The sequence below is a fragment of the Taurulus bubalis genome (genome assembly GCF_910589615.1).
Source record: "Taurulus bubalis genome assembly, chromosome: 16".
In the NCBI taxonomy this organism is placed as follows: domain Eukaryota; kingdom Metazoa; phylum Chordata; class Actinopteri; order Perciformes; family Cottidae; genus Taurulus; species Taurulus bubalis.
The window spans coordinates 13,719,897-13,840,504 of record NC_136604.1 but is presented as its reverse complement, the minus strand read 5'-3'; the positions used below and the strand labels follow the sequence as shown (position 1 = coordinate 13,840,504).

Here is a 120,608-nt window from a genome sequence, read left to right as displayed (position 1 = left end):
CATGAAACAATATATTTCTGCCCACCCTTTGTTTAAACTTACAGTTTTTCTGTGCAGGTTCATTTCTGCCAGATATTTCAGCACTCCTCCATACATATACAATTATTCACAATGTCAGAATAATTACTCAAACAATGCAATTTTCTAAGGAAGGCAGAGCACATCTTTCTTTTTTTTTTTTTACACTTTCTTTTTTGTTCGCTTGTATTTTGGAAGTCTAGAACAAATTAACATGTTTATTCCTTTGAGATTGCTCAAAGTCTGGTTCATCCTCTTAAAAGAGGTTTTACTCAGTCATGTGGAATGCATCAGTGTAAACATTCAGTGTACATTTATACAAGGAATACAGCTTTTTATGATCTTTTTTTGTAGTGTTAGGCGTCTATAAATGAGTTTTCAAGGGTTGAAAACAATTTGCTAAATCAAATTGAAGGACATTGTTAGCATAGATCACACCTTCTGTTGAGCGTAACTAAATAGGTAATTTGCCTCTTAGACCTTGTTGCCAACAAAATTCTAAGCACATTGATTGAAGCACACTATTATAGGGTGTAACATTTATCCACACTGAATATATGCACTGGAAAAGCTTCACTAAGCTGTTTCAGTCAACCTACAAAAATCTCTGATCCCATGTGGCTAAAATACAAGCATCCAACCTTTTGAGCCACACATTTCAACATCTACGCAGTAATACGGATATTCACCAATGTTGTAATTCTTTGACACATGGAGCATAAAGCGACACAGGCAAAACCTAAAGTGCTTAAAGTTAAGGGACCACGGAGCCTCGTTAAACGCAGGGTTAACGGCCAAAGTTTCCCTTCCATCCAAAAGCTCTGTGCTCGGATTTTCCACAGTGCTCAAAGCGTTTTATGAGGGGTCCCACCACAGCGGGAGGACCACTGACTTATTACAGTTGTATTACCCCTACAGCGTGAACTCAAGTGAGGGTTTGAAGAGAGACAACTTGTAGAGGCATCTGGAAACAGGCTGCAGTCTGTCTCTTCTTTCCAGATATGAACTTGAGTAGAACTGAATAAATATCGATCAAAGTAAAGCAAGAGTCTTTAAAAACAAATACATGGGATTTCAGCATGAATTCAAACGCTAAAATACTTCATTCAAAAGTTTAGACCAAGCTAATATCAGCGAAAGCAACCTAGCTTTGTTCCAACAGTCACATAGGTTTTTTGGGGGGTGTTTTTACCGGTAAGCAAAGCTACATGGGAGTTACAGGAAGTAGCCCTTCACTGCAACACAAACCTGAAATACTGTCCCTAAAACATAAAGAGGACAATTTAAAATATTGAAAATAACATGTTTATCAGCTAAAGTTGTCGCTTTTACTTGTTGTTATTTTGTTTTGGCTTTAGGGGTGCTGATAATGCTATACATATAACATATAAGTTATAATACAAATTTAAATAATTATGTAAAAATGTGTGAATCGCACTACAATATACAATGAATATGTCAAATATAAATAAGTAAAAATATGTAAACTGTAATATTCAACAATAGTGTAAGCAATATCGGTGCTGTAAAATGAGATCTTTAAATTGAGTGTACAGATCTTCTAACTCTTAGTATGAAAGCAAATACCATATGTACTTAACTGTTCATAATGTCGGCTGCATTATGAATATGTTACAGTGGCCAATAACTCTTCCAACATGCATTTGGCATGGGATTATTGTCTCAACATAGACTTGAAATAGTCTGAACCCACTTTAGTTTGAGCACAAATAGATCCTCTAATTGCTTCAACAAAACTGCTCTCACACACGGGCGTTTCATGGCACTTCATGTAGGCTATAAGTCACACACCTAAAAGGAAGTGTGTGTTGCCCCCTCAGGGTGCCTCAGCAGGTTATGAGGGGACATCCACTTTCCAACCACAGATAAGGCATTGTTTACTGTCACTCAAACCGGCCTGTGGCGCCCCAGCCGGTACACACACATCACCACATCACCACATCACCTAGCATGCTTAAATTAGGCCCAGATAGCACCAATCTGTTTCACTCCAAAGGTGTTAAAATGTCTGCCGTAGTGCAGATTAGCATCAGCAAGGGCCATGCACACAAGCAACAACACACACAGCCATGACCATTGAACCTGAGACATAGTAGACCAGAGCATACTAGCACGGAGACAGGACTCAGACAGACAAAGCTGAGCAGGATCAGATCATCCGTGTGTATTTATGAGATCCTTCTCTTGGGTTTTGCCTCAATAGTGCGATCGGTGGGGTGCATACAAGCAATTCGCTTACACGACGCCGACAAACGCAATGCTGCAATTATTTTAATAATTGGGAAAAATTCAAGCACATGCACAAGACAGATGCATAATGTTTCTGCTTTAGTGAGTTCACGAAGCTACCTCAAGTTAATCCTGCAGTTGATTTGAATATGTAAATAATACTGGCTGAGGCCCAAGTGGGATTGGACAGGGTGACTTATCCAAAGTAGGTCTGTGAGCCTTCTGTCTGCAGTTTATATCACCCAGGGAGCATAAAACCTGTCAGAGCTCGGCTAGCCAGCACCGTCTGCATGTGTGCGTATAAGCCTCATTCCATAAACCCTCAGGATGGCCAACATCATGATCAATAATCAGGAATGGCACATTAAGCAGGCAATCAAGAGGCCAGCTGGTCATCTTGTTTAAAGTACTTCAAGGCAGGTGTGAGGTAAGAGGATGACACTGGTAGAGCATAAAACTTCATCTCCTATTAATCTGTCCAGATTTGCCAGGATCTTGTTTTTTTTCCAAAAGCAATGTCTCAGAAAGATTATGTGTATCTTCCAGAGTGCTGCTGGGTGGGTGTTTCCAATACAACCTTTCCATATTCTATTAATAAAGGATGAATATGTTTTTTTTGTGTCTTGGATCTTACTATCATACTTTACATACAGTCAACATAGATGATACTTTCTAGTGGTGTGGATTACTGGAAACTTTGGTACATCTACATTTATTTGACAGTCTAGAAAGCTGTATTTATCGAGAGACAATTAAATTAGGGAATCAAGCATTTCCAGCAAATATTTATGCAGTTGAATGTGGCTGAAAAGGCTCTGCTTTTTGAGGGAGCTCTCAAGGAATCCGAGCAGCAGCACAATTTCCAACGGGAGAACTAATCCCGCTTTAGTAAATGAAAAGCTTGTTTTTCTTTTGCCCCATCGGACTTCATTGGAGCAATGTCACCCTATTCCCAGATCTCTGCCTGATGACCCTGATGTTTTCTGAACCCATTGAAATGATGGCCATAACTATTGATTAAGCTGTCTTTAACATGCCTTCTTTCACCCAGTTAAGAGAAAGGTACACTGCAGAGAATACACACATTAATATGCACTGTGGTGTGCGCACCATACAGCATCTACTAAATGCTTTAATTATAGAATATGTCACTAGTATATATTTTGTATTTCTATAGTTCTCCCTCTCTCAATCTCTTTGACACACACACTTACACACTGCCAGTATGGAAGCGAAGCAAAGACGGTGTGTAATTGCTGTAAAAAGAAAAGCTGTCACGGTATCAGGTTAGCTCTGGACCTGTTAAACCTTAATTTGCCGTCGCCTTCAGTCTGACTTCTTAAATTCCCTGATGTGTTGACCATGACTTGCCTCTGAGTAATGAGAAACAGGGAAAGCCAAGAGGAGCATGCAGGGCCTTATGATAACCCAGTGATTGAAATGGAAGGTACAGTGCACAGATTGCATTACTAAAAGCAATGCGAAGGAGCCTTTGACAAATTGGTGGGTGAAATATTGTTCTATATGGTAAGAGTGGGTGTGAAACGCATTTTCCGCAGAATATATAGAATGTAAGCAGGTCTACCTTGCCTTGTATGATGAATTGCTTTCATTATTTTGCCATCAAGTAAAGATGAAAATACTGTAAATATTTCTGGGTCACTGTTTGGAGGCTCTCTTGTCAGCTCAGTGAAGATGTGAAGAAGTGGCATCTTTCTTGTAATGTGATAATGTTTGATTTGTTCTTTATTGCAGTGGTAGTTGTAGACATTCCTTTCCATCCGTTTCAGCCTTCAAGTTGTCGCTTTAAAAACAAAAGAGACAGAATCTAATCAAGTGCAACATTAGTGACCTTTTGCAGTGACGTTACAGTTCGTTATGCTCCGCTCTGTCAGGACGCATGTTCGCTGAAGGGAAAAATGGGATTGCATCTTTAAGGACTCTGGGCTCAGGATCAATAAGGACACCTTTAATGTAATGTAAACGTTCAGTCATGCTGAGTCTGTGTGTTTCAACCTTCAAGTCAAATATGTTTCTTAATCACACACTGCAGATTGTTTGTTAATATTGACCCATATTGTATATTCATTCATCCTCACAATACACCACAAACATGTAAAGAGATCTGAAGACAGTGCAAAGATTACACTGACCTTTTATTATATATTATTTATATTATTTAAGTCAACAACTCATTGGAATACACATGACACTCATCAGAAATATTTGCATATTGTGAAGGCGTGAATAAACTGCAAACACAATTAGATTTGTGAGATTCTGTAGCGGATGGAATACAAAGACTCTCATTTGTTTTCCATCTCACTACTCAGTAGTCATCACTGTTTGCAGAGTCGTGAAAGAGAGGACACAAGAGGCTGAGACCCATGACATTATGTTCATGGCTCACTTATTAGGCATACAGTAGAGTACGTGAGTCAGGAAATTATGCCGATGCAAGAGTATTAATCTAATAAATATTCTGTGCTTTGAAAAGTGGCCTCAGGACACCAATGTTTTAAGTTTAAAGTTTAGCAGTTACATTAGGAAAATTAAAGTATCAGTTGAAAAATGTTTATGGACCTGAACATGCACCACCTTTATTGTTTTTGTACAAACTATCTTCATCAATGTACGGGCCTGAACTGTGCCAACAGATCATCATATGATTTAGTGAGTAAAACTAATTTGTGTGTATTTAAATGGGTGTATGGGATATAGATTTATAGTAAATACATGGTTTGATATTCATTTTGCTTTGAGAAATGATTTAAATCCAAGCAATGGAGCCGATCCCAGCTGACATTGGGCGAAGACAGGGTGTACCCTGGACAGGCACCCTCACACATGGGAACAGGCAACCATTCATGCTCACACCAGACCTACGGGAAATGTTGAGTCTTTGGACTGTGGGAGGAAACCGGAGAACCAGTAGAAAACCCGCGCTGACACGGGGAGAACATGAAAACTCCACACAGAACAACGATGCAACGGCAAAGAGTCATCCCTGAAATATCTATCCATAAAACATCCCTATTGTATTTGCTGATACTTTAACTGACAGCAAATCACCTTGAACTTTGAATTGACAGACCCTCCCTCTGCTGTGTGAGGAGCCCTAATGTTTCTTGAAAGGTTTCCTTGCGCTGCTCATGTTTACGTCACGACTGTTTTTTTCCGCTTGAGCACAGCTAGTCAAGCAACAAATTAGCAGCGACTGGTGGAACAAGATTCTCAGGGGGCGGTCGTGAAAGTTCATGCAGCGGAGGCTGACATCCAATTAGCTGCTTCAAACCGTAATACCTGTCAATATGAAGGGAAATACTGGGATTATGTTCATCAAATATTGAAATATAACTGTTTTTATTGAAGGGATTTGATTTGAATGAATAAATGACCCCTTTAATGCATTCTGGAAGTTATCTAAGACTATTTCCTGACACTAAAAAGCCCATATTTGCAAATGACCCGATGTAATTGTATTTTGGGCTATAGCAAGCAGAACAAGTTTATTAACATCCCCAATTTGCACAGTGCAATAAATAGTATACTCACTTTGAACCACATGCCATGAAGATTTCTGAACTCCTTTCTCTGCACATTGAGATGTGTGTGTGTGGGGACACAGGCCTGAATCAATAAGAGAGCGTTAATGAAAAGCTGTGTAAATACACTATGCTCTCATTATTACGAGAGTGAGAATGAACAGTTTTCAATGTTCTCTTCTTCAGATAAGTGACAGCCAGCTGATCTGACAAAGGGGTCGAAGCCATTCAGCCTTTCATTATATTTTTACTCTTATAATTTACATTTTACCGTAAGAGAGTTGAATGAATAAAACGAGAATTGAACGAATACAGAATAAAAGAGCAGGTACATCTAATGTCTATGAAGACTGAATACCTTTAAGCAGATATGGTGAGAGTGTTAGTATATTTTACTGAAGTAAAAAATACTGGAAAATGTATTTCAATAAAAGTAAAAAGTAGATGTACTGTGAGTTAGCGTTACTACATTACATGTTGGTGGTGGTGGTGCATGGTGAGGGACATCTTTAGGCTAAACAATTTATTGCATTGAATGGCAACGTAAATGGAACAACAATAGCAATAATTTTACGACACTTTGCAGCATGTGCATAAAACTGTTAATAAACTAAATAACTAGACAACAAATGTATTCAGTATAGTCTCACTAATTAACCAGAACTGAGATAAAACTCAGATAGTTGTCGATCAATAATAAATAAAGTGTACAACAAGCTATATTAAAACTTAATTAGCCCAACAGATACATTAGAATAGGTGCATCAACAGTAGAATAATGTGTATACTGAGGTGTATTAACAGTATACTGCTACAGCCCATAAAAGCAGCCTGTCGTTTCACCATGCAGCGCGCACTCACATCACGGTAGTTAACGACGTTTTCATCTGAAAAGAGAAAGCCAATACTGATGGCATGAAATAAAAATGTATTTCTCCATTAGTAAGTAGCTTGTAAAAAAAAAAGTTCTATCAACTTTGGTTAAAGTTTCATGAGATGTTTAATCAGGTATTTCAAAGCTCAAGATTGTAAAGATAAGTGATTATCAAAGACTGTCCTGTGCCTGAGAAAATATTAAACTTTTAGTCCTAGACGATCGTCATCTCCTTCTCAAGTATCAACTTTGTCTTTCATGTACATCCGGCACATCTCATCAGCATCTCCTCACTTTCACTCTCTGTCCTTCCACTGTTGCATCTCGTCTTGTCAATCATCATGTAAAGTAAACATTACTAATTGACACTGCCAGCAATTGTTCTCCATTACATGTGTATGAATAAACCTGAATGAAGTCTTCGTGAATGCACATCAGCAGACAGTGAAGGAATAGAGGCCATGTCGGTCAGTCTTAGTCATTTCTATGAATTTGGCTCATGAAATTTGGCAGAAGGTCCAAAACACAAGGGCAAAGAGCGCCTGATCTTTTATCTGAAAGGGTAACTGGGCCACGGCATCACAGGAGGGGTACAATCCAGCTGGGCACCCAAATGTGTCGGGCAAGGAGAGCGGGAGCAGCGGTGAAGGTCATGAATTTAGTGTTTAATGGTGGAAGGGAGAAGAAAGTAGATCCACACAGCAGCCCAGATTTGAACTCAGTTTAAGATGTTTGATTAGTTTTGTTCAGGTTTATGATGATAAAAAAAATAGTACTTGACAAATTAGGTTATTTTGATCATCTGTGTGTTTATCCACACAGCACACATGTGGATAGTAATCCACTTGAAGAATAGCTTAAGCTTGACCACGTAGTTGGTAGAAAAGTCGTATTTTACAAAACAAAGAGTCGTCAGAGTTGTGTCAGTCCTTTACAGCTATTTCAGTTCAACCGGATCAGCAGACTCCTCCTGAACAGGGAGGCAGAGGTTTGTAACCACACAGGAAGCCACATTAATTAATCTGACAGCGTCCTGCTCCTGGATGAGAAAAGCTTCATTAGAATGGATAGCAGCACTGCTGGAAGGCAACACTCGTATTCTGATGAACGACAAACTCTTTTGAAACTGCTGCAGCACAGAGATGTTAAAGGTTGGATGTGATTTATAGAATATGCAGTTTATTAATGCCACTGTAAGCAATAATGGGGCAGAGTAACAGAATCCATTGTTAGTGTGTTTATTATGTCAGAATCATTTTTTGCTTTAATCTACAGTTCTAACACCGATTACTGATTTTCGCTATAGTGTACTTGATCCTTGTCATGAGGTTTAAATATTTGTATTAGCTTCAGTTGATAAGTTACAAGATACTGAGAGGTGATAAATGACAAAATACACTTCCAGCAAATATCATATAAAAACTCAAACAAGACACAAAGCCAGAAATAAATACAGACATTGTTCAAAACATTCACATTTACAGTATTTTCTTGGAATAGTTGCAAACAAAATTTTAAGCCATATCAAAAACTGTACTGTTACAGATTTCACTGCTCATCAAGAAGGCCGGAGAGAAGCTCTTCCACAAAGACTTTCAGAAACCCCTCCTAAGATATGGCAGATGACAAACAAATGCAGCTAGTGCAGATAAACTCTGGAAGATCAACGCTCATTTCAGCAATTTATATTATTTTCAAGATCATCATTATATTAGATTTATGTAATTCAGACAAGACAAACGAAACAAAGCATCCAATCACGCACAACAAATACCCTGAAGGGAAATAAGATACACCAAACTAATAACTAATAATGATTGATTAAAGTTATCAATAACCTTGATTTATTATTAATGTATCTCCATCGGGGGGCAATTTCAATCTAGCTTTATATTAGATAGTGGAGGTTTATTACTACTACAGACTACTATTGGGTCTGTAATTTGGATTTAACACAAATCTTTACAGCTTTATGAACTATCAAATTTAGAAACTCATAAATCATCTTTAATTTCAAGATCACAGTTGTGTCAGATATTGAGCACATTTGGTGAAAACAGATGGAATGTCATAAACGGCATTGAAGAAATTGAAATTGTTGGGGTTAAAAACAATTTGCAGAAAAACTTAAGCGGTTAACTGAAACTGTAACATGCATTATGGCACGCCTACTGCTTGAGAGTGAACGTGTTCATCACAGTTGTATACTAAGAGACAACTAGCATTTGGATAACATTTGAGCGTTGCTGTGTACGGTAGCTCTACTTCTGTATGTGCTGTACAGCTTGTTGAACACATCACAACATTTACGCTCAAAACAGAATATGAACACATTCGGCACCGGGATCCTCTGCTGGAGTGTCCGTCTCTGCGGCTAGTTAATGCGTTCAGGGTCCGCTCCGGTCAGCAAACTATCTCTTGGGTCTGTCAATGTCATCGATGGCCGCCAGGAGTTTCTGGCGAGCCTTCTTGTTTATATGTGAACCCAGACAAACGTTCACCAAGTTGGCGAGCTGCTTCATGGAGTACTCCTGCACAGAATCAAGAAATATGAGTCAGCCAAACAGACTCAAAACAAACTCAAAACAGTGAGTTTTCATCACCTGATTGCATGAGGCGTTCAGGGACATGCAGAGGTTCACATTTTGTAGTAAAACAAAGAAACTACTTAACCCAGTGGTTCTCAAACCTTTTTTGTCACAACCCACTTTGGAGGAAGAAAAAAGTTCATGCCCCACTGCCCCAACAAAGTTTGAACAAAATGGACATTTTTCTGACTCCTCCATCCGTGCTTTTTTTAAATAATAGAATAAAGACAATTGAAATCCCTTTCAAGTAAACTAGATTACTCCAACATAGAAAAACAAATCAAATGTGCTATCACTGTGTTAGAACAATGCAAATAAAGTTCTATCTGTGCAAAAAAACTATTAATATTTGGCAAACAAAATAGCTTTTTGTGGCTGCAATTAACCTGTTTTGCACTGAATATAGATAATAAAGGATTATACAAAATCCTTTATATTTTTGGTACAGTGGCATTTACGAGGATCTATTTGCAAAAATAGAGTATAATATGACTAAGTATGTTTTCTTCCTACACACTGCACCTTTAACTGTATATTAAGTGTTGCAAAGGAGCGAAACGCTACAATCCTCCATCCACCATCTTTGCCGTCTCACCCTGTGATTCTTGATGAACTGCTCCATGTCATTCTCAGTCAGGTAATAGGCCTTGATGTAGGTCTCAACAAACTCTTTATCGGGAATGGGTCGCAGGTCGGTGAGCTTCTCCAGCTTCATGAGGAACTGTTGGAAGTCCAGCTGCATCAGGGCCCGGCCCTCATTGCTGCATTTCTTCACATTAGCATAGCTAGAGGACAGCAGAGGAGAAAAAAGGGAGATTGACTCGAAAGCTAAAGCAAGTGCCAATTTTCATTTTTTTTTAATGAAAGTCACAGGCGTTGGTCATATGTCTTTTTCACAATTTCCACCCTCAAATGCACTGCCCTGTTTGCCAGAAAACTAGCCAGAAAACGTGTCTGAGTCTGTATATTGAGGAGAAAGTCGTGAGGATATGTTTTTAAATGATTTAGCTCCCTCCTGTGAATTTATTATGCATTAAAAAATGTCTCAAGATGTGTTTCAGCTTGTCAGATGACCATTTCTATCACCATTTGAATCAAAATGAAAACACTGTCAAAGCTTCAGCAGCAAAGTAAACAAAGAAATGTGTCGCAATTTAAGTTATGGGAGCGGTTGGAATCCATTAAAGTTTTGAAAATTAATAATGGAACTGAAAAGAGGAGAGATGCGTGAACGTACTTAATATGTTGGTAAAAGTGCTTTTTGTATGAGGAATGAGGAAATCTGCATGTCACACATTTCAGTCACTTTTTTTTTTTTTAAATGCTTAAATTGTATGCACACCACCTTGTTTGTTACATGTTATTCATATTATTTAATTGTATATTGTTTGTCTTTGCATGTGTTGGATTGAATCAGTGTTTTTTGTCTTTTTTTCTTTTATCTTGTTTCATGAATATTTGGACAAGCAGATTATATATATGTTTATGACCGAATCAACTCAAATAAAAGGTTCAAAATAATCCAAAGTAGATCATTACATCACATTTTAAGACTCGTAAATGCAGTGTGTATGTATTGAAAGGCCACCATGATCCATTACATATCCGACTGTAATGATGTTATGGTGACATGAGTCTGTGTCTGCATGTGTCTTGTATTAAATATGAAGTCAGGTTCTTCCACACAGCTGTGTGTGTGGGCTTGAGTACATATGTATTTTAGAGTTTGTGTGTGTTTCTGTTTCAGGTGTTTGGCAGAGCGGACTGTTGGCAGGTCAGTGTCTGTGACATTAGTACATTAACACACCACACAGACAGGTCTGCTCTCTGTCTCACACTTCAGCTTTTCTCTTTGGTCGCTCTCTGCTCTCTCTCTCTGCTCTCTCTCTCTCTCTCTCTCTCATATCACCTCCCGCTGTCATCCTCGCTCTCTCTCTCACGCTGTAGCTTGTCAGGCCTGCCAGAGTTTGCCGCTGAGTGTTTGAGCTTCAGCTCAGAATGCTAACAGAGCCAGTTCTGCGAGTCTAAAGGGAGACGAGCGCTGGACAGAGAAATTGAATAACAGGCTGAGCGAGTCGGAGTACAAACAAGCACATATGAATACTAGGCCTTGGTGTGCCAGAGGAGTGGGAGATATGCGTGTGTGGAAGGAATATGCTGGTAGTATCAGGCAGACTGCAGAAATCTGCAAAAGCAGCTTGAATTTGCTGTCGTAATGGCCATTAGTTTGCTGGAAAAGGTTTAAAAGTTCTCTAATGCAACGGGAATATAAGTGCTCAGCAAATGTGCTGATAGGTGAGCATGTTGCCTATTCTCAGTGGGTGAGGACAGGTCCTCCACCTCCAATGTCCTCTCTCCTTCTTTAAGCACTTTACAAGCAATTAACAAGCATTTGTTTTTACCCCACACAAAACATTGTACGTCCCTGCCATTGCAATCCCACCAACACGTTCCCTGTAACCCAAACAGATGAGCAGCTCAGAATGACTTCAGTTCCAAATAAAATGTGTGGAACCTCATGATAATTGTCATCCGTTAGCGACTTGCGAGAGAAAAGCAACGGCAGGGATACAGGTGCTGAGGAAAAACACACTGGTGTTCTGTCACTTGTCACAACCCATATGTCTTGCTAGCACGGGAGAAAGTGGTGAAATGCATTACAAGGGATGTGTCAAGAGCATTTTACGGTTTGCGTGACTGTGTCATGCAATTCCCTGATGCATGCTGAGTCAGGCAAGATGTCTGACTGGCACAGAGGGTTGCCAGCACGCGGTGTGAAGGTGGCAGCAGGAATTTAGAGTGGTTTTCTTTGGGGATTACTCCAGTTTTCTTATGTACTGTAGATCATTTCCCCTGGTTTCTATGGTGCTTCACCACATGATTTGGAAATAATTTTTGTTTTTTAATTTATGATGTGCAGATGTTGAAACCGAAGGATAAACAAAGACAGATTTAAAGAGAAGAGAAAAATTCCACTTCTCCTCGATCATTATCACTGCAATGCAATGACTCACACATGCTGCTTGGTTGAGTGTAGTCGCTCAGGGACTCTAGTTATAACTACAACCTGAGAGTAGAGAGACATTTAAAACAACTCATAACAACACATGACAATGGACTTAAAATGTCCCATGATTGCGAGAAATAAAACACTATTTTATAGGTCAGCACTGTATTGAGCTTTGTTATGTTGTTCATTCTGTACACATGACATACATAATGCTACAATTGGGGTTGAGCGATCTTTGTGTTTTTTTCTTTCCTCCCTGCAACACAATATACGTCCAACTTGAATAGGACTGAATTGCTTTTTGAATAGCTGCTGAGATTTTCGAAATAAAGATTGTATAGACCAACACCGTACTGCCGACTGAGGCTTTTACTATCCTGATAAAGTACCTATAATTATGCTATTCAATGGATTTAGGAGGCTGACTTTTGAGATAATTGTATTATTATTAAATTATAAATAAATGTATTTATTTATGTAATAACTGCAAACAGACATCATTTCCACAAAGCACCACAATTAAAACACAGGACTCAATGTGATTCATAGCATGAATGATGTTTACCGTACATTTGACCCGTGGAGCTTTTGTGCCTTACATTATTAGTTTCAGGGAGGTGACCACTGTCCTACTCAACTCAAACTTGGATATGCACATGTTTTTGAAGATATAGGACTGGCTGTTACTTGTTTGTGAAAGCCTGGTATAACAATATCAATGGAGGACAAACTGTAGTCTGGATTGTGCTCTTACTCTTCAAGTGCTCTTAGCTGGAATAAATAGAAGTCCACAAAGTGTACAGAGAAGCCATTGTGCTCCGGTTAAGGTACGGGAACTGCAATAGGACTCAACTCCGTGCCTCTGAATGCTAATAAATGCTCTTTAGTCTATAAAAGCTCTACTCACTGAGTGTCGATTGTCTTTTCATCAGATATTAAATATTGATGTTGAGGCACAAACAGTGTAGAGCAGGGATGTCAAACTCATTTTAGAGAAGGGGCCACATGCTGCCATTTTGATCTCAAGTGGGCCAGACAAGTAAAATCATAGCATAATAACGCATACATAACGCCAAAATTTCTCTATGTTTAAATCATTGGTGAAGATTTTTGGATGATAAACCCTATTTTAAGGTCTTTCTACAATAAACTAGAAACATAAAAACTAAAAACTCATTCAGCCCACTGTTTATCTGCCTGGACTCTCCTCTGCAGATTCCCTCGCTTTTTTGGACAACCACTTTCATGACGTGATCCATTTTTAACGACTTGCAACACAATGCCTCCTGGTGCAAAATATATTGAAATGTTCAAAAACATTGTCCTCCATTTGCAGCTTGTACTTTCTGCCTGAATTTCGTCACAACGCCTGTTTGTCTCCCGATCATTGATGGTGCCCCCGTCTGTAGCCCCACTGACGGCACGGGTCCAGTCCACTCCGACCCGGTCCAGCGCTTCAACGAGAGCACTAAAAATGTAATTGGCTGTAGTTGTGTCTGTCATGGGTAACAACTCAAGGAATTCTTCGGGGACCGCCAAAGTCTCATCAACACCACGAATGAATATGGCCAGTTGAGCAACATCTGTAATGTCAGTGCTCTCATCGATTGCAACAGAAAATGCTACAAATGACTTGACGCTTCTTTTGGCTATAAAAATTTGTTGAAAGATTGGCAATCCTATCCGTCACAGTATTCCTCATTAGGCTAATGTTTTGGCTTTAAAAAAAATTTAACAGCAGGCCGAGCTAGACCCCCATGTTTGCCAACCCTGGTGTAAAGCTTTTTTAAAACCTACTTACATTTTTTCCCGGATAAATATACAAACTAGTACATTGTACAAGTCAAGTGTCAAACTGCTCTTCTGAGACATTGACACCAATGGAAAATATTAAACTGCGTTTTTCTACAGAAGTTTTCACAATAATTCATAGTGACAAAAATAAGCTTTCGCTGCAACTTCACCCGAATGACGCCCGACTGCACAAACAGCCCGTTGATGCCGAAGAGGTGTTTTATGATGTCCTTACCCTTCAACTAGAGTCCTGTTGGCCAGGCGGATGCAGTGCTCCCACAGCACGTTGGACACAGGCAGCGGGATGCGCACATGTCTGGAAACATCCTGCAACCTCTTGTTAAATTGCTCAAACTCCTGGAAAGGTAGAGGAGAAAGCACAGGTGAACACATTGAAGAGTTGACGAGAAAAATAAATGATGTTGGAAATTGGATAACAGATTTATAACATGTATTGGTAACATTTCTTTTTTTACACTTTTGAAATAAAACAAAATATAAATCTAATCTAATGCAAACTTGTATCCAAACGTGTCAGAGTTCATTAAACTTGTATTATAAAGACATCAATATTATTATAAAACATGTGATTAGCTTGTGCAAGGTATATTAAACAAGCACAAACCTATGGACTGTACAATACATTGATTAGGGATACAAACTATTGTACCAATACGGTTTCCCAACTGGAAGTCATGAAATAAAAGTCTTTATGACAGCGATATACATGTTCTCTCTCTGACTCTCTCTCAGCTGCTCTGTGTTCCCGGGTGACATCCAACAGCAGCTCCCCAAACCCGCCTCAGAGAAGCTGAACAGTGTTATGCAACTACCTCACACTGTGCATTGCACAACATAATTATTTGCCTTCTGTAAAGAATAAACTGCATTAGCGGCTTGATTGATCGCTTTTATATATATATATATATATATATATATATATATATATATATATATATATATATATATATATATATATATATATATATATATATATATACACAAAGGCATTTTTCTACATGTATTGACATAAGTACATCAAATCAATCAAGGATAAATCATATTTCCTCAGCCTACAGTACATCTGCTTTATTTTTCAGCTGCTCTACTTTCACTAAGCAAATCTAATTATTTTGCCATCTGAACACAACATCTGAAGAACTGAGCAGATTGGGAGCGGAAGCATGAATCCACTAAGCCACAAATCATGTGTTAAAAAAATAATCATGTGTGCGCTGCTGATCACTGTACCTGGGTTTGGAAACATCTCAACTGGACTCATTCATCAATGTTTTGATGTGCATGCAGGCTCATACCGTCACCAAATAAATTTGCTGAATTTCTTCCAGTCTTTAATTAAACATTTATATCTGCAGGACACCTCTGAGTCACATGAAGGTTTGTATTCCTGTCGCCTACTTTTAGAATTGAATGGAATATGAATAAATGCATTATTTTCCTTGCCTATAATCAGTAAAGCTAGTGAATTTTCACTAGCTTTTCATATTCCATTCAATTCTAAAAGTAGGCGACAGGAATACAAACCTTCATGTGACTCAGATGTGTCCTGCAGATATAAATGTTTAATTAAAGACTGGAAGAAATTCAGCAAATTTATTTGGTGACTGTAATAAAGTCTCCTGCAACCCACGTGTGTTTTGGGAATGACTGTATTACACGATATGAATTAAAAGACCTCCATGGCCGACTAAGACCTGACGGTATGAGCCTGCATGCACATCAAAACATTGATGAATGAGTCCAGTTGAGATGTTTCCAAACCCAGGTACAGTGATCAGCAGCGCACACATGATTATTTTTTTAACGCATGATTTGTGGCTTAGTGGATTCATGCTTCCGCTCCCAATCTGCTCAGTTCTTCAGATGTTGTGTTCAAATGGCAAAATAATTAGATTTGCTTAGTGAAAGTTGAGCAATTAGATTAAAAAAAACTGCTCTATAACAGACTACATTTAAGACTTTTCGTCAATTCAATTCTTGCTACAAAATAGATTTTCCAGGGCCAAGCACAATACCGGATACTATGAGGGTATAGTTACAACAGCACTCCATATGTTCTTTCTTTTATGTTTCAACACAAAGAAACAAGGAAACTATCTCAGAGGAAGGTCTGAGGACACAAAGATGTACAACACAGTTTGGGTCACAAGTGGCCTACAGATACCATGTTTTGATGCTTCTTGTTTGTTGCCACTACACAGGGTAGAGCGATGCCAAATACTCGCTGTGCACTCACTGCACTCTGAAATGTTCCATTTTGAAAGGACATCCTACAATTATGATTTTATGTTGCTGTTTACAGGGAACACATTACACTTAGATACATATGATGGCTATGTCTCAGGAGAAGTATGTGGTTTTCTAATTTCTTTACTATTCAAATCAAACTCTGTCATATAAAAAAAATGAATTTTAAAAAGGCATATATAACTGACATTAATTTTGCAGCCAACTATGAAATGTAATTCATTCACAAACAGCTCCACAATAGTTTCTGGCTTGAGTAGTTTGTCAATGAAGTCATTCTGAGGCTGCGGCATTTCCTTGCCACTTTATATGCAAATCAATGCCATTGTTGAATGCTAGTGATCAACCTGAATTCATGAATAAAATATACTCCTGTATGCAGTTTAACAAAAATGTAGCACACTCAATGCACATGACAATCTCTGTGCATTATGAGCATCTGACAAGTTGTCAGAGAGGGCTATTAGCACCCGATGAGGAAAGCACATACGAGATGTAATGTGCACCATGTCAGTCCATCAGCTGGACCCTTTTGACACCTTTGGGCATTTAACCCAGAGCAGAGAGAGAGATATTTTCTCCTCAGGCAGTTTAGCTCATATGTTTGTTCGCTCATTAGTTCCACGTAAGTGCAGAGCTGCTAGAGCCAAAGATCTTCGAGCCACTCAGGAATTCAGAAGGTGAGTTTGAGCAGATGACTAAACAGTGATTGAATGTGTATATATTTATTTATTTATTTTGACAACATCTCTGTTTTGAACTGTTATTTAACCAACAGCTTGCGAAGACGTGCTGATGCATACTTGGGGATTTGTCTTGGTTTGGTGCTCGTCTGTTCTGGATTTGAGAATGCAGGGAGACATTCAGACCTTTGAGTCTCTGAACGGCAGAGGTGAGAAAACTAGTGCTGTGTGTCCTCACATCTCATGCAACATTTAGAATGGGAAGTGGCCAGCATGAATAAAGACACTGGTTTAGTGGGAAACTTCCAATTCCAAAGCTACGTCAGGAATTCAAACGTCTTTAACAAAGCTGAAACTTCAGGAGAGATCTGCATTCAACTCTCAACAGCTCCCCCACCCTGTTCTAAATTATTCACCCCATCCCAAAGAATAAATATTAAAGGTCCCTGAATGAATTTAAACTCAAGATGGGTCAACAGGGAACTTAAGAGTTCTTGAATTGAAGTGGAATAAAGAATTTTACTTTATGTAAATAGAACAGGTGTTAAAAGGATAAACCCAGATTGTATTTCTCAAGTACAACAAACACACTGTGAGGAAAATCCCAGCTAGATAAAAAAGCAAATCTACTAGAGCTGCCTTCTGTGTGTTCTACTTCTCGTTATTGAGGACACGCCAGACACTGAGAGGGCTGCAGTGGGCAGTATTTGTTAGAGGTGGAATAATAAACATTGAGACAATTCAGAACTTTTACTGAATATATAATACACTACAACAGAAAGAAAATATTTCAACAAGGATACCAGTAGTATTAGTATCATCATTCATATTCAGCGGACAAAGAGTGTTTGAGGCTAACATTATGCAGCAATCTTAATGGGGAGGTGTTTGAAAATTATCTCTATGAAATATGAGAAAAAGCTGTTTCCATTAAGTCTCCATTCCTGTCTTTGAACATAACCGTAATGCACAAAAGGGATTAAAAATGCAATGTGACTAATCAGTATCTAAACATTAACAACATATAAAATGACTACGGTACATGTAATGCGAAATGGGTCCAATGTAGTAACAGATGTAAAGATAATTATGATCGGACTCTGCAGTTTCCCTCAAATTCACAGAGCGTTTTAGTGGTTATCAGCTCATTGTTTTGGTTTCCCAAGAAGCAACTTCACTGTTTTGGTTCATCAACCTCGCTTCCAGCAGGTACGCTACCTGCCGTGCACCAAATGCCAGACAAAGTTAGCGACTAAACTAAGTGGAATGATGATGTTAATATATGAATATGAATGATGATGAGACTAATACTACTGGTATCTTTTTTGAAAGATTCAGATATTTTCCTTATGGAGTTGGTGGAGACCAAAATAGGAGCTAAAAAGAGAGTGAATATTGAACTCCATGTCTGCTGGAGATGTAATAACCACTAATTGTCTGTTTGCCATAACCATTTGCCAAAACATGATCATGCCGCATTCACAGCTTGTTCCGCTGCTCCCAAATGTAAAAAAAAACCCTAAATAAATAAATAATGCTGCTTTAATGATTCAGCTCTCCTCCTTTTTTGATCTCACCTACATGATAGCACATCACATATCATGTCAACAGTCACGCATTTCTTGTGCAACATTACCTTCAACAGGACGTCCACATACACATTATGCTGTGACATTATCTCCCTAATGTCCCATTTAACGCTAGACATCAGGAGCAACATTTGTTCGTAGTCGATGGCCTTTGCTGCAACAATCCAGTATATTGGTTTCCGAAGTTCACTGGCTGTCGACACCGTCTGAGAGAAGGAAGGGAGAATACATGTAAGTAAGTTATATCTAACATGCTTTTGAGTGTTATTAAGGCAAACACAAAGTAAAGGTATCTTTGATTTTGCTTCAATCATCATCAATTCCAAGAGTGACATCATAGGACTTGACATTCATTTGCTGTTTGGGTAAAATAGACCAGTCTGTGTACCTGAAAGCTTCAAATGTCAAGTGGACAAAAAAAATAATGAAGATGGGGGAAAAGCTGCCGGCGAGGTCATGAGTGTCAGACTATCGTCCGAATAGTCTGAATTCTGGGTTGCAGTTAGATGGCCACTTATCTTGACATGGAAATGGGTTTTTCAACAACACAAAAAGACTGAGGGCTACAAATAAGAGTAAATGCAACTGGAATTTTTGTTTGTTTCTTTTGCATTTATCAAATCAAAGACACTACACATTCTGTATGTTACAGTATGTTTTAATGAATACACAATGAGTTGAGATGTGTGTCGGTTAGAATTGTATGATTATTATTATTCATCATATGAGAATATAATTGATGAAACTTTTTTTTTTTTTTTTTTTTTTTTACAGTTTTCAAGCCTCGGAGGCAGGCACATGATGAAAGGTAAAACGAAAAAGAAGAGCTTGGTTCCACTGTACTCAACATGATCAGTGACAACATGATTAACAATTATTGTAATTCCACAGGACAGCACAGACAACACAGACCAGGTGCAAGTATACCTGGGAATAAAACTGTTGCAGGAAGGGCTTCTTCGCCGCAGGCATCATTGTGTCCAGGTGCGACTGGAGGGATTCAAACTGTTCGGCAAGAAACACACTGAGAGGAAAAAAAACAGAAAGCCAAATTCAAATTGACGCAGTGGGGACATAATGTGATCGGAAACACGTTCTGGCACATAAAAAGAAAATTAGTACGAGTTGTTTTTGTGCTACCCAAGGGAGACAGATCGATCAACCAATGCTGATATTACTTTTGATTGAATTTTGGTTTTAGGGCCTGCATTTTATTTACCTGTCAATACAATGATGTGAATAGTTAAGAAATGCTCATCTGCACAACTCTGCTTACCTTTGCTGATGCTAACCTATACCAAGATGTTGCAATCTAATGTATCCCCTGTAATCATTACAATTTAATGTGATAAATAATTAAGTTGAACAGACTTCAGTGTTGTCACAACATACACTCCCAGTTCTGCACTTTATGAAAACTACCTTTCCTTTGATTTCAAGTCTCACCTCACAAAGCAAAGAATAATTTCTATCCCCCCCAAAAATATAACAGCAGGTTATATACAGTATATATACAATAAATGGATTTGAATTATCATGAAAAATACTCTAACTAAGTGAAGTGCGGACAGAAATAATACCCCCACTGTGACTAAACGAAGACCTTTGGACTCACGCTGATCGATGGTTTTAGTTTTACATTGAATTAAAATCGAAAGAGCAGGTTTTAGTTCAAGATCGAGTCCGGTGGTTAATGAGTCGAGCGCGCCTCACACAGTGATTTCTTTAGAGCAACAACAACAACACAACTGATTGAACGGTGCAATTTAAGAGAATATAACAAGTGTGGACTTCAGCCTCCACATGCTGTCCTGCCCCTTGAACAAGTTATGCAACCTGAGACATTCCTGCCAGTGGACCGAAAACTACGCTGTCACCCTGAACATCTATCCGCCTGTGTCTTAATCCATTAATATGGAATCTGAGCGAAGGGAATTTTTCTGTGTTTATACCAACAAAAAAATGTATGTTTATTGAAAAAAAGGGTGGGATATATGATTTTAAAAACATCATGTGAACAACATTTACCTTGATGATTCTGATGTGTAATTGTTATGACTGGTAGCCCCAACAGAAATATGTACATTACATTAAACGCAGCCAGCACCCCATAAATTAGCACTGTGGACATTCATTCTCTTCATGGGGCAGAGAAAATCTAATCGAGGTTCGCTGGAACAGCTTGTGTTAACCTCGGCAACATGCAGTCTGGGAAAGAAAAAGCCCGCCCTGCAGTTCACACTCGTCTGATCCCGCTTGTATGACTAGGACACCTGAACAACAGCAAGGTTGGCAACTGACAGAGCTCTTATCTTTACTTTTTGTCCATTGCTTTGTCCATGGTTTAAAAATGGCATCAGCTTAAGATGTCAGAGGTGCTCACAATAAACACTACGGTTAGCTGCCTTTTTAAATAACACTTTTTCAGACTGAACAAAAACTTTCCATGCAGTTCTGCCCAGAATAAGTCTAAATCCTTTCACACCAGGGGATCTGTTCCTTTCATACTTTACCCAAGAAAGACATTTCTTCACCTCTGCACTTTTACTTTCATTATTCTTCTAAACTTGTTGGCTGCCTCCAATACATGAAAAGCTGTGTAGGCCTATTCAGCATTTCTGGAGTAGTGTCATTTGGGCCCTTGGTTTACAGACTTTCATTATAAAGCACTTGTTCACTGCAGACTTCTCGGGGTCCAAGAGCTGTTGCACTGACAATAGTTTAACTTAATTATGTACGAGTGTGTGGATGTAATGGACCCAGATAAAGAGGGAGTGTAACTACATAGGTAGAGCAAGAGGGACAAAATAATTTGTAAGTGAGTCACTGATTACAAGAGTCAGACAAACAAACAGATGGCAAATTATAGGAAGAGCGCTAAGAATTCTGATTAGGGGTAAAAGAAGTCTCTTCGCCTCGCTTTCTATTTCAATAATCTTTTTAGGTAATGCAAATATCTGATGGCCAGGCTTTATAATCAGCTTCTTTAACTTGAAAAGAGAGAAGAAAAAAAAAAAAATAGCTGACAAGTTACATCACACTGCCTGGACACACAAGTAATGAAACAACCAATAATGTTGTGTGCTGTATTTTTAAATCATGTAACTTGTTGCATGGTTTACTAGAGTCTTGTGCAGAGAATACTTACAGAGACTCAGTGGCCACCACTCTCTGTGCTAGCCCATAAAGAGTCCCACTGTTAGTGAGGACCACCAGTTGGCTGAGATGGGGGCTCGGCACCTTCTCCTTTCGGTCCTCTGCTGCACTGTGGACTGTTGCATTCTCCCCTGCGGCCTCCTGGAAGACACAACCATGTATATTCATCAGAGTCTTGTCATTTCAATTTCAATAGACCAAAGAGACACTTTATTACTTGTGATTGAAGCAATAAATGGTTCAAATTCTATGCCGAATTGTGTGGGGTGCTTGCATGTTGTTATATTTCCACTGAAAGTCTAGTTATCATTATGATTAGAAACAGCACTGACATGTGCAATAACCAGGGAACCAAGTTAGCTTTGGATGAAATACTGAGAAATAATTTAGATTATTTGTAACCATCGCTGTTAATCTGTTATGGTTTCTGAGGAAGTGCTGCTGTTACTTTAACAGTTCATCTGGAATAACAGATGGTGGTTCTCTTGCAAAAATGAAGACAAAATGTAGATCTATGCTGGTACGCATAATCTGAAATTCAATCAACCTTGTGAAACTCGGTTAGATCCAAAGCACACACACTCGAAAATTCTGCTGACCGAACACTCCTCAACAGCAAGCATTTATCTTCCGTTTGATATATTCCTCCACACCTCTCAAGCAGAAGCCCCTTTATCCCTTCATTTAAAAAACAATTGAAAAAGAAAAAGAAAGATTTCAACCTAAATCCCTTCCATCACAATAATCTATATCTGCATACGAAGCCATTGAGTTTCCATACAGGAGGTTAGGTTATAACATTTTATATAAAGCCATGATGAATCACATTGGCATGTAGCTGCAAAGCCCCCTGAAACAGCATCTGAGAAATCAATAGCAAATCACACAGGTAACGAAGGAATGGGAGCTATTAATACTCTGCCCTATATGACCACATACATGCTTCACTTTGCAATCTGGGTCTAATATTTGGTAAAAGCCCCATTATGCCAGACCACCAGTGGCTCAGCTTGCAGACTAACGCAGTGTGTAAATGAAAGCATAATGTACAAATAAATGGTTTTGTCCTTTTTGTATTAATCTGAAAAATGTACAACGGGAATAAAACATGGCAACAGGCCAACATGTCACGAGGTCCTCATTAGTGAAAGCTAGAAAGAAAGCAGAAGGGAGGTAGAATATCTGTGCTGAAGACAAAGCAAGGATGTAAAGCATGCAGTGATGTGCACAGTTCGAAGAATATGTCATCTTATGTCTCTGACAGCAATATGTTCACTTGAAGAAGATATAAAACAGACCAGCATACAGAAGAAAAATGCACAGCATGCAGCTACACAGATTTATGGTTTGACGATGTGAAAACTGCAACCTTTCCACAACCTCAGAGTTATCGCTCCTCATTCCATCAAATCAGTGTCGCAAAAAACATCAGTTTGAAATAAAATGTTATCACTTTTAGGTTAACACTTACTATTTATTTTACGATCAGCTATTAGTACGCACTTTCAATTATAATTTAAGATTTGGACCACGATAAACATGTTGAGCAGCAGCAGCCGGGGGCCATTTGTATGTATGACGCATCCGTAGTTTTAATATAGTTTCTAAATTATTACATTTGACATATCAGATGAGTGGTGCAACACTGTAACAAAACATGCACCTGCACTTGCAATGCAAAGGGTATTCCAGCATGAACACAATGCATTCTGGGGAAGAAAGCAAAAGCTCAGAGTTGTACATGGTTACTTGATTTTAACTGAAATTACAATTTATTTTAAATTCATCTTCAGGTTAAAGAAATAGTTGTGATGACATATTTTCTTCTCATCTCAATCTCTCTTCTCTTTCTAACATTCTGCTGCATTGCACCGACTTCAATCATTAGCTTGACATAAAGTCACTGATATATTCTCCTTTAAATCAACAAAATCAGTTTCACTTTGGTTGCATTAGCCTGACATTACAGAAAAGTCTAGTTTGGTCTATTTTTTATCTCCCCACATGAGGCCTGACCTTTCATTGACTGCGCCCCTGCAGCATAAACATTTTGTTCAAAAGAGGAAATAAATCTTCTGAAAGACTGGAGGAATGTCGGCTTTCTTTTCCAACAGAATTTAACTCTGCGGTGATTCTTCAGGTAAAAGCAAGGACTAGACTGAATACAAAAGATGTAAAAAAAAATTTAAAAAAAAGAAAGAAGAAAACCAAACAACTTCCATGCATTTAGGATTATTTTCCAACCCAGGCACCAAGCTTTGGCAGTTTGTGGTAACCTCAACAGGATTTGAATTTTTCCCTGTTTGGGGTGACGTGCACACTGAGTGTGGTACAGCGTCCGCCTTGAGTGCTTTCTTCATGTTTATTAAATGCTTCATCTACTATAATTGTATGCTCAAAATGGCAAACATTACATTATGGAAAACATTAACATAATTTCCCATTGTTGTTGCTCTTCGATGACCCCGAAAATGATTATGTTTTGGATAAACATGCAAAATCTCATCCGATACTGAGACATCTACCAAGTTACGGTTATATAATAGAACAATTTCAATGCTTCTGCCTGTTTTAATCTGCACATAAATGTAAGTGATGCTGAGATGAGGAAGCTTGTTTCTTCCCATAAATTAATTCAACTTCCTTGCTTATTGTATTCTTAATTCTGTGGCAATTATGGCTCACCGTTATCTTTGTGGTTGTTGGCAGATATGCACCAACATGAAGCTGCTGAAATCCTTATTTTTTTTAATCAGAAAAGGTACAAATGTAATTTAATGATTCACACTTCTAAAAATAGCTTCATATATAAAGATATGAAGTCTCGCTTCATCATTACAGACCAACTGTAAACACGTACTGTAACTTGTTTTTTTATTTCATGTCTTCAAAGATGACTGCTAACTTTTAAGAAGATACTCGATTAAAATGAAAGTTTACTTTCTACTCGCCGAAATAATTTATGTCCATCCGTCTAATACATTGCCACGTACGTGCAAAAGAATGCCATATTGTTCAAATTAAACATTTGTGATAGATTTTTCAAAATCATGCAAGGGCCAGAAAAGAAATGGGGACGAGGCAGATTTTTCCATATAGAAAGACTTACAGTGAAGAAGTCATACGTCATTTGATTTACACTCTGCAGCTGCTGAATATATTTAAAAGGAGTTTCTCTGCTGTCTCAGAGATAAATAGGGCTTTTTCATTGTGAAGTGTAGTATTTCGTGTTACGGAGCAAATACAGGCTGCTGAATGTTGTTCCATGGTGATTTTCTGCACCATACAACATCTTAAAAAAGTCTGTAAGTATGTACAGTATCTATATGTGGCTATTGAGTAGAGTGTAGTACTGTATAGACATGTTCTAGTTAATCACAGAAAATATATAAGCTAAAACTAATAGTTAATTCGTGGACAGAAAATTAATGGGCAACAATTTTGATCATTGATTCATCTTTCCAGTAATTTTTTCAGGCAAAAATTATGAAGAAAACATCAAACGTTCTCTGGTTTCACTTCCTCAAGAGAGGATTTGCTGCTTTTCTGTTTTATATGTAAACTAAATATCTTTGGGTGTTGGACACCTTGTGCTCTGGCAGGTAGTGAGAGGCATTTATTCACATCAAAGGATGTGAAAAAACAACCCAAAAAAAGAGCGGGGAAAAAAAACATGATAGTGCAAATAATCGTTTAGTTCTAGAAAGTGTGTACGGGTAATTGCCTTACATGTCACACATTTAGTCTTTCATATACTACCTGCAATCATGCTAAATACTTATTGTTTAAAAGTTGAAATACCAGTCATTAGCATGTGACATTAAATCAATTAATTATTTATAGTTTCCTGTTCACAAAGAGAAAAAGAAAGTGGAAGAAAATAAATCAAAGTTTTGACAAACACAAAATTAACATGAATCCAGTATAAGCTGTTGCGAGACGTTGCATTGACTTTATTATCACAACCATATGAATTATTTCCTCTGCGAAAAGAAAACCCACATCATGTGCGCCCAAGCATGTTAAAACAGTTCTACAATGAAATGCTCTCAAATTGCATTTGTTGCTTTTTTCCCAGAGCAGTCTCTGATTGTCGGAGCCAACGGCTGAGCACACACTCGTCACTCAGCAGATACTCACATATCACTTTTCGGAGGAAATTTTACAAACACATTTCTCGGCTTTATTTCTATACAACTATATATCACTATGGCAGGTTATGGGAAGGAAAATATGCCTGTTTTCATTTGTCACTGTGAAGACGATCACCTGAGTGTACTGATGTAAACGATCATCAACTACTGACCGAGTTTAATAAGCAAAGAGAACCCGAGGCACTGAGTGAAAAACTAAAGAAATGATCATTCATCAGTGCAGGGCGCCATGGCAAACAATAAGAGAAAGAAAATAGAGTATGGAAAATAAGGATATTTATTTTCCAATACTTTTAGGCTTCCACATCACCGAACTGAAGAGGTACTAATTCCTCATTTGCTCAAGTCACACCATTACTCGCTATGTTTAAATCATATGTCTGGCGCTCAGGTAGAAGTGAACCTTGAGTTAATGAACCATTTTAAGACCTTTGCTAAACGATGAGGAACAAAGAGAATCAAATTCTCCAGTGACAGAGAGATAATTTCAGTCTTTTGTTAGTGTTTTATTAAAAGAGCTGTGATCCTGGATAACACTTAACAAAAGTTATGCCCTAGACACACTAAAGTAATTCAAACTTATGACCGTCAATATACACGTCAAAGATATAACTAAAAGCCACAATACTGACTGCAGTTTCACTTCAGAGTACCAAGAAGAAAACACAGACTCAGCAAAGTCTCTTTTGATCCTGCATGAACACACAAACAATCATACACTGAATCTAAATGCTCAAAGCTGACAACATTAGTCTTTGGTGTCAGTGACAGGAGTGCAATTATCAACACAGAAATGTTACAATTAGGATTTTACAAAATGTCTTTTTTAAAAAAGAAATAATATGCTAACCTAAGATAACTATATATTTCAAGAAAAGGGGACAATTAATGGAAAATAAATTAATCACAGCAACAGATCCAGTATGTTCTTGCTTTATCACTTTTTTTGGACTATGCTCTATATTATTTAAGCATAATTCACTTGACACACACTCAATACACTTGACACAAAGTTGGCCTTCAATGCTATTAATCATGGCAAGAGGCAATTATTGAAAGCCAAATGCCTCTTGATACAAAATAAGTTTATTCTAGCTTCTGTGTGTTCTCTGTTCCATTTCTGACAAAAAAAATATCTTCCTTTCTTTCTGCATCCACACACACACTTCAGATAAAGGTCAAACTATTATCTTGCACTCTTTGTTCCCTTGTCATACTCTGCAGTCTCTTGGTCACTCGCTAGTGTTTGTGTCTTTACCGTCAGGCACCAATAACACTTCATTGATAATCAATAATTACTGTGAATGGTGCAATATAGAGAATCACCATGTGGAAGTAATGGCACCTTTCAGAGAGAGTTTATATATAAAAATGTATTACAAACAAACCCATCCATGCCAAAAGACAAACACAAATGGGAATATCAGTGCTTCAGAAGACATTCACTGCAACTGCATTTATAAAAAGCCAGAGTGAAATTTGATTAAGAATTTTGGAGAGCAGCACCACCCAAAGCCTTCGGGAACAATTTCTTTACTTTATTCTGTCAGCTTTGCTAACATCCAGTAGTTGAGAAAGAACAGTTTGCCTCAGAGTGCTAACATCAACTTCAATGTCCTTCAGGGCTTTTGTATTGTGTGGACAGGCGAAAGGGAAAACAGGTTGTGTTTGTCTGTGAGGTATATCTGCCCAAATAGTTTCCCCATGTGGACCAACAGCATTGTTAAGCATGAAGACATCGAGCATCAAAGCCAGGGAGCTTATTTTATCTTATCTTGTGTAATGATTAGAAATGAAGCCCTGGAATTCCCATTGAACAGAAAACACATAAAAAATGATCATCATGGGAAGGATTTGAAAACAGATAAAAGCAACGCTTTTTATGTAAGACTAAAAACAGGGATGAAGCAGGAACTTGATGACTATCAATCCCTGCTGTTTTTCCTCCAACAGATCAAAGACAAGAGGCTCAGATATTTAGCCAGCTGAAAATGATTCTTAATGAGGATGAACGATGAAAATAGATGTATGTGTGTGGGTATATATACAATAACTGTGTGTGGTAGGACTAATGAGATTGTGCTGCGCTTTGTGTATTCATATGGGACATGTAATCTATTTCGCATAATGCCTTGGGGAGAAAGTGGCACTAAAGCTTTGTATCAATCAGTGTGAAGAGTGCAAGATTTCAGATCCACAGGGACAATCCACCAAACCTCTCAAGCATATTTTAGATTGTATATAGAGCTGACTTTCCAAGAAAACTTCTTTGCAATTTCGTTGAAGACAAAACCACCCAAAAGCTTGGTTCTAGCATTTCTCATACAACACGACTGGCTCCCGCATTACTTAGCCACAGTCTGCTATGCATGCCATGGGTTTTATCTTGGCTCGGACACACTGGTTTTCTAAAGTGCTAAGTCAGGCCCACCTCTGCTGGAGCATCTATTTTCTTATTGGATTTCCCCTGCACGTCTACTGGGTGCTTTGCAGGGAGCAGCTACATTTTTAAAAGTAGTAGTTTTGAGGTGGGGATGGGAGGCCATCAGTCCTCAGCAGTAGACACCTGAGGAGGGACAGGAGCTCCCTCTCAGTATCAGGTCTGATGGCTCCATTAATTAACTTCAAGAATCAATTAGCTGAAACGATTAGATGAATAATATAATTAACAATTGAGACTTGTCAAGTGCTTGCTGATTTTTCTTCTTAATGGTAAATTGAATGCTTTTGCATTTAGTAATGAGAAAAAAACAATGATCACGGTAAAGGTACCAAGGTAAGGGATTGCACATTGGTATCCTGGAGCCTAACAAAGCAAAACTGGCTTCTGCACCTTTTAAATAGCAGCAAGGAAATGCAGACTTAAGAATTGTGGCTTTTCTAAAACAAGTATTTGGATGGAAAAACTTTCAAAGTAATACAACTTTCAAATGTCATTCCCCAGCGAATAAAACATAAACAGTCTTAATTTGAAAGGTTCGGTGAACTCTAAGAGCTTGATAATTCTGTAATCGCCCTGGCGATGAATGGAGCTTCCAGCAGGGGAGTTGAAAAGTGATCTCTGAATTGAAGTGTCGCACTCAGTCGTGATTGACTGCTTATTCCTCTCAAATCCATTCCGTAAGGATTTACAGGCAAAAATCGAGTGGACTGCCTGCCAGGCAATTACTGTCAAATGGATCCAATTGCACCTCTTTGTCACTCTATTACTATAAATTTGGTTCTCATTAGATGAATGTCAAATGGAATTAAGGCCTTTATTTATTTTACTAGACACCGCCCGCCACCTTTGGCAACTTCTTTTCCCATCGCTGCTGGTCCAATCACCTGCTTTGGGATGAACACAGTCAAGGAGTACAAGGAGAAAACTAGAAATACAGGCAACCAATTTTTGTTTACATCCATGCCTGCCCAAAATGTGATGACTTCAATGATTTTACCCTATTAAACATCTGTGTGAAATTTGCGTTAAGGTAAAAAAAGAAAAGAAAAAAAAAGTGTTTTGTTAGGTCAGTGATCTTTGACTACCAAAATCTCCTTTAGTGCAGGTGGACATTTGTGCCAGATTTGAAGACATTTCCTCAAAGGGTTCTTAAAATATCTCGTTCACGAGATGAGTTGGACAGGCGGACAACCAAAAAACATATTAACTTGCTTGAAATAATTGAGTTAGGAGCAGGAATGAACCAAACTGTAGTGTATGGAGAATACAGAATACAAATTAAAGGCTTTGTATTAAAGTGTGTTACTCTGCTCATCACACTAGGAGATGTGAGACAGGAAGCTGAGTTACAGTATCCAGGGGGATCAGCTGTCTGCTCATCACAGCTGAGGAGCACGACCTACAGCTGGGCCTAACAATGACGTGTTTTTGAGCCTTCCACTGAAACCCAGACAAAATGTCAATACTTGTGATATCCTGACAACTACAGTATGAACACACTCACACCATGGATCTTAATTGTGATCTATAATCCCTGTCAAATGGCAATCCCCACTGGTGTGTCGCAGCATTCAAAGAGAGAGACAGCAGGCCACAACAGAGAGGCCAGTCTGGACAGTGACTGACATTAGCCAGTGTCTCTCATGAGGCAGCGTGCCCATGTGTGTGTTAGCTGTACCAAGACAGAGTAGCAAGCCACAACCACAACATATGCTTCGGGATTATCACTCTGCTACTAACAGGAAGAGAGCGATAAAATGGTTTTCGAGTTAAATGCTCAATGTAGTAGAAACCAACCGTCGGGCTTCAAGTCTGTCTGTCTGTTAAAGTTCCCATTCTCTATGTGTGTGTGTTCTTGTCTGGGGGTGTGTGTGTTTTGTGCGCATCTCTGCAAGCACCCTCACTGCCAGATGACTGCTGCCAGGATAGAAATTACCCGGCTTCTCATTCCTGTTTCAGTGCCAGTCATGAAAAAAGCTGAAAAAGTCCCATTCTGAAGCTGAAGCCGAGTACCAAGAAGCGGATGTGTGCGCACAAAAACACACACACATCTAATCAACACATTGCGGGTTGACTTCAGCCATTAAGACTTAACCCAAACAGGGAAGAAAAGCACGATCTTATCTTCATGCATGGTCCGATGACGAACACTGAAATGAATACACATACAAACACGCCATTGTATATTGTAATGGGAATGTTATATTCTTAGTTGTAGTTTATCTTCTACAAACCTTTAATGCAACTCATCTTCTGTCTAATGTAAATGGGATGCCATTCCTGTAGCTGTTATCAAGAAATCACTCACGTCTGCCGATAGGTCATAGATTAAGGAAAAGAAGAATAACCTTTAAACTACAGGGGGTCTAGTCTTTTGTTCTAGCATCCACCTGAAACAACATGATCCTTTGTTAACCCCTACCTTTGATCTCTGTGTATAAATGCCCATGTAAGATGTCAATCCTCAGTGCATCCTTGACCAGACTCATAGCAACTCTTCTCTGCGCAGGGAATAAAGGATTTCATAGACAAGTTCTGGTATTACGATGTTCATCATTTCAGCTTAAAATGACTCAACAGCTGGTAGGGTACATTTTACAGTCACAATATTTAGTCAGAAGCACCAATAAACCGGGACCAACGATACAAGCAGAGCTGAGAGGTGTGTAATCACTGGAACACCGCTGGTGAGATAGGACAAACAGATAACAGTGAATGAAGGAAACGTAAGGGAAGAAATGAGAGAGAAAAACAAGTGAGAAGAGAAAAATAGAGCGACGGATTGAAATTCTGGTGGTTTGCGTATTGAGAGAAGGAAAAGGACGGTGAACCAGAGGTGGACTTCATTGCAAATGCTCGGCTGTGTCCACTCTTGCCTGCAGCAACGGCTCGCAACTGAGCTGAACTTGGCAGTGGCAGCGACAATATGGCCGCAGATGGGATTCCAAGCACCATCCTCATCCGGCGATGCCATCTAACTTGCCCCAACCAATATCACCAAAGAATTGAAATTATTTTTTCAAAGCAAGGATCATAAAATAATGAATAATTATTGTGTGCGACAGCTGATTCCTCTCTTGTAAAATAATTAAATTCGGAGCTTCACATTCTGGTTAAGATTTTACATTTGAACTAGAAAATAGTGTTCAAAATCAGAACCATTTATTGCCACGCATGTTTTCACATACGAGGAATTTGTCATGGCGGGTGGTGCATAACAATAAACAATAAAAACAGTGCAAGAAATAGGAGCATGTTACATTTACAATTAAATTTACAATAGAATATCAAATTAAAATAAAGTGCACAGACAAACAGACAAAAGTACTTTAAACAAGTGAAATGTAAATGCATGGTGAAAGTGACAAGTGTATTTAAATATGTAGTATGAAGGGATGTGCAGGGGAGTGACCGGTAGGGAATTATACTGGGGATGATAGTCAGTGTTGATGTCAGCGCTCAGCATTAAACACGATGCCACAAGTGTTTTGTGGTAAACGAATATGTGAACAAGGCAATTACGTCTCTGCCACTCTCAGAAGTTTCTTCCTAACCTCACAACCTTCCAAACTCTCTCAGTAAAATATTCAAAGTCAAAAGGGAGTGAACTCGAAATGAAAACTGTCAAACCCGGAGAAGCGACAGGGTTTCAGAGAGGTAATCAAGAATAACGGAGGCAGAGACACAGAACATAAACGAGGGGATGATCTTTTACTGTTCCCCAGTGGAGCTCCCAATTTAAGCTGAAGCCCCTCTGTACCTGAGAGGAGAAGGAAATCTCGCTGACGATCACATGGGAATCAGAGTCATTACCAGCACGTTTGTTTTGGACTCAAACAGTTGCGACGGCAAATCAAGGAAACAAAACCTCAAGGATTTGACTGCTCAATTGAAATGCAGTGTGCAATTAACTTTATAATCTGTTTACAAATGAGGTCTACCCTGCTTCAATCTCTGGAGTGTGTGTGTGTGTGTGACGGGGTATTTGTATGCATGTTTGTGTACTCAACGTGAATGTACTCTCACTTTGAAGTGAAGACACCTATATTAAAAAATGAGATTTATAATACATATGGAAACTCGATATAAATTGTTATAAATGAGAGTATACATTAGCTGTGTGCGTGTGTGTGTAGATCATGATGTTAAACAAAGAAAAGATGTGAGAGTGAGGCCGAGATTTAAAAAAGAAAGAAAAGGGAGTGCTGTATAAGATTGGAAAAAAGTGCATTTTCTCCAAATTTGAATGGTTAATCGAGACGAGCTAAATTAGTTTATATATGAGAAAGGAGAGACTAAAAGCATTTGCCAATACATTTAAGGGGATGGGTGTAATTACACAGCCAGAGTCAGTGTCCTCCGTCTGAAGTGGTTTTAAGTAGATCTAATATCACGCAGCCTGTGATTGCCACAAAGTGATATGATTATTCTCATCTGAAATGTGTCTGAACATGCACACGTTAAAGGTTTAACATCGTTTTGTCTCTTGAGAAAACTCACTCTCACTCAACAAAAAAAAAAAAAAACACGTCTCACATGTTCTCTTTCTGCACCCAGTCTGTCCATCTGACCGTCCGTCAGTGGAAAAGCTCAGATGAGAAACATATTCTACACAGCTGAGCACCGAGCTTTGACGACATTTGAAATGGCCAGGAAATAATTGGGGTGTAAATAGTTGCTCTGGTGCCCCGAGGGAAGACAACGTGATGCTGCAGATCACCGCTTACTGTAATTTAAAGTTTTGATAATTCATCATTCTTTTCTGACTTTTATCTACTTTCTTACCCCCGCCTCACTGCTTTATTTCATTTGAGCTTTCTCCTTCTCGTCAGCTCTACCCCAAACTGCTAAGCCGTAAACATCACAGCAAAATGCCATTATTCTGCGCTGTCGAATGAATGCTTTGTTCTAAAAAAGTGCTTTGGATGTTGTGTGCTCCCTACTGTGGAAAACTTCTGATTATATCTGAAAGCAAAAGTGATGCTGATTGGAAAAAAAAAAAAAAAAAAAAACAACACAAAAATCAAACACTGTTCCCCTGTCTTCACATTCTGATGGGATTACATTAGACACAAGATTGGTGTTGATGGTTGCCATGGCAGCTTGTTGTGAAATAGTTATTGGCACTGACGGTCACCTGACTGCTAATTACAGTCCAAATCAGTGATCAAATTACTGCCAGCTGTTATTGTTTCAGAGCCAAAAAGAAAAACTGCTAATGGCACATTTAATAGTTTGTCCTGCAGCATGCAATGTGGTGTTATGTGAACAGATGAAATTAGAAAGGATATTTGAGAGAGACAGAAAGCCCCGAAGGTGCTCAGAAAATGAAAAATAAAACAACATTATACAGGACTTCACCATGGGAAAAGACTATATATTGGGAGTCACAATTTGTGACATATGATAAATTCCAATTTAACGATGCATAAGCAATATTGTCCTCTTTATTTTCCGATACAACAGCTCTGGGCTGAGTTGAAGCCGTCTGCTTTCTGGAGCTTCTGAATAATAAAGTGCATTACAGACACATATAAATAACTGAATACGTTTTTAAGTGAATGATAGCTGAATTTTTAGTATACCGATTTGAATTCAAGGCAGAAAGACTACAATATGAGTTCAGTGAGCCATTCCCTCACATATCTACCATAATTAGACTCAAGCGACACACCTCCTTGTTTTTCTCATTAAAAACAAAGACAAACAAACCCAAACATCAACAGAATTGTATTTTCGCCTCCAGGCAAAACGTCAGTGGTATTGCAGATTAGGGCCAGACTAAAGTCCAAGTATGGCTTCTTTAAACACGGGCCAAAAAGCCTGTCTGATACGGAGACAAATGGAAGTCAGGAGTGGGAGATGACACATGCTTCATCATGTAATGGAGGAGAAAGACTGTAGAAAGATACGCTATCAGACAAAAGTGTAGAAAGTGTTGACTGCACCAGACTAATTGTCCCTATGTAGTTTTAAAGAGGGGAGTAGTGATTGAGAGCCCTAATGGAGTAACACAACCATCCAGCCTGGCGCGGCCACTTTAACAGAGGTGTGTGTCTGTGTGAGTTAACACTGGCCAGTTAATGATGACCCATAATGCATTTTGTGCCGATGTGAGCTGTGAGATCAGACATGTGGTCAGGGTGGATAGAGAGGATGGGCAAAAATAAAGGCAGAAAGAGAGAGCGGGGAGAGGAGAGAGCATGTTTGTGTCAGAAAATGAGACAGATGGTGAGGTAAAAAAAAAAAAAAAGGGGAGGGAGTAGAAGAGAAAGTGAGACATGGAGTAGAGTTTCAGTCTCACCATGTCTATGAGGTTCTCCTGGATCCGGTTCAGAGTGGTTCTCAGTCTGCTACTGATAAGGCCCAGACCCGATGACTCATACTGTAGAATACACAAACACACACTATATATAAACACATATATATTATATATATATATATATACACACACACACAATTAGTTTCTGCACCGTGCACAAACATCTTCCTCTATAAGAGCAGAAACTTCAGCAGAGTGTGAAAGCACACTCACACGCACACTCACACACACACACACATCTGCGTTCATCTCACGCAGTCACAGACAAGATAACCTTTACTTTCTGCTTCTAGCCGAGTCTAGAAAGAGGGAGGGAGGAGTAAACTGGAGTAGCAGATGTCAAAATCAATCTCCGTGTGGGGAGGGAGAAAGCACAGCAAACTTAACATCTAACTGCTACTGAAATCACTCTTGGATGCATTTGATGTCACTTCAACCACACCACAAGTGTTGACCAGCATTTTTGACTCGCAAGGCAGGGGGACAACCTTGCGTGTTAGTCATAATGCTTCCAGAGATCTCCTCTTACCAAGCAAGCAGGGCCCACCACCCTGACAGGACCCGCGTCTCTGCCACCATGAGTTGGCAGAGACGGGCTTGGGACAGGCTATGGATGACGAATGGGCAGCAGAAAGGAAAAACAAGAAGCAAAGTCTCACATTAAAAAAATAAAAAGTATTTTAGGATTAAAAAACAAAAAGAAGCAAACAAAGAAACAGAATTAGATTAATGGAAGTAATCATCAACACTTCCTTGCCCCACATTCATTATTGTACTTGTTCTGAAACATACTTCAGGTTCAACAACATCCCTTTCACATCTCTCAACGTGATACGAAGTGTGGTGATTATTGAGAATGTCTTGACAAAAGTTGGATAGTGTCTTCTGTGTCTCAGCAAGAAGCCTTTTTTCATCACGCCATCTTATAATATGATTATATTATACTGGGGTTTTAAGAAGGTGGGCACAGGGAGAGTCAAATGAAAGACGATATTGAGCTGCTTTATGAGGAAAGTAGAACCAAACATTTTGGTTTCTTTAAAGTTCTCCAACTTTGGGGAAGTGTCATACTAAATTGTGTAGCTTAAATCAGATGGCCTCATCCTAGAGGAATAAAATAGCCTTGCATTAGAGGATAAAATGAAAACTCCAACTATACTTGGTTATTCAGTTCACTTCAGTTATTAGTCTTAATTCAGCTAGAAAGCGGTATTTTATTTTATCCTGCGTCACAGGATGGTGCAAAAACTTTGACTTGCATGCAAGATGAATATAATCCATTGTGAGGAACTGTCTGTGGGAGAAAAAAGACAATTTCTTTCATTATCGCTCATTTTTCAGAGAAGCCATCTATTCAACCATCTCTTTTTTACTTTTATTTTTATTTTATCTTCCCTCCATCTATCTCTACTTTCTTACTATATCTGTCTCTTATTAGAATATCCAGGTTAATCCATTGGGGCTAACTTTCCATAATTCTGAAACATTAATCACTTTTCCAAAAATAGTTTATAACTCTGCTCTCTCAATCCGAGAACTTAAAAGCCTGGTTATTAATGATATTGGAGAATCTGTGAGCATGGCACAGAATGCATCTTTTGCATATGTGTGACAAAGTCAAATGGTGCAGATTGACTTGACAGGGTCAATATACACAGATAATAGGGTATTTACCCTTTTGAATATTAATGTCATCCATTATTCTTCAAGTGGAGGAGTCAAGCAGCTCTATCTTGATTCCAGCAGTGTAACGAGAGCAAAGCCTAGGTCAAAATACCAGCATATGTGCATAGCAATTTTCCATAATCTTTTTAAAGATTCATGGGGGCATTAGTATTTTACTGTAGGTGCCTCTTTGAGTAAGACTATTATTGAAATGGGCCAGTTCATGATATCACATTTAATGAGGACGAGGGGTAGACGGGATAAAGAGTCAGAGTTTCACAGAGATGCAGGCAGAGAGATAAAGAGTGGAAGGGAAGCAGTGCGAAGAAAAAAACAGAAGACGAACGATGCTATATATAAGGAGCCGAGCATGTAAGATCAGGGACACTGTGGCACAACAAATGAAAAAAAAGAAGGTGGGGAAGTCAGAAGAAATGACTTACAATCCATGTGTGAAGATAATTTAAGATGAAGTAGACAGTAACACATAGAAATAGTAGAGTACATGAAAGCCTGGCGACAGAGAGAATGTGATAGAAACACACTCATACACTGTACATTAACGGTTAGTGGTCAGATTAAGAACTCCCAAGCGCCTGACAAGTTGTCAATTCACAACCAGTGTGTCACCTTCCCTCATCTTCCCATGACACACACACACACACACACACACACACACACACACACACACACACACACACACACGGGTCAATAATGTGCAGTGGAGCGGCCCCCGCGGAGCGTTCACCCTCTTTATCTTTTCCACCTCGATGGGACAGAAGTCATTTTGTTGCTATCATTATCCCTTCCCCCGAGGGTGATACTGACACAAATGCGGTTTTCTTTCTTTGTGAGGCACTATAAATGACATGATAGTCTCTCCATGGAGCGAGGCAAAGTAGGCTCGCAGACTGTAACCTATCGTTCAACTTAAATTTGTACTGAGACAGAGAGTAATGCGAAAAGACGGAGATTATGTACGAATATTAATCTAATAAACATGAGAATTCAAAATTCTAGTCTTAGAAATAAATTAAGGCAATTTTCTTAAAGCACTGTATAACTTATGTAGCACAGGCAATATTTTGTAGCTGCAGGCTTTGCAATAGGGAAAAAAGATCCCTATACTTGAGGTAACCCGAAAACTCCCATTTCTGTATTTGTTGTAGCTCATTTAGAGAAGACATACAACACAACTCCTGTTCCTATTGTTTTTGTGGACCTTTTCATGCCTTTATATAAAAAGAAAAGAAAAGAAAGATGGCAGGAAATGAGGGGGAAGAGAGAAATACGGAATGACAAGTTGAACACAAATCCGGGATGTTGTGTTTCAACGTTGGCTCCTGAACCCTCTCGGCCACCAAAGCACCTCAAACGTTTACGATCACACAGCGCTTGTACACTCATCAGGATATAGGACTGTACAATGAGTGTGCCGCTATGTTTTATAGAAGTCCACTGATGCACGTCAAATAATGCAACATGAGCTGACTAGTGAGAGTGGAGACATAAGTAAAAATTGACAGTTACTGCGACTCTTCTTGGAAGGGTAACTTTACCCAGTCTAATAATCCTGATTGCACTTGCCAACTAGAAGCGACATGCTTTCCCCCCCCACACATCCTGTGAAGCAGCAATGCACCATGGCACTATAATACTACGATACATCACAGCTGAGTGTGGTTTTGAGTACACCAGGCCGCACCTGACTCACTCCCCAGTTGTGACACCGGCTGTGATAGAGTGTGGATAGTGTGGAATTACTCCAAAACATACAATGTGTTGCTTTACTAACTCAACATAAATATACAGTGTGCTTTCAAACAGAAGCATGGTGATTAAAAAATACTGTACCATGTCATTGCGTCCAAAGAACGTGTATACAGCGTACAGATAGTAGTCGAAGAGCTGTGACACACAGTGGATGACATCGAAGGCGATCGGCTTCAGAATGTTCATCATCTGCATGTATTTCCCTGTTGGGAGATGCCAGTTAATAAACAGATACCAGGAGTTTGTTGGGCAACATACCAGGTTACATACCAGGGTGCATCACAGTGGACTCACACATTGGGTTGAATTTCAGGCAGAAGAGTTGATGTTTCTGAACCCAGTATCAGTATATTATAAATGAAATGCTTAAAGTACATCTTGTAGGAGATTAAAAGACTTAAACTACAGGAAGTTAATCATGGTGGAGCCACATCCTTTAGGGAAGAACTTCAGCAGGAACACATTGCATTTGCATACACTCAAGGGCAAGGATTCAGTTTAGCAGAAAGGTAATAAAAGCAATGAGTACAGCGGTACAGGGGTGTAACAGGGTTACCAGTGACTCAGAACTGATGAATGGGGGGGAAATAAACTCAATCTAGCTGGCATTGCCACTGAGGCAGCACTATTTCTCTCACGCTCTCATTTTTCACACCCTTTCTCTTGAAATCTGCACCAAGAACTCAGGGAGCAATATAACTTCATCAAAGAGCTGCACAGACTGAATTAGAAGTGATCGCTTGGAATCAAACTTTTCACTCAGTTTTGCCACACAGCTCTAAATCAATATTAGCAATTTTCTAAAGAACAGACAAAAGAAAACACATATTCTATTTGGTTACGGAGAGTGTGTCCGGGAAGGTTTTGAAGTATGAACCGAAGACGGAAACTGGCAGCAGGACCGGGTTCTGTTGGAATAACAGTACATCTGTATCATCCTGAATTATTAAATGAATTAATATGGCAGAAAACTTAGAAAAGATAACTGCCACTTTCAATTCCTTTTTGCGACAAGAAAATCACATGATGAAGGTCATGTCACCAAGAAACACGCTTTCCCATAGAAGGGCTCAGACGTCTTCAAAGCCACGTCACAAAGACGCATAAGTACCTCTTTGGATACAAAAGGTCAGAGCTCAGGTTGAAGGCTAATAATTATTAGTGCAGCTCAGTCACACAGATAGCAGCAGAGTGTACTGATATCAAAGATCTGCTGGCTTTATTGCAGGTTAGAGAGGACGCCTCTCGAGGAGCACTAAGTAGCAGGCTGGGTTTTAGACGTGTACGTGTGCTGAGAACTCACCGACTAGCCGGATGACGTTGAGGGTGGTGTTGGTGAGAATCGGTGCGTTGGTCTTATTAAGGTTGTAGTCTGACTTTTTCTTGCTTCTTATGGTCTCTCGGGACGCACTGATGACGCACAGGATGTGGGGGTGGGCGAGAAATTAGGACAGAGTCATGAGAAGAGGAGAGACTCAGTAATATATGTTAACATCGCTAATCCTCAGTAATGATCGCCCAGGTTAAAAAAAAACGTAGTTCCGGTCAAAGTCTTCTAATTGACCAATCAGAACCCATTACACAATGCAGGATACACCGAGGGACCCCGATGAAGAAGTTTCTGAACTGGTGATCCTGGAGCACCAGACCCCTGACACTGTTCATCGAGCCATATCAGCCAGCAATCATTACACAGGCCTTCTCATTTCCGGATGTGACCATGCAACCTATTCAATAATTAACCTTCAGGGACTCCTGCTTATAGGAATGGTAAATTAGCATGTTAGTGACTATAGGCTAACGTCAGGTTAATACACATAAGGATCAGGAAATTGAATGTCGTGAGAGCTTAAGCAAAGATATCAGGCCTCTCAGATGTGAGAAATAACAAGACTGAAAACTGAGCACAAACATTAAGACACCATTGTAAATTGCATGACAGGAAATTATTATTGTAACAGTGCTTCTGTAATGAGGAGCTACTGAATAAGTGATGGCAATTTGTATTCTTGTTTCCTCTGCAAATTGGATGTAAAATGTGATGCCAGCTCTCAGATATGCACCAACACACGTATGTACACAGGTTCTTAAAATGTCAGTCCATCGCATACACATGCAGACAAAAACAGAAACTGAACAAGGAGGGTTATAAAATACAAAAACTCAATCATGCTGCATCAAAAGCGAAGAAGACATGAATAATTACAGCAATAACTTGTTAAGATGGTAATTGTTTGCATTAATTATATCACCCTTAAAATTCAACGCATCCTGACGATAAAATTAACAAAAAACAAAACGTTGCATTCAAATATCTAATTTAAATGAAAATGAATGATTTTACAGAAGGTGCAGAGAAGCACGATTGCCTCTGCTTTTGTTGAATAGCGATTCATCTTTCAATAGTCACCAATCACGTAGGCGGAGGTGGGAAGAAAGAGAATTTTTCATGGGTAGACAAAAAGCATTATTCAAACTTTCTGCCTACTTAGCAGGGTTAGACAGAGGGGAGCGGAAATTACCATTGCTAAATGCATGAAAAGTGGCATAATGCATGACTTCCCATCCTTTAAGAACCTTGTTGAAAAAGTTCATCAAATTATTTTCTTTTTATCAGTGATTAACATTAATCCTATTTTGTGTACATTCACTTACTTTCATAAGTTTAAAATAGCCAGGAGTAGATCTGATGGACACCTGGGTTTACCACCATAACTTCACATGGCAGAACCTGAGCTGTGCGACTTTGGAGCGCCGTAAAACCATTTGACTTGGAACTGACCTCTTGAGGGGGGCATCACCCGTCTGCTCGTCAACAAAGTCCTGCTTGAGCTCCTCAGGGACATCACTGTCACTGTCGTAATCTTGATACACACTCTTCTCCAGTTCGTCTGACTCGTACTTGAATTGGGGAAGAGAAAGATCAGATGTAGGTCAATGGAAAATGGTCAGAGGGCCAGTGCAAAGAATAAATGCAGTAAAGATGAACTGAGTTGAGGGAATAAAAACAAGACAAACACAGTTATAACATGCTGTTCAAATTTGCTGACACATCACCAGTTGTGAAAGGAAGAGGAAGTTATGCCATGGGGAAAATCGTGTCATCAATTACAAAAGAAAACAACGCTGTAAAACAAAAAGGGTATTAAAGAGCGGTAATTCAATTATTAAAAATAGTGTAACATCGCCCGTCTTTTAGCCCTAATGGGTGCATAACCATGAAACGACAGGCTTGAGAAGGAAAGGCAGAAAATGAATTCACCTCCCAAAGGAGAATCTAGCTAAAGCTCCCCTGAAATAAGACAACACTGTCTTGGTCCTTTACTGCACGCTGAAGAATCACAGCAGCCATATAGAAAGGATTATGAGCTTAAGAGTGAGCCAAGCTTGGGCTGCTGTAAGAGCGACATGTTAGATAGCGCAATATTGCTTTTGATGTTGAGCATGTTAGGAAAATATATCAATATATATATATAAAAACAAGTGGGTGTCAGGGCACCAGTAGAATTCTCCCCATTCTTGAAGAGCAATCCTGATTTATTCAACAAATAAGCCTTGAAGGAACCACTGACAGATTTTTGACTCTATACTAGTCATAGGAGGAGCACATATGTATAACATCCTAATATTCGCTGGATCATTGAATTCATGCATTAGATATCTGGGTGAACCCAATCGAAGCCTTGACAGACGTTATTAAAAAAAATTCTCACTGTCTTGTGGTGTCACATCAGCTGAGAAGTGTCAGCAGTAATGCACCGAGTGTTTGAGCTCCAGTTGCCCACCAATGCCTACTGAAGCAATTTATAGTACGCTTCAATAAGGATTGGCCAGTTACAGAGAGGCAATGCCGCTCTGTGTGATAGCAAAGACTAGAAACTTTCCTCAAGGAACAAGAGCGTAGCTGCTGACAGTACCTTGCAAATTCACGTACGAGGAATGCACCGAAATGCAACTTTTTTAAGTACTGATCCGGTATCAGTGTTTAATTAATAATCTGTATCCCTCACTGTGTGTAGAAGTGACTGGGATCAATCTTGTATGTGTAAGGCACCATCAGGCTTGATCTAAATATTGCTTTCCTAACTCTGTAAAACAAAATGCAATAAATAAATACATATTTATTGAATTGTTTTTTTATCAGAGCAATAATCAATCGTGCACCAACAACTTAATTCTAAATTAACAGTAGCGGTAGATTGCAATTCAAGTGTAAACCTTTTTTAACACAGCAACAATTGGTCAAAATGTAAAGATGAATTAAAATTCCAGTGTGTAATGTATATAGTTTTTAAACATCAAATTTAATTGAAAAGACTGGCCCACGACCGATATTTGAGTCAGGGTGTTAATTTTTTCACCGCACAATAGTAGCCACTGCTTGGTTGTTCAATATAATGGCACATTCAATGTCCGTTATGTTTTCAGATTAAGATTTGTGAGGCAAGCAGAAGAGCTTGCTTTCAGTTGTTGGACAAGACAAGAAGCTCACACCCTCTTCCCAAATGAAGCTTGGCTGCTCCTCCGGGTTTGAAGATGCAGTTGCAGAAAGCCCACTGATCGATAAACAGTGAAACAGGCTGTCGAAGAAAAGGAATCACAACTTCTCTTCTCTGTCAATTATGTTTGGCACTGAAGTGGCAGGCCTGGTAGTTTTACCGGACAACATTTACTACCAGCAAAGAAGAACCGCACCATACTTAGCAATGAAACATTTTTATTTTAAAGATAAAGCACCACCTACACCATTAATACAAGTTTGTTATGGCTCTGGTGATGACAACTCGATAGCTGCTATAAACAGCTTAATGACCGACAATGATTATGTACCAATTAATCAACATGGAGCTTCATTAACTTGTTTGGTTATGCCCCTCAACAGGTAGCCGTGTTAATGAGACACACTTATGTACAGTAAGTGGATGTAACTGACTGGCGGCAAGGAACAACTTGACTGAATCATCAGTTATGCTCTGTTATGCTCAGGAAAGACAATACAATGTATACAATGGACAACAATAAACTAGCACAACTATGCTTTTCCAGCCTTTTGACTGGCTGGGCAACGTGCATTTCACACTAATACAACTAATTAAAAACCATTTAGCAGGCACCAATTCAAAGTATATGTTTTGCAGTTTCCCCTTACCCCGTTAGATGCCAGCACATCCTCTGTCTCCTCTTCTTTTTGTTCAGCATGCATCTCAAAAGGGTTTCCCTCCTGAAGATACTGCTCAAATAGAGAAAGCTCCCCCTGAGCCGGGCTGGTCGAGGACCCGGCATGTCTGCTCGGGGAAATGGATGGAGAACGACACTGGCCCATGAACTTAAACTCCTGGATTGGAGAAGATGGCACAAGAAATGGATTTAGGTTGATGTTTGGTAGCATGTCAGAATGTTCCCTGTATTAATCCTATTATCATACAAAAGGTTTACAGTATAATATTTAGCTAATCATCAATTGCTGCTTTTGCAAATCATAAATTAGCAGGAAACAGTGGAATACAGAAAATACACTGTCGTCATCTATGAAAAACAGATCACGTCAGGTTTCACAGGTATGAAATATCGTGGTCAAAAGACAAAACAAAGCTTTCTGCTTGCAGGGCAACGCGCTTGTTCTTGCACGTTTGTTCCCTTTTAAAGTCATTGACCTTCAACAGTGAGCTCTCCTGAGGATGTAGATGGTTTATAATGTTGATATGTAGCAAAACTTATTGTAAAATGTAATAATTGGGAAATACTCTAAGTTTAAGAACATAAATAATTCCAAATGGATCTTGTGTCAAGTCAAAAATGGTTTGTAACATAATATATAAGAACAGCGGCATTCTCTGAGAACTCACTCAACAACCACCACTTGGGTACGCTTGTACCAATTAAGAGCATAATCAATCAAATATGAAGAATATAAAAAAAGATATCATCTCTGTATTATTTTTACTACATGCCATTCTCTTTAAAAAAATAATACATGTATTACGTAATCATTTTAATGTATCTTTTCATAGTACTCACAGTCGGTTGAAGTATACTATTACTAACCCCAACAGGAATTAAAGAGTTAATGAGCAGTGCCTGTTAGCCATACAGTAATGTACACACACAATATTCTCACGGCATTGGTTTTATAATAGGGATTCTTTGGCATGTGTGTTTGCTGCAAAATGTGCCCAAGCAAGACAGACATGAAGGGGAAAACAAGATGTAGGAAATTGAAAAAGATTAATTTGAAGTATCTCCATTTATCTTTTGGACGTCTCTTTCTTTCCATTTGTCATTTCTGCTTCTAGGTGAAGTGACCTGAACATGCTGTAAGCCCAATGATCTTTTCTGTGAGTCGGTTATAGAATATATCCATGAGATCCTGGATATCGATACGTGATCTACATTAGGCTCTGACGTTCAAGGGTTTATTTTATAACCCATGCTGACAAGTGTAGGGAATTCTTTTTTCCAACACTAAGTCATTTTATCTTTATATGTGGTATATAACGTGCAGTGAACTTTACTCCTACTATGAGAGGCTGACACTTGCACACACATACACACAGAAATCCTTGAGTACGATCGCCTGTGTTTCACATCATTATGCAGATTTTAAAGCAGGGGGTCTGTGTGATGAGTGACAATGTAAGATAAATTAATGCTACCGTGCTTCACTGTCTCTCCACAGTGATGTGATTCTTACTCACATGGAGCTGGGCGATGTTAAAGTTAGACTTCACTGGGCAAAGTTCCCATGTCTCATTTTCCAGAAACATCCTCAGCTCTTCCAGTCGTGCCCTAAAGGGATGAGAGAAAAAGAAAAAGGTGCAAAGATAGATTAAGACAAGAAGCAGTAATTGGAAAGAAGAAGTCAACATGTGTCCATCAGTGACCAACAGCGTGTTCAGGTCTGTTTACATAGGATCAAAGAGTCCAGATTAAGTGTGCTGACATCAAAAAGCCTGCAAAGGTCACTAATGTACAGTGAAAAGGAAGGTGTGTGTGTGTGTGTGTGTGTGTGTGTGTGTGTGTGTGTGTGTGTGTGTGTGTGTGTGTGTGTGTGTGTGTGTGTGTGTGTGTGTGTGTGTGTGTGTGTCATGTTTCCATGTTAACTGTCATCAAAGCTTAAGAAAGTCACCCTGATGGTAGGTCAATATCAAGTCTTGCAGTGTGAAATGTCAGAGCAGTGTTGACTTCACACACTGCAGTGGTCTGTGTTATTTCTCTTAAATGTGTTTGAAGTGTGAGAAGTGAAAGAAAAAGGAATGGTTGCGTGAGACAGGGAAGCCTTGTGGCACAAAAATAGAGAAGGGAGTCAGTCCATTTAGCACATGCTGGCATCTTATCCTGCAGTTATATTCCTCTAATGGAATGCAATGAGAATTAAAAGGATATAAAAACTTTGAGAACATTTCAATCAATCAGAGAAAATGAGTTGGGAAAATAAAAGCAGAAATTACCAATGGCACAGCTCTTAGATATTTATCATGTCTGAACCCTGACAATGTCATTCTGTCCTCTGCACCCGCAGGCCAACAATACATCCACCCCGATGACTGAGTGTGTTACTGCAGGCAGCTGGCAGATGAATACAGGCATCAGCCAGTCAAAGTTCACTCATGGGTAATCTCTTTGGGAATGACACCCGGCTGGAAAATGAATCAAACCTAATGTAAAGATGATGTCTGCTGGCAGCCTGCTGGCAGCCTGCTGGCCACAAGTGCGAGTATGTGTGCTGATGGACACATTGGAGGGGTTGATAATATGCCATCATAATGATGTCTGGTGTTCTTCTTCTTCTTCTCTCCGTGCATTTTTCACCTCTGTATCCCATCGTGCCTCTGTGTTTCCCTCCTTTGACGATTTGTGTCAAAGGAATTTAGCTTATTAGCATCCAGATAGTCAAGAATATTTTTCAATGATTCTGTCACGAATTCTCCTTCTTATTAGTTATTTTCATCCTGCCTGCCTGCCTAATAAACTATGTAATTCCAGATCCTTTCATTCCCACCAGATCAGCTCTCATTCCCTTCACCTGCAGCCGATTCCCTCATTAGTCCCTAACTTGCACTTGTCCTCTGCCAGATTGTCTTGTGTGTTATTGCCAAGCGCTCCAGTGTACCCTGATATTATTCCTGATCAGCCTGTTCCGACCCCATTTGCCTGTCTATTCGACCTTGGACTTTTGCCTGCCCCTTTTTGGATTTGTTCGCCTTTTTGACTGACCTCCTGGTTTTTCACCCTGCCTGAACACTAGTAAAGAACTTGTGCTTTGGGGTTCAAGTACCTGTAATCCTTACAGATTATTGATGGCTAATCACAACACTGATCAATGCAAATCAAATCTGATGATGTCTGTCGCTGTCTGCTTGAAAGCAATACATATTCATGTGGTTGGCAGGGGGTTACATAATCAAGAGTTAAATGTGCTTCCAGCTCAGTGAGTGTTACCGTGTAACTAAACATCTACTCCAAAGAGGGTTGCGCTCGCACGGTTGTGATTGTATGTCAAAGTTTCTGCCAAGCAACCTGCTGTCTACCATCGTCCCCACGGCTTTCTCTCAAACATAGAGAGGGACTGCATGTCAAATCCATGCAAGAACGGAAGATCGCCAATTTTCACACAATCCAGGTAATGATCCAATGCAACAAAGACATCTTACCTGTGATAGTTTTTAAAGTAGTTGACACTCTGGCGTTTGATAGACTCCTGCAGGACCTCTGACTTGCTGCCACAGAACTCCTCACCCACCTGCATCAGCCTGAAAGAGAAGGTTAAAGGATGAGAAAATACATAATGACCGACAGCAATGAAGGACAAAGAGAGAAGGTACAGAAGAACGGGAAGAGATAAGACAAAGGGATTTGTCATCTGATGGCGCATGTAGTGGGTGTAAGGAGAATATATAGTCGACTCTATTGATGCACATGCCTGCACTGATACAACCACCACAAGTTAAGGTGAAGTAGGGCTGTGCGATATACCGGTTGAACCGATTTCAGTATGGTATGAATTTTTCATATACCGTCATACCAGTTGCTGCTGTTTGGCAGGCAACAACATTTAATGTTCACAGCTTGAAGCTGAAGGAGCAGCGGACCAAGCTACTTATGTCTCATGTTAACTTATTTGACTTATGGTGTTCAAATGACATCGCCAAAAGGCATGCTGGGTAAATGACACCGCCCACACAGGAAGACTTTTTTGTGCAGGAAGAAGTCTTTTCCTGTGCAGCAAAATGGGCCGGCTTTACCCATAATGCCTTTTGGCGATGTCATATCTTGCACACCCTGAGTCAACTTCTATCCGTGAGACGTAAGTAGCTCAGACCGCTGTACACGTATCTGTGACTGTAAACATTAAATGTTGCTGCCGGCTGAAGAATGAGAATAGTTGTTACGGCCGCGCATGCGCCACTAGTATCAAGGGATTCCCCGGGGTCCTAAATCCCTCCAGTTTAGCTCCCTATGTACCAATCAAAACAGCTGCTGGCCAGTTGCGATCGAGTGGTGAATAACGATGGCGGTGGCGGTCCTTTTCGGCATCAATAAATTAATGTGTTTATTTGGGAAAAAAATACCGTGAAACCGCTAGAATCTTACAAAATACCGTGATATGAATTTTTGGCCATACCACCCAGCCCCAGGGTGAAGGTTATGATTTGATTAACTGATTTTGAGATATAAACCTTATAACCTATATAACCCTTAAAATGACTACTTTATTTATATATATATATATATATATATATATATATATATATATATATATATATATATATATATATATATATACAAATAAATATATATATATATGTATTTTATATATATATATATATATATATATATATATAAATAAATATATATATATATGTATTTTATATATATATATATATATATATATATATATATATATATATAAATAAATATATATATATATATATGTATTTTATATATATATATATATATATATATATATATATATATATATATATATAAATAAAGTAGTAATTTTAAGGGTGTATTGCACAAAATATATACATTTCTCTCTGTATCTTTATAGCATGTGCTTCTTCATAAACAATCTTTAACATTTGTGTGGTTTTGTTCGCAGTCAAAAACTAATAGGCTCAAACACAGCCCATTAGCCTGAACGCCTAAGGAGGAAGACCAGACTACTGTGTTTGTGTGTTTGACTGACAGCTGAGCCAGCGGGGGCACCCAGACATGATGTAAACAGACTTGCTCTGGCAACTATAACCTGCCAGTCAAGGGACAGACCATTTTTGTTTTTCTTTGCAGTGGTCTTGAAGAAAAAAAGACCATACAAGTGTCTGAATCTGAATCTAAAGTAAGCGATCAAAAATAAATAATAAAAAGGGAGCTGAATAGGCAAACAGCTGTTTCAGATTATCCCATCTAGAGTGTGTAGACAGACAACAACTGTCACGCAAACAGTGGCTTCAATAGATCAACAAACACTAAATGTAAATGAGCTTTGATTTGGGTCACAGGCTCTCAAATTTACAAAGCAATTTAATATGATGTCACAGATAAACACACATCATTTGTAATGGACTTGAAAGCATTAACAATAATTTCCTGGATTCTGCTTATAAGCATGTCTCGTCCCTCCACCCACAAACTTGTTCAAGCCAAGTACAGGCTTCACTCCCACATACAGCAACAGGCTGAGCAGCGCGCAGGTTGACCACAGAGATGAAGGTGTGTACACTTCCTTTTTGTTGTCCATAAAGGTGCAAAATACCCTGGAGTATCACATTATCATAACCATAGTTAGTATAATCAAAGTGTGGTGTTTACATGGTTTTAGACTTACCGTCATTATAATTTCAGTTTTTATGTCAATGATTATTTTCTTATTGAACAAAGGCTTTTGTGTGCGAGTGTGTGTTCGCATGATCTCATTCAGTAAGTGAGGAAGTGACAAAAAAGACAAGACAGAGAGGGGTATAGCAACGGCAAGATAATGAAGCCCAATTAGTTGAAACAAGGGTGAGCTGACTGCGTACCTGCTGATGACATCAAGTACCACAATGAAATCATCGTACTTGAAGTTAGACATGTCAGTCCCCAAGATGTAGGCCTTCACTTTCAACTGTACATCCTGAGGAGAGAAATGAGAGGCACGTGGTTTGAACGGAAATCAGAGAAAAGAAAGGAATAATGAACAGAAAAGAAAAGCTAGGAGCGTAGGGGGTGGAAGAGACATGGCAGCCTGTGGAACGACTATGTGGAGAAAAACACTAGGAGTCAAGCTTAAAGAGAGAGAATGCACTATTCGTTCCAACCTGCCAAATCCGTGTCAGTCCATGCTCCAGCTTCTTCTTCACGTAGCTGCGGTCCACCACCGACTCATCGGACTCTGCTGCCGCGGCGCCATCTAGAGGTGTTCAAACAAAGACCACAGGCCGACTCAAAACTGATAACGAGAATGAGAAAATTCAATTTCCCCTCATCCATTGCATTTATCTATTTTTCGACAGTGTCATTTGAGCGAGACTCGAATAATTTAATTTACTCATTTCAATGGACATCTGCACAATGATGCACGAGCAGAGTGGATCAGAATCCGAACAAAAGTCGCAAAAGACTATTCTTATCGTTGATGATGAAGCAAATGAAAAACATCCCTTTAATAATGATAAAATATGATTCCTCAGGTGTATTCTAAAAGTATAATACAGGGGAAATATGACGTAGTTGAGCTGCGGATCTGAAATGTTTAGCTTGAAGTTTAACTCTGAGACTTTCTTTTCCAGAAGTGGATGTTGGCAAGCATTTGACAGGAGCGTAGGTCACAGAGTCCCTGAAGAGCGCAAAGGCTGAGAATATGACAATACTGGATGACACTTCAATAAAAAGGTGCTGAGGACAGGCAGCCAGAACATTAAACCAACGTCTACAGTGAGCCTGGTTCCTCCTCCATCAGCTTGCTGTCCTCTCTTTTGTTGGTGTGTGCAGGTTTTTTTTTCTCATCTCCATCCTGCCTCTCTCTCACAACAGCATATTGACAACAGTTTCTAAGCAGGAGAGAAACGAGGGTTCAGTAGGATCTGTAAGACATTCCTCGAGCCTTCAGACAAGAACCAAATTTGCTGCCGCATCCGTTATCAAAGATCTTTTTCTATTTGGTTAAAAGCATTCTCTTAAAGTACGTGACAAGAGTGTATATACAGGCAAACAAAACAATCCACACAGTGCTCCAATCACAGGGAGGAGAACAGATTTTTGATTAGAAAACATCCAAGAGGAAAGAATTTAAGAGCAGTTTAAGAGCACAGAAGAAAATATAAAAGTGTCACCGCCTAAATACGTGTGGATCTCGTTATGTTTGAGCACACGCACGCGCACACACACACGCACACGCACACACACACATTAGTCAAAGAAAACCAGAGAGACAGGCATGAATCATTGGTCGAGTTTTTCTTACTCTGAACCAGCGAGATGGTTCAAAGACCGAAAGCCTTAAACATACAAACACATAATTGAAATCAGCTTGACTCAAAAATCTCCGAGCTGTTGTCAAAACAGAGTAACTGTACAGGGAACCTGCTTGGTGAGGTGTTTGTCTTCTGAGCAAGACGAAAAATATCCCTTAGCATTTTGCCTGTTTTTATAAAAAAAAATAAAGTCACAGGCGTACATTTTTAGGGCAACATTGCAAAGAAGTACAAACATAAATGTGATTACACCTATACACTGTGTATATCTAATTATATAAATATAATAACGGAGAGAAAGAGAAAGGGCAGCAAGAGTTGAAGAAAGCATATAAACCTGGATGTCGTAAGTTAAAAGAAAAAGAAAAAAAACACGATCAAAAAGGATCTCAAGAGGTTAAAAAGGATGAAAAAACTAAACCAAAAGACAGAAGTGGGGATCAGCGAGCCTGGATTATTCAAAGCTCCTCAGAAACCTCAAAGTCTGTGAAGGTATTACTTTATACTGATAGAGAAAAAAAAGAGAAGAGCTACATTCGCCAACATGGGGTGTTTAAAAATTAACAGGCAGGTTGTTCAGGTGTGACAAATATATGTAACAGTAATGCTCGGATTATACATTGACATCTATGTATTAGCCGATAACGCTGACAAAACAGCATCTGTTACCATGATGTTCAAGACATGATAAACAAATGATATCCACGGTATACCATAAGGAACTGATGGAGCCAGTGTAGTGGTTGCCAAGTTTGTACATCAATCAATTTATGCGTTTTCAATCGCATTCTTAAAAAGGAGAACTCCACCTATTCTACACATCAAAGTCGGTATTGGGGGAGATCTACAGTATATGCATATATACATTTAAAAAAAATAAAGCTGTGTAATGCCTTTTGTGGCTCCCGAGGGAGGTAGAAGTCTTTGAAAGGGGTTGAAAACTACAAGTTTCCCAGACCTCTAAAGCCCGCTCCTCTACTCTGCTTGAGGCTAGCAGCTCACGTCTACATGGCCACTAGCAGCACAACACATCCGAATCTCCGACCATTTTCATTAGTCTGTAGAATATGACGTGTAGGCCAGGACACCAGCACGACAGTGTTGAATTGAAAATGTTTTTTTTGTATGACACACATTCGCCCTGGGTTGAGAACTCTTCGCCATGAATCATCAATGAATCATTAACATCCCTAGTCGCTGATCATACAATTAGCAACAGAGAGGATGTGCCCGCCCTTATTATAGATTCTGACAGAAGCCTCAATACACCAAAGAGCAGAGGAATCCTCAAGAGAGAGATTCATGTCTTGTATTGCAATAGCTTGGCACAATGGGCTTTCCTTAAAATACATCATTAACGGGTAAGTCCATGCCTCAGATTGTCCACTGCAAAAATTGTCCATCTTAACAATATTTTCTATTAAAACAAGGGGAAAAAAATATGTCAATCAAAGAATAAATCCCGTTTCATATACAACTTGTTTAAGAAGTTATCTTTTATAATTTACTCTATGACTTCAGCAATCTTCATTGTACGTATCATCTTCTAACACTCAATCATTTATCTCATCAATTTGCACCTTTTTCAAAACTATCTTAAGAATCTTAAAAGCTGTGTATATGCTTACATGCTTGTTTCAGAGTCCAACAGTTTGAAGACCACTTTGTCATAACAGTTGTTTTAAGGAGATAGCTCTTTCACAATAGGAGATCAAATATAGATTCCGGCTGATGTCTGTGTCTCCCCCGAGCTACAGAGACATTTATCTTTTTCTTCCGATGGCTGATTGCAATCATCACATTCAGAAATGGATGTGACACATCATGGTTTTCCCTGGTATACGTAGTTATATGAAATAAATGGCATTCCTGTTCATCTCAGATTCTGACCTGCCCTGGGAGTCTGCTCATGGTGCATTTTGAATCCATTTTCATCCTTTTTATATAGCACTACCTCCACAGCCAATACTGTCATGTTATAGCCATTACAAGTCATGATTTGTAACAATTACAATGTGGGAAGGTTTAATCAAACATGTCTTGTAATTTCAGAGTCTTAAACTGAGGGCTTTCAAACACTGTCCTTAAATTTTGTTTTAAATAAATAAAAATGAGGACAGAACGGGTTTTAACAATTGCATAATTCATTAAAAGTCGAAAGCCCAAAGGACTTGGGAAAATCGTGATACGGCAACTTGACATCTCTGGGTTTCATTTAATGAGTGGGAGTGGGAGTGTGTGAGAGCGAAAACATTTGTTGAGAGCACTGGATGTTGGATGCGAAATATGTCCATTACTATCCGATCCGGCAGGTCGCATCGAAGTGTGAAGTGTAGGCACACATGTGCCGACACATAGGCAAAAGTCTTAAATAGGTATTAAATGCTAAAGCAGACGAAACTGAATTCTATAAAGAACCGCACAGTTGGAAAGCATTGGCCTGTAGTACTGCATCATGGTAAACAAACTTAATTTCAAGGGATTATATTCCATCACACTTTTTATTTATTTAGTGCTGATTTGGTGCAGTTTGAGCATTACAAATGCTTTTTTTAAATTCACTTGCACACCTTAATGTGTTGAAAGGGGTACAATGTTACAATGTTTTAACTTCAGAACTGAGTCATTTCGAGGAGATGCCTTTGAAGGGCTTGCAAATAAATTAAATTACTGATATAAGCAGGTTGTAAATATTGAAAACAAAAATTACATTAGATGGGTGCCAAGTCAGGTTGCCACAGCGAAACGGAGGTATACATGAATACAAAATCAAGATGAAATAGGGGTGTCAAAAAATAAATTGCAATGTGTACTGGTAGAGGTCAGTAAACCATAACCTAATTCACATAGCATGCTCTCTCGTTTACTTTATATGCTACTACTGAGCATTAATGAGGCGCGAAGGCCAACTCTCACCCCGACAGCGGAAAACTGATCCTTTTCTTTATCATAGCAGAGCAGACAGCCGCCATACATTTCAATATTAACCTACATGGTCTATAGCCATGCTCTGTATGAACATGTAACAGATGAACAAACTTTCCTTTCACACACCTAAAGTGCTCTCTCACACACACACACACACACACACACACACACACACACACACACACACACACACACACACACACACACACACACACACACACACACACACACACACGTGTAAATCTATTCTGTCAGCTCTGAGTTCGACCCTGGCTCATATTCCTTCCTGAAATAACCTTTCCTTAAGTGGCAAAATTAATTACTGAAACATTACACTAACCTGCTCAATATAGCAGGTGGCCAAAGGCTTAAATTCAATGAAATGCTCTTTTTGTGTTCTCATTAAGGTGAGAGGTGTGCGTGTGACGGAGGAGGATTGATCTTCAGTGGGCCTGCCGGTTAAAACTTTGACGGCCTCTGGTGTGAGACGGAGGTCACTGTCTGCAGCGGTCATACTCCTCAACAAATGAGACAAAAGGCCTGTACAGTAAATCATTAGTCTGATGGACCCTGCACAAACATTATAACTGAAAGAGGACGGTAAAAGCCGGGACTACATCAGGGTCAGGGACACCTTTACACAGAGGTGACAGCCATCAAATAGCGAGATGATCGATGAGCTTGTGGAAGGGAATGTGGTGTGTGTGTGCTCTACCCTGTGAGGGGCATCATATCTAATGAAGGATGTAGAGGACTGTCACCGACCATTCAGGACATCTTTGTGTCCTCATCCATTCGCAGAATGAATTATGTACAGTATGGGAAAGCGAAATGAGCCATCTTTCGATACACAGTAGGAAACTACCAGCTAATTTGACAGGTCTAAATGTGCAGCTAATACCTGACAAAGTCTTTGGCAAGGCAAATAATGAAACAGTGGTGAGGTGAAAATAAAGTGCTATAAACCAAATCCAGTATGTTTTTTTTTTTTACACTGGTAAGAAATTCAACTTCTTGTGGAGCTTACTGCTAAACCACAAAGTATGTTCTGCCTTGACAACTGAGCTTCTCGAGACTGATGTTTTCACATCTGGCTGACGAAGGCAGGAAGGATAGAAGCTGAGACACAAGTCAGACTTTTCTTGTTGATCCAGACATAAGCTTTGGGTTTGGACAGATGTGGTGTTCAGTCGTCTTGCTGTTCTTAATGGACCGTAACTTGAGTGCAGCTTTACCGAGTTTCCAGTGGAGAGTCAGTATACTTTAAAGGTTATACTGTTATTGTTACAAAATGTACAAAAAGATGTACTTGCCATTTCTTTTCTTAAATGATAAAACTAGAATTTGGGGATCTGAATGATATCTAATACTAAAAAAAACACAATGTGGAAAAAGTGATAATTTTATCTGTAAACGGTGTCTTTATGAACTGAAACAGCTAGACATGAAAGTCCTGTTTGTATTAGATTAAAAACAGAGCACACTCAATGTCACGCATGAAACATTTCCATAAATATGCATCACACATGCTTCATCACCTGTGCAAATATTTATCCTTGAAACAATACAGCTGGATCACATTCATTTCGCAATGTAAATCCAACAATATATATATATATATATATATATATATATATATATATCATATATATATATATATATCATATATATATATATATATATATATATATCATATATATATATATATATCATATATATATATATCATATATCATATATATATATATATATATATATATATATATATATATATATATATATATATATATATATATATATATATCATATATATATATATATCATATATATATATATATATATATATATATATATATATATCATTTGTATTCAAGTAATTAGGACATTTATATTTGATAATGCTCTAAAAATGTATACATAATGCACAACTGTATAAGTAAAACATCTCTTTGTATTATTGGAGAAAGGAGGTGTTTTATCAATAACAGTGTGATCAAACATCAATATGCCAGTACCGACTCATTCAATGACCTCTACACTGAAAAGGGAGCTTAGTCAATGCTGAAAAATAGTACGCCTCTTGAGCACACGTACCACTTTACTGCACACATTCAATACTCTTTTCATATGCCAATCATTCCTTTCTGTGAGCTAAAAAGCTGATAAACCCACTCTATGTCGATTTCCCACAGCCATGAAAGAGTGGCACTCCCGGGCCAAGCTGACCCTCATTCATACCAAGTCTTTGAAATCTGAATCTGTAAGTAACTTTTTTTTTAGCTTAGAATTTATGCTTTGTGAGTAAGTCTTTTTTTATTTCAGATCAGAATCATTTATTCGCCAGGTATGTTTATACAGACGAGGATTTTTTCTTGCCGGAAGGTGCATAACATTAGACAGATGAGACAATCAACAATTAACAACAACAACAGTGAAGTAGATATTAAATTAAGTAAAAGTGCTCAGACAAACAGATAACAGTAATGTAAACATAACAGTAATGAGCGATTTAAAAGAAAACTAGAATATTGCCTCGCGGTTGTACACCTACCTATAAGTTTACATCCATGTCTGTCCAAAATGACATTAATTCCTCATTTGACCGTTTTCAAAAATTAAGTGTTAAAAATTAGCATATTAATTAATGAGTTATGTCAAGGTGACAGTGACCGTTGACCTCCAAAATGTATTCAACCTTGAGTCTAAGTGGACATTTGTGCCAAATTTGAAGATGTTGCTGAGATATCATGTTCATGAAAATAAAACGGACCAACGGACATGACAAGCCAAACACATTTGCCGGGCAAAGAGACATGAAAAGGAAGGAGAGTTTTAGGCACTAAATATTAGTATCTTGCAAGACAGGAGGTTTACAAGTCATGGTATGTGAGAGGTCGTTATTGTATCTTATATTTCTTAATCTAAGTGCTTCTACAAAGGAACTGTGCACCTCTTTGTTGTATTTGGCAGGTCAGAACAAATAGAGCAGTGTTGCGTAGTATAAGGTCGTAGGGTTAAACGGGTATAGTCCCTTACCTGTAGTGGGTGTGGTTTCGTGTTGGTCGTGCTCCTCGTGCCACTGCATGGTGCGGTGGTAGCTAAGCATCACCTCCCACAATGCCTTGCATAGATCTGTCAGGCAGGGAATGTAGCTGTCCACGGTGATGTGCTGCCAACAGAGAAGTGATGCTCTTTTACACAGTATATTCATTTATGTTTTATGTTGCATTACTCTATTTTTGTGTCATAAATGTATTGTACTAACCTAGAAGAAAAAAAGAATTGGACAACTAATTAATTAGAAGATTCAGGAAGAGACTCAAAGCAAAAAAATAAGCTGATCAACTTTAATCTAATTAAAGCCTGCTTATACTCATCATTCAAGGACACTGTGTTGGAAAACATTTATTTTTGGAGTCACTCCAAACCCTTTCATCTTATGTAAGAGCTAATTAACGAAAGGACTGATTAAAAAAAATTACATTATGCACATTTAGTTATACAATGACAACTTTGAGTTCAAAATGAACATATACAGATGATTCTCAAATGGCTGCCACAGAGAGTAGTGTAGAGCTATAGCATGTCCATGCAGGTGGATAATCAACCACTGTCTTCACATCAGAAACACAATACATCAGCTCATATATGATGTCCATATGCACGAAGCCTGAAGTGAGTCTTTGCTTTCATTAGATGGCAACTTTATTATTTCTGCACACCATGAGATACTGCGTTGAGCAGTACATTGGAGTATTCATTATTAAGTTAAACAGGAAAAAATATATTATAGATCATTCTGCCAATAAACTGAATTATGATGTCTATTAAGAGAATTCTAATGCTATGTTTTTTTTATGATAACAGAAAAATGATCTACCCCTACCCATACAATTACCGCAATTCCATTGAACTCTTTAGAATATCACCAAGGTGCTGAATTTAAAATAAAACAGCAAACTTGTATGATTAAAAAAACAGGGTCTAACAACTTATCTATGAAATCATCTCACATGCATAGAAATTATAACAAATTGATCAGATAATAATATAATCATAAAAACTCCCACCATAACCAGCCAGCAGCGACACATTCACATTTGAAGGATAATGTTATATATAATCAGAAGTTGTCACTTCATCCAACCTGCATGTGCGGCCATGTGACGTGACTTGGGGTTGTGTTCACAGCGTTGCCACAACATAACCGAGAGCTGTCTATTAAAAATACTCTTGTCCATTTGTCATAATACAATCCTGAACATACGCAGCCCATTCAGATGGCAATGTTATCCGTTTTGAGGATTTGGGTGTTTTGGTTCACTGGAAAATACTGTAGGAGAATGTTTACACAATGTACAAGGCAACACGTGTTTTCCATGACTGGTAAATCAGTCAGCTGTTTTCCAGGTTTTCCAGGACACGTGGGAACCATGAGAAAGAACTCAAAGGACAATGCACATTGGCGTTTTTTCTTCACACATCCAACAGATGACCGCGTCAGATTCTGAGCTCTCGGGAGGCCGAACTGCCTGGAAAGATGTGTGTGTTAAAAGGGCAGCTGGCACAAGAGTAGCCACTGACACAGTTCATTCACGGCTCTACTGAACAACTCGCCAGTAGAGTCCTGTCAACATGTCCAGACACCAATTAATCACTGCCAGATCAAACAGTGCTGTCGACAGCAGCCGCACTTTACTTCATGTAAGTGGTTGCAGACCTCTGCTTCCTTTCACAAAAGCACACTGTGAATAATACAAACCTCACACTCTGATGATCAATTTTAATAAAGACCCCAACTGTGCACATACTAACAGGAGTAAAGTCCCACTCCATTTTCTGGCTTTCGTCTCTGGCACGTCAGAGTCCCTGAGTGACAGACCGCCACTTGCCAGGACAACCTCTCAACAGAACAGTTCAGCGAGAGATCTCAGTTACTCTCAACTCTGCAAGAAATCAAGTAACAATCGCCATCTCAGAAGATGTTGATGACAGAGCTGTGGCCCGAGACAGCTAAATTGCACAACAGCCTCCACCACTGTCAAGCAGAGCGGTGGTTGAAATTATATGAATTTAAAAGGCCATTTTTCAGAAATGTAACCATTTTACAGATCAACAGGTAGGCAAACACTTGCAGCTCGAGAAATGAAAAGGGTGAAAATTAGATAGTCAACATTATTTAAATAAAGAAGCTTCTAATCTACTGTATTGCATTAAAGCACAGACTATTAGAGGTACAGTGATGCTTTCAAACACGTTTAGCCATCCCCTCTGAATAGTATATAAAAACAAAAACACCCTGTAAACCCTCCAATGATGACAATCAATTATGCACTTACCAGTGTGATAAATCCTCATTTGAATTTGATTTAACTGCACTCAAATTTAAGAGCATGTACTACCTTTGCAACAGTGGATATCACTGTTTCTTACTGAGAATGTATTTGTAACAATGAACCTCATCACCTGTGTGACCACAGCAAACTGTTCACAGTGGAACCAAGACTTGTTTTAGGTTTTTTTCTTCTTTTTTTAAAAAGCATTCTATGGCACCCATTGCGACAGCAGGATGTGCAGTCAGGTGTGTACAAAAACAAAAGCTTTAAAGTCTGTAAAGCGATAAATACCAGATTATACGATCACGATGAATAATCATGATCGCGCTGTCATTGAGAGTCACCTCGATTTTCTTCCAAGTTATGTCACTGCGCATTATGCAAGTCTACTGCAGTCTAGTTCTAGTCCCTGTTAAGTACACGGTGCATACAGCTGCAACTGTCAATGTGGCCCTCTATTGGCCTGAGCGTTACCGACATAGTATGACAAAATTGTCATACAAAAAAAAATTAATCCCTCCTGATTTCTGAAGAAACAACATCAACACTGGACTGCTCCATAATAACACTTAAACAAACTTTAATTATCCTGCAATATCAATAGTACTTGTACTAGTATATAACAATATTCTGTCTCTTCTATTTTTGTGTATCTACTCTCAAACATGACATCAATACTAGCACTAACAAACACAGCAATTATATAATAAAAATAATAATAATAATAATAATAAATGTAGAACTACTGTATAGTTTCTACTATACTAGATATGTAATTTACAGTCAATGAAAATAATTGAGCACCAGTGCTTAAGAGACGAACCTGAGACAAACAAATACAGATAAACACAGCTTCAGTCACAAAGCACCGGTCAGACAGGTAAGCTCATGAACCAGATTGGACAAAACAAGGCTTACATTTGACATCCCATGTTCTCCACCAGTGAACCACATCACAGCAGCATGTTGCCGGGCAACGGAGGTGAGGGGCGACAATGAGGGGGTAAGAAGTGAGAGAGAGAGGTGAGAGAGAGAGAGGAGAGAGAGAGAGAATGTGGATCTTCAGTGGGTTTGATGAGAAGATGTACACCTACACAGCACTTCTGTATTAGTCAGTGTGCACATATAAAAAGCGACAACAGACAGAAGACATGCTCCACCTGCCGTTAGATTACACAGAAACAAATAATAAATAAATAAACTTCTCTCATTGACCTTCCTGGACACAGTAGTCTTCTAAACAAGTACAGAGATGAGAGCTCGGAGGAGGCAGGTTTGGGATCTATTTTCGGCTCTGGTGTCCTGAAGACAGTAACCCATCATTATGCGCATAACATATGGCGAGTGGTGTCAGGGAGGTTTTCAAAAGACAAAGCAGTGAGTGCTTTTGACTCCTTTGTGTATGTGGTGGTGTGCGCATGAAAGAAATGTCACATATTGTACAAAAGAGATGTGCAATGAGGGCAGGCAACCCAGATTTAGCTGATTCGCTTTCTCCAGGAAAAGACGATCACACCCGCCTCAATTAATGAACAAATAAACACCTCAATCAACCTGCAAGAGATCAAAAACATAGTTGGCAATCTGTAGACTTGCTGTGCCAGAAAACAAACAAAGAACAGCACACCTTCTCCGAGAGAGGAATCTCACACAAACACGCTCGTAAACACAATTTGGTGCAAATATATCTGAAAATTCTCTTGAAATTACTTTGTGAACACAAATCATATTACCGATTCTACTGTACCCAAAATCATTGTCGTTGTTAAGGACACGTTTCAGATGTTTTGTAGCATTCTGGATATCATCGATAAGTTAATAAAGTCCTCAGTAAATCAATGTGAAATACAATTATCATCTACATAAAAGTGGACAATTCGATTACTTATGTATAATGTAAAGAGCCAATATTAAACCCTGTGGCACACCTTTAAAGAAAAGAAAAAAAAGATGCTTTTGCTTGAGTTGTTACTTACCGATGCTATTGCTAATGATGCTTTTGATAATTCAATTAATAGTTTCAGGCAATGTTTCTTTTTTATCTTCATTACATTTCATGAAGTTGTCAAGTGCTTCACCACAGAGATGGAGATTTTGCAAAGGGACATATTTATGATCATCTGCTCCGTGGTTCATGTTGTACTTTAAAGTGATTCGTCACAAAAACTTGCCATGCGCAACAACAAGGTTCATTGCACATGTCAACTTTGTCAAAGGCATTGACTGAGTCTCTGTGGAATTCAGAGAGAGACATTTTTCTTGCTACTCAAAACACAGAAGAAGGATTCAGGCAACTAAAAAGAAATAAATCTAATGAATTGCCTGTGAATAAAAAAACAGAATAAAAAATAATCAGCTGCAGTCATTCAGTCGATGTCTATCACTACTGTGACAAACTATGAACCACAAACAATGCAAGACCAGTTTCCATCCATAAGAGGTGGGATGATATGATGCACAGGGTTTGGCAATGGATTCATTTCACTCTGTAATGAAGCTATCAGCCGCCATGATTAACTCAACACAAAAAGCCAGCCCAGAATAATGGCACTGCTTAACATGACAAAGCAGCAGTGTTAGCATCCACTCCACAGCCTCGCAAAATGGTCCATACTTCAGATATATGACTGCACTGAAGGTCAGCCGTATCAAAATCATGGGACTATGCACAGTTGGGAGTGGGATGGATCCCCATTGGTTACTGAGCAGTTGTCTGATATTATTGGGGTGAAATTATGGCTGTCTGTAACACAGGTCGAAAAACGATAGTAAAAGGCGAACACGAGGAGCTTCTAGAGGCTGCGATGTTGATTACAGCCTATGATAGGACAGACAGACAAGGGGAATGATAAGGAATGAGACTGACCAATAATGATGAGATGTGGATGTAAAATTAATAAGACCCTTTCACAATCAGAACCGACCTTTCTGAATGTTCCCATTTCCCTTGAATCTTAAGTTGCATAACTAAGAGGCAAGTTCAGGAGGTCTAATGTGGCTCTAACATTTCCTTAACTTTTATTTATCAGGGGAACAGCAGCAGAATAAGTTTGCTCCTCACCACAAACACCAAGTATCATATTGATACAAGTCCACAATATTAACACACTCTCCCCTGTGCAGCTCCACTGGAGCAGCTGTTGGTCCGATCCTTGCTCAACAGCAAATCATTGACATTTGTTGAAAGTGTGGAAAGCATTGCTTTGATTATTTCCCCATTTTCTGCTGATTTGAAAGAGAATTTGACGAACGAGAGTCTTTGGAAACAAGTCAACAAATGACCATTCTGCTTTCACAAAATCCTAAACAACCTCAGAGAAGGTTCTTTCAAATACTCAGAAATCTCAAAAGGACAGGTTTTCAAAACCATTTTCAGATTTTGAGCATCACTTGAAAACCCCTTCTGTCTAGTGTGTGTGTGTGTGTGTGTGTGTGTGTGTGTGTGTGTGTGTGTGTGTGTGTGTGTCATCAGCTACATAGACACTTATTTCACATGGGTGCTTCACTTAGCCCTCCTTTTTTAAAGGCAGGTGCAATAAAATAATCTACCCTAAGAAGTAAAAGGAAGCTGAACATTTGTTCTCTCCATAAAATTCACTGCAGCCAGTTGGGTGATTGTTTACATTTTTGTATTGTCCATCTTAGTTCTGATAGTAAATTGTTGATCATCCCTTATGTTGTCAATATACAATCTGATCACCAATAATCACAATACTACAGTAGACAGGCTTCAAATGTGGCCAGCGACACATATTGACTGTGTGTGAATATTCACACACACACACACACACACACACACACACACACACACCTCTTCATTTGAGTGTGCGTCAGTGTGTGGATGTGATTGCCCTGTCAATCATGATCACACAGCCCAGAGTGTAACGCACTATATATGTGTGAATATGTTGGGTATGAGTGGGATCATCCAGGCAGTATGGTGTTCAAGGTTATCGAAGACTAGTAAACATTAGAGTGTGTCTCAACAGTTGCATGCACACAATATCTGAGGGGATCCATGATACAGATGTCCAGTAAGCATAATGACAGTTGAAGGTTCTCCATTTGACATTCAAAGAGTTAAACTGAATATAAAATATACAACATCACAAAAGTTTGTGAAAGATAGTTGAAGTATGAAAGAAGTCCATTAATTGTTTTAATTAAAAAAGAGGCTGAGGTCATGTGAGGCCGATTATCTTATTTTGTGAAAAATTACCCTGAAACGCCAAACGAATCTGAATCATTCAGTCTCTCTGAAATTGTGTTTCATCTTATCTCTTTATTCATTTAAGATAACAGATTAAAAACAAGCTTGCTTTATAGATGAAGCTTTACTGTATATGTAATGTTTTTATAATAATGTTTTTTTATATGTAATGTTTTTCACAAATATCAACTGATGATATTACAAGAAAGTGACTTTAATAAAAGCTTTGATATTAAGAGCTGTCCGAGAGGCAACTATTATCTTATGACAAGTAATTTTCCACCTTATTTACAATACCGGTAAAATATAAATATGCACTTAAAGTTATGGTCAACAGCATTTATAAGCAAATTGTATTGTTGTTACAGAACAGGTATTACTATCAAGACTCCTGTAGTACAGTACATTAGTGTCACTGCTTTGATATACTGTATTTCACAGCCAGTCTGTGCATTCTGGTAGAGGAAAGATTGCAGTGGAGTACATCATTTACAACAGCAGCTGCTGGTGAAACTAACAAGCCTATCGTCTTTGCAAGAAAGCTTTCACCCGACAACAATGAGACAGAACTCTTACTGAGCACTAATTAATATGAATCAGCATCACTTCATCACACCCACAGGGAATCCCACACACAGTATGCTACAGTAAACAACCTTACCCTGGCCATCAACTTCAAGCAAGATAATTCATATTTCCCCATAAATCCCACTGAAAATTCACACTAGTTTTTACATATTTCCATGGCGACACAAAAATGTGCTGAAACCCAGTTTGAAGTGACAGAGAAACTGATAATCTTCTATTCAGCTCAGACACTGAGAACATCCCACTAGCCATCTTGAATGTGGGGTACCATTGACCTCCTCTGGATCTTAAGTGAATCCAACCAAAAGAAGCCTTAAACTAGATTTAAAAAAACAAGTGTGTGTGTATATATATATATATATATATATATATATATATATATATATATATATATATATATATATATATATATATATATATATATATATATACACATATATATATATATATATATATATATATATATATATATATATATATATATATATATATATATATACTGAACTTTCCATGCCACTTACCAACTGGGGAAGGAAAATAAACAGGAAAAAAAGAAGGAGGAAAAGGAAACAGAGGAAGAAGAGGTGAGGAGTGGAGAGGAAGAGGGGTAGCACAAAGGTAAGAGGTAAAGGGCAGGGCAATTTAGATAAGAGAGCTGCTGGCAATGTCCATAGTAAAAACCTGTGCAGTCAAACAGCAAGGCCACACATGGAACTAGAGAGTCAGGGAGAGGTAAAAATATATCCCAACTGACACATCGAGAGAGACCGCTTAACCTTTCCCTATACCTCCATCTACACCTCCGCACAGTGCTTTAGGTCAGACTGCAACACAAGCTCCCTCCCAGCAAAGCTAATGATGAATTGACTGAAGTTATGGCCTGCTGACCATGCAAATGTGAAGTATTTTGATCTGGAGGGAATGAAAACGACAGTGAGGGAACTGAGGCGTGTGGACCAGTATGGAGAGCCCCGTCAGAAAGTGCTGCTGCTGCAGTGCATTGGTTCTGTATTGTGAGCAAGATTAATTATCTAATATTGAGGGAATACAATATACTTGTCTTTCCGTTGTATGAATCGCTTTCCCTTCTACACCTTTGTGGAAAATCTGTAGAATCCTTTGTCATGAATTAAGGCATTCTTCTCTTAGCTACAAGGCTATACAAGAAAAACTGAGGCATACTATGCGTAGCACTCCTATGTAGCACTTTACAGTGAAAACTAACCACTTTTTTACTCAAAACACCACCTGCAGAATGCTGTGATGAAAGCACATAGAAGTAGCACTCCTATGTGCTTTCATCACAGCATTCTGCAGGTGGTGTTTTTTGTTCTATCGCAAGTTTTCACCTAACTGAGTAAAAAAGTGATTAGGTTTCACTGTCATCAAACAAAGGGAACTGAACAGAAACTTTTCAGGCTAAAATGATACAGTTTGCAGACAGAATGGGTGAATACAGGTGGAATAAATCGGCCACACACACACACACACACACACACACACACACACACACACACACACACACACACACACACACACACACACACACACACACACACACTCTTACCGTGCACAGGTCCTTGTACTGCATCTTCTGGAACTTGGTATCAGCGTTGCCAGCACACAGCTCCACATATCCCAGCACCACTTGGAACACAGTGTTGTGGATGGCCTGAGTGAAGTGCATGTGGAGCTGGTCCATAGCAGTCTGCAGAGAGAACCAATACACTGTTATGAAAACTATAATGTTTAAGATGTCACTGTCATCGGCCAGTGTGGATCTGTAAAAAAGGCCAATAGCAGGGAAATTGCAAATCAAACTTCTTGGAGAGTCATGCTGTACACTTGATATTTTGAATCATTTGCAGACATATTGTGTTAGCTACACAATACGTCATGAGGGAAATGTGCATAGAGGCCTCCTGGTTCAAGTCCGAGTGAAAATGGTACACCAGTTTCCATGATTCACATTTCTGAAACCAGCTCAGTTTGCTGTCATTTATAAAGTTGTAACGACCAAGAACAAATAGAAAAATACAATGGCAAAGGCATATTCCTGCCATGTTTTGGAGCACAACCAACTCACCTCACAATCACCTCGTGTGGATTACCCAGAGCTATTTCATCAAAATGAGGAAGGAAAATGTCCAATATGAGCGATAAGAAAAACACGCACATCCAATGTTCGTCAGTACTTTGCTGCAAGTAAATCCTTTAACAGGAGCTATTTGGTGTGCGGATCTATGTGTTTTAATCCCTAAAAATGCCACCAATTACTCTGACTGTTAAATTAAGCATTAACATTATCACTTCATTAAGATGATATGGCTAATATGTTAGCAAACTGTGACTTATTTACAAACCAACATCTCATAATTTGAGCCAACTTTTTAGCAAAGTACGATTTCCTCATCACTTAATTCCTCATTAATAATCAGGGATTTAATTTAGCAAGTAAAGACTAAAATTGCTCTTAACTATGATTTGACCAATAACATCTTGAAATACAATCTTACTCCACTGCACTGAGCTCTGTGACTTTGCAATTCAAGTCTCTTTTATTCTCACAAGTTACAATTGCCATTTTGCAGCTCCCACATACAGCATCGCTACTAGACCCGAGTGAATTGAGGCCACCAGAGTCGCAGGAGACGTGGGCACAGACAGTGCAATTATACTGTCTTACTGCGAGCTCACCGACCAAAGAATGGTACCCCCATCTGTTCTGACTGCCTGCTGCCATAAATGTAATTTAAACATTCCATCCCTCCTTTCTGGAGGGAGTTTCACTTCATCTGGCTAAAAGAAACACCATAAAAACTGCTGGCTGTACAAAGCATGGACTGTAGACATGAAAAAGGAGTCAACTAGCAACTCATATTGTAATAATCATCATCTTTAGACATACTTATCAATCAACTGCAAAAGCAAACAGACTCATTCATCTGAACCTACGTCTACTAAACAAGCAGATGTTTCTGTCAGACAAATGTTGGAAAAGCAAACTGGATGTCAGGTTCATTAGGCTATGGCTGTGTGGTATGAGAGCTAAAGCCAGAGAGACCAGTGTTAAGAAAATATGGTCTGAGGTGGCATGCTACTGTAGGTCAAGAGCTTAGTGATGCCGATTACCTTTTGGATGACACAGTTCATGAAGATTAAAATTGTAACTGTGTGTGCACTGCATCAAAAGAAAACTGCAGTAAGAGCTCCGATTCAGCCAAAGATCATAGTTGAAGCTCAATGTGAGAAACACAGATGAAGAGAGAGCGTGACAAACCAATTCAGTGCAAGCAAAAGAAGAAAAAAAGGAGAAAGAAAACAACAACAAGCCTTTAGGAGCAATGGCAAGAGGCAGCCAAGAACAACTCTTCAGTAAGCCTTCGAGTCTGAACATACTCATTATCACAGTCATAAGAAAAACACAATAGATTCTCAACGAGCATTGATGACTCCTCTCCACCTCAAGGATGGCTGTTAATGTCAAGAGGCATGCATTGTATTGATCAACAGGGGCTTAGGTTTTGCAAAACAAAGACAGAATAGGTTTGTTGTTGTGCGATTGCCAGGATGAGAATGACGCATGAATGCTGCCAAGTGTACGTTGGCAGCATTCATTTCATAATTAAGATGACCAGCATTCACTTCTGGACAGTTTAAATTGTATAAGTACGAAGAGCAAAGTGAAACCGGAGTCAATTCCATGTATGTGCAAACTTACATGGCCATTAAAGGTGATTCTGATTCTGAAACATGCTGCCTCATCATTGTTAACAATCATCATTAGTTGGATGGCTACTAATTTCAGCAAGTTGGAATAGAAAAGCAACAATTATTATTATTATATGGATGACAAAATATTATGGAAGCACAAAGTGTTTCATTCTTGCTTACAACTCAAGCCTTGACTGACTACCCAGATCAGAGAGCAATGAGAAACAGGAGGTGGGAGCTTTACACCAAAGAACAAAGCATAAGATTAGGGCGATGAAAAGGGAAAGAAATGTAACTCAAGGCAGAAGAATGAGATCAGGGCCAAGTGAGATGTGGAAGATGATGATGGAGTGAGTGGGTTATTAACCAGAGAAGCCTTGGCATTAGAGATCAATACTTGTTCACAAAAAAAATATAAGGACAGGAATGGGACTTGTGGAAATGTAGAGAGTGAGAAAAGAAAGACACTAGCGATACGAGATAATATCTTCTTCATTTTCGGTTATAGTTCTTGATGTTTCTTCTTCAAACTACAGTATTGTGGTTGCTGCTCTAGAAATTGAACAGCTTCAAATGAGGTGCAAGAAATGGCCCATACAAACATGTTGTTGTGACCGTATCATCTTAGCCGTTTTTTTATGTTTAGAGAGCTTATTAAATAATATCCAAGGATTTTTTTTTTTTAAGAGCTCTGTTCTTTTTTGTGGGTGATTACAGTGAGTGTGAGATGATTGACAGAAAGCAGAGCATAACGTAATCACAAAGGATGACATGCATGCCCTGTGGCCTAAGATATTCTCTACTAACCCTGAACTCACTCACTCACTCACTCACTCACTCACTCACCGGAGTGGAATAATAAAGAGAAGCTTAAACAAACCAAAATACATTATCATGTCTTCTATAATGATTTAAGAAGCCTGTCTGTGGAAGGTTTTTGTATACTGTTCTAATCTAAATGGTGGCAAAAGGTCGTGAAAGTAAGGAAACAACATCGTCTCCAAAAATATCTATATTATTGAAATACGGTTAAGGACAGGAGTAGCATAACCCGCTCGCAATCTACAAAAGAAATTCCCCAATAAGAGAAAGAGCGAGAGTCAAACCAAAGGACATATGCCGTAAAGTGAGGACAACAATCAGACCATCACACTCAGTCATATTCAGCCCCACTCCGTGGCCCTGGGGACGAGCCAAACCACTGACCTGTGTCTTGCCCAGGAGCGTGTAGGCCAGCTGGACCTTGGTGTAGTGCGAAACATCAAAGTGCTTACAAGTCTTCGACAGGGCGACGTCAAGCTGCTCCTGGAAACAGAAATAGATAGATGACAAAGGAAAAGAAAAGAGAGGGATTATCAATGTTAAGACCAGGGATTTAGAGAGATAGCTGTGCAGATGTGTAGCTACCACAGAAGGCTACAGGTAATTGGACGTGGATGTGGGTGTCTAATGCGAGTGAGTGTGGGTGTCTAATGCGAGTGAGTGTGTGTGTGTGTGTGTGTGTGTGTGTGTGTGTGTGTGTGTGTGTGTGTGTGTGTGTGTGTGTGTGTGTGTTCGTCTTTGACAAAGAGCCAACAAGAGAGGAAAGGAAGTAGGTCAAGGTTAGAAGGAAGTTTGGATGTACAGGGATGTGCAACAACCTCAAAGACTATATAGCGCTGACAAATACAAGCTGTACTCGAACATAACGCAATGACTACCGTTGACGTACCTTCTGGAACAATTAATTCCATAAAGCACTTGAAGGAAATGTATTAATGCTTTATGATGGGTCATTTGATGAATAAATGTAGATTTTGAAAATGTGTTTGGTTCCTGACAGTTTTCTACAATAATTTCAGTATATGAAGTAGGAAAACCAAATAATTTTCTCGTAAATACATTGATATTGTAGTTTTTGGTTATCATGATTGTTAACTTGATGTGATGGAACAAAAATGATAGCTGATGATACATTAGCCTCTTTTGTTTTTCACACAGACCGTTTACCTGCATTCAACCGAAGCCGGCTCGAAAATGATTGGTCAATACTACTTGGACTACAAAACGGAAACAAGTACTGCATATGAATACAGAGATTACACACAAGGCTGACTACCAGTGGCAACGCTATTCTTAAAGCATGCACACGGTACATGGTGTATATGGAGACCATATGTATTTATGCGTATACATATGTAAAGTGCTTTTCGCTCTTGGCATTCTTAGGATTAAGGTGTTGAATACTAAAATGCTACTCTTGATGAGTGTTTGTGTTTGTGTCTGTGTCTGTGTGTGTCTGTGTGCTTTGTGCAAGCGTTTACCTTTGTGATTTTAGAGGATTTTGCTTTGATTATTCACAAACTCATGCTGACAGAAAAACTAACGCGCACCTTGCTGTGCGGCTGTGTGTGTGTACATGCACGCCTTTTTCTTGTGTACAGACAAAACTGTAAGTAATTAATCTACTCAAGCGCAGCAGCGGTGCAGAGAAAATTGCTTTGCATACCTTTTATCACGACACAGCTAGAGATGAAACTGATATCATTCGCTGTGCTAGCACACAGACAATAATTACGGTCTGAATGTGTCAATATTGGCAAACCCAGAATGAGAAAGGCAAACTATCAAAATGAAGTATAAATTGCTTCTTTCAGATGAGGGCTTGTGGAAGATGAGCACAATCTTATTCACTGCTAAACCTTTTTACTGATATCGCTCTCAAATAACATAATTAGAGATAAAGCAGGAAGGTACATACCTCTATTTGCTCCAGAGTGTCTTGTAGTTTGGAATTCAATTCGCTGTGAGAAGAAAAAAAGGAGATTATTGAGATTTAGCGACTCTATTCGGAAAAAAATTCTTTGTTTGTTGTTTGACAGTTTAACAGTCAAAAAATCATAATATGATTATAAAACACAAGCAAATTATATCTTCTGAGATTCAATAATGAAAATAGCTATCAACTGATCTTATATGAGTAATTATTATAACAGTCATCTAAAGTAGAACCACTTTGTTAACAGACTGCAGCCATGTGTCTCATAATTCTCCTCCTTCATACAAACAGGGTCATACACATCAAAAGTGTGTATGTACCAGAATATCACAAATGCAAAACGCCTACACCACCCTTGGACTGACTTAGATTTTGCCTCATCCTGGGAAATGCTTTCAACTGAAAAGTTGCAAAGTAGCAACCGAAATCACGACTATTTTGCCCGTCCTTGAGACATCAATTAAATTCCCTTCTGGTTCCTCGTGCACTGCACCCATTCATAACCATCCTCTGTTCCACCGTTTCCCTGCCTCTGTTTTGCTTGGGGTCTTTTTCAGGTCAGCCTGCACTTATGTTGTGCCTTGTGAGACCGAAGACGCCCAAGGGAGAGAGTGTCCTCAACAAATTGCTAATTAGGCATTTTAGCTTAAATTGGGTATCGAGTGAAGGGAGTGAGAAGGAGGGGGCAGAGAAACACAGGAGACTGCAGAGCGAGTCCCACAGGTCGTTTGCAAAACAGGTGACGAAATGAGCATTTGCAATTTCAAAACGTGATGCACTGTAAGCCTTTTTTATCTGCGCGTGCGCGTGTGTGTGTGTGTGTGTGTGTGTGTGTGTGTGTGTGTGTGTGTGTGTGTGTGTGTGTGTGTGTGTGTGTGTGTGTGTGTGTGTGTTTGTGTGTGTGTGACATACTGTAGAGCAGGGGTGGCAAACATACGACTCCGGATCCGGCCCGCCAGGGGGTCCAGTCCGGCCCGCGGGATAATTGTTAAAATGAAGAAAGAAAAAAAGCTGCGCTGGGGCTCGAACCACTGATCCTCTGATTGAATAATGGGCATTGACGCAGAGTCACGATTGATTAGCGCACTGACATTACTACACATATTGCTCAACTGCGATGGAGTCTGCAGAGGAGAGCCCAGGCAGGTAAACAGTGGGCTGATGTCTGAATTTTTGGTCTTTATGTTTATTGTAGATATACCTTAAAATAGGGTTTATCATTTAAAAACCTTCACCAATAATTTAAACATAGAGAAATATTGTCATTATGTATGCGTTATTATGCTGTGATTTTACTGGTACCCACTTGAGATCAAAATGGGCAGCATGCGGCCCCTTAACTAAAATGAGTTTGACACCCCAGCTGTAGAGGTATGATAGACAGGACACACACACCAATTAAAAACCAGCTAATAAATGTTGAAACAAAGTCAAGAAAATGTTGTTTCCACAACTGGAGACTAACATATGGCCAGTAAGCACAATGTGGATAAATGTCATGAGCTAAGAAGTTTGGTTAAGAGTTTATAAGAAGCTACTTACTATCAGCGTCTGAACTAAACGACCAAACAGTATAAAGTACCAAATGCCAACTGAGTGCTACTCACAATCTCTAAGTCTACCTCACGGTAACTAAATCCAATGTGTTGGTATGCACTACATCATGATAACATGAGACATGTTTAGCTACAAGCTCAGTGATAGCCAGTATTCTCATTCCCCTAGGAAACCACAATTGGAAGCCAATAGAAAAACAAAACACGTCAAGTAAGTAAGTTGGCTCAACTACATTGGGTTGAGCGGATCAATGTCAGGTCCTGGCTCCTAAAGAAACGCGTCTGAATGTCCATATGTAAGGCCCAGGAGAATGCTAAACAAAGGCGTTCAGCTCTGGCAGCCACACTGAGGGGACACAGCAGAGGAGCAGAGGCCAACAGGATAAATGCCCTGTTCATCGAAGAACTTTCTTTTATACTCCCACGCTGCAGTGTGGTAGAGTAACAGAAGCTAAACCACAAACTGAACAGTATTGGAAGAGCATATGAGAGAAAAGAAGCGATCCCGGAAGACCGTTGCACTCATGGGCCAACACACCTGAGGCGAAGTTCACATTACAAGCGACAAAAGCAGCAAATTGGCATGGCCGGAGCCATTGTCGGCGAGTTGCTGTTAAAGAGCTGCTGAAGCGCTCGTTGACGTAATTATGACGTAAAATGGCTCTAGGAACTGGCTCACGGCATTTTGGGAGGATGGAACAGAGTGAAACAAAGCACTGAAAATAAATTGATACCAGCTCAACTTTGATTTGTAGCGTTCCACGCCTGTTACACAACAAAAGGCCGGACCACGGCAATTTCCCAGAACACTAGACCATCACATCACAGAATGGCTGACTGAAATGCACACATTAAAGAAGATCAAGGTGGGTTGTTTGACTTATTTTGCACCAAGCATCCATGTGTGTGGCATAGGGATTTCCATGATGTGAAGATCAAGTATTACAATGAATATGTCATATCATGTTTTGTTTTTTTAAATCCACATAAAAACAGAAATGGGGAGTTAAGTTCTTTCACTATTTCTTGGCGAGGCCATGTGAGGAAGTCACTGACTTGGCCTGGCATTTGTTGAGAATAAAATAGATGTTGCAAGTTTAGAACTTTAGACAAAGCCAGGCCAGCAGTTTTCCCTCGTTTCAAGTCTTTATGCAAAGCTGAGTTAGTAGCCTGCTGGCTCAAGCTTTATATTGACTTTACAGACACGAGGGTGGTATCAATGTACTCATATAACTCTTGGCTAGAAAGCAGATAAGAGTATTTCTCTTTTTTCCTTAAGAACCCGGTAAGCTTTTGAAGAACACAAGAGGTCAACTCAAAGCCAATAACTCAGGTGACAAAATTTGATCCTATGAATATATTGCCAAATCCCACGGTCCAGGGGGTGTACATGCGTGTGCAGATGAAGCTCCTCCCCACATACTGGCATCCTTCCACGATCAGACAGAATGCATAAATAACAGATGAGGAGCGAAGCCTAATTAACAAGCTGTTCCCTGCAGGGAACATAAGGATTTAAATAGTTATGTGGAAATCAGGGAGTGGTTTTTCAAACCCCATTTTCAATTATCGCTGGCAATAGGTGTCCACGGCACCTTGAGGCAAGTCCCTACACAGCGACTGCTGACATACCCAATTGACAAAATATGGACTCCTGTGCCTCAAGAGTTCTGCATGATGCTCAGATTTTTTTTGCCACCGATTGTTTTCTATAAGTGCAAAGTTTTATGCAATATTTAGATACATAGCTTTGGCATCTCTAGTGTTGTGGGCCTTTCTCTATGGGTGCAGTTCTGACTTATGGGCTCCGAGGTCACGAAGAGTTGACACCCTGACGCTGCCTCATAAGAAAACTATTTCATATTAGTTTCCATTATACCTTTTGTTTGTTTGTCTAGTTAGACTTCTAGACTTCTCTGTGCTTCATCCCAACTCTTAAATACATGCTATCACAATAATATAATAAGCTGTGAGTAGGATGTATGTTATACTGACTTTTAAGTCCAGTTGCATATACAGAAAAATCCAACCCTTTTGGAAGCAGATAACTGGTGCTCATCATGAAAAAAGATGTTATGCATCTTCTTTCTTCCAAGCATACAATTGTAAATGAAAAAATGATGTTGGCAAATAGAAAATTCTGAAATTGACTAAGGCTAAAGTACTGTGGTCCAGCTGAATTTGTATGTGTGGAACCAAACCTGTCAGAGTAAAAGAAAACTAAAACAGAAACAACATGTTGTTCAGACCAAGTCTTACAGTCTGGCTGTTGTAGAGAGTGCTGAGAGCCCTTTATAATGATAAATAAAGCACTACGGTACAAGTAAACACAAATCTAAGTGACACACAACGACCGCTCGTACACAAGGAGAACTTCATAAAAATATGCACTGACATACAATCACGCAGCCTTCAAAAGAAAATATACTACAACCACAAAGAGGAGCAGGACGGCTGTGGCTCTGAATAAATCTGTGAACTGCTGCAGTGCTTGCACGGACACGTTGGGCATTCTGCACAGATAAAACGTAGCAGCCCTCTGCCCCTCTTCCGACACTTCGGTCCTCTTGGAGGTACAGCTGAACAGCCTGTCCTTCAAATACATTAGAACACCTGAACAATCCCCCTTCCTCAATGCTAAGATTGCAATTAGCTGAAAAAAGAAACCTGGAGGAGCTTCACTGAGGAAAACCCAGAGACAAGTTGTATGACATCTGGTAAAAAAATAAATAACTAGCATGTTCTATGTGTCTCCAGTGATTTTTATTGTTCACAAAGTCTAATGAAATAGACTGAGACGAAGCATAAGGCTGTGTAAAACAATGTTGACTTTTAATAGGTCAGGGACAGAGACAAAAGAGAGGCAGGTATGAAAGCATCCATGTGGCATTCAGCAGCGCATGGAAGTGCATAGCTACAAGGTTAAACTAGTGCAGCAGACCGGCAACTAGCTCCTTGGGGAAGAACAATGCTGCAGTCAGGGCTCTAGCAATGTTTGGCAGGGAGCCTAAGTACAATGTGCATGACAGATGTGTGATCAATGCACCAATGTTAAAATCTGCTATATCCAGGAAGCAGTATTAGCATATTGCAGAGGAAAGCAAAGGTGAAGAGGGCAATACAATGTCTATACATCTGCAACAGACATTTTTGATTACATACCCAGACCGCACGTAAATACAGAGACACTAAAAGAAAGTGCTTCTTCTTATGATGACCACAATCACATTCCCTCATTGACAGGCTGGTTGCAATGGATATTATCATTAAACGATTCTGCACACCAACATCCCAGCACGTTCAGGGAGCAATACCATGGACGGGGAATGCAGAGAATGGTAAAGGGATGACACGCTATACGTGATATCCAAACAAAAACAGCAGCTGCAAGTGAGAAAGAACAGGAGAGGGAATGTTCCGCACCACAACGATCTCCTGTGCATAACGTAGTGGCGGGCCGTCAGGGCCTGATAAGCCTTCTCTGCCGGCCTAAACAGAATCACAAAGTTATAGCTATTCTATAATTTAATTTAAATACCATTACGATCCTCATTTCGCAGCAGTCACACATTGAAACGGCATTGTCACAGCCAGGTGAAGTGGTAAAATGTTGAGGTTTTGTTTAAAAGATCTATATCAGTGAGTTTCCATGGAGCTTTGTTGACATGGAGCTCACTGTTTTGTGACACCAGTGCTCTTTTCTGGAACTAGACCAACACACTCTTTGCAGAGCATGACAAAACAGCAAAAAATTACAGTAATACCGTATATTTGTGCTTTGCTGGCATGTGTTGGGAGCAGCTAAAGACGTTCATTCCCACACACCTCTTCACAAAGTACTCTGTCAGATTCTGTACGTGGTGTAGTAGGAAGAGGCAGGAAGTCAGCAGTGATGTGAATCCTTGATCAATCCTTAATCAATACACACAAATGACCACTGCAGCACCCACCTGCTGCCACAAATTGAGCACAGTTACACAGGAAAACAAAGGGACACAGATAATTGCCCGTCAGGTAGCCAATGTGTCCACGTTTGCATTGATGTACATACGCACAGAATCTGAAATAGATCCTTCACTTGTCTTACATAGAAGGAGCGAGAGAAGAAGATGTATTATGTTGTGTTTGGGCACTATTAAAACAAATGATTCAAATAAAAACCTTTCCATTCAACTATAGAAAATGAAGTCCATGCCCGCTCTCTTTTGGATACAACTAAATCTCGCTCTATCAATCTGTTCATACTGTACCTGATACAGCTATAGTGTTTGAAGGTGCTGGCAGCCTTTTGACATTCCAGACAGAGCTGGATTGCACCTGGATAGTCTTCCTCCTACAGGAACAGAGAATTGAGGTAATTAAATGTATGAAAAACAGTACAGTATAATATGAAAGCACTTTATTAATAACATATATTTCAGAAGTAACCGCTGGATCATACCAGTGATTTGTGTAACGTTTGCATCAAGTTTTGATTGATGGTCTTAAAAATGTCTGTTACCGAAGATACACAGTGGATAACCAGGATAAGACCCAGTGGCAGTCAAATCCATTCCATGTGCTACAACTGACCTTCACAATAGATACGCATTTGTGGGAACGTCTCATCTTTGTGTGGGTTTGGCTTGCAATACAGAATCCTGACTGATGTTTGACCTTTTAAGTCAAAAATAAACATATCTCTGCATGTGTGTTTGTGTGTGTGTGTAGAAATGAATACAATACCTCAAGCATCTCGCTGAGTCTTACATCTGTTCTTTGCTGTGAGAAGAAGAAAGGTAAAAGGAAGACATGAATACAGCATCAAATAAACATCTGGGCAAAGTGTTAAAAAATAACTAGTTCAACACAAGTTACACGCTTTCCCGCGATGACCATGTTGGTCAAATATCTTAATGATTAGGGTTAGAGCAAATGATCAAAGCAAATAAGTAAATAATTAAAACAGAGAATGTTTGATAAACTTTCCTTTTAAACCATGTGCGGAGGACCGGTTGCAATGATTACTGTAGAATACATCGATTTGTTTCCCAACAGTGTTACACAGACAGAGACCACTCTGAGGAGAGTCTTGTCGTAGGTAGGTCAGATTCCCAAGGTGAACCAAAATAACACGAACATGAAAATCAAAAACTTCCCACGGGACTAAACTCTAAATAAATCACGTTGTAGTTCAGAAATATATATTAAATGAACCACAACAGCACAAAAATAACTATGAAATGTAAAGAAAGTAAATTCTTTACCAGTGTCTTGATGGTCCTCAGTGACTTAAGCAGGCCTGTCAGCAGCTGTCGCCTCCTCTGATTGGACAAGAGACCCAAGCTGGCTTCTGTGAATCCCTCCTTCGCCATGCTCAGTTGCCTTCACACACGAAGACACAGCACAGGTTGAACATAGCATCAACACACATACATACTACTGAGCTTAGCAAGCATTTAAAAGTCCAATAAATAATGATGAGCTTTAATGATACACTATTGGAACTACGCTGTACGCTGGAAATGATCTGTAACTACAATGTGGATCTATAAAAATACACACTCAAACATATATGGTTGTTGGTTCCACCTGATAGATAGATAGATAGATAGATAAAAATAATGATCTGTAACTACAATGTGGATCTATAAATAAATAAAAAATAAAAAAATAAAAAAAAATATATATATATATATATATATATATATATATATATATATATATATATATATATATATATATATATATAATGATCTGTAACTACAATGTGGATCTATAAAAAAATAATATATATATATATATATTTTTTTTTTATAGATCCACATATACATATACATACATACACACACATACACTGAATATACACATCTATATTTGACAAAATTGCATATTTGGACACATTCTTATTATAAATGGCTTAAGATTTTTATATTTAAGACTCAGCAAAATGTACAATTGAGCATTCTAAATTAATAATCATTACAAAGAAAATGTACAAAAAGAATATGTATGAAGAAATTACAACACAACAGCATACCATTACTAAATACTTGACTGGTCACCCAGTACAATGTAACATTACATTTCATTTAGCTGACGCTTTTATCCAAAGCGACTTACATGTTTTGCTCTATACACCGTAGACACAGCAACGGGGAGCAATTTGGGGTTAAGTGTCTTGCTTAAGGACGCAACGAAAAGGACTAGCGGAGCCGGGGCTAGAACCACTTACCCTCTGACTGAAAGACGGGCATGCTAACCACTGAGCTACAGTTGTAACAACAAGCCTAAACAACAAATAAATAACATAATGTAGTGCACAGAGTGCCATGTGGAGTAGGTAGGATGTGTTTTATTTCTACTTTATTTGAAGGAAACAAGAGAAACATTAATTTGAATTTGGACCATTTTAACAGACGGAGGATATATGAAGGGAAGGAACATTATCCTCGGGTATGAGGAAAGCACTTAATATGCAGATGCATTAGAATGTGCCATTTCATTTAGTGAATAGTATGTAGTGGAACAGCATTACCTCCTTGCATTAGTACAAATGACCGCTGCCAGCTGCAGATTGGTTTGTAACGCAGTCACTCGCTCCAGTTCCTGTGAACAAAGAAGAAATGAGTGGTAAAAAAAAATGTAAACGCAGCATACTGTTATCTGGGAACCTTAGAACATTTCAAAGTTAATGTTTTAGAATATCCAAAGAATTATTTAATATTTGCAACAAAAACTGCTGAAGTATCTATCTTATGCTAAGACACCCCATCACCTTATTATAACACTGAGGGCTTTTAAAATCTATAGGACACAAAGATATCTTTAGACTGGTGTATTAATGTAGTTGCCAGTGAAATATGCTTGTAATAATGCCATTTACCCAGCTAACTACTGCACAGACACGAACTGCAATGCTCACACACACAAAGACACATTCATGAGAGCACTCTACATTGATATGCATCCTGCTGTGAGCATATAGATGATGTCATTATGGTAAAACAGGCATCATCAGTGCCAAAGTGTATTGTCGATCAGAGGAACAACTTGCAAAAATACAGATAATAGGAGAAAAGCTTCCTTTCTCCAGAGCTTTGACATTTAGAAAAAGGATCAATAGGCTCTCTGGTCTGAGAGTTCAGTTATTATACCACCTTAGTGACCTCTGCTGAGAGCGACACTCCCTCAGTCAAAAGTAGGACCGGGTGACTTTCCTATTCCTCTCTTGGTTTTTATTTCCTTGATCTGCCAGATGACACACCTGAAGTGGGAGATGCTTGTTGTTGTTTTTTTTTTAAATCCTAATGTTTATGCTGCATCACCTCTCCGCAAAAAAAAAGGTCCTGTGCTCACAGAAATGTTCTCATAACACTGTCATCCATGAAACAACCCCTTACACACAGAATATAGTCCGGGGAAATTAATTTTCCACAGCCATAAAAACAACAACAATAGCACCAAAGTGGCACTTCAGCTGTGGGAACGGGATCAATGATCCCATTCAAACCAATCTGCCCTCATGATCTCGAGTGTTGAGACGATGACAAGCCCTCAGAACTGTTTTACAAGGGTTCATTCAACAGCCCAGGTTCTCTCTGAGGGGACATGCACCATGCGACCGTTTTTCTGCTCAGGGCCGGTTAAATTAGGACTATCGACAACATCTAATTCTAAGAATTGGTTTCACGAAAACGAAACCTTTATTAGCAGAGATATCAACACACTGTTTAGATCTATAATTACCTTAAATTATGGATAACTTGCATAGTGATGCTTTTTCAAATCAAATATTACCCAAACATCTAAGAGCAACTGTCCATAAAGCCTTCAAAAGCATAGGTTAAAACAGTTTATTCATACAAGAAGGTACCCCAGTGGCCTTTGTACTCAAACGTACATTAAAATGTGTCCTCAGAAAATGCCCTTGCAATCAAAGCCGTGGAACCTGACTGGGACGCGGCTGACACACCGGGTCGAGCAGACGAATAATTTAGAGACTGATTCGCATACTGCAAGCAGTGCAGCCGCGTCTTTCGCACCCACACCAATGGAACTTTATAATTACGTCTGGACTTCGCAATAGTTTGAAATTCACTAAAGCCTGACTCATAAAAAGGTCAGAGGGGATCAAGCTGTAGCAGAATCCCAAATTCCTGACTTTAACTACATCATAAAAGTGATGCAAAACCCGTCAATGGTTGACATCAGTGCTGTGCAAAGCCTCTGCTCGGGGATTTTTGTTATGCGTTCCCTCTCCTAGGCTGCATACCTGATTGGAGATTAATCAGCGGTAGAGACGCATCGTTACTGATATCTGATAACGGATATCGGTCCAATACTGACTCTAATAGCTGGCTCGGGAATCTCATACCATTATTTCAATACATGACAATTGAGTGAATTTATATCTGTGTATGTATTTGCTACATTTTTTTTCACTAAAATAATACTCAATAAAGCAATGTCACGCCTATATAAGAATGACCCCAGTCAATCTACAAAGTGAGGAATACGGCTTACTAATTAAACACTAATATCAAATCGGTATCGGCCGATATCCAATCCCCAGGAATCGGTGTCGGATCCGCAGACATCGCATTGGTCCATCCCAAATCAGCGGCATGGCATGCACAGAGGCACGAGCATTTAGCATATTTAGCTTCAAACAGAATCACACACTCACACACACAAGGTCATCATGCTGAGTGCTCAGTATGTAGCCTGAGGCTCCAATTTACCACTGCTCTGAGCCATCTATCCTCTCTGTAAGCTACAGTTAACCTGACTAAATCAGCTCCGACTGTGCAACGGCAACTGTGCACAGAGGTGGACATTGACAATTGTCAGTTTTTAGCAGATAAAAGAGGTTAAAGAGTCGGTACGCATGACTGGGAAGACTTTTAAAAGCGAGGAATGAATCTTCAAGTGAAGACAGGCTGAATTCCAATAAATAACAACACATAAATGTAGATATGCTGTGGATCTCTCAGTACTGTACACTACACATACAAGCAACTATACAACAAGGAAACTACACTCCTACAATTTCCACAAACTGGCAGTAGTGTGGGAAGTGTAGGTCAATGAGGGGGAGATGTTTACTCAAAAGGGAGATTTTCTTTAGCTTTTAGATCTTTTTATTCATATATTCATAAGAGGTCATCCATGTGAGCCTCAAGACCATTGGCTATGCATTGGCTCCCTGTTACCCATCCTGCCTATTCATTCTAATGATGCATATAGTAGGTGTATGTTTACACATTCCCACACAGTCACCTAAAGGGTATGTGGCCATACCTGCAAACCCCCACCCATATTAGCCCCCCTGTTCCCTGTCAATTTAGTCTCCCAGATGAAAGGGCCTTAAGACCCCCATGTCATTGTCAGGTATGACTGCCAAATTACGAATCTTTTTCAAAGAAGGCAACTGGAGAACACAAACAAAAAGACAGGAACTGTGACAAATACGTGTTTCCAGTGGAAAATAATTGAATACCAGTCCAAACCCCTTTCCAATGGTGTTGAATGACCTTGTCAGGGGTACCTGGTGCAAATTCATTTCAACTTGGACTCCAAAAAAAAAGCAATCTTTCTTTCCTAGCAAGTGGTTATGCAGTTGGCCAATCAATTCTAACCCGTCTCTTTCCACCAGGAGAGATAAGAGAGGGCTGGCATTTTAAATTGACACGCTCCATGTTTTAGCGATCTAGCAATTTAACTGGATCACACTTTAAACTCATGGGCAATAATTTGGCATATGGTCACTTCAGAATACCACATTAAATTGTAGAAGTACAAGAATGAAAGAAAAGATGAGCTAAATGTTGGCTCCTGAAGAATATACATCATCAATTAGTAATCAACATTTGTAAATGAATCAATGATAATGCCTCCAGCGTACATCGCTCCGGATCGCACTGTTGACCCTTTACGAGTGTGTGTGTGTAGCAACAGTGATCAGACACAGGGCCCAACAGAAGGAAGGTTAGTTACTACATAACTATATGACTCACAGCATGATGCTTAGTGGGCCATTATTTCAGGCACTGAGGCATGGGTGTATGTGTTTGCACAATTTATGTTTCCACCAATGTGTTATACGCAGAAGCACTGAGGAGAAGTGGCATTGTGCCCTGTGGCTGTGTTTCTGCAGCAGTGTGTATTTTTGTGTACATGTTTGATAAAATATCACAGAGGAGATAAGACGCCTCGGGATGAAAACAAGGTGGAGAAACTGATGAAGCCTCTTATAGAAGAAGGTGCACTGAACAGTGAGGGGAGCCTCGGAGATGCAGGTTAAGCACATTTGGCACGCACTAAACTCCACACTCATACAATTCTGCAAATCAAGAGGTCAGTACGAAGTTGGTCAATGCTTTTTTGGTGTTTATGTAGAAACTGAAGTGCCCTCTGAACTCCACAGGGCATCTGTAGACCGAGTGGATGAGGGCTGAGATGGGTCATTGGAAATGCCCCCGAAATCCCTGGCAACGTCTGCTAATAAGCCCTGCTGTCATTTTGACTCTGCCGAGTCACAGAAATAATGATCAATTTGCTATTTATAGACTGACCTTCAGAAAGCTTAACAATAATGGTAATTCCACTACAATTCCACTACATACAGATTTGTTAAAGCGGTCAGTTCATCTGCTTTGTTTTGCTGGGACACAAATTTGATATACTTCAATAATGATGCATCTGATGGGACTTCAAATAAATCAAAAAGACCAACTCCTTCAATCCATCCAAGACGCACTCTCTCACACATTTAGCCATACACAAATATTTGGTCTCCTGCCAACGCACTTTTATTTTGAAGCACACTTTGTTGCAGCCAGAAAATCATGTACAGAGACAGCGAAAGCCATCGTGTCTAAACCGGCAAATAGGAACGGTGCCATTTTGACAATCAATATATGAACAAACAATTTAAAATAATTGAACTCAATTGACTCTCTGTAGCCTAGCAGGAACTCAAACCTTCCTCCTGGTCCACGTGGACGTAAACTGGGTGCTCGCTTGTGTGTACCGTAATCAAACACATCAAAGGAGATTGCTCCAGAGGCGACTGTAATTAGTTTTTGCCTCGGACAGACGACTTCTCGCGGTCGTAGTCATTTTGTTTTGAAGGTTGAACTCATGCTCTGCTGCCCTACTGGAGACTGAAATTACCAGAGTTTCTGAAGGAGGGATTTCCCTAACCTGAAAGCATTTCACTGAGGAAATCCTGCAGCATGTGCTCCAGTGGCGCAGCTGCACGGGCGCCACTCAACAACCCTTAGTGGACAAAAACATGCTCTCACTCAAACATGAGTCCTGCAGTCTGTCAAAATTATATTTTCCATAAAAATGTGTGGACAGAAATAATTTGGTTCCCTGCAACTTCTGCTCTCAATATACTTCCAGATTCAGTTCTCTCAATTCATATTCAGTTCTTGCTAAGTTTATTTGAAATTACCGAGACCAGCCGTTGAGGAAGAACTTTCAAGTGCAATCCAAAGTGGCAGAAACGACAAAACAAACTCTGAATTTATTTCGCTCTCCCTGAGGTTTGCTGATGCAGGGTTAAGTCAGGCAGGGCGGAATCAAACCTCATAGGAACACGTCCACCGACATCAAAATAACCTGATCCAAACATAAAAAGAAGAAAAAATGCCAAGCACCCCCAAAAAATATTTAAAAAAAATATATAACTGATATGGTTTGGAATTAGATGAGAAAAGACAGAAAGGGTTGTTTCATGTGGTCATCAGTGAACACTGGATGCTTACCTTGACATAAGCAGGCTGTTTCTCCAGAATAAGATCGGCGACCTTTTTAGAAACCTACACAGAGAGAAAGAGAGAGAGGGGAAAAACATGAGGATTAGAACATAAAAACGGGAACGATCAAATGTCACCAAACAAAAACAGTTGGATCACAGCTATCTTGCTACCAACGATGGCACAGACGTCTGTATCCAGAGCTCTATACAGCCAAATCTCTTAAAAGAGCATCTCCCTTTCTCAGTTTAATTTCATTCAATGTCTTTCTCAATAGCATTACTCTAATGCTCTCCCCTGTCTTTTGTGCCTTCTACCAACTTGACTCACATCTGAGGTGAAATTGTAATTATCAAAAGAACACGTTCCTTGCTTATGGCTTATGACCCCTGCTATGAGTGGTGTCCTTCACTGCTTTTAGCAGATAGATGAAGAAGACTGTGGGTTAATGGATATTGAATGAATCGCTGCCTCACCCACACAAACAAGGTCTGGTTAACTTTCACTCAATATTTGCAACACTTTTAAAAAGTTAAAGTAAACAGTCCCATATTGTGACTCAATAGTGTCATTGGACTCTCCTTGTCTCTCTCCATGTCCCCACTTCATAACGCAGGATTTCTGTTATAAATGTGTTGCCTCATAACCCAAGCTGAATTAACCTTGATTACATCATCAGGATTTGTATTTATATCGTGGTGTGTAAAATTGCTTAAAACAGGATCACCAGTGTGATAGGAAAGGGTATCTAAAAAACATTACGTTCTCATGTGCGTTCAGTGAGGGCTGATTTCTAGACCTCATGTATCAATTGCTAGGAAAACAATTCATTTAAATGTCAAAGTCAAGAGTGAATGATGCTCAAATGTCATTGAGCTAGAGGTGAATGTGTGGCTCATTATAGTGACATAAAGACACGCATCCAGTAGTTCTCATTCTGTGTCCGTCTTGTGTCTTTTAACATCCAAATGCAACAATAAGATGGTCACGGAGAAAAACAGATCCAGTACATCCAGTTCAGAAGAAGTGTAAGACATTGCACAGGGAAATAGTGAAGAAATAAAAAAATTATAACAGAATTTTATTAAAGAAGCCCAAGACACACCCTCAACCATTCACAGAGCTGCACCAAAATTAGGCCATAACGCCACCTATTGGCAACCCACAGACTTTAACACTGACTCTTTCACTTTGGAGTGAAAGAGTCGAAACACATAATGGAAACCCAGCAGTGAGTAATCAAACACTCCTACCTGAGCTACAAGGCCAAATTCATTAATTCTCAGCCCGCCCTCACAAACACAAATGGAAGCTAATTGTGCATTGACTGGTTTGCAATGTTTAGCAAACAGAGTAAATATTGTCCGAACCTAGTGACTGGCAATGAACAATCATCAACTCAAGACACACAGTATTCATTAGGGACACTGAAATGTGCCATGAGGGAGAAAAGACACGAGGGAAGTGAAAGAACAAGACAGATGCCTCTTATAAACGGCACTCTGCAGCTCACACACATCATCTATTAGAATGAAAAAGCTAACGAATACAAGCATTGATAACAGAGATTGAACATGTTTGGACAATTTGCTCATTAGCAGGAAGTCTGTGGTGTACAGATACGTAGGCTTTTAATAGATGAGTCTGAATAGTTTGCTACTTCTTGCAAGTGTTTACTGAGATGCATGAGGCCATTAGAGCTAAATTACCTTGCCCTAATTAGGGTTGGTAAAAGTGAAAAGTCTCAAGCAGCTAAGTAATAGTGAATGTCAGTCTTCCTGATTAAGAGAGGTAAGGACTGAAAGTGTGAAGGTTACCACTAAGGTAATGAGGGAATGTCCCTTGCAGTGATAATCATTGGCGCAATATGGATAATTAATTCATCCTGATTTTAGTGCTGTATAAACAAGCTGTATTAGTGGGCTGTTATAGAGTAAAACTCCTCTGGTTGCAAAAAGAAGTCCAATTGTAAAGTCAATGAGAAAATGACCCTACTTCTTACTTGATTTATTACCTCAGTAAACATTGAAAACATGAGTTTATGGTCTCAATCACTAGTTTCAAATATTCTTAATTACACCATGATGTTCATTTGTACATTTTGGTCCCATTTAGAGTGAAATAGATGATAAAGCAGGGAATGCTTTAGGGCGTGGCTACCTTGTGATCGACAGGACGCTACCACAATGTGGTTCGGCCAGGGATTTGAGTTTTTTTTCTTACAACTTTAAACCTTTCACAGTGTTTTCAGGTCATTAAAATAATTTGTTTTGGTTGCCTAAAAATGTCTTATTCTGTGTTCGCTCCACACTCTCGTGTCACCTCTGGTTGCCAGGAGGGTGATTGCCGAAAACCAAGACGGCCAAAAAACAAAATGCCGATAGCCAAAATTCCAAACTTAGGACTACAGCCACGTCTATGAACGTAACTCGGATTCACTATGGATGTTTGTGTCTTTTCCATGCAATTCATTCATTCATTCACGCGCACACAACCTGAAACTTCCTCTGCACAGTAGGACTTTATTTCAGCCTGACAAACACAGAGAGACATTTAGCAGCCAGGAAAGGCTTAGAGAAAGGTTGCGTAAGCATTACTTACTTTGAAAAAAACTCAGCAGTGGAAGAAAAATCACTATTGCTGCAGGAGGGATAGTCATCTCTAGCTTTCAAGTTTCATTAAAAATGTAATATGTTCATCCAAGTTATGACTATCGCCTCTGCAGCATACATCTCTGTGGAGAAAGTCACTTTGAGGTGGATGAGAAGGCAAAATATTGCTATACTGCTCATGAGTTGTACCTACAAAAGGTGGTAAGCACGTTAAAACTATTCATGTTGTAGAAGAATTACTGGTCAGTTATCGTAAAGTAGATCATGTTTTAGAACAGATATGGAGTTTAAATATAAAATATAGTCAATAAAAACCTAAAGATGAAACACAAGCATGTGTGTTCTGTCAACAACACGCAACTAAACTGGGCTTCTGAACTTTTTCTTTTATCAAATCGTTGAAGTCTTGCTGCACGAAAAGGCAATTCGCCCTGAAATGAGCCTCTGCCAGGCATGTTTTAAAGCTGCCAATTAAGTTTGGGTGCTGTGGCAGAACAACAAGTGGTTCTCTTCTCCGATACTACAGAAAGCAAGTCTATCCTACAGCAGACGGCATAGAAGGAAAGACAAAGTAAAGAGAAGGGATAGTTACGTGTCGACACACCAGAAAAGGTGCCAAACAGAGGAAAGTACATGCAGCGCACACACACACACACACACACACACACACACACACACACACACACACACACACACACACACACACACACACACACACACACACACACACAGTCTGCCAGGAGGAAAGGCCGTCAGACTACAGACTCATAGTGAGAATCTGAAAGCTCTATTTCACACACTGATGACTATGAGCCTGTGTGTGTGTGTGTGTGTGTGTGTGTGTGTGTGTGTGTGTGTGTGTGTGTGTGTGTGTGTGTGTGTGTGTGTGTGTGTGTGTGGGGTAAGAATGCCGACATGTATATATTGCTCAACCATAGGAGATGGTCTTTCCATCAGTGGTAGCAGGACAAAGGAATTTGTACGACTTCACAATCCAATAAATATGTGTGCTTTTTCAAATGTGAAAAATAAAAATTCAGCAGCCCCTATAAGCCATGCTCTACTCGGATACTTTCAACTTTCTTCTGTATCTCATTTGCGATAAGGCTGGTATTAATGTAAATCAAGCCTCATAAATCCCCATATTGGACCAAATCAAAGCAGCTCCCGTTATCCAGTGTTATTTTGCTGATCGAAAAACAATGTGTATGTAATGTTTTATTGTCTCTTTTTCATCTCTTGTAGTCTGTGGAACGTAACATGTACAACAGCAAGATGGTGATTGTCGGAAAAAAGACAATACAAATTTAGCTTTAAAAAAAAATGAACACATGAAAGGAGGTATATACTGTAATATTGCTGCTGTAATCCTGCAATTTCCCCACTGCGGGACTAATAAAAGGATTATCTTATCTTATCAGATATTTTACAAAAGCCTTGGAGATTTGAGGTAGACAAACAGGCAGAGGGTGTGTGCATTTAAGCTCAGGTTTGTATTGATGAGCTTGGTGAGAAACATAGATGTGGATTTTCTGCCTGACAGCACACTGGACCAATTACTGTGGCTATTCCAAAGAGGTGCCTGCGGGCTCACTGCCAGAGAGAGAGACAGAGAGAGGATATGTGTGAGAGTTTGTGTACTCTTGGACTTTGCTAACTTGTAGGTCTCACCATTCCACAGGCAACAAAGTCTGGAGCATCGTCTCACTAGACAGATGGCTCTATGGGAAACTGCCAAAAGTGTCAAAGAAGGGGAGGTGAGGAAGGAGTATGTAGGCATGTATGAAAAAGGAGGATAAGTGGAAGCGTGGAAGGAATAGACGTGGCAAAGTACGAAAAAAAAATAGTTTGTAGAGCTGAGGGAGCGATGGAGACAAACAGGTGTGTGAAAGTACACAAGCGTGTCAGAAAGTAGGATAAGTGGGCTCAATCTCCACCGGACTGTGACGATGCAGGGTGCAGATGGGAAAATAACTCTGAGGTCAGTCAGGTACTGTGAGTACCTGACTGACCTCAGAATGACAGCCACTATATAAATGGTCCTGCTGTGAAGCGCGACAAAAACGCAGCTACTGACGTCAAAGGAGTCTGCAAGGCACAAAGGACAAGCTATGGCTATTGGGTACAGGTTCCTTTTTAGCTGAAACGCCATCTATTAACAAAACAAGTCAGGGGTGTTAATAATGTCCCTGTTTGACCTCACACACACACACACACACACACACACACACACACACACACACACACACACACACACACACACACACACACACACACACACACACACACAGTTTTGGACTGAAGGAATGCGTTTGCCCTTGCCATCTTGTTCATAATAGCATATATAATAGCATACATTTCTTGTTTTAAGTCAATATACAGTATGTACTTTATTTCCATGAGAGACTATTTCTAAAAATTAAAGAGAAGGGAGTTTATTTCTGGTTTTTTTTTCATAGAACAGATTTTCAATGGGTCAAAAGTTTAAATACAGTAAACAATGTGTTTTTTTGTGACATTGTCTCGTAATTGTTTCATGCTTCGGGAAGCTTCTACAAGATTCTCACTTTGAGAGGATACGAGAAGATGTGAGAGCATGTTTATAAACCAATCGTCTGCAAGCATAGGGATGTTTTTGAGAGAAAGAGAGGGAGATACTTACTGCTGCCTGTTGTCTCTTCAGCTTGTCCCTGTATTCCTCCAGCTCCTGCAGGTTCAGCTCAGGTGGTAGTTTCTATAATCACACAAACAGATACAAATGTACAACCTTGTTGTTTGTTACATTATATCCCCCAACACGGATGAAAGCTTTTGCAGACACACCCACAAAAACACTGAAATAAAATGTTACTTCTACACAGCTGCATGCCGCTCAGTGTAGTAAACGTCCCTGCAAGGTGTGTGTCAGACAGATAACTAGTCAAGGTAAAAGCATCAAAAGGCATGCTTAATGAGAAAAAAAACAGGCTATCATCCAAGCTAAAAACCCAGAATAAAAATAAGATCGTGCAGAACTTTCTGCATTGCAGCTACAGAGCAGTGTGGCAGGGATTTAAAAACATGGCCACTGGAAACACAACGACAGAGAGAAGGCGGGTGAGTGAGGAGGGGGTCAGTGATTCCTCTCTGCCGAACAAACTAGTACGCTTTTACACCTGCTTAGGGAGGTCCGACATGGCGGAGCACACAGCCGGCCTTATGTCATCTACCACACTCCCCCTCCGAAATCAGGATGTGCTGAACCGACTTAAAGCTACCGTTTACAACAAGACTGCTGGACCTGATGGCAACTGTTGCAGGACTCTCAAGCACATGTGTCAAGCAGCTCAGCAGGGTTCTCCTGCAGCTAGGGACTAAGAGGTGGTCCTGCTGCCATGGAAAACCTCAACAATCATCGGCTTGCGCCCTCTTAAACTCTCTCCAGTTTGGTTACCGAACTAGAATGGGCTGATTCTTAACTGTTCCTGGCTGCTATTTGTAGACATTTCCTCTGCATTTAACACCATGCAGCCTGTCATCCGCAGTCACTCAGTGCAATCTAGACCAAGGGCTTATTTTATGGATTATATTATTTTAAGCAATAAACCTCAGAGAGCCCTTACTAATGGCACGTTATCAGACACACTGATACCAGCCAACTGATACCATCACAAAAGGTGCATCCTATCCTCTCTCCTGTTAACTACTTTCTTATTCATCTTTGTTTTTCTGACCTTTTAAATGCAGTACCAGTATAACACAGTCCCAAACACTTCTTTTGATTTTAATTGGCCTTTTTTACTTGCGCCCCAAATCCAAGTGCGTTTGTGAATTAATAAAGTTGTATTGAATTTAATTGAAAGCAGAACTATGGAAGTATCCTGTGTAGGTGCTCAGGGCCAGAGCACGGATTTCATTGACTAGGCATTCACTGAGGATAGCTGCAGCTCTTCCTCCATTAAAAAATAAAACAAAAATTAATTCAATTCAATTCAATGCCAGATTAGAAGTAAGATTAGTCAAGAAGGTAGAGGGCGTTATTTAGTAAACAGTAAACAAACTCTGCTCAGAAAAGAAGATATTACAAATCCATGGCCCAAAGGATGATAGGTAATTACTTTCCCCTTGACTGAGAGTCTCATTTCAGATGGTGTAGCAATACCAAGATAAATCTAATGAGATTTCACACCCTTCCTCTGTTGAGCGGATGCAATCCATCAATCCAGATGTCAATGGTGCGTATGCAGCTCAGCTGAAGTGTAAGAAACAGCAGCTCAGGTGAGAAAGAGCTCTAACTCTGCCAGTCAGGCAAAGTTCAAAGTGCAGGGAACCATAGATACCATATATTTTCATATTAGAAATGCTGAAAAGTGATGGTTTTGATGGACCTAATATTTAATGGAGGGGCATGCAAAGTCTCTTGTCATCATTTTACAAGTGAGCGTTGCTAATTCAGTCAATGTGCTTGCTCATTCATACAGACAGTATCTGACCTCCAGTTCATGCTGCACCATGTCGAAGGAGTCGTTAGAGAAGTAGACCTCCTCGATGCTGTCGATGATCTCCTGCTCCGCTTGCGGGTCGATGGGCTGCTCCCTCAGCTCCCGCAACTCCTCCTAAAAGAGTTTGACACAGATTGAGAGAGAAAGATAGTGACAAGAGAGAGGGAATTAAAAGATGTCCTTGAAGTAAGCACTTAAGAAAGTTCCAGACACACTGGGACACAAACAGAAGAGGGTCCAAAACAGAGAATTACATCATTTCTTAAGTAATGAAAAGAACAAATATATAATATAAACATCAAAAGACAGAAATGGGGTAATACAGAGAGCAAAAAAAATAAATAGGAAAGATGCTGAGAGAAAGAACAATAAAGGGAATGGAGGAAGGATTAAAAGAAGAAGAAAAAAGTAAAGAGAAGTTTAAGGACACAGGCAAGGATGAAGGACAATGTGAAGAGAGGGCAGAATGAAAACGAGGTAGAAAACAATAAGCAAGGAGAGAGAAAGAGTAGGTGTGTCGTGCAAAAGGAGTGAAGTAGAAAAACATTTGGTTTAGGAGAAGATTGCAGCTTGTTTTGTTGGCTAACTGTCAGAGGAATGGCAGAGAGCCTTGAGAGGAAACACGAGAAGAAAGGGATTCCCCATCAGAGCAACATCAGAGCCGTATTGATTAACATGCTGTGCAATCGTCGTGGCGTATTGCTTCCGTGAGACTTTTAGATGAAGGGTCCCAAGCTCTTATTCCCAACTCATGGGTCAATAACTAAAGTGTGTGATGCCCAGAGTGGAATTTGATTTACTCAGGATCACAAATTGATGCCAAAATTCTGAAAGCGTGCAGTCCTGCTTAGCTAAATGACGTACAGAGGCTGCATTATGATGAAAAAGGTGTTGGCTGATGGAAAATTATAATGTTATGCGTAAACGTAATGTAATTCCATAAAATCATAGTCAACCGATAAAACTCAGCGGATCTTTTTTTTTTTAGGTAAATCTGAACATTTGAATAGCCCTTGTTTTAGACCATTAGGTCCTAAAAGTTGTAAAATGCAATAAAAGTCACATCCAGAGCCGGATCAGAGGCGGGTTTATAGAAAATGCTCTTTAAGCCGCATGGATGAGGAAGATCACCAGAAGATCCAGGTAATTTAATCTGAATCCTATACTTGGAAGTCAAAAATGTTTTTTGCTCGATGCTCCACTGAGCAACTTTCGGCTTTACCTTCATCTCTTTCCATGCATCTTTGAAATGTGTGGTCATTGCGTTTTCGCCCCCAAAAAAGATTTAGCTATACGGCGTTCGTTGCCAGATCTCGGGAAGAGATCTTGCTGAGATAAAGAAAGATCTCGAAAGTACATTTTCTCCATTCTGACACTAAAATCTAATTATAATGCCAGAATGGGGGTCCAATATCTACTTAGATTACTATGGAGCGAAATAATCACTCAACTGTGTGCACGGTCACTTCTCCCATTGGAGTTAATAGACTAATAATAGGCTAATGGTTCTGTCGCTAGTCTCCTAAAAGGGACAAAGTGTTGGAACCCACGTGACACAGAAACAGGAGACTTTCTCCTCTAATAGAGGCATTGGATATTAAATCCCATATATAGAGTGAACATCGCATGCAAGGCAGATTTATGCCGTGAGTGTAAATATTTTATGTAAGGTAATGTTGAGTCTAACAGCCCATTAAAGCACATTGACACTAAGAATAGACAGTAGGTTGAGAAGCAGGCAAACCAGGATGGATGTGGAATTCAAGGATCAATTCAATACAAACTCATACTGCATCAAATATCCATAACATATAGAAATCTCAATCAAAGATCTACACTTCATCTCATATCGACTCTCATGAGATAGCAGACACTGATCAAGAAAACCCTGTTACACACCTGCCTAACCACAAATATTTTCCCAGCTACTATCAGCAAGAAGCATGCAGCAAGACGATGAAGCCTTCCTCCCATGTCGGAGTCTTCCTCTGCGGGTGAGTGCGTCTTGCTAAGTGACATTTATACAGGACCGCTGGTGCGATTTTAATGTTCACAGTAAAATATAGACTCATTTAATTACATTACACAATCAGACTCCCTTTATATACCATATATTTGTTTTATACAAAGGCAATTGTGATGATGCTAATAAAGAATTATAATTATTAATTATAATTAATTATTATGTGTGTGTGTGTGTGTGTGTGTGTGTGTGTGTGTGTGTGTGTGTGTGTGTGTGTGTGTGTGTGTGTGTGTGTGTGTGTGTGTGTGTGTGTGTTGTGCACAGACCTACAGGCAAGTGTGTGCGCTGCCATGTTTGAATGGAGGTAAAGGAGTCAGCAAAGGCCCCCGGGGGAAATGTGTGGGTGAGCGCGTGAGATTGGAAAGGAGGGGTGGAGGTAGGAGATCACACTCTGCCATCAAAAGGGTGGGTGGCAAATCAGCTCAAATGAGGAGGGAAGCAAAAAGGGGAAGGGGGAGGATGAGGTGGATGACTCATTGGTAGCGAAAGTTACAGCGAAAAGAAAGCGAGAGAGGAAAACACAAAATGATGTGAAGTCGCTCGTGTGTGGTTAAGAGCAATTCACCTCCCCTGTGCCAGCGTCTCTCTCTCTTTTCCCTCTCTCAATCTCCCACCTGCAGTGACGTACGAAACTCAAAACATCTTTAAGTGAATGACTCCTTGAGAAGCTACCTCGGGTTAAATAATTCCCTTCTTTGCCCGCGGCTCTGTGAGCACAAAACAAACCAGACGCCCCTGTGCCACACATGTGAAACCCAACATCAGCCGCCGTGAGGCTTTGATCAAAGAACAAACCACCCTTAGCCCCCCCCCCCCCCCTTCGCAAATTAATAAAATTCTCATCTCGTTGCGGAAATTAGAAATATATTTGCATCCAAAGTGTGGGATGATTAACAAGCATTATCAAAGTGAATATGCGTGTGGAGTGCTGATGTTTGAATACAGAAAATCAATTGCAGAACAAAGAGATGCTCCACAACAATTCAATGAAAATTGAATAAACACAAAAGGAGGTTCATGTAAAATCCAGCGAGACATTAGGAGAGAAAGACAGTGAGGAGGGCCAATTATTTCCACTATGGAATCGTTCATTAGATGAACAAATCAAAACATCCTCATTGTGATTACCATTGAACATTTATGCGAACCCAACTGGATGTATATCCTCATCTGCTCCTACACAAGGGCTTAACACCTGTGTCTTCTGGGACATTAGGACACAATCACCAATCTCCAGGCTGCAACACTGATGTCAGCTGCTGGGCTAACGTGCAATAGTGTTGAATTCTAACTTCGAGGTATACAATTCTGTTTCCTTCACTAATTATCCAGCTATTACTGCGTCAAAAGCAAAATGTTCCCTGTATCTGTGATGCCATAAAGTTATTTTTTTTTACATGAGTGAATGGGCAGGCTGCTGGACATATAATTAGAAAATTGTAAGTTTGAGATGTCAAAGTGAGCTGTGTTTCCTCTCAAGAAAGCCTGTGTCAACTAATGACCTCCTCCCAGCATCAGCCTCCATTCTTCAGAAAATGCAAACTGCACATCGGAGGCACTCAGCCAATCATATTCATTCTAAAATTGTAGGAAGCACTACAGCATTGAACAGGCGATGCTCTTGGCATGTGTAAATTAATGCTTTTTGTGGGAACAGAGAATTCTGATGCGATAGAACTGTGATGGGTGAGCTGATGGTGGCCCCTGCTGGTGGGAAATAGTAACTGCATGTACCTGGAGCACTAACAGCAGGTCTTTAAAGGAACCATTTGCCTCAGGGAAACTGAAGCCTCGAGGAAAAACCAACTGTTCCTTCAACAAAGTTCAATAAAACATTTTCACCATCAGACAAATATAGTGTATCTACTTGTTCCAGCGCTTCACTAAAACTGTATAACGCTTTACACTTTAGGGCTGCAACAAACCATTTTAGCTCTACTTATATTTTAGAAATAATCAGATCCAACAGGCCATTTCTGTGGCTGCCTCAATACATCAGCTGGAATATATTGGGTTTCCTGTGCCTCCGTTTATATAAAGGAAACTAGTATGTATTTTATACCTAGAAAGTCTTGTTACCACACAATATGAGATTGTAAAGAGGGACACCATGAAAGGCTCCACATGCTGGAATGGGAGCTATAGCGCACCACAATACCTGCCAACACAATATTTAAAACTGACTCGCAGAGGGACAATAGTTTTGAACAAAAAGGTTTGAAATGAGAAATAAAAGTTTGTTTGTTTTAGCGTGAACATACAGAGCAACTTATACCATTTCAAGAACCTAGAGAAATTGACAATTAACAAAATCATTAAAGAGATAAAAAAAAAGCTTTGATCTATTTAAATTATGTATAACTTATTTTATAAATAGTATTTAAAGAAATTAGATTTTGTTTCACACTTTAAATGCTACAAATGACTTTCAGTATACATCATGGTGTATACCTCATTCTATCATAATCTTTGAGACTAAGGTCAAACTTGTATTTAATAGGCCCTTGGCTCATTGCCCACGCTTACATGTAAATGTATAAAGGGCAGCAGGTACACAGCAGCAGGTGAGCAAGGGGGTCAGATTGTCTTTGAGAGACTGTTTCCCCTGAGGGTAAACTGCTGCTAGAGCCAAGAGTCTGACTTCTGTCTCTATATATCCAACCTGACATCTGTGAAAGGAGCCAAATTAAATGTCTCACCTCAGCAGCTATTAGGTCCGTCTGTTGGCAAGAAGCTGGCGATACAATACGCATCATAATACAGGGGTTACCATGCAAACGATATACTGCAAGCAAGGCGAGGTATTGTCTTTTTTTTTATACAATTTTAAGAAAACTGTAATAGAATGGAGAACACACTGCCATATGAATAAAATCTGAGGGGAAAAAAGTTTATGTTTTTATGCATTCACAGTGGAAACTGCATAACTTCCATTTACCACAGTCCCTGTGATCTAACATCACAGCACCATTATTTGGACAATCTGACCCACTTTCTGCCACAAATCTTTGCATGTAAACTATCAATTACAAATGTATAGTGTTTTTGAGAATCTATACTGTGTCACAAAACATAACATATATATCAATACACTTATACTATTGATATTGCAGTTACGCACAGTAACATTATATAATAGACACCATATTACAGATTTGCACCAGTCAGTTTAAGTGCATTAACCTTTGTAATAACCAGCACAGGGAAAACTTTATTATGTAGATCTATTAAAAAGTACAACATAATTTCAATGTTTGGCCTGACAAAGATTTGACAGATGTCTTTACAGAACAGCAGAAACTAAACTGCTTCACCAGGTGCACAGTATGTGGAACGGAGCAAAAATTGCAGAAAATATCCGTCGCCACTTCCTGTTAATGACCACAGCAAACCAAGTGAGGTATCTCTGGTGAGATCACAAGCAGAGCGGAAATGACTCATCAATTAACTGATCGGCCCCTTGAATTCATACATCAGTATGTCAGTGTGCATGTGAATAGATGCTTTGGATACACATGCAGTCCATTTGCCTTCCCACACATACATCTACAACTTCAGGCTATCCGGTGTACTTCATGTTTATCCCTGCGTATCATTCATACTCCATCAACCTTTCAAGTCATGTCCAAATAATGACATGACAGCATCAATTCTCAGTCATCCCCTGCATCAGGCTCCTCCCTCCTACAGCAAGCCAGATGTTGCTGTCAGCTCCTTGCGGATGATAAATTATGTGAATCATGGCTAAAATGGTTGGAAGCACACAGCTGGTACCAAGCAGTAAGTATACAGCAAGTAATAAAGATACACGCATGCAGTCAGGTGTCTTGGTCTCACTCTCCTGAACAGAGCAGTGGCTTAAGTAATGCAGTGTTCCCCACAGTGGCAGTGACCGGAACATATTGAGAGGATTAGTCACTTTTAATCAAAGAGGTTTCAGTGTATACAAAGCCTGCGTGGGCTCCCATTTCATTTCCCTGAAAGCTGAAAGGCCCCGCTGCAAAGTAAATAAAGTGCATAGTATCATCAAATAATATACCTGTGTTTTGTCTGAACACACAATATGCAGGTGTTGGCAGTTCACACAGAAGACTTAATTCATCTGTGAAATTTAGAGGGAGGCTGAAGTGAATATAATCCATAGAATCTAAACTAGGTCTTTCTCATTGTTCTGTCTGCTTATACTATTGGAGCCTCAAATCACATAAGCCAAACAAAGCAAGCAGGTGCAATAATATCAAAAGTCATTCTTGGTGGCCAAGATTCCAACAAAGGTGAACATGTCAGGCCTAAAACCAGGGTGTTCGATGTCTGCATATCCAGTTTGGCCACATTACTCGTTACCAATCCCAAAGCCAGGAGGGGAGATGTGCATCCAATGAAGAGAAACTAATTATCCTGAGGCATTCCTCTCTGTGTTCGTTCAGGCTCTAATTACACCTGGAGAATAAATGACTGCTTATCTTATCTAAACTTGATCTGTGTGGTTTTCTGCAATAACAGGTTTACAACAACAGACTTGTATATTGTCTAAACCAATATGATACAAGAACCTCAACTTATTAGATCATTAAATAATATATTTCTTGTCAACCATGATACTGTTTAATGTGACAATAGCATCAAGCACAAGCCCTATCTAAATACAAATAAATATATAATTGATGTGAAAGAGCCGATCAGAGGAGAGACTGTACTTTCCTTTTTCTTTTCTCATGACAACAAGACTTTGGGAATGAAAATTGAAATGAATGAAACTTCTCTTAGCTTCATCTTTCTCAACTCTCACAGATGAATAGCGCTTCATTTGAATCTCATCTGTTGCTGTGTTTTTCAACCGAGGCAGAAAATACTCAAAGCACACCACGAAGAAAGTAACATTCACATTAAGGCCAAACTACAACAACAAGCAAAACAATGTCAACCGTTAAACGCCCAGTGTTTCAAAAGGAGAGAGATTAAATGTCCGGTTAAATCAACCGAGCTGATATCGCGCTGCACTGAATAATTGGAGTTGGTCACCTTCCAAACTGTACGCACACATTAATAGAAGGTCACTACTATGGAGGCAAAGTCAAAGCCACCAGGGAGCAGTCCATTGAGGTGTTAGTGAGTAAGGGACTATACATTATATAGATCCACTCTGCGGCTTCGCTATGTCTGCTCTTAGCAAATTGAATTTGTACAAGTGAGTAATGACAAATGTTTCCTGTGACTAAGCACGACTGATTGCATTTTCAAACGCGGCCATGGAAACACGCTAAAATATTATAACAGCAGATCATATTTCACACTCCTGGTGTTAGGACTGATGTGTAGTGTGTCCTCAAGTCACACAAATGGGAGTCATCTGTGTCTTTGCATCACTGTCTTAAAAAAAAAACAGTAGGTGGTGTGCAACCGATTTAACGGAAGCAATTTAACGCATAATAACACATTGCGAACAACGTGTCTAACTCACAGATTATACAATAACTCTAGTTCAAATCTAAAACCATCCTGAGACACATTCAATTGTGTTGTATCCCTACTGTCGATGTAACTGCTTCTCAGTTTGACTGCACTTGGCTTCTATTAATAATATGCATCGTCAAGTTGCCCAAAATGGTAACTTCATTCACAACAAAAAGACCGTAGATAAGACGACAGTCCAGAAGTCTTCTTTTTGACTTTACCTGTGTTTTGAAAGGTATGAAATAACAGCAGCATCCGTTTTTCAGTTGTCTTCCAGGAAGCACTAATCTCCTCAGATCTAACTACATGATGAAAATAGGTACACATAGGACAGGTATATCTACCTTTTACTACTTGAACATGTCATTGGCTGTGGCTAAGCTGAGAGAGATGTTGATTTTAAAAGGAAATGCAGCACAAATGCATCCACAACACAACAGCTAAAACTGAAAGCTGCAGCTTACCTTGCTCGGGATCCTCAGGTTCTCCACAGGACTGAGGTCTGCCATGCTTTCCTGGGGGCTCTTCAGGCCCTGTCAAAACAAGAGTCACTATTAGACTTCAAAAAGAGCCCCAAAAAGTCAAGTCACCTCAACGGTTTTCACAATTGTAACCTGCCCCCGTTCAGCACACTACCGCATACAACATAAAGTGGAAGCGACGGACAGATGTGTGACAAAGATATGCTCTGTTGTGTAGTGGAGTCTAACATTACTGCAGTGCAAGATGAGAACTTCCCCAACCGCCCAGTTCCCACTATTGTTGTGCTCGTCTCGGGGTAAATTCTTATTACTGGGTATTCCTGTCACTGTGCCTTCACTGTCTTCGCGTCAGGGTTAACATTGTTCGTGTTTGTGACGCAGCCGTTCAATACGCTGCTGTTATCCGGGCTGAATGTGCCCGTTAATGAGCCTCACGACGAGCTGTCAAATCAGCCAGTTGGCCTCGCGAGCTAGCATGCTAGCTAGCTAGCCGCAGTTGTCAAAGACAAACGGCTGGCAGCTCAGTTGTCGGAGAGCTGCCTTGCTCACCTGCCGCGCCATCAGAGACTTTATCTTCTGCATCGTAAATCCAACTTGTGGCGGTGGACAAATAAATGGACAAAGTTGCACGTTTTGTTCTGTTGTTAACGATGAGGCTCCATCACTACGAGAGGGAAGCCATAGTTGACCGTCACGTGACTGGTACGGCAGGAACGAGGAAATCCCTACGCATGCTGGGAAAGGTAGTTTTTTATTAAGAGGAGCGTTTGTGACCCCCCTCAATTATAATAATCCTATATTATTATATACTGTAATATTACAAGGGTCATTGTTCTACATCATCAGTATTTATAATGTTTTGAATGCCGAATTTTTAATTGACTTTATAGCTTCTTTTATCCAAGTTGAGGATATGAGTATATTTGAGCACATATAACTACCTCAACTATAGCTTTCTGTATAATTTAATATATATGATATTTAGTTGCTGACATAATGTTATTCAGTATGTATAATTTAGTCTCAAACAGGTTAATAAATATATATATATATATAACTTTGTTTTAGTTATTTTTTGTGTGCAGCTGCATTATTTAGCAAACCACATTTCTTTTTCTGATATGTTATTTTGTCAAGCTATACATGACCCAATGTCATGAAGCTCCTTCTCTGCCAAGTAATTAGACTTAGCTCTGCCTTGTTCAAAATAATGACAAAAATTATGTACGCAAACTCATTCAGCCTGTTTTGTAATTGCCCCCTTGGGTGTTATTGCAAGCAGCGCTTGGTTAAAAGCAGGTAACATGCAGCAGTCAGCAGGCACCGTGAGTTCTAGTTCCTGGTTAATGAAGCCTCAGGCTATTTCCCAGTCAAATGAAGGCAAGGTCTCTCTCCTTAGGTGCATTTACTCCACTGTTGTTTGTTAGGCAGTCATCCACAGTGCAGAACCTCCCTTAAAGCATACACTGAGACGGAACAGATGGCAACCTCTACCCGGAGATGCCACCACGAAGACACTGCACACTCAGTTGGTCATATCATCAGCTATAAGTAGAGCTAGTTTCATTCAAATGCGTGTAATTTTTGCAAGGGAGCATCATGATAAGCATGCTTATGAACCTCGTACTGAGGGCTGCAGAATGTTATGGAGTTCAGGTTTAGTATCCAGTGAACAAGCAAACTAATGTGCAATAATTTGTCTTGTCATATATATTGTCAATGATTTCCATAGTTTCGTTTATTTAGTTTTAACTAATAAGTCCATAGTCTTCTTTTGAAACGAACCACCTAAGGGCCAAATCAATTAAAATGTTTTTATTTTAAGAGTTTAAAACATGTCAATTATAAATCTTACAGCTTGTGAATTTGGATGTTTTTGTGCTGCAGCAATTTATATGAATTTGAACAGAAGCACTCAGCACATGAGTGACACAATGGGGACAACACAATACTTTGGTAAAAAGCTGGATCCTAGGTGGTACATTAATTGTGGGGAAAATAACAGAAAAGTGAGAGCACAGAATTCTCTAATAAATTGTGTAAATTGCATATAAATTCTGACCTATATTTTCTAAACAAACACTCTTGTGTCTGTGTCTATTTCCTTCTCATTCCTCTACCTCTCTTTTACACACACACATGCAGACAAGCAAGCACACACATTTTTTAAATACTCGTGACAGGGTGTCAGCAGGAGCAGGTGGAGGGCACTCTGCCACACGCTGAACCATCCGTCTGTTGCTGCCTGTCTCCATATCACGCCAGGTACACAGCAGACCAATGCAACAAGGCTGAGAGCAACGAGCACTCTGCAGCAACTTGAGACAACAAACACAACTCAAACACTTGCGAAAAGAGAGATAGCTGCCAAGACATTAGACAAAGATGGACTGTTAAGCAGCAGAACAACTGACACCTTCGCTGGCTTCAGATATTTGTTTGTTTTTTCAGGATTTGTGATTGAGAAAGTGTTCATTTCAAGCCATTAGTGCAATTGCCATTCTATGAAAAAGACATATAAAGTGCAAATATAAATGCAGAAATGAAGTATGCATATTTGAAAATGACCCAGAATAGTAAACAGTTATATCTTTAATAAAGTACAAAACAAGCATGTGAATCCAAACTGTACAATAATTTATGAATCGTTAATCCTTTTCCTTGTTTCAGCATTTCATTACATGATGAGCAGAAAAAAATGCTACATTTATGGAAACAAGGTTAAGTGTTTCTATGGGAATAAATAGATCGGAGAAAAACAGAAATAGAATAAAGAATCTGACGTATAATCCATGTACAATATTTACAATGACCCTAAATATATTTCACGCATTCATCATAAGACATCATAACACTCTCATTGGCGGGAATATTAAATTAGAAATATATTATTGAGATGGCAAATACAACTCAAGTAATTAAAATGTTTGGGTACCTTATAGGTACCTCATAAGATTATGCTTGAGTCTAACTTGCTTGGTTTAATATGATCAAAAGTTTCGAAAGAAGAAAGCTAAATTGTTTTAACTTCTTCGGTACTTTCACATAAAAAAAATGTAAAAAAAACATTTAAGCCATACACACACTTTCATCTCACAATAATGTCAACAAAAGTCATTTAACATCCGTCCCAAACTGTGGACAGTAACAGTGCACGATCTAATTGTATACTCACACAAGCCCCTGTCATCCCATGTGCAAAAAATGGCCCACCAAAGCCAGAGTTTCATGCTTTGATAGCAGAGAATAAAGTTACTCTTCAAGTGAAATGACTGACAGTTCCATCTCAACTCTCCAACTTAATTCAACAAACTGTGACTGGGAGTTTCAGGAGCATGTCTGATCACATCGTAGATGGTGGTGTGCATATCCTGAATGGACTCGAGGCGAGCCAGAGATCTGCATGATGCCTGCAGGACAGATTCATGGGCACATTTCAAAAACTGCACACAACTTTTCAACAATAGATAAAAAGCTTAAATTATTGGGTTATTACTGAATCCATGTGGATGTACAACATGTTAAATACCTGTGCTGATTCCATTTTCCCAGGTATAGAGACAAACTCGTAGATGCCAAAGTCTTCGGTTGCATCTTCATGACCTGTTAATACACATGCTTCAATGTCAGACCAGTGGATTAGTATCTATGTGTTATACTTTACTTGAGGATGATAAATCACCGAATGTAATGACACCATTAAACTGCTTTCCAGTTGGAATCAATGAGACACCCTAACCTTGTTTACCTTTCTGCTTAAGCTCCTCCTAACCCAAACCTGTTTTTTAGGAATGACTTTCAGTTTAATGGAAAACCGAGGACTTGTTCATCCCTATAACCACCTCAAAATATGATGTCATATATATGCACATATGTAAATATGATGGCATGAGGCTTACTCTATAATCAAAGTGTCCATAATAAGCAGGTAAAAACAAGCAGTCGCTCACCTGAACGATGTGGTCGTTTCTGCTCTGAAAGCGGTCTGCCAAAAACAGGAGAATATAGCTGTTAGTTAAAGTATACATAATGCACATTCAAAATGAAATTGCATAGGTGTGTATTGATTTCATATTCAAGTTTATTACCTGTTGTAAATGCTCATAAGCACTGTTGATAATGGAGAGGAAGAGACAGTGGGAAATAATTATTTACAAATACAGAAGTGACACTTTTTTATATTACCTTGCCTTATTCAAATGCAGTAGATACTGTGCCATGGTTACATTCAGTTTGACTGACATTTGCAACTTATTTACATTCATGATTAACATCAACATGTAAGAAATCATTGTAGCAAGCTGTTAGCGTTGTTTCACGCATCTCATTCAGATTTTAAACATGGAACATGTTAAACAGGGTGCAGGATTCACTGCTCCAAAACCACCTCTGTCAAAGCAGCAGAATTAGACATTACCTCTCTTTGGATGGCAGTTTCTCCTGAGGAAGAACAGCAGCATACAGCCGATGACGAACAAAGAGCAGATAATGGCTGCCAGAGGGGATACAGAGTTGCCTTGGGTGTGCCTTTCTTTCCCTGCAAACAAATACAGGAGGGACTCTGATATTAACACTCATTGTTAGACAAGCTGGCTCTAGGGATGGCAATGGGATGCATTTTGTTTATGACCAAATATCTGCAAAACTAATGACACTCCCAGCCTCAGCTGCACATTGCTCATAAGCAAATTGCATGCTTCTTGGCTAAACTAAAATACAACCTGTTAAATAGTATCTGTTTATCATCAGCACGTTAGCATTGTCACTGTTAGCATGTTAGCCTGCTCCTTTTAGCATTTAGCCTCAAGCAACAGGTCCTCATGCAGCAGCGAGCACCGCCCATCTTATTAAAAGGTTAGCCATCAGAGGCTTCTTTGGTAATGTTTATGAGAGATTTTGCTGCCACTAAAACATAGATGCTGTCGTGACTGCCAATGACTCAGTAAACAGCATTTTAAATCATAGGCAGTATCAACATCAGCCATCAGTGAGCCTTTCCCAGTATCACCAAGACTACAGATTAATGTTGCATTTGGCACACAGAAACTCTACATGCTATAAAACTTAGTCAACAAATACGACAGCTGTTATCCACTGTTTACTTTCCCAGCAACTGAGCTTTAATACAGGCTGCAAGCGCTGGAACCTAGCAACAAAGATAAAACTCCAGTTTCATAATAGCCATGTAAATTTCATGTTATATCCATAACCTGGTTGGACTTTTTACACACTGGTAAAGTATTTTATCCACCCACATGTTCCCAAAGCTGGATGGGCTGTTTGTCATTGTCAAGATAAATCTCTCATAGCTCATAAACCTCTTCTGCTTTTGGCATGACACAGTGTTAACAGAGTGTTTATCTCAGAGGATTCCCAAAATCTCCCCACGCTCTGCTCTTTCCTGCCTTGGTCCACCCTCTACCCACCTAAGCTGGCCACCACCAGAGTAAACTGGGCCTCGTTCTGCTTCTGCGTCACGTTGTTGAAGGCGCGGCATAGGTACTCTTCTGTCTGGGCCAGTTTGTAGGAGCGCACCTCCAGCCGTGGGCCCTCAGTGATGACCTGGGTGGCGTTGCGGCTCTTGGAGATCCAGACGTAGCTGTTGGGTGGGTTGGAGTCAGCCTGGCATTCAAAGAACGTCAGCTCTCCAGGGTTGATGGTGAACACTTCCCCTGTCCGCAGGCCCTGGCCCGAGTTCACCTCCAGGTTGTATGGGCCATCTGCAGGGGCAAGAGTGGGTCAGCGAAACATGACAGTTTGCTGGTTTGTTATGGTCATAAGTTCGATCATCAGTCCAGCAGCCTGAGATTTTGTGCCCTTGAACACAAACATATAACCAAGAAAACAGCAATAAGAATGTGATAAGAAAATATGAAAACAACTTTGTATATTAATGACATCTTGTGAAAAGCTTAATTTAATTTAGGGTTGAATTTGGTACTGATAAATGGAAAGAAATAATGTCATACAATTTAATTATAACCACAATAGATGTATCTTCTTTTTTTTAATGGTGCCATCGTCACTGTATTTCTGTTATAATTCTGTGAAGATAGATTTTCACTGTAACAAAACACATGTTAGTGGTAGCCTAGATATTGCAGTTCTAATTTGTTGCATCAAAATTAAATCTTTGGGTTAATGTGTTTTGATGTTTGACGATGTCAAACTCGAAATATGACTTTGAGATAATGAATAAATCTTTGTCAGTCATACACCAAGATTACTAAAAACTGTCAAAGAAACAGAAAACTGAAGGAGGGATTTTAATTAATGTTAATGCATCTACTTTCCGCAGGGAGCTACTGAAAGCCAACACGGACATGCTCTGCCTATGCAAACAGATTATGTCACACAAATGTTCCACATCCTTGGCGTCCCATCAATACAGAAACATTCGTTTTGTGAAAATTAAAACACATTAAAATGAATCCATTGAAAATGAGTTAAACACAACAAAAACAAAAGAAACGATAATAGACTTCAGGAGAGCTAGGCGGGTGGAGCACGCTGCCCTCTGTGTACGTGGAGAGGAGGTGGAGAGGGTGGACTGCTTCACATAACTCGTGCAGCTGAGGCTGGGAGTGTCATTAGTTTTGCAGATATTTGGTCATAAACAAAATACATCCCGTTCTAACATACCATACCTTCACATATATCTACCATCTGGTGGGGAAGGCCCAGCAGAGGCTCACCTTCCTCAACACCTGCTGATAAACTTCTACCGGGCGACCAGTGAGAGCCTCCTGACCTACTGCTGCACTGTGTGGTTTGCTAGGTGCACAGTGGAGGACAGGAGGGATCTGCAGCGGGTGGTGAGGATGGCAGAAAGAGTGATTGGGACCACATTATGTAAGAGCTGCTAAACTGTTTTTCGTTGTTTTTGACAATGACATTAAAGTATTCCATTCTTCTATTCTATTATGTTCTGGGTGCAACTTCGAAAAAACAGGTCAGTTTATCAGGGTATCTACATGTTTTATGACAGAACAGAGGAGCTCTGTGAGATAAGTCTGCTCACATGCAAATACCCTTAACATGTCGTTTTCAGTTGTCAGAAAGTAGTCTGATCTCAATGACATTTACATATGACCTACCGCAGTACAAAAAGAGAGAGAAACAACAATAGATCTATGGTGTTTGTATTACAGGAGCTTTTACATAATACTTAATGTTAATACATTTGCTTCCAGTATGTGTCAAATTCAAAATACTTATATGTGTAATAAATCACACCTATTGGCTTACTTGTCTTTATGGTAGTTCTCTGTTTGGTTCATTTAGATTGATCCTGCCTAATTACTGGTAGAATGAAGTTTATACCTGTCATGTTGGAGATTTTGACAAAGTCTGATTCGAGTCAGTTATTAATTAAGGACTTAATTTTTGCTGTGAACTACCATTTGTGGTGTTCATAGCTACTTTCACAGTAAAAAAAAAAGTGATCAAAGTGTTTATGCGTTTGAGAAGCTGCTGGCTATGATACGGCAAAGTTCATCTCCTTATATTAAAAGAGCCTCATTGCAATTCTCTGGGTACTAGTTGGGTACTACATTTGCAGTTTCCGGTGGGCTTGGTGCAGGGACAGACAGGTAGAAGGAAAAGACGAATGCAGATGGATACTCACAATAGACGTTGAGTTCCACAGACCTGCTGTACCGCCCCTTGCTCACAGCATTGCTAGCCACACAGTGGTAAGTCCCCTTGTCCTCTTTCCTCACAGGACTGATTAACAATGTAGAGTTATCATGGGAGAAGTGGTATCCGTCAATGGGACCTAGTGCACCGTTGTCCCTCAGCCACTGGAACACGACTCGTGTTCCTCTCTCCACAGAACAAGTCCAGGTTACATTTGCCTTGTCCTCAACCACCGCATATGATGGTCTCTTCTCAATAACTGGAGTGGACACAGGGACTAAGGAATAGACAAAGAAGTTAGGCCTGAGTCCAGAGATGACATCGGTCCAACTGATGACATGCAACAGGAAAGTACTCACCGTCCACTGTTACGTGCACAGTTCTCTCTTCCTTGAAAACTTGCCCTGTCTTGTTATGAAACGCTATGTTGAGGTTCAGGTGGTAATCCCCCTCATCGTCCTGGTTCAATTTGCAGATTAGCAAAGACACATTCAGTGCTTCAAAGAGGAGGCGGTTGCGGTACATCATGTCAGTGATTGACGTCTCTTTGGTGAACGTCACCAGCGTGGTTCTGATGCCGCTCGGCCCGGTGTGGGACCAAGTTCCCTGGATCTCAAAGTCTTCCAGTGGGAAGCGAGTCTCAACGGACAGCAGCACAGACTTCCCTTCAATACCATGATGGTTGGATGAAGGGACGTGGATGAACTCAGAGCTGACGTCTGATTTGGTGAAGTTGGCAGAGATAAGAAGAGGAGGAAGGAAACAAAGACAGTTATTGCACAATCACTGGAGGTGTGTGTGTGTGTGTGTGTGTATGTATGTGTGTGTGTGTGTGTGTGTGTGTGTGTGTGTGTGTGTGTGTGTGTGTGTGTATGTGTGTGTGTGTGTGTGTGTGTGTGTGTGTGTGTGTGTGTGTGTGTGTGTGTGTGTGTGTGTGTGTGTGTGTGTGTGTGTGATTAACAGACAAAGTGCTGCCATGTCCAGAGTGTCTGCTAGTTAGTCTTCTGGCTGTGTTTCTGTTGGTTTATCACTTACCCATTACACGTAGCCATTTTGTCAATTGCTAGTATAAAGATGTTGATTAATGTAACTTTTTATAAACCAAGCACCACTAGGGTTGTCACATATCAGATTTTTGTGTGATTATTGTGGCCAAAATAATCGCAATATTTATACATTATTTGAAAAATAATAATGCCAATGCTCGTATATCTCGATGCCTCTAATACTGTACATACTGTCTGCTAAGTACACAACCTAACAAACAAAAAATAAAGACCATAACACGGATATAAATCAATTCAATCTGGATTCAATCAAACATATTGCACATACAAAATGTTGTCTAAGTATTTTTTTTTTTACAAAGAAAAGCTAAAAGGATATATGGCATAGGTATATCGTGAACAGTATATCAATACTGCAAAAAAACACAGGTATGATTGTGCTATTGATTAAATGGAGAGATGGTGACAATATGAAAGCAAAAATAGGGCTATTTTCATTTTAAGATTAACCAATTTTGGTTGTGTCTGACTAATCTCATAGTCTATATCCTCGTCTTCAGATGGTCCAGGTCCTGAAACTGCCGTGGGTTAATATTGACCCAGCTCACTACAGATTGTCATTCTTGCCAAACAAGGATCAGGCCTGTCTCTTTGATGCCGACTCGCTAAACAAACACTTGGGCTGTCTGAAGTCACTAGATAACCGTTGATCTATTGCACCAGGCTGTCTGTTAAAGCCCTGACTTGAGTTGCCAGGGCAGTTAACGTGCAGGTAACCAGCTCGAAGTAACTTGGAACAATGACACCAAGAAAATGTCTGTTTTTCAGCAGCTATTGTCATTTCAGCTGGAAGTTTTACCTGACATATTAATACGCTTACTCAGTATGTTGCACAGCTGAAATAATCCCCTCTATAATTAATATAACATCATTTTCTTCTATCGCCATACATTACATTTCAAGGCTCAGAGCTGCAACCTGGTGGTTTAAATTGACAGAACTGTTTTGACACCTTCAAACTTCCCTTTCTGGGTATTACTTTTTGACAGTTTGAAGATAAAAAGTGAGCGACTGAGTTTGGATGCCAGGTTGAGATAGCGGCAGCATGTGAGTAGGCAGATATGTGAAACAAACTCACTAGAAACCTCTCACTTTTCTCTAACTTGTGTCCCTTTGTCTCACTTCTGGCTGTCTATCCTCTTTTTTTCAGTTGCAGCATTAAGACTTGGAGGCGGTGGAAAATATTCATAAGAAACTGTAAATTTGCTATATGATCTCACATAATTTAGGTGTGTTACATCTTATGTCATAAAATCTTCAATGAAACTAGAGGAAAACTCAGAAAAGTGATTTTTATTCTCTCCTTCTCACCATATCCCTCCTCCCATCTCTACCATCTAACCTAAAATCTCTTTTTTTTCTCTGTCACCCACCCCTCTTCCCTCCCCTCTGACCCGTCCACACTTCTTCCCTGGAGACGTCCAGCTGGTGTCAGCCAGGTCCCTGGTGTTTACTGCCCAGCATGCTCATCACAATAGATTCGCTGTGTGTCTGGTGTCATGTCCTAAATAATGCAGACGCCCCATCGACATGTTCCACTCTAGCAGGCCTGCAGGCCAGTTTGAGTTTGTGTGTGTGTGTGTGTGTGTGTGTGTGTGTGTGTCAGGTCAGTAGCAGGAGTGTGCCTGTGTTTACACCAGCTGAGATCCGGCGAAAAGGCAGAATGAGGAGGAGTGTGCCGAGCCCGCTCCTTCCTTGTTGTCCCCAAACAACACGGATATTGTTGTGGTGATACCAAGGAGATTACAGTGACAATGACTGAGAGGATACCTTCATTTAGTACACACACACACACACACACACACACACATTCAAACAACTATTGTGTGGAGAGCCACAAGCACCTGCCTCTTATCACCCTCACACACACATCCGAGTTGTTTGGATACTAAATAAAGTCTCCCGGTGCGTGTCAAAACGCCAGCAATCACCTGTCCTCTTTCAGATGAAACAAATAGTGCACCTCAAGGAGGGTTGATGATACGAGCATCGAAGTGAGTCCATGTTTCAGGGACTTTTTTGTTGGAATCATCGGGTCATGTGGGGAATGCTGGTCCGATATCTCTGAGTCACAGCGCTGTGGCATCGGCCACTTCTTGTTTCCACAAACACCCTCCTTATGTCTTCAACAACCAAGTCACACAGCGATGATTATGGAGAGGACACGCAAAACTAACCAAAATAGACTCAAAAAGGAAAACTTTAAAGACTCAAACTTTGACATTGAAAAGGGCTGAAAAGGTATAGTCCAGAGGTTTGCCCAAAATGTTTACAATATTAGGATGCCACTTTTTAAAATACAAAAACATACAGTGATTGTCCTGGAATGTTCTTCACTACTTTTACATTTTGCAACCCAGTTTCATTACTGCTTCTCTGTCCTGAACCCTTTCAAGACAACATTATTTCACAAGTTAACATTGTGTTCCTGCGCACCACAGAAAACTTCCTCAACTCACCCTCAGTTTTACCCTGCCAACCAAGCAAACACAGTAACCCCAGTAGCTGCCATAGCTGCACCAACGCAACACTGACAACTCAAGCAAAACATGCCTCCACGGCCACTGAATGCTCACCTGTTAGGAAGAAGAGAACAGAGCAGACATAAAGTGCTGTTCTTCCTCTGGCCTTCGGCATCTTATTCTCTAGGGATATGTGGGACTTCTGACAGGCAGGCAGGCAGCAAGTGAGGGGTGTAGGAAGGAGGAGAGGAGTGGAAGAGAAAGAGATGGAGGAGGAGGAAGAGGAGGAGGAGATAAATGTGACTGGTTGTGGTCATAATATTTGCCAGGGAAATAAGAGGAGCTAGCTTTAGACTGCATGCAGCCAGGCCCCTCCCATGAGACACCAGGAGGAAGAAGAGGTCCACCTGGCAAAGAGGCAGCACAGCATGGGTCCTCTCTCTCTCTCTCTCTCTCTCTCTCTCTCTCTCTTTCTCACGCTCTCACGCACACACACACACACACACACACACACACACACACACACACACACACACACACAGCTGCCCAAAGGCTGAGGGGTTTCTCTCTGTCAAAGAGAAACTGAGACATACAACTGTAAAAGGATAATTGAGTCTTTGCATTATAATACACCAGCTGTTCACTGCTTTAGTCCCTTAGGCTGTGAAACATAGAAAAAGCTGGCAGACAGAGAGATTTGAACTGCTCTTGTCACCTCGTTTGGTTAAGTTACGTCGGTCAACAAGTGACTGAGGAGCGAGGTACTAACACATGTATCACTGACCTTTCAAAAACCTTCAAGATGCAGACGAGACGCTGGCAAAATTTTTGTATTATTTTTCAGCCCTTGGGGGACATTGTTCAGACATAATTCTACGACAGAGGAGGGAAATCTGTTGTTAATTCTTGTCGAGCAAGTTATTTGCATTTCTGCTCAACAAAGACTTATTTGTGTCACCATTTTTTTATTTTGATCATTTCATGTTGTAGTCAGTGCTGGCGGGAGTGATATCAAAGACAGTCAAAGGTTTGTCTCGATGTGCAAGAGACGAACACAAACACACACACAATCGTCACGTTAAACTCATAAACACACGGAGGACCTTGTTTTGTGCCGTCTCTTTCTACATGGTCATCCTCTGAAAGGATGTGGTGAAACTTGGGACCGAACGGCACATTGAATGAATTACACCATTGTAGGCTTTGTAAATGAGTGCTTAGTTTGGTGATGGCACCATTACATGCACTGATTGTTATCTTTGCTGTCAAGCACTCCATTGGATGTCCGTCTGCTGAGAAACCTGAGGTGTTATCACATCAATATGGTATTTGTTAGAGAGAACACATGATTTGGAAAACTTGACAAGGAATCATCGACATTTTGAATGAATACTTCAATGTCCAAATTATCAGTATATACAGTTTAATATTGTTAAAGAGAAAAGAGTGAATGTATTCTCTTACCTTCACTTTATGAAGCAGCGGCTCTCATCAGAACCTGCAGGTTTACTCTCCACCTTTAGATGGGGTCAGTGCATCATCTATTGGACCAAACTTGCTGAAGGATTTTTTAATGAGATGTGTTCAGCAGGCTATAATCAATTTAAGGGTTTGTTTGTGTTAATTGTGACTATTTATATTAAAGGGTTAGATGTATTTACTTGAGCTTACTCTAGCATTGCATGGCACTGTGGCAGTGGTTCCCAACCATTTTGAAACAATTAAAAGGCACTAAGGTTTTGGAAAACATTAGAAAAAGAATCAGAATTTGTACATAACATATGCTTTACATTGTACTTCCCTGTCACAAACAGTATCATTATGCTGTTTCAAGTGAAAACAAAGCATCTAACAAATTTATTTTTCAGAAATGTTGTTTTATTTTTCAGAACGTTGTTCCCTTTTTATTCAAAGGGAACGTGTTGGCATAATCCTGTGGGGATATCGAGAAAGGCAAACAGAGCTTACTGTAGCTAATGGGTTAGATTGATATGACGTAGACTGGGACCTTTTGACTTGCAAATCACTGTGGTGAGTGATGAGTTATAAAAGTGGATCCAGCCTTGAGCTGAGACACATTTATCAGGGTCAAGATGAAATGTCCTATTTTGGATGTTCAGTAATGACTAAATGACAGAATGTTTCACATGTCTGCCCATGCTCCTCCTCTTAGTACATTATCATGAATGAAACAATCAACGGGAGCTATATCTGACATGTTTTATCAATCTGGTCTGGCCTGAAATATGTGAGAGTGAGTATGGCCTCGAATGGCCTTTTTGGACCGCTTTAAGACCAAGACGCAGCAGCTGAGTGAAACACACACACACACACACACACACACACACACACACACACACACACACAGACACACACACACACCCTCATATGGGGGCCCTCTTGCTGTGTTAAAATATGTCACATTTTCCATTTTCAGCCTCCCAGCCTTGACTGTGACTGTTGCCACACTTCACCACAACTACCCGTCTGTGACGTTTGCCTCCCGCCACCTCTCACTCCTCCACCTCGTCCTCATCATATTATCTCGTTGTCCTCATTCTTGTAGCAGTAAATCATTTTCCTACTGATGATTTATTCCAACCCAAACCTCTCCTCACTCTTTTTCCATGTTAATTTGCTCCTTTTGATCATCATGATCCTCTTTTCTCTCCTCTGCAACATCTGTATATATCTCTTCTCCTCTACACCAATCTTCTTCTTCTTCTTCTTCTTCTTCTTCTTCTTCTTTTTCTTCTTCTTCTTCTTCTTCTTCTTCTTCTTCTTCTTCTTCTTCTTCTTCTTCCTCTCTTTGTGATCCTTCCTCTTCTCCTCTTGCATTCCTTCTCTCCTCTAGCAGCCTTGGCTTCCAGCTGCAGATACTCAGAGCAGACACAGCACACCAGCCCACATCAAGGCCACACTATTGGCACACGTGTGTGCACGTGTGCGTGTGTGTGCGTGTGTGTGTGTGTGTGTGTGTGTGTGTGTGTGTGTGTGTGTGTGTGTGTGTCTGGAGTAGTCGTTACAGTGGGGCCACATAGGGTGTCAGTGGCCTACTGTGATATACTTTGGGCTCCCATACATATTTCTGTAAACTGAAATGTGGATTTAAATATAACTGTAGCTGTGTCATTATGTTGAAAGGGCCTTATATGTCTTATAAGTACAGGATTAACACATCTGTGACAGTCACCTACATGTAACACCAGTTTAAGTTATGGTAAAGAATATTTCACAGTAAAAGCAAGCACTCAAACTTCGCAACCCGTTACTGCGTGACCAAAAAGAGAAGTGAGCGCCTATAGTTGTGCCTATAAGGGCTGTTGATAAGAGGATGCCACTCCTTGGATGACAACCTAAAATGCTACATATGCTTCATATGAAGAAATGTTTGCCTATAGCTGAAAGAGAACAAGAGGCAGAAAGTGGGGTTAAGTGGAGCAGTGAGGCAGCAAAGAAAAGGGGCGGGGATGTCTGCACGGCCTGCGAGTAATTTGATTGGATGACAAAGTTTCATTCACACGCAAAGATTTATAACAGTGGGAAACAGAAAGTTGGACACACACGCTGCACTGTCTGTGTGCGTGCATGTGTGTGGGTGGATGCAGGCGCATGTTTTTCCCTCATGCTTGCATGTGAATAGCCCTTTTTTGTTTTACTGCTGCACCGTTGAACCCTTCTATCTCTCTCTGGATCTGACTGTTGTTGCCTAAATAGCACCTTGACTTCACGAACCGAGTGTTTGACCCAGAGCACGCAGGTTGAGTCAATGTGAATCTTTCAAAGAGATCTTAGCATTTTCCACTCTGAACTTTCAACATCAGTCAAAACATTGTGTGTGCGTGTGTGTGTGTATGCATATAATGCAAATGTGTCCCAAAGTAAACATGTAAATATGCTTCTACAAGCTACATCTTTATGTCTTTCTTTAATAAATTGCAAGTACTGCTGTGTGTGTGTGTGTGTGTGTGTGTGTGTGTGTGTGTGTGTGTGTGTGTGTGTGTGTGTGTGTGTGTGTGTGCATGTGTATGTGTGAGAGAAAGAGAGAGAGAGACTGTGTGTCTGGTGGCAAGAGCCTCACCCCTTTAATGCATTCCACTATCTCGCGCCCACGCACTCTCCATGTGACCCGCAGTCAATGACAGGAAATAAGCCGATGTCAAATCCTGCTGCCTGCAACTCAGATCCTCTTCTGCTTCCAGTCAAGACTCTGTGTGCTCAAAACCTAAAACACACCCACAGCAGCACAGAGCTCAATGTAAATCTATAAGAGCTGCATTCTTCCCCAGTCTTTGTGCACTTTAGTTCCCCTAATGTCATTGCTTAATCTCAGTTGAGTAATTTGTTTCTTAATTCAAAAGAATATGATTGAGCACAAACTTTTCAATTTAAATATCCTGTTTAAATAACTCATAACATAAAGTTTGCATTCACTGCAGCACATGTGGCATGGTATCTGTCAATGGCAGGTATACCACTGATAAAAAAAACTTTCCTCAACAGTTGTATTGACATAGTTGACACCCATATGCACACACAGACATATTATCTTGTTTCCTGTCCTCCAGTCTAGAGTTCCTTGGAGAGATTACAAATCAAAGATTCATACTGTGAATGGGTGGTTTTCTTCAACATATGTCATTATGGGGGGAAAGAAAAACATATACTAGACTTAAAGTGTGCAAAGTGTCTACTCCAGACATGAGTAAGTTAAATGTCTCTACAGTACAAAGTTTATATTTACTAAACTAGAGAAATGTAAGTTTGCAGTTATTCCATCGCCGTAATGACTTTTTAATTAATTCCCTTGCAGCGTTTAGTCCAACACTCACACACATCCATGAAAAATAGGTGTTTACATCGTACACGCCACAAACCAAACTGGTGTGTGTGTGTTTTTGTGGGTGGGTGCACGTGCATGCATACAGAGTTGAGTGGACACAGCCACCTCTATGTTCTCTCCAGCAGTAAACCGTTGGCTGTTAAGACAGACCACAATCGCAGGCTGAAAAGCAGTACTCCCTTTGCTCAGGTCGGTGCTGGTCGTCTTTGCTTCACACAGTCGTAAAGTGCAGAGTATGGGAAAACAACACTACGCTTGACAGGTAAAAGGGAATATATAAACCTTATTTGACCAGCCTCACTGGCGTAGTAACAGCTTCAAGTAACCAGAGAGGTAGGTGGTATTATACAAAAGTATACATTTACTTTCCTGAAAGCACAATTTGGTATTTTGGAATTGCCATGACAGGCAATAATAATAACTTTATTTATATAGCACCTTTAAAAACAAAGTTTACAAAGTGCTTTAATAGACAAAGCAGCAAAAGCAAGGCAGGGGTCAAAACACCCAGCCACACACACACACACACACACACACACACACACACACACACACACACACACACACACACACACACACCTTTGGCTCTAACAGAGACCACCTCATTGGCCTCTTTCCTGTCATGGGAGGTGTTGATGTTTATAGTCACTCCCACAAACTGGTGGCTGCTCATGTGTGTACCAGTTTACAGGCTATTTATCAAACACATTTAACATCATGCTGCATCCTCCATCCTGCATCGCTGCTGCGATGAGCCCTCCCCAGACGTGAGATTACATACTAGATTAACAGTTTGAAGGAATTTTGGTGTGATGCAATCAGCAAGAGGTGTGAAGTAAAACAAGCCACGGTCACCTGTCGGTTGGTTTTCTAGTTCTTCATATTATGTTGAACCAAAAAGCAGCATGTGTCCACTTTTAAGAGAAGCCTGACAATCATAAGTGAGTTTTAAAGAATAGTTTAGTCACTGCCTGAACTTACAGGCTCAAAAGTGAGGCAAGAGGAAAAGTCTCAAAATTCATCCAGCAAAGTGGAACAGTGCACACAAGTCGACCCTCACCGACAGCAACTAAATGAGAGAATAATTGCTTAGCAACAGTACAGCCTCAAGAATAACCACCGAGTTGCATCAATACCTCCAAAAGGCTGACCAAAAACTAATAATTATAAGCCTTACCCCACTGGTATTCACTCCAAAGCTTTTTTGTGTCGTTAGGCGTTCATACTATTTTGTCCACCCCTGTATGGATGAACACAAAACTGGAATGTAAAGTATGTGTTGACTTGTGCATAGACCATAAACAACGACAGAAAGAGACCCTCTAATTGAAAGCGTGGAAAACAACCATCATGTTACCAGTAATTTGATCCCACCTGTCTCCTAGGAGGGTTGGTACAGATACAAGGAAACGGGTCAGTAAGACCATATGCTCTCCAGTACCGAAGCTTTGTACTCCCACAGCATGCAAATACACTTTATGTGACCACTCTACTGATTACAGACAATATGGCATAATTGTTCCCAGGTGAAACAATAACAATTCTTCACAATGCAAGAGATGCCAGCAAAACACCAGCGGTGCCTTTAAAGGTCCAATTAAAGTCGGAAAGATAAACCAACTTTGATTTATTTTACTACAGATCTTATAAAACAGGTTACGATTGTTTATTGTTTTGTTCTTTTAGCATAAATGCCTGTGAATGATGACCATCTGTGACTCCAAATATTGGTTGTCAACAACAGGTTGCATGGAGCACATGTATTGCAATCTGTCCATCCAATTAAAATTATAGACGAAATAACACTTAGCAAAAATATCGTTGATCATATGTGTAGTTTAATTGTTTTGTGGCACAAGCGCCACCTTGTAAGAGCCAGTCAAAGTCCATTTCAACCATTTCTTGATTAGAGTCTGATACGATAGATATGTTTACATCCTTAAAAAAAAGTTCAATTGATGATTAAAATAACTCACCCCACAGAGAATACATTTTACCTTGACTGTTTGATATTGTATTTCATCTCAACCATAAAGTTGCTAAGTTCCCTTGATTAGCATCCCCTGAGTGGCTAGTCGCAAACACAGCAAACATTATTTGTAACCCCCCATCTTCCGCTTCTCTCACTATTACCGCATAGGCTTGAAATAATCCTTCCGATCCACCCTTTAATCACCAATCCATCTCTTCAAAAAAGAAGACAAAAGAAATCTGGCAAATATTATTCATTTGCTACTAGCCTGTTTTTTTATATTTTTTTCATGTGTCTGCAGTTCATTTTCCATGGAATGTGAGAAGCAGCTGTCACTTATGCACATGAATGGAGCCAGTTTAGTGGCCCAGAGGCATCGGAGTGGATCAACGGCGGAGGAGGGACAGCTGGGCCCGAGGGGACAATAGCACTCTCAGTTAATCATTAATACTCTTAATGAACAGCAGCCAGGCACCAGAGGTTCACTCACCAGTCTCTCCAGAATATTCCGCCTGCAGCAGGAGAACGCAGGCAGCCTCGGCCTGCCGTCTGACCCCAAACTGACACTTGTTGATCGGGGCCTTTAAAGGGGCTGCTGGAGTCTGTTTGATGAAGTCTTGAGAAGAATGACAACTGATTTATAACATAGTGGACACAAGAGATTAGGGCTATATTGTGTTCTATTGTCAAATTACATTGTTTGTCAACAAATGTGTCACCCCCCCTTCCCCACAGGTGAATAAAGTCACATTAAAAATGCATTAGCGTTAGAAGACATGCCAGTAGGTTGGATAAATGCAACAATGAGATGTTGGTCTTTAAAGTACAACTGCAGAATAGAGTCAATGACTCAGAGAAAAAAAAAGTTTTAATTTTCAGGGCACTTTTGGAGGTGCTTTGTTTTATCCCACTCGGGGAAATCTGTTTGGCCCAATGCGCCATACATAGACGCTCAGCACCTCGTCATGCTGCTTGCGTTTGTAGCAGATCAAAAGTACCCGTCGCCCAACTTTCATTTTCTTTTTCAATACTTTGGCCTCAGGAAGAAACTGGTGGACACGGCCCCTTAGAAGTGCTTTGGGCAGAGCCAGGCTAGCTGCTCCTCTGTTTCCAGTCTTTATGCTAAGCTAAGCTAATCACCTGCTGGTTTTAGCACCATCTCTAAAAGAATAGCTAAATCTTTTGGGAAGTTACATATTTGCATTTATTTCAAACAGCGTGGCTCTGTTCAAAGCTAACGAGCAGATCATGAGCTCACTAATTACATGTTATATCTACTTTATCTGTAAACAGTGTAAATAAATATGAAATAATGTTTATTAGCAAGCTTGGGATGTGCTTAGTCAAAAAAAAAAAATTCTAGATTCTAAAGTAAGGAAAGATGAGTGGCATAGCCATAAACCTTATCAAAAATGTATTTTTTTTTGTTTCCAAAAAAAAGCTTTCCTTGTTTTTGCCAGACCATGAGATGCTATTGGAAGATAAATGGGTTTATAAAAGAGAGCAGATGTTAGCTAGAGGTCTCATTTGTTACACTGATCCTCTGTTTATGTTTGTGTGGGCGCGTGTGTGTAGGCGCGCGCGCGTGTGTGTGTGTTGGTCTGTATCGGTGACCACATGAATTTGTATGTAAGTGTGTGTCTGCTCGTGGCTCGGCATCCTGCCCGGCCCTCCCCGTCAGCGGAGGTGGCAGGTGTTCCTGTGTCCCCGAAAAGAGCAGGTTTTTATGTCGCCTCCTCAAGTTAGTGGCTTGGTTTCCATGGCGATGCCCCAACAGAAAGAGGCTTGTGTCTGGGGGCCGGTGTCGGGGAGAAGAGGAGGGCAAGGGCAGAGGAGAGACGGGGCTTTACTTGCACCACACACTCTGGACCTCAGTCTGGCTTGACAAGAAAGAGAAAGAGAGGAAATCAAGTCAGAGACACAAACAGGCTCGGCTTGTCTGCTGGAACCACGGCTGGTTCGGTCGTCGCACTCAAAAATGTCGCTTAAATATTAAGCTGCTGATGGGTGGATGAGACCCAAGTCACACAAAACACTGCGGACTAAGTGATGCTTGTAAATCCTGACAATGGGATTGGTAACTTAAAAAGGAATCTAATAGCACGCATCCTATCAGATTCCAGGTGTGACAGCTGTCTACCTAAAGACTGCAGGTTATTATCACTCTTTGCCTTGTGGCATGGACATCCCCCTCTATTTAGGCATGACGCGGTAGACAGGCCCACAATCAATCTCTCCTTTTCTCTGTATGTGTGTGTGTGTGTGTGTGTGTGTGTGTGTGTGTGTGTGTGTGTGTGTGTGTGTGTGTGTGTGTGTGTGTGTGTGTGTGTGTGTGTAAGGAGATCTGGGAGAGACTGGGAGTCACCTGTCCCTTGTTGGCCTCTCTCGTCCTCCTCGGGAGGGACATAATTCTTTCTTGGCTTGACTGATCAGCAGCTGCCATGCACCCCCACAAACACACACACACTCGCACACAAAGGCAACACATTCAGACACACAAATATAATGACTTGTCACATCTCAAAATCCGACGGAAAAATTGGGCTGGCATTTTTAAGGGTTCACAAAAGCAGCGACACAGTATGAGTCAAATGACACCTTAGTGAATACGTGACACCATATTATTACTGTACTGGCCTTAAATTCACGAGCAATGAAAGCTAGTTCAATTTTGAAAAAGGAAACAGTCATCAACATTTTCTTATGACATGTAACATGAAGGCGTTGCTCAAAGGTACAAACTCACAGATAATTTTCACCTGGCTGAAGTTTTCTCAGCTCAACACTTAATATAGCACCAAACCATATGATATATGTAAGAATAGAGTGATACATCCCCGAGCAGAGAATGAATTTGGCCATGCATGCTTTTAGTGCATGTCAGCGTGCCCCAAATGGCTAGCTAATGTCCGCTGCTATGCACTGTTCTCATTCTGCGATTACAGCTGATAACCCCGTCCAGACTGACAGCGTCGTCTCGGAAGCACCCACCCTCCGATTCCCCCGCCGGTAAATACTGTTGGCTCTGTCAGCACTTTCACCGTAGTTTTCACTGTGAGCATTGTTAGCACCGTTAGCTGTGAGCTGTGAGCCGCTCACCGTTGACATGTTGAGAGCCGTTGAGAGGCAAAATCCCAATCATAGATCTTGCACCTTTTATGTTGACAGAGAGACACAAAGACAAACAACACAGAACAGCTGTGAAAGTTTTGTGTTGGTTTGACCCATCTAATGTGGGTTTTTTTGTTCTTCAAACTTTGACATCACACCCATTTTACGGGCTGCTCAGCTCTATGTTTTAGTGTCTTTTAGCACATAGTTCTGGATCTCCTGGCCTGCAATGGCATTGTTTTGGTTTACTTTTACAAGTCTCATCAACCTGGTGTCCAGCTGCAGCAGGTTACAGTTTCTAGCCAACACTAAAAGTTAGCAACTAGCTGGTGAACACAGTTGAGCATTTAGCAGCTGAAGGGACGGACATTTCCCTCAGAATTTGGTGGAAACCACAACAGAGAGTGAACATTGGATTTCAATTGTTGGGTGGACAGAAACATGACTCCAGCTGAATGCTGATGTTGCTCTGCTGGATGTTTGAATAGGCAACTTTAGTGCCATAACGACGTTATTCAGTATGATGTGTCAATGATGTGTTTACAGCGTGCGCCGCTGCCCCACGTCAACTTAAAATCAATTAATGGAGTTTGAACTGCTTTGAGTCGACACATTACGTTTTTGTTACTGTTGTTGTGTAAACAGATTTGATAAGATATTTTCAATGATTGGCCTTTGATTACAAGACTTCAACCAGACCAATAAGCAAGCATGAAATCAAGATGCACTGTCATCACAATTATGATGTTTGTGTTCTACTTTTCGCCTTATATTTGATCCCTTGTCTTGAACCTGAAGAATGAGCAAATCTGCTCCAAACACCTTGCACAGACTTATCACAGCAACATTCAAATATGCTGAAAGAACTAATTACTGGACCTGTAAAGGAACAAACATTTGAGCTCAGTATCGAGTGAAGCGAACATGTTCAAAGAGGGAAAAACAGTCAGATCACCTTTTTAGTATTTTTTATTGTTCAAAAATAAAAGGAGTGGCCCTGCTAAGCAGCATTGCTGCATTTGGCAGCAACTTGTGTTGTG

The 120,608-nt window shown here is 39.8% G+C and overlaps 2 protein-coding genes across 5 annotated transcripts; both read right to left on the bottom strand.

Moving 5' to 3' along the window:
* Window positions 1-7,927: 7,927 nt before the first annotated feature.
* Window positions 7,928-99,057, bottom strand: vps50 (VPS50 subunit of EARP/GARPII complex; the record flags this gene model as incomplete). Of its 4 annotated transcripts, XM_079232183.1 has the most annotated exons (29): window positions 7,928-9,218; window positions 9,871-10,060; window positions 14,315-14,436; window positions 18,667-18,825; window positions 19,547-19,643; window positions 21,768-21,916; window positions 34,677-34,757; window positions 35,224-35,301; window positions 38,214-38,335; window positions 39,436-39,542; window positions 40,915-41,033; window positions 43,282-43,467; window positions 44,828-44,918; window positions 46,784-46,882; window positions 49,154-49,248; window positions 49,433-49,524; window positions 56,551-56,683; window positions 65,216-65,356; window positions 68,569-68,667; window positions 70,103-70,145; window positions 75,927-76,009; window positions 76,402-76,437; window positions 76,923-77,040; window positions 78,194-78,264; window positions 83,433-83,486; window positions 88,698-88,769; window positions 90,508-90,630; window positions 98,458-98,526; window positions 99,025-99,057. In XM_079232183.1, 29 exons carry the CDS (start codon window positions 99,055-99,057, stop codon window positions 9,099-9,101), a joined length of 2,982 nt encoding a protein of 993 aa, XP_079088309.1. In that variant the 3' UTR covers window positions 7,928-9,098. The 4 variants fall into 4 exon arrangements, with proteins under 4 accessions (XP_079088309.1, XP_079088308.1, XP_079088310.1 ...); XM_079232182.1 differs by lacking the exon at window positions 35,224-35,301 and having other exon boundaries at window positions 34,677-34,779; window positions 38,170-38,335; XM_079232184.1 differs by lacking the exon at window positions 35,224-35,301.
* A 2,077-nt stretch (window positions 99,058-101,134) lies between these two features.
* hepacam2 (HEPACAM family member 2) lies at window positions 101,135-107,152 on the bottom strand (the record flags this gene model as incomplete). The annotated part of the gene is made up of 9 exons (XM_079231657.1): window positions 101,135-101,885; window positions 102,005-102,078; window positions 102,426-102,460; window positions 102,564-102,585; window positions 102,893-103,012; window positions 103,902-104,195; window positions 106,103-106,390; window positions 106,473-106,832; window positions 107,149-107,152. The coding sequence occupies 9 exons, from the start codon at window positions 107,150-107,152 to the stop codon at window positions 101,775-101,777; spliced, it is 1,308 nt and encodes a 435-aa protein (XP_079087783.1). The 3' UTR covers window positions 101,135-101,774.
* Window positions 107,153-120,608: the final 13,456 nt, after the last annotated feature.